At 35.4% G+C, this 142,250-nt stretch overlaps 13 protein-coding genes and 1 non-coding gene across 21 annotated transcripts; 4 read left to right on the forward strand and 10 right to left on the reverse strand.

Annotated features, from left to right (window-relative positions):
* Positions 1–18,238: 18,238 nt before the first annotated feature.
* TRNAT-UGU (transfer RNA threonine (anticodon UGU)) lies at positions 18,239–18,310 on the reverse strand. The gene has a single exon. It is a non-coding gene; the product is annotated as a tRNA-Thr (tRNA).
* A 75-nt stretch (positions 18,311–18,385) lies between these two features.
* Positions 18,386–22,056, forward strand: LOC130993247 (prefoldin subunit 5). Its single transcript, XM_057918073.1, has 4 exons — positions 18,386–18,606; positions 18,691–18,794; positions 20,694–20,771; positions 21,757–22,056. Exons 1-4 carry the CDS (start codon positions 18,426–18,428, stop codon positions 21,838–21,840), a joined length of 447 nt encoding a protein of 148 aa, XP_057774056.1. The 5' UTR covers positions 18,386–18,425; the 3' UTR covers positions 21,841–22,056.
* LOC130993246 (uncharacterized) lies at positions 22,029–23,776 on the reverse strand. The gene is made up of 3 exons (XM_057918071.1): positions 23,553–23,776; positions 23,318–23,483; positions 22,029–22,363 (listed from the first exon to the last, which is right to left on the reverse strand). Exons 1-3 carry the CDS (start codon positions 23,605–23,607, stop codon positions 22,120–22,122), a joined length of 465 nt encoding a protein of 154 aa, XP_057774054.1. The 5' UTR covers positions 23,608–23,776; the 3' UTR covers positions 22,029–22,119.
* A 961-nt stretch (positions 23,777–24,737) lies between these two features.
* LOC130993226 (pentatricopeptide repeat-containing protein At1g71460, chloroplastic) lies at positions 24,738–26,942 on the reverse strand. The gene has a single exon (XM_057918037.1). The coding sequence runs from the start codon at positions 26,940–26,942 to the stop codon at positions 24,882–24,884; it is 2,061 nt and encodes a 686-aa protein (XP_057774020.1). The 3' UTR covers positions 24,738–24,881.
* Positions 26,943–27,498: 556 nt separating this feature from the next.
* LOC130993248 (uncharacterized) lies at positions 27,499–27,973 on the forward strand. The gene has a single exon (XM_057918074.1). It carries the CDS (start codon positions 27,552–27,554, stop codon positions 27,882–27,884), a length of 333 nt encoding a protein of 110 aa, XP_057774057.1. The 5' UTR covers positions 27,499–27,551; the 3' UTR covers positions 27,885–27,973.
* Positions 27,974–28,531: 558 nt separating this feature from the next.
* LOC130993225 (uncharacterized) lies at positions 28,532–35,582 on the reverse strand. Its single transcript, XM_057918036.1, has 10 exons — positions 35,194–35,582; positions 34,108–34,342; positions 33,826–33,912; positions 33,507–33,676; positions 32,800–32,942; positions 32,024–32,198; positions 31,349–31,943; positions 30,492–30,604; positions 29,975–30,218; positions 28,532–28,891 (listed from the first exon to the last, which is right to left on the reverse strand). The coding sequence occupies exons 1-10, from the start codon at positions 35,376–35,378 to the stop codon at positions 28,667–28,669; spliced, it is 2,172 nt and encodes a 723-aa protein (XP_057774019.1). The 5' UTR covers positions 35,379–35,582; the 3' UTR covers positions 28,532–28,666.
* A 1,104-nt stretch (positions 35,583–36,686) lies between these two features.
* LOC130993239 (uncharacterized) lies at positions 36,687–40,236 on the reverse strand. Its single transcript, XM_057918060.1, has 6 exons — positions 39,560–40,236; positions 38,557–38,655; positions 37,967–38,144; positions 37,474–37,571; positions 37,190–37,251; positions 36,687–37,094 (listed from the first exon to the last, which is right to left on the reverse strand). Exons 1-6 carry the CDS (start codon positions 40,040–40,042, stop codon positions 36,971–36,973), a joined length of 1,044 nt encoding a protein of 347 aa, XP_057774043.1. The 5' UTR covers positions 40,043–40,236; the 3' UTR covers positions 36,687–36,970.
* A 10,100-nt stretch (positions 40,237–50,336) lies between these two features.
* LOC130993222 (protein SHORT ROOT IN SALT MEDIUM 1) lies at positions 50,337–60,740 on the forward strand. Its single transcript, XM_057918032.1, has 21 exons — positions 50,337–50,673; positions 50,777–50,950; positions 51,723–51,998; positions 52,144–52,244; positions 52,516–53,229; positions 53,324–53,369; positions 53,975–54,067; positions 54,132–54,187; positions 54,406–54,523; positions 55,242–55,453; positions 55,530–55,593; positions 56,912–57,085; positions 57,561–57,591; positions 57,685–58,802; positions 58,907–58,981; positions 59,173–59,247; positions 59,345–59,668; positions 59,851–60,048; positions 60,131–60,172; positions 60,262–60,324; positions 60,406–60,740. The coding sequence occupies exons 1-21, from the start codon at positions 50,599–50,601 to the stop codon at positions 60,493–60,495; spliced, it is 4,119 nt and encodes a 1,372-aa protein (XP_057774015.1). The 5' UTR covers positions 50,337–50,598; the 3' UTR covers positions 60,496–60,740.
* Positions 60,741–64,591: 3,851 nt separating this feature from the next.
* LOC130993231 (plant UBX domain-containing protein 7) lies at positions 64,592–70,621 on the reverse strand. Of its 4 annotated transcripts, none has more exons than XM_057918048.1 (9): positions 70,324–70,621; positions 69,333–69,559; positions 68,705–68,903; positions 68,064–68,141; positions 67,920–67,988; positions 67,252–67,395; positions 66,987–67,098; positions 65,714–65,970; positions 64,592–65,067 (listed from the first exon to the last, which is right to left on the reverse strand). In XM_057918048.1, the coding sequence occupies exons 1-9, from the start codon at positions 70,423–70,425 to the stop codon at positions 64,903–64,905; spliced, it is 1,353 nt and encodes a 450-aa protein (XP_057774031.1). In that variant the 5' UTR covers positions 70,426–70,621; the 3' UTR covers positions 64,592–64,902. The 4 variants fall into 4 exon arrangements, with proteins under 4 accessions (XP_057774031.1, XP_057774029.1, XP_057774033.1 ...); XM_057918046.1 differs by having other exon boundaries at positions 68,705–68,906; positions 70,324–70,614; XM_057918050.1 differs by having other exon boundaries at positions 65,714–65,964; positions 70,324–70,581.
* A 2,286-nt stretch (positions 70,622–72,907) lies between these two features.
* LOC130993235 (alpha-galactosidase 1-like) lies at positions 72,908–75,332 on the reverse strand. The gene is made up of 12 exons (XM_057918054.1): positions 75,041–75,332; positions 74,900–74,958; positions 74,775–74,831; positions 74,663–74,697; positions 74,489–74,592; positions 74,343–74,418; positions 74,214–74,272; positions 73,921–74,135; positions 73,668–73,841; positions 73,535–73,584; positions 73,310–73,450; positions 72,908–73,090 (listed from the first exon to the last, which is right to left on the reverse strand). Exons 1-12 carry the CDS (start codon positions 75,172–75,174, stop codon positions 72,998–73,000), a joined length of 1,197 nt encoding a protein of 398 aa, XP_057774037.1. The 5' UTR covers positions 75,175–75,332; the 3' UTR covers positions 72,908–72,997.
* Positions 75,333–93,568: 18,236 nt separating this feature from the next.
* Positions 93,569–97,378, reverse strand: LOC130993229 (pyruvate kinase, cytosolic isozyme). Of its 5 annotated transcripts, none has more exons than XM_057918044.1 (4): positions 97,305–97,378; positions 96,125–96,407; positions 94,691–95,152; positions 93,569–94,592 (listed from the first exon to the last, which is right to left on the reverse strand). In XM_057918044.1, exons 2-4 carry the CDS (start codon positions 96,383–96,385, stop codon positions 93,780–93,782), a joined length of 1,536 nt encoding a protein of 511 aa, XP_057774027.1. In that variant the 5' UTR covers positions 96,386–96,407; positions 97,305–97,378; the 3' UTR covers positions 93,569–93,779. The 5 variants fall into 5 exon arrangements, with proteins under 5 accessions (XP_057774027.1, XP_057774028.1, XP_057774025.1 ...); XM_057918045.1 differs by having other exon boundaries at positions 96,945–97,318; XM_057918042.1 differs by lacking the exon at positions 97,305–97,378 and adding an exon at positions 96,878–96,936.
* Positions 97,379–98,281: 903 nt separating this feature from the next.
* On the reverse strand, positions 98,282–112,010 carry LOC130993224 (ADP-ribosylation factor GTPase-activating protein AGD4-like). Its single transcript, XM_057918035.1, has 20 exons — positions 111,746–112,010; positions 111,562–111,638; positions 110,963–111,063; positions 110,526–110,596; positions 110,381–110,443; positions 109,378–109,422; positions 107,855–107,920; positions 106,545–106,592; positions 106,354–106,449; positions 106,228–106,269; positions 105,375–105,590; positions 103,970–104,101; positions 103,039–103,257; positions 102,644–102,727; positions 102,272–102,529; positions 101,621–101,742; positions 100,920–101,004; positions 99,877–100,331; positions 99,339–99,472; positions 98,282–98,651 (listed from the first exon to the last, which is right to left on the reverse strand). The coding sequence occupies exons 1-19, from the start codon at positions 111,899–111,901 to the stop codon at positions 99,358–99,360; spliced, it is 2,451 nt and encodes an 816-aa protein (XP_057774018.1). The 5' UTR covers positions 111,902–112,010; the 3' UTR covers positions 98,282–98,651; positions 99,339–99,357.
* A 9,121-nt stretch (positions 112,011–121,131) lies between these two features.
* LOC130993939 (TSA1-like protein) lies at positions 121,132–122,739 on the forward strand. The gene is made up of 3 exons (XM_057918976.1): positions 121,132–121,278; positions 121,372–122,368; positions 122,420–122,739. Exons 1-3 carry the CDS (start codon positions 121,132–121,134, stop codon positions 122,737–122,739), a joined length of 1,464 nt encoding a protein of 487 aa, XP_057774959.1.
* Positions 122,740–127,186: 4,447 nt separating this feature from the next.
* Positions 127,187–130,743, reverse strand: LOC130993232 (type IV inositol polyphosphate 5-phosphatase 9). The gene is made up of 8 exons (XM_057918051.1): positions 130,430–130,743; positions 130,161–130,348; positions 129,963–130,067; positions 129,619–129,877; positions 129,353–129,537; positions 127,848–127,956; positions 127,598–127,749; positions 127,187–127,517 (listed from the first exon to the last, which is right to left on the reverse strand). Exons 1-8 carry the CDS (start codon positions 130,448–130,450, stop codon positions 127,265–127,267), a joined length of 1,272 nt encoding a protein of 423 aa, XP_057774034.1. The 5' UTR covers positions 130,451–130,743; the 3' UTR covers positions 127,187–127,264.
* Between the last annotated feature and the right edge of the window lie 11,507 nt (positions 130,744–142,250).

Consider the following 142,250-nt stretch of genomic DNA (forward strand, 5'->3'; position numbering starts at 1 on the left):
AATCAATTTGTGATATGCATTCGACCACTATCTGAATCCCACAGAAATAAGTTTGGGAAGGACACGGATGGACATGTCAAGCCTTTGGGTGATTTCAATTAGTGAAAACAAGTCCTTAAAACCAAATCAGTAAATGTCTGCTAATCGGTGAAGTGAAATATAATGTCTGTCAATTGGCAATTTGCCACTATATAATTGGCAGACATTTACCTACATATAATTGGAAGAACACCAACATAGCTATGTACTATATAAAAGGAACTGTAATTGCAATCTGTAAATGTCTGCCAATTTGCCACTATTTGACATTTACATAGCCCTTCCGATAGGGAAATTGGCAGACAAAAGGAACTGCTATGTTAGCCTACCAAAATCCTCAAAACACTTTTTCACAAGTCCTTACAAATTGGCAAGTGAAAAGAAAAAATGAAATTCAGATCCTTTACCCAACAAAAATCAATTCTTCAAAATCAAAGTACATGCAAAGCCCCCATTATCAAGTACAGGCAAAACCCTCAAAATCAAAGGTAAAAAATGAGTCTTTTCAACACAAATCAGAGCCCTTTCCCAACAAAAAATCAATTCTTCACCTCAAACCCTCATGATTAATCGCAGATACAGAGAGAAAAGGTGCTCAAATTCAAGAAATTGCTCTAAAGAATTACCTGCTTTTTCTTTTTCCGACGACCACTGTTATTCCTCCGCCCAACTCTGTTCGTGGTGGCTGATATAGTCACTTCCTCTTTCGAAGCCCTTTTCTCTATATAGTTACTTCCTCTTTCATGGTGGTTGTTATTCCTCGTCGTCGACGACAGCAGAGGGAGTAAGAGGACGGCGCTGCGGAGGGCTTGGTGGCGGAGGCGTCAGTTGTGCGATGGTGGGGTGGGACGACCGGTGGTGCGACGGTGGGGTGGGGTAGGACGGCAGGTGGAGAGACGGTGGGCTGGGGTGGGACGTCAGGTGGCGCGACGGTCGGGTGGGGCGGCAGGTGGCGGTGCGAAGCTGCTGTGTTTTCTTCTTGTTAGAGGGAATTGATACTTAGGAGTGAAAATTTGAGAGGGAATACTTAGGCGTGAAAATTTGAGCGGGACTTAGCTGTTGTGTGTTTCTTATTTTTGCTGCGTAAAGATTATAGGGTGAATCTTTGTTTACTCAATTTTTTTTCATTTGTTTCACTTTTATTATTAATTATTAATCAATTCTTGATATTTAGGTTTTTAATAATATTTTTAGATTTTATATATCTGTTACTTAATGAAAAAAAAATTATGAGTTTTAATTTTTTAAACTCTGTATTTACAAATTGATTCATATTATAGAATAATCAATTTAGTTTTTATTTTTAAATATAATATAATAAAAAAATTTAAAAAATAATGTTTATACATAACAGTTTTCAAAGCGCTTATACATAACGGTTTAATAAACCGTTATAAATAATACTCGTATATAACGTTTTTCGTAACGTCGGAATAACCGTTATAAAAAGATGATTATAGATAACGGTCGGCTTAACGGTTTTGTAATACCGTTATGTATGTAACTAATAGATAACGCTCAAACTTAACGGTTTAACTCAAACCGTTATCTATGCGTTTAGACAACAGTAAATAGATAATGGTTTTTGGTCAAAACCGTTATCTTTTCCAAAAATGCGCTCATACATAACGGTTTTTAGAAAAAACCGTTATGTATGAGGTGTTATGTATGTGCATTTTTGTAGTAGTGCATACTACCTAAAGTTTGGATATAATATAATATCACTTAATATATGTGTATATAGGGGAGGGCTACAGTAAAAACACTTCTTAAAATATAAATATAAACGTTTTTTAATGTACGAATTTTATCCAACAGGGTTACGAATTTATCCAACAGAGTTACGAATTGCGAAAAACAACTTTTTGTTACCTTTGGGATTCGAACTCAGGACCACGAATTCATCCAACAGGGTTACGAATCAACCGTAGATCTTGATGATCTAAGGGCTGAAAATCATTTATATTTTATACACTTAAGAGTGTTTTTATTCTAGCCCTCCCCTGTGTGTGTGTGTGTATATATATATATATATATATATATATATATATATATATATATAGAGAGAGAGAGAGAGAGAGGAGAGGATCAATTGAGAATTCACAAATAGTGTAAGAATTGAGAATTCGTCTGAATAGTGGCGAACAAGTCATTTCATTTTGATAAACAAATTAATAATTTTTATGAACAAGCATTTTGGTCAACGGTTCGAATTCTGGAGGTGAAAAAATTTTCAACATATTAAATAGATATGTCTGTTATTCAATTATATTGGTCTGTTCGTAGTATGAATTTTGTTCATCATTCTCAATTCTTATAAAAAATCAAATTCTCACTAGAACCTAGTAAGGGGTTGACTAAAATAAAAACACTTCTTAAAGTATAAAATAAGAATCATTTTCAGCCATTAGATCATCAAGATCTACGGTTGATTCATCACCTTGTTGGGTGAATTCATGGTCTTGAGTTCGAATCCCAAATGTAGCAATTTTTTTTTCCGTAATTCAAACATTTACACAGATAATTAATAGGTGTTCAACATAAAATTCATATATTTTAATTAGTTTATATTTTATACGTTAAGAAGTGTTTATACCGTAGTCCTCTCATATATATATATATATATATATATATATATATATATATATATATATAGGGTTGGTATCAAGTGAGAATTTAGAAATCTGTGACACCTAAGAACAATCATAGACCATTGATTATAGTTGATCCAATGGTTGTCATTAATAGAATTTTATTAAAAATTATATTACCCTATTAAATCTAAACTGCCGATTAGTATGAAAAAGGTCATACAAGTAATTATATCTGTGAATAAAAAAGGAATCATAATCAAGATTTAATGTATCCCTGATTTATTGCGTTGACTAAAAGGAAGAAATCAATGTTTGAGTTAAATTAGTGTCTTTTCACAACCCATTTACCCTTTTCATCTTCATCTCTCTTTTTCGGCCGCCATTACCGAGGAAGAAGTAAGTATTCCGACCAACAAGAAATTTCTGTCACTTGGGTGTCCGCTATTCATCTATATCGGTCGAAAGATCCGGCAATCGAACAAGGTTTGAGAGCCTATCCCCCCTTTTTTTTATACTCCATGTTTCGATGAACAAGAAATTTCTGTCACTTACAGAGGCATCTATGCATGTTTTTTTTTGTTGTACAATTTTTGTAAATCCGAAGATGTGGAGGAAGATTTGTTCATCTATAGCCTTCCTTTTTTTTCGGTGGATTGTAGGGAGATTTGTTTATATGAACATTGTTGCTATGTTTTTGGTGTAGTGATGTAATCCTCAATCCCTGTCACTCATACAATAAATTTAATGGTCTAGATTATTCACTATTTTAAATTATGAAGGGTATAATAGTAATTTACTTATGATCATATTCCTCATCATTGTTAACCTTTGTCATTCCCGTTGTTTTAACCTTTGTCTTTCCCGTTGTTTTATCTTTGAATTGAACTGTACCTCTTCTCGTCATCTCTCACATGTGATTTCTCTATGATTCTGAACTGATTCATGTCATCGTCTGTTAGATCATGGATTTCTCAGTTGATTCTCGTCGTCTTCACAATTTCTCTTCTTCTTCAGCGATGTTGCATTATTCGTCCGACATGATCTTATCATCAATTCATAAATTCATCAGTTAATGGAGATTTATCACATATGTATTATCTATTAGTACATGATGACGTGCAATTAATTTTTTGAATTCGTACTGTTTTTTATTTAGTTTGTTCGGTGATTAATTCTTCGTGTTTTCTACTTTGATTTGTTCGACGATGAATTCATTAATTGATTTGTATTGTATATTTGCTGATTTGTTTAGTTATTTGTGGAGTCGTGTTGTATATTTGCTTTCAATTATCATCAAAGTAGATTCGTAATTGATTTTCATTGTGAATTTGTTTATCTGTGCATTCGTAGTTGTTTGCATGTGGTTTTGTTCATATTTGAGTGCAGTAACAATATTCGTCTTCATGTTATTTTTTATGTAAAATAGTTGGTTTTTACGTAAACTTAGTTTCACGTTATGTAACATGCATTTTATTAAAAATCATATTTCCCTTGTCCCATAATAATGTATCACTTGAGGTATGGCACAAGTTTTAAGAAATGTTTGGTAGATAGTGTATTGAGTGGATAAAATGACTCACTACTTTTTATGTGTGGTGTTTGATGAGGAGCAAAATACGCATCAGCGTTGGAAAATCCATCCGTTGAAGCTCACACATGGAAATCCACCTGTGGAAGCTCACCCTTACTCAACTGTGACGTCTACCTATGAAAAATTAGCCTTGACAACTTAGCTTAAAGCCACTTTGACATCCAAGTGTGCTGAATCCCACCCGTGGCAGCCTCCAACCATGCCAGCGACCTCTAGTTGTGTCAACTTCCACCCATGGTCAACGCCACCCTTGGCGCTTCCAACCGTGTCAACACTACCCTTGGCAATTCCAGCAATGTCAATAATTTGGGCTTAGTTACATTGTTTATTGGGCTTTACGACTAGGCCCACTTAATAACTTATAAATAGGGCTCTTATGTATACAATTATGGGTAGATTATTATCACTATTCAACTTTGTACATGTAGTAACTCAACAAAACATAGTGAAAACTCAGGTAACCTCCGTGGATGTAGATCATTATGATCGAACCACGTAGATTCTTGTGTTATTTCAGTTTTTATTTATTTTTCTTGTTGAGATTAATCTCACGCTTAACAATTGACGCCGTCTGTGATAATTTTAAGAGATAAAAATTTAAGGATTGTGTGGGGTCATGTCCCAAAATGAAAGTGATACATTTTTATGGACATGCGTAAATAGAAAAAATGATACATTCATATGGGACGGAATGAGTATGTTATTATGCAGATGCAGTTTGTGTTGATGAGAATTCAAGTTCTGAGTCGAAATTTTTCCCTAATGTGATGTTGAACATAAACCTAGAGTTGGAAGAAATTTTCCAACATGAAAGGATGGTGAAAATTTTTACATGACTTATGTTGTGACTTGCAAATTTCATGGGCGTATTGGTCCTATTAAACGTTCAAAAAGTGGAGTTATTACCTGTACGTATGTCGTATGCACTCGTGAGGGTTCAAAGAATGTTATTGGTAGTACTAAGAAAAAATGTAGGGGGGCAATAAGAGTGAACTGCAAAACTTGTATCATTCTACATCTTGTTGGTGGTGGTGGATATTCTGTTATAGAATTTGTTAAGGTTCATAATCACTCATTTCTTTTAGAGAATTATGACATTTTATTCCATGTAATCGCAATTTTTAGATGGTGACCATAGAAAATTTGTTTTGAACTGTGTTAGAGCTAAGATTGGTCATTTTAAGTCATTCAACTATGATAAAATGGGATGTACAAGTATGGATTTTAAGAATTTTGCAAGTAATTTGCGTGCATATGTTCTTGGTTTCGATGCGTAGATACTATTGAATAACTTGCACAATAAACGTGAGATTTGTAGTAATTTTTAATTTGTTTTTTCAGTTGATGCAACTGATAAACTTATAAGGTTGTTTTGTGTTGATCCTGTATCAATTGACAAGTATAATATTTTTGGTGAAGTTGTGTCATTTGATAAAACATACTCAACAAATATGATTTGATATATTTATGCATTGTTCATTGATACCGTATGCATTTTAATATTATAATATGTGCATATTTTGTTATGTCAGATTGGATATATTTTATGTTAACTCTATTTTGTTTTGTTTTTTCTTCTTTTACAGGTATAATCTCATATTTGTACATTTCATAGGGAAAAGATAATCATGGAAAGTGTGTTACATTTGTTTCTGGTTTGATTTCACACGAGGATAAGGAATCCTATGCATGGGTTCTTCAAAAATTTGTGGATCGCAAGGGGAAAAGACCAATCACTAATCAAGATTCGACATTAAGAAAGTTTTTGAATGCGTTTTGGATGGTATGCTTCATTGCTTTTGTGTGTGGCATATTATGCTGAAAGTAGCTGATAAGGTTCCAGTTCGCCGTAGGAGTGATCTAAACTTTAAAAAGGATTTTGATGGTCTTGTTTGGTCTAATTATACTGAGCCATTCATTTTTTTAAAAAAAATATGCATGATTTAATGGATAAATATAGTTTGAATATTGATGATAAATGGTTTGATTTCATATTTGTTTGATATACTTATTGAATACCGTATTAGATATTTTGAGATAAGTGGCTTGTTCGGTGCGACCTCCTGTTTGTAAACAGTGAGGTCTAGGGATCAAAACCCACCGCTCCCCTTCCCCCATATCAAAAAAGATAAGTGGCTTGTTTAGGACGATATTTATGTCCGAGGGTCAAAAATAGTTTTTTCATCGATACTTTAATAGAGGTGCAAATCTTATTGAATTCTTTATCCACTTTGAATGTGGTATTGAGGTTTAAAGAAATGAACCAGATCGTCTTAATAGTATTGATGATCTTTTTGACTAAAGTTGATCATTGATCTATCAATTGCAAGGCATGCAACAACTATTTACACTAACAACATCTTCGACGAGGTTCAAAAGGAGTTTATTTCAACTAGTTTTACGTGTTGCATACTGGAGATTAGGAGCGGACCTATTGAAAATGTTTATGTACATGATAATGGTGAAAATGATAAATTAAGTGTCATTTATAGTTTGATTGACTACAATTGCACTATTAGAAGATATTCTGATACAAGATGCAACAGATCCTATTGCCGCTACAGTGGAAAACACATAACCTGACGTAATGAATAATGCATCCGATCCAAAAAAATTTATGGATAAAGCTATCTTGGCCTTCACCAATGTGGCTGATACGATTAATGATTATGTCATATCTCTAACGTCTATTAAAGAAAGGGTTTACCTAAGTTCATACATCATTTGCAAAGAAGATAGACAAGTTGACCTCGATGAAAAAGTATTCTCAGTTGAATAATTCAACACAATCAAGTGTTCAAGATTTCCAAGTCATAAAATTAAATTGAAAGAGGGATGCATAATTATGCTTCTAAAAAATATTGATCCATCTAATGAGCTTTGCAATGATACTAGATGTTGGGAACTTATTGAAATATCCTAATCCTTGTTTTGATGATACCAAAATCCATAGGCTTTAATTGTAATAGACTAGAACTGTTCGAACTCAAGTGTTAGAGTTATTTTCTAGTTTAGTTTGCTGTTCTGAAGACTGAAGACTGAAGGACGAAGGACTGAAGACTGAAGGACGAAGGACTGAAGACTGAAGTTACCAACTGAAGTATCAGTTGAAGAATCAGTCCGGAACTGATTACTTAAATGCGTGCCACGTTGATTCAGCGGACTGATACTAAAGTCAAGTATTAGTTAAACATTCTTCCTCGGACTGAACCTCCAACGTTCAAAGGAAGCCACGTACTCCAAAAGTACAGCCGCATTAAATGCAGAAATCTCAGGATCATCCCTCTCTGCAGAGGTCATTCCTATTTGGTGGCTACTTTATCAGAGACGTCACATCTCCTGCTCTTCAACATAGCCGTTCTCACCAAACAAGGAACCTCGAAGATTGAAGTCTCAGCCCAAATTTCAAAAAGCTCTCCAACGGAAGAAATCTTGAAGACGTTCTCCGCCAACGGATCTATTCAAGACCTCTCCTATAAATAGCGCTCGATGATCACTTCAATCTTCACCGATTCAATGACATAAGCTGAAACTCTGCCAAAGCTTAACCTCTCCAAAGCTTGAATCGAAGAAGAAAAATACCAAAACAAAAAATCAGTCACTGCTGATTACACAAATTCTGTTAGACCTAGGGCAAACCTCTGTTTACCCAAACCCTAGGTCAAACTAACTCCAAAGAACTTGTTCTTTGAAGTTTAGTTGGCAAGATTTCAAACCTCCCTTCGAAAGATAGAATCGAGTGTTTGAGTTGAAAAGGAGTTCAGGAAGGTACCCTGACTCCGTGAGATCCTAGTGCAGGTTCGTGCTAGGAGTGAGAAATCCAGCGCGAGTGAAGTGTTGGTACTGAAGATTGGATCTTCAGTTGATTCGGTTATGTGCACCCGGCTAAGCACACGGATAGGTTTGCAGTGCACCGGTAAAGCACTTGCGGAGTAAAGTTGTTGGTCTGATCAACCGACCGTGGATGTAGGAAGTGTTTTCCGAACCACGTAAAAATCTCTGTATTATTTACAGCTTTCAGTTTTACATTCTTACTTGTGATCTTTCAATTGATAAACTGAATACTGATTAAATGCAAAGAGAAACCTAAGACTAACAACGTGCTCAACAAAGGCTATTACGAAACAAAATTATTTCCGCTGCGTATGTTATCAGTCTGACTGATCTATCCTCTGATAGTCAGGAAGATTTGTAACATCTCTGTTTTAGCAAACTCGACTCAAGCCTTAACTTGCATCAGTTAAGTTCCAGTGACTTAACTGATAACTCTTTACTAGAAAAGTATTTCAGTATCAGTCGTCAACCATGTTTGGTCAAAACTCCTTTCAGTTAACAGGTGTCTAAGTTTGCGTGTAAAGTTTCGTTTTGATCTCTATCTTGAGATCCCTCTGGTTTTCAGAAAAATAGCCTATAGGTGTATTCCCTCCCCCCTATACACCTATTCGAGACCCTCCGGACCTAACACTAGGCATCATGATAGTAATTCAACTTGGGAAACACGTACTTGAAGGCAAACTCGTTTCAGAAAAAATACGGGCAATAAGTTTTCTATTGCTAGAATGATTATGAGTCCATCGATTTTCACTAAACTTATTATTCAGTTCAAGGGAAGGCAATTCCCTGTGAATGTTTGTTTTGCTATGACAATGAAAAAAAGTCAGGGTCAGTCTATTTTGAATGTAGGATTATACCTACTGAAAACATGTGTTTAATCATGGACAATTGTACGTGACAATATCAAGAGTCATTAGAAAAAAATGTCTAGAGATTTTAGTATGTGATGAGAATGATCATACACATGATACAACAACTAACGTGGTGTATGATGAAATTTTCGATAGATTATGAGATAATTACAAATTTAATAATTTAATCTGACTTTGTAAGTGGAAGTCATTATTGATATTATTTAATTTATTATCTTTTTTATTTTTATTTTTCAGTGACTGGTTGCAACTACAGACAATGTAAGTAAATTTCAAATAAATGTTGTAGCTTCTCTTTTAAAATTTTAGGGATCAGTACGTATTTTGCTTATATATACATTTTATAAGATACTCCCTCCGTCCCAATAATGAAGACACACTTCATTTGGGCACGGAGATTAAGGAGAGGTAGTTTATGTGTGTAGAGGCTAAAATCTACAATTGAAGTTGACGTCTGCACGTCCGAATAGATTGGGCACTAGCAACCTGTCAACACAAGAACACGTAAGAGCCCTAGGTTGAGCACCGGGTGGGGGTGTCGACCGTAGAGCCTCCGACGCTCAAGTCAGTAACGGAATAGCAAAGCAGAATTACAAATGAAATTAAATGAGAGAGAAAGACAGGTTGGAATGCGCGGTTATTCCAGACTGGAGGCGGCGTCGGAGGGTAGAAACGGTGACGGTGTGTTGTGATAATGGAATGTGAGAGACGGAGATAGGCCAAGTTGGACTTATCCGACTTGGAAGAGTATTCAGCCTGGCGGCGGAGTAGAGAGCCAGTAGAATTTCGTCCTTTTGATGACCTAGTCGGACTGTTTATATAGTGGACATCCCGCCGCTAGGGTTTCTACAGTCTGGCCTCGTCAAGGCCCTTATCTCCCAGGTTGTTGCGATTTGGACGGGATCACAAAGATTTACCTGTCTGATCGCGTCAGCTTGGTGGGAGACGTGTTTTAGGGTTTGACGGCTGGGCCTTGTAACTTTGTCCTTCTAGGTTGACAATAACCATTGGGCCGTATGCGATATATTCAGCTTGGTTGTGGACTCAAGTCGGTCTATAGCTTTCCATGCTAGATGGACCAATCTGTTGGACCAATTGGACTTTTTAGGGTCATGCCAGGTTGGCGAACTAACTTGATGGGTTTGGGCCAAGTGCGAATTATCCAATCGGACTGTAGAGATAAGTTGGACTTGAAGTGGGGTAGTCATCCTGGGGGGTCCAGGTTGATCTCGAGATAAGTATAACTTGACTTATCAGGCTGGGCGAACAAGTTTTCTCAAGTAATTGGGTCAGCCCCGTTATTAATCCAAGTTGGTTCGAAGTTTGTCGGGCTGGATTGACAGGGCTGTTTAGCTCATTGGTCCAACTTGGAAGGTTAATTGGGCTTGAGCCAAGTTGACGAATTTTGCCCACTACAATGTGATAATGTGTTGTGGCCCACATCATTAGTGTAGTTGATTAACTTTTGTTTATTGAAATTTATTTTTATTTTACATTGCAAATTGATTTTTTAATTTTAAAAATTCAGAATTTCAAAATTTTTAATTAATTTAATTATTCTCATTATTTTTTTTCGATTTTTCTTTTTGTAGTTTTTCTTAAGTTACTGTTTCTTTCCAAAAAGATGGCAGCAGTGTTCCAATACAAACCACCGCCGACCACCACCACCACCGCCGCCGACCACAATTATCACCATAACCGTGAACTCACACAAGCAAATTGCACAATCAAACCAAAAATTCCAAGTGCATTCCAATTCAGATTTGAAAATTCCAATTCATAGTGTATTACAGGAAAATTTAAAAAGGCCAGCACAACGAAATTGAATAAAAATAAACAATGAACCCAAAATCGATGCTCCCTTTCTTGGCAGAATCATCGCCGGCCACCGCCGCTAATATGGAGACGGTGGTGGAGATTTGGAGATAGGACGATTTCTGAAAATTGGGGCTAGGGTTTTAGGCGGCGCCTCTGGAGATGGCGGTTGCGGCGGTGGAGATCTGGGGTTGGAAAGGAGGGCGGCGGTTGCGGCAGTGGAGATCTGGGGTTGGAAATCGGGGCCAAGGTTTTTCAGTCGGACGGAGATCTAGGGTTGGAGAGGAGGGCAACGGCGATTCCAGAGGAAGAACGCGACAGAGGGACGAGGTGAAGGGCGCCGACGATTCCAGATGGAGGTCGGCGGCGATTCCAGAGGAAGAACGCGTCACCCTCTTCCCTTTACCTCTCTTCACAGACGCCCTGCAAAACCTAGCCCCCATAAATGGTAGTTGACGGAGGGGCGAGGGGTGTTCGGTGGTGGTTGTGCCTTGCCGGCGGCGACTTTGCCGAGGAGGAGGAGGAGATGGGCGGCGGATTTGGGTGTGGTCCAGAAATGGGGCGGCTGGTTTGGGAGAGAATAGGTTAGAATAGTTTAGGGTTTCAACTTTTATAGTGTAATTAGGGTAGGATTAATTAAATGTAATACTCCCCTAATTTTTTTCCAAAAATAGAAGTGTGTCTTTATTATTGGGACAACCCAATAAGGAAAGTGTGCCTTCAAAAATGGGACGGAGGGAGTATCTAATTTAGGTCAATTTAAAATAAATATTACAACTTTTAAAAAAAAAAAAAACTATTTCATTCATTATGCTATTTTAATGAAATGAAATGAAATGAAATATTAATGAATCAAAAATTACATTAAATTAATAATTTCACAAATTTATATAATTGTAAATTCCCGTATAATTTGGGAGGACTACTTACTACTATAATACTTAAATCTGTTGGATAAATTTTGGATTCTATTGTGTTATAATTTTGATTTATCTGCGTCGGTACTGCAATTTTTTAACTCAAAAGGTCGATTTCCTCTTTAGAAGAAGGAAAAATAAAAATAAAAAAAACGTTGTCATAATTTAGTAATAAAATCACATTTGTCTCATGCATGCGTGGATCTTTTATTACATTATTTATTTATTTGTTACTCGTCACTAAATGTTATATACGACAATAATATCTCAATATATAAATAATACTATAATAAAACAATAGAATACAATAATACTTTTGTCAATCCAACATTACCTACTGCAAGTAGATTCAGCGTCGTTTAAGATTTAATTTGGAAATATTTTTGCCGTTCGTATTGAGAGGCTAGTCCAATTGCCGGTGACATCACAACTTGCTAAAAACGATGTTTCATGTTTTTATTCGACAACATTTTATTAGAATTAATATTTGACAAAAACATAATTAATTTAAAGTAAAAGAAATCTCATACTTTATGTAAATATTCCACATTATTATTATTATTATTATTATTATTATTATTATTATTATTATTATTATTATTATTATTTATTGTGGTTGTTTTGCTTTATTGGTCCCGTACGCTATTTATAATGTTGATGTGTAGCTCTCCTAAATTAATTTTAATTTATTGAATGCGTTGTCTCTTTTTGTTACCAAATTTGGCTAGCAATTATTTCATTAATTTTGGTGGTGTTTTGATCTATACATATGGTCATCACACAAAACTTTTTAATTAATTATATATATATACTATTATGTTATAATCTATATATACACATATCAATTCTATTTATAGTCAAATTTAAAAAGAATATTCAACTATTGTTATTTATGAAAGCAAATTTAGTGTTTAAAAATACTCGTTAATATAAAATCGAAAGCACATGAGTTCCTTTATTTTGTGGTGGGTTCTAATTAATTAAAGTTTAAAAGTAAATTATTCCCAATCGTACGTACTAAGCTTTTCTGATGACATTTAACAGTCATGTTAACTTATCCAAGTCAGCTTCATATTGCAAATTGCCATGGATGATCGCCTATTTCTGAAACAAACTATAGTTTTTGAACAAAATAATATACACCTGAATGATATTTATTAAATCACAAAAACTTGTTGTTTAATTTGTAGTGATTATATAGATTGGGATCAATGTTAATTAACGTCCTTTTTAACTGGTTTGCTTAGCACGCTTGCGCGTGTGTGAAGGTTTGGACAAAGAAATGAAATAAACATTCACATTAGCATAATTAATATGTTTCCCGCTTAGGGTTTAGCATACAAGTGATAAAATGGTGGGTCATTCACTTTTGAAGCTTCAATTGAACTTTTAATTTTTGCGTTTGTCAATTGTCAAACACAATTATTAGGTATTGTAGTGATGAATGATGATTCATTACTTATTAAAATGGTAAGTCAATTATAGAATATTTGGGATCCATTTTAAATTGACTTCTACGTTGTAATTCACTTGTGACAACGCTATTGGGTTAGTGATTAATTTAAACTAGTATGACCATTCGTGCGATGCACGGCGAATATCGAAATCAATCACATGTTTTTAAATAAAAATATATAACTATTAGATAAATTATAATTAAATACAAAATATATTTTAAAAATAAATTAAAGATAAACCTCATCAATTACAAATTTTAACTTTGTATAATGTGCAATGATAATCATAGTTATTAAATAATTTTAAATTTTTTGATAATGAAAATTTAAAAATTTGTTACAACCAAAGAAAGAAAAAAACTCACTCACGCTCTAGCTCCTAGGGTGACTCGAACCCCCGACTTATTGGTTGGAGGGGAAGCGTCTTACCAACAGACTGCGCTTCATCGTCTTTTGATAATGAAAATTAACATTACACATTATTATTATAGAGTATTACACGACATATTAAATGAATAAATATTCTCATGGACTAACATAAATAAATAAAAATATATAAAATTTTAGCGAAGAGAGAGAAAATAAAATATCTTAAAATTTTCATAACTTATTCGTTTTAAATTCATTTTTGATGATTTTTTTTTTACCATATTAAAAAACTTGTCACAAAATCAAATTTAAGATGCATATTGAATATTTTTTTCATAAATAAAATTTTGTGATGTTTAGAAAATAATTAAAATTATAAAAAAGAAGAGAAAATATTGAAAAATTTGGTGGAAGAAGAGAGAGAAAAAATAGAGGGAAAGAATGGAGGAAAAAACTCCTCTTTTATACTTATATAGATATAGATTTGATTTGGGGATCAAATTAGCTTCTTCCAGATGTTTGTGGCCTTTTCCTAATCGCATAAATATTCAGCGTTATGGATTTTGAGATATTGAAATAGATATGACTTTAGCATTAAATACACAAAATAACACGTATTGGGCGATTTTTAATATGCACACGTGTTATCATAAATCTTTCATTTTTTTCCTTTAAATCGGCAATGACACCCTCAAACTGAATAAAATATTTGGATGCATGCATAATCACACCACCCTAACATGGTTTTTAGTATAAAGGAAAATTAAATGATTAAAAGAAGGAACAGAAAAATACTATAAAAAAAAGGATGCAGAATTATTTCACCCTAACATGGCTTGTTTGGATTAGGAAAATTAAATAATACTTCCTCCGCCGCTATTCACAGCACTATTCTATTTTAGATTGTCCCAACATAAATGACATGTATGTATTTTGAGAAATAATAAGGGGTCATTTAAGACTTAATCACTAAGGGCGTGTTTGATATTGGCTAATACACTGTATTAGCTAATTTAGTACAGATCAGTCTAGTGTTTGGTATTATTTAATAATAATGCGGATGACCCGATTTAATCCCACGACCCAATATTATTAATCCAGATTTCTTAGGATTAATAATACCACCTCCCCCTAGGATTAACTTAAACCAGGATATTCTGCATTTAGCCATGATAGCAAACACCAACTCAGTATTAATAATCTGTCATTATCCACACTAAATATCCTGATTACAAATTATCCTACATAATCCTTTACTGAAAATCAAACGAGCCCTAATTGTCTACCTAAATAAACCTTCCTAATTATTTTGCAACACACACTCTCTCTCTCTCTAAACTCAGGCCCCTTCCATTTCTCTCTACCCTTTTCTTCATCCCTCCACCACCATCTCCTAAATCCTAGCGCCACCTCCACTGCCTAGTGCCGCCGCCACCACCCTCCACCGCCTCTCCACTCCCTCGCCGCATCCACCTAGCGCCACCTCAACTCTTCGAGCCCAAAGTCAAGGTCATTTCCACCGCCCGCAGCTTCCCTCACCTTCCGCCTGCTCCACGTCGCTGCCTGTTCCACACTGCTGCATCTTCTGCGCCTGCTCCATTCGCCTCTGAGTGAAACCCTAGTACCGGTGCGACGCCAGATCTAAGTTTCTCCACCATCGCGCCTCCACCTTCTCTGAGTGAAACCATAGCAGCGACCCGACGACAAACTGAGTGTGACGACGCCATTGTTGATTTTTATTGTTCTTGTTCTGGATCTCATTATTGATTTCGTTGATTTCATGATTTTTATGGAATCTTATTCTTGATTTCATACAATTTCTGGAATCTTATTCTTGATTTTTGTTGATTTCGTGAATTTCATGAATTGCTGATTTTAGTTGATTTCTGAAATCTTTATTGTTGCTTGGTGAATTTTGTTCTTGATCTGGAATTTTATTCATAATATTCATCTCCATTCTCTCTTTATTTTTTTAATTCATTCAATTTTGTTAATTGGCTCTATTTTGTGAATTTATCTACATTTCATTTACAAGAAATAGCAATGATAAATATCCTTAAACTCATTATTAAACATATTGAACACACAAATCTTTATCCTAATTTTCTTCTCCTTAATCTCCGTGCCAAAAAGTAATGTGCCATAAATAGCGGGACGAAGGGAGTAATAATATAAAACGAACAGAGACGCCTGCCACATATGCAGAGAAAATAAGAGAATAACATTTGAAAATGGATTTGTCTAGAAAGTAAAACCCGACTCGATACTAAATATGAAGTCTTTTTTTGTTTTTTTGAAACGGTATCCGAGTTTTCATTCAAGAATAATCATCATATACAATAGCATCTAACCAATTTGGAAAATCACAAGTCCAAACCTCAGGTTGGCTAAGATTACGCGAAAATTGAGCAAGATTATGAGCGACCCTATTAGCCGCTCTATAAGTGTGAAAAACTCTTACTAAAAGGCAATCCCTCAAGCACTGCAGCATCTCCACCAAGTCTTCTGGCAACAACCCCTTTTCCTCTTCTGGGTCCGCCATGACCAAGCAGCCAAGAGTGAGTCGGTATGAACTTCAATAGGCATAATGTTATGTTTAGTGTTCACTAAATAGGACGAAGTATTGTAAATATATATGTATTCAGCTTTCTTAATATAAAATGATAATCAAAACCTAAATATTAGCTTTGCATTTCAATTTAAATAGAGGCATTTAGTCCCCATAATAAAATGGTTTTATATTGTTCTCTACAACATTCTCTCCCTCTTCTTTCTAATTTATAACATGTTATCAACACGAATGTTATGTGATTATTCTATCCTCATTTTTGATGGTATATACCCTATGAAAGATTTTTGTCTTTCCTACAAGAAGGGGCGTAGCCGGGGGGGGGGGGGTACAACCCCTCCCCCAAAATAAATAAATAAATAAATAAATAAATTATACTCCCTCCGTCCCATAAGAGTGTATCACATAAGGGATGGTGCGAGTTTTAAGAAAAAAAGTGGTAGATCAAGTGTTGAGTGGAAATGAGTGGTTGTGGTTGAATTAGTTGTGGGGTTAGGTTATGTAGAAATGAGTGATTGTTGTTAAAAGGAGAAAGTGGGGCAATGTCTCAAAATGAAAGTGATACACTCTTATGGGACAGACGAAAATGAAAAATGTGATATATTCTTATGGAACGGAGGGAGTATAATATATATATATATATATATATATATATATATATATTAAAAAAAACCGTAATTAGAACTCTTCTAATTGAATCAGTGCCGCTGAATAAAAAAAAATGAAATTAGAAACTCTTGGCTGCTTCTATTGAGAGAGCATTTTCTGCAATGAAGATTGTCAAAAGTGATTTGCGAAATCGTATGCAGGACGAATGAATGAATGACAATTTGATCGTGTACATTGAAAATGATATTTTCTTAACAATTGATAACGAGAAAATATTCCAACGTTTTCAATCGATGAGTACACATCGCAATCAGTTGTCATCGCTTTCTCAAACAAAAACAACTGTCTCACCAAGTATTTATTCTTAGGTTATTTGTAATGTATTGAAACTTTTTTAGCTATATTATTTGTAATGTATTTAAACTATATTATCTATGAAAATGTCGTTATTATTACTATTATATTTGTATTTTAGTAAAAAAATGTCTAAAATATATTGAATGCCCCCCCCAAATCCGTAGAAGTTCAGCCCCCCCTCCCTCCCAAAAAAATAATTTTTGGCTCCGCCATTGCTTACAAGGTACTATTAATACAGATTTAATAAATTTTGATTTTGATATTTGCAATCGAAGCTACTAAATCTGTTGATTCAATTGTTTTTCTTTTGCAACTAATCAATTGAATTAATGTTCGAACAAATCAACTCAAAGAGATAAATTTCTTATATTCGATTGAACGTTAATGAATTAAGCTTACCCTTCCACGCGATCGCCCTGGACGGCCTGGTGAACATGAACTCCCACTTCACCATCGCCGTCTGTGTCGGCCTCTCCCTGGCACACCGGGGCAGCACAGCCTCGAGAACCCCTCCGCCTACGATGCCGGTGTCGACAGAGAACGAATTGACGCGGAGGATTAGGGTTCGAAGATTGGGGAGGGAGGCGATGGAAAGGGGAATGGACGGGATATCGGCAGTCTCGGAGGGGACGGCGGATGAGACGGAGGAGGAGATGGAGGTGAGGAGCAGCAGCAGGAGGAGGAAGGCGGTGCCAGATCTGAAAAAGGAAATAGCGGTGGCGACGGTGGCTATTGGACTGCTGTCGAAGGGAGGCAGATGAAGAGGAAAGTAATTTCCAGTAGGAGAGACCGAGAGATGAGAGGCGCCGACGGCTTCGCCGGAGAAGAACAGCAACAGCGGCAACTTAGGGAAGAGAGAAAGCGTGAGTTGGGAGAAGAAAATAGGAGAAGAAGAATAAGTGAGGGATATGAGCGTTGACCTGATTGAAGAGAGAGAAATGAGACAGATCAAAATGACAAATCTAACCTTTATTAAATAAAATAAAATCATAATTAAAGGTTAAATTATCACCGTTAGATTAAGCAAGATCGGCACACAAGATTTGATCTTTATTCTTTATCTAAGAGAGTGGTCTCCATTGAACTCTTCTCGAACAACTATGTTATTTAAAAAATTTAAATTAAAAAAACATTAAAATTAAATACAACAGTACAATAATAAAATTTAATTGAAGGCCAGAAAATATAGAAGAAAAGATATAGTAGAAGAAAAGATGCCCCCATGCAGGATCGAACTACAGACCTTCAGTTTACAAGACTGACGCTCTACCACTGAGCTATAGGGGCAACTTGTTTTCAAAATTTGTAATAAATATATTTAAAATATTGTTAAGAAAGTTTAACTATTTAAGACTTGAGAGTAGTGGAATTGGAGGAGTGGAATTCGCAGCGGTGAGAAAAAATGGCGGCGACACCGCGTATGGAGTTGGAGAAGATGAGCGTGGAGCACCTGAGGGGCTTGAAAGAGCAGGTCGATATGGAGGTCAATCTACTCCAAGACAGTCTCAACAACATCCGCTCCGCCAATGCCCGCCTCGAGATCGCCTCCGCCGCCCTCCACGACCTCTCCGTCCGCCCCGAAGGTTCCGCACCGGATCATCTATTCTACTTTATATGGACTTTGATAGTCTCTCCGTCTGATTTTTGATTTTACTGTTTCGTGCCAGGGAAGAAGATGCTGGTGCCATTGACGGCGTCGCTGTACGTGCCGGGAAAGCTGGATGATGCGGAGAAGGTCTTGGTGGACGTCGGCACCGGTTATTTCATTGAGGTTAGCGCCGCGACCTTTCGCTATCTACTCACTATTCAGCTCAATGTATCCTTGTTTATTGTTTGTATTTTTTGGAAAATTGACTGAATGTGTCTCGAGCCCTAACTTTTAGTTTCGAGTTGCTTAATTAGTGTGCCTTGCACATCACAGTGTTCTGTTTTTACAGCTCGCTTTTTGTACTGCAGGATTCTCTTGAATCTGATGTTGATTTGCTGAATTTATGAGCCTTTTTATTTTATTTTTAGTTATACTGTCAGTTATGCTACATTATGCAGTAGTCTCTGGTGGGTATGCTACATTATGCAGTCTCTGGTATACGTATATGTGAAAGTTTTGTATGAAGAAGGTTTATGATTCAAGAGCCTTTGTGTGTTTATAGCTGGAAAGTCGAACTTACTTATCCAGTTCTATATGTTCTATATGTATGATAAATGTGTGAAATGTAAGTTGTTAGTCATAGGAAATGGGTGATGAACATTATGGGGATTTGGCTGCATAAAGGTAATTAGGCTTTTTGGGTTGGAAAAGCTAACGTTTCTGAACCATTTTAGTAGGATATTGCATAAGGGGCAACTCTGGCTCGATTTTGAGTATATACATCTTATAGTGAGTTTAGAGAGATGGGTGACAAATAACAACTTTCTTGAGATTATTGTGTAAGCTCTTGATGATGCATGATTCCTTTACCTAAAAAGCCTAAGATGCTGCTTCTTTTATTTGATATTCTTAGCCTATTTTAATCCCTGTTTTTCTCATCCACCATGTTTAGCCATGTCAATATGTTTAAATGGTGTTATAGCTGCATGCAGCATCTTAGAAGGTAGAGAAACAATGACTACTGAAAGCATGAATTTACTGCACCAGCCTTATTAATGTGTTGTGTTGTCAGTCATTTAATATTTTATTGTCAGTCATCTAATACATTGTGATGAAATTAGTACATAGACAATAAGAAGTCAGTACCATGACATAAAGAAAGGTGTTCCATGATATAGTTTCCTAAAATAAGTAAAATATAAAATCCTGATAAAATAAGGCCATAGTTGATATAAAACAGAATATAACAAAATATTCAGCTAATTGTGATGTGGATGATGTTCTATATTTATCGAAAGATTGAAAATAGAATAATAGATATGTCAGGGAAAGCACCAGACAAGGGGAAAAGAAATAAGACATTGAGTAGGGTGTTTTTGATAAAATCTCATTCACTTATTACCTCGGTTAACTGAATTTCAATATTATATTTTTGTTTCAAGGTTATCTTTCAAGTCATGCTTCTTTTGTATGTTGAGCAATACATATTGGTACATGATAAAACATCGTATACTTCTCATACCTAGTGTTGCCTTATTTTAGTCCTTTGCATTTCTTGTAAGTGAATCAGCAAAATAGTATTTAAAGACTTGTCCCTACAATCTGAAATTCGTCTTGTGGCTCGATGGAGTGGTAAATAAACAAGAGAATTTGATTTTTTCTTCCTTCCTTTAGTTTTGTTTCAAATGCGGGAAAAAAATATGCCGATTAATGTTTTGTTATTTTGAAAACTTTACTGCAAGATTGTTGGGAAATTGCCTAAGCAACAGACTTTTAATTTCAGTCACATAGGTTCAACACATTGACTAATCCAAAAAATTATAAGATGATCTTTATAGCTAAGAGTTTGTCAAGTGGGTCTAATTCTTTATGTTTGATTCAAGAAGTAGTAGTCTCTAGTCCCGCCCAGCTCCTAACCTGTTACAGTGCGGATAAGGTACAATTTGTACTCTGATATCATCTGGCCTTGCATACTTCTGGAGATAAAGCCCCAAATTGTAATAATTTTAGTGGCTGGTGCTGATTGATTTTAATATTTTGTTGATTCAAGTCCTATGTCTGCTAATGTTTCAATCTAAGCAGAAAACTATGGTAGAAGGCAAAGATTATTGCGAGCGTAAAATTGCTTTGCTCAAGTTGAATTATGACCAACTTCTCGAGGTATGTGTTCTGGAACAACTCACATACTTTTTTCAGATGTTAATATCTGTTATTTAAGTTTTTGATTTATTTATATCCTGAGCCTTGTAATTGAAAACTTACTCAAGATCTGTGGTTGGAACACACTACTAATGTTTTATCCTCCTTTTTTCTTTACTTGACCTTGTTTTTCTAAATAAGATGCCAGTTTTTCCTAATATTTTGAATTAGCAACTTCTCTTGCTTGTGCATTTTGAGTGATCGACATCCAATTATTGTATTTCATCCATAAGAAATTTAGGAGAAAAATCTAGTGCAGTGTACATTTTACACACGGAATCTCACCTTAAGGACATTCTCTCGACTTGAAACCTAAAGATTAGTTGGTAAGCTAGAAGCAGGCCTATAACATTTTTTCATAAAAATCAGACCATTGGGTTAACTTTGAATCTCGGAAAGCTAATAAGACAAAATATCTAAGCACCTGTTAAGTGACACTGAAATTCATTAAAGTCCTTATGTGCAGGAGATGGCCAAAAATATCATGAATTTCGTTATGTGAATCATTATGTAGTGTGAAATATTTTTGACTGAAAAGAATTTGCCACATTTGAAATTTTGAAGAACAGTGTCTCATATGCTCATGATAATTCTCCTCTTGTTAGCACCTCTGACGATTTGCATAATTACTCCCAGTGTGCCGATTTCATTCATTGAGGTTGTACATTATGTTGAGCACCCAGACTTCAAAACAAAATAAAAAACAAAGCTAATAGGTTGGACTGTAAACATGTTGGATAACATACTTTCAAAATAAAAAACAAAGCTAAAGTCGCAAAACATAGTGTTGGACTATAAACATATTTGTTATGATATTTCAGACTACAGATGAGCAATAGGAAGCCTGTTACTATACTGTATACATGTCAAGAAAGAAGAATATTGTTATTTCTGAACAATTTCCCGATGCAATCGGTCTCTTGGTCATAACTGAAATGAAATGCAGGTGGCCGCAAAAAAGAGAAGCATAGCAGACGAAGCAGGGGCAGTTTTACAAGCAAAGTTGAAGCATATGGTCCCCGCACAGTAGTTGTGTTTTGGATGTAACATCTTGGTACTTGCTAAATTTGCATATGTTTTGCTTCAGTAACAGGAAGATGATTGTAGAGGAGCAGAGAGAGTTTTTTAATTTTTTTCTCTTGATCCACTACACTGTGTTGATGAATATTGCTGCATGGGGATATTAGTTTGAGATTGTGTTAAGCTATCGAATATGTATAATTCTCAAAATTCCAATTTTACTTTATAGCCTCTGTTTCATCTAAATAGTACTACAAGAGAAACTCAGGAGAAATTCAAAGGGCAAAAATCAAGCTTCGCTAGGAATAACATTCAAGAAATGATAGACCTCATCCTCATCAACAACACCCACATCTGTCGAGCAAACTGAACAGCAAACGCGTTTGAATGTCTCAGCTGCACCCGTTGGATCTGTACCAGCCTGAGAATTTCTTCCCTCCCTCTTTCGTCTACTTCCTGGTTTTGGCACTTCCTCCTTTATCCTGCAGTTGACAACAAAAACTGCTCGGTATTGGGTAACGTACTTTTCGTGCCTGCATTAACAGATTGCAAAGATTCTATGTTAAATCAAAGAAATAAAGGGAGCTCAAGCTAAAGGGCTAAACATATTTGTGCATTCAAAAGTGGATCCATATAGCCTGATTATGCAAACATTGTCATAGCAAAACCACACCCAGGTACCAGCATCTCTTTTGACAATATAATGTACAAAAAAGATCAAATAATAATTATGTGACCTTCCCTAAAAGAAAAAACTATCTGACCTCCAGTGTTGATGCACAAATTCATAAATCTGATGGTTAGTGGATACACATCTCGCAAATGGGATTCTGTCGGCGTCGAAATGATTATTGAAATTGGTTACTTTTATCATTTTATGATGCAGAAAAAGAAGGTATATATGGTGTAACATGTGCAAGCATATGATCTGAGCTGGAAAAGTAAAGTGTAAACCAACCTCAATATCAATCCCTCCATCCTTTTATACTTAAACGAGGGTGTCACTCTGCCTACCTTGCTCAATTTACCATAACTCTATGCAACCACATTTAAGCATGCTTTTTTAAGTCGTGCATAAATTTCTTTTTCCCTATGTGTATGGCTCAACTCTTTTTATCACATTTGCAGAACATACATATATGTATTACTCTTCCAATCAGTGGAAGCCCAATAACTTCCTCTATCGGTCTCACCATATGTGAGAGTGCTTCATAAAAGCAATAAGGCAATGTATTCAGAAACAGAGACTCACTAATCGTATCTAGCTACCATAGCATATCTTCACTTAATAACACACAAGAAGTGGTTAATTAGATAGCTGCTTATTTAATGCAATCACAAGGGAGCTTCTGTTGTGTAGATTCCAACATTAGGTAGGAATGCAAAAGTCATATATTGGGGGAGTTGAAGAAAACAGTAGTATAAGGCAATTGGATTTACAGGTATTGAAAAAGGGGATGGGGATTGTGAGAGTAAGGAAAGAATACCTCTGGCAATCCAAGGAGAGAGTAGTGAAACAAGCAGGGCAGCTTAGCACAGCGTCGGAGCATCGGCCTCGTCTTTGTTTTTGAGCCCATGATTCGTTGATTTCATCGACTTTAGGGTCGTAAAATTCAGGCTTTGTGCTGTAGTCAATCTCATCATCGTCCGATACTATCAAACAACACCACCAATTAAACCCAAAACCAATCTCACAAATTCACAACGCAAAAGAAAACACACCTATTTGCTGAGACTCGCCATTTGGGGAATCTTCTGCTTCACTTTTTTCATTCATTTTTGGTGTAGCAGAGCAGTTGCGGAGCCTCTGGAATTTCAAATACGCCTACGCCCTTCCAGTCCACACAAGACGAAAAAGCTACTGGAGAGTTTATCAATCTTCGATTATTAATTTATGGAGTCGTATAATTATTAATATGAGTTTTTCTTTCCAATTTTTCCCCCAATTTTTTTCTCGTCTCTTCTTTTTTATTTCGATTTTTTTCTAAACATCATTAAATTAATTCATGAAAAAATATACTCACATATTTTAAATTTAAATTGGTGACAAAATCTTAAATATGATATAAAAATCATCAAAAATAAATAAATTATAAATTTTTTAAAATTTAACATATTTTATTTTCTCTATCTTCATTCAAATTCTAAAAATATTATTTTCTCTTTGATTTCTTTTTTATATTAATTTTATTTCTTATATTTTTATTAGATATCAGTTTTTAATTTATTTTATTTATATTTATTTTTATTATAATAATATTAATACAACTAAGACGAGTGAGATGAATTATATTCCTTCATTTTAAGACTCTTTAATTATAAAAAAAAAAGATAGAATTTATATCAATTGGATTTATTTTTAAAATATATTTTGTATTTACTTATATTTAATATTTATATTTATTTATTTACTACTATAATTAAGATTTAATAGGACCGATGTACCACGCGCATCAGAATAGACTGGAGTGTGCGTCCATTCTTTTACGTATACATGCGTTATTTTTAAGGAAAGACAGAATGTCTATTCTTCTTCTTCTGTTTTGCTCAAAACCATTTCTTTTTTTAGTTTCTGCTCAAAACCAATTTCAATAACGAATATACTACAAAAGTCCAAATTGCTCGAACGTCCTTGATAAAAATTCCCAAATCTCAATCACGAAATCCACACAAAAATCTGCATTACCCGTTAATATTGGGCAATAATGCGTCGCTTTGATGCAAAAATATGAAGTCATTATTTGCAACTCACAACTATAAAATGTTGTGTTGATTAACGGTAAATAATGATACCATCATTGAAGGTCAGCATATGTAGCCATCCAGTTTAGATTCTTTTTCAAAACCATTTTATCCTTACACTATTTTGCATCTGAAAACCTATGCGTTGCAGCAAAATATTACAGATTTTTCACGAATGAGAACTGAAAATTTGATTTGGGTTACCAAGTTCTGCTCAAGTGACTCAGTTTTCACTCCATTCACACTACAATTGTTTCTAATTTACAACCTCTGCCTTCAACAAGTTGGTTTCAGTAAGGCTGATGACTCTCATTTGCTCAAAGCCAAGACTGATCTTAGTTTTATATACTTCTCAGCCTCCTCACTTCGACCCGAACGAGTGAGAAGGCCGATGATGCTACTGTAGTGTTCTTCCGCTGCTGTAATTTTGTATCTTCGAGTCATTAGAGTAAAGAAGCTCGTTGCATCATCAGCAAATCCACCCTGCTCACAAGCACGTAGGACCGCTTTAAAAGTGAACTCATTGGGAGAAAAACCATTTGACATCATCTTCTTGAAAACATGTACAGCTTCTTCATATTGACCACTGCACCCATACGCCTCAATGATGGCAGTCCAAGTCATCGACCCTTTAACAGGAACCCCCTCAAAAGCCAACTTTGCCTTCTCAATCGCTCCCCACTTCCCATACATGCGAACAATTTCAGCAGCAACACGAGGCACAGACGCTAAGTCTTTCTTCAGAGCTTGCCCGTGGACTTCCATCCCGTGTTTTTGAACCTTGAGCTGGCTACAGACGCTCATTATTCTTGCTATTGTGACAGAGTCTGGCCTGTGCGCAGATAATTGCATTAATCGGAAAATATCAATTGCTTTGTACAGGCATTGACATTCTATATAGCTCTCCATCATGGCAGTCCAAGCAATCACATTCTTCCTCTCCATGTTAGAGAACACTCTCAAGCAATAGTCCAAAATTCCACACTTGGAGTACATCATCATCAGAGATGTAGCGATGGATACTCCTTGCCCAAATCCATTCTTAATTGAATAAGAGTGAATTTCTTTCCCTTGCTTCAATGCCCTCAATTTTCCACAAACTGGAAGAACTGTAGCGATTGTGACAAGATCGGGTTTGAAGCCTTCTTGTTGCATCCAAATAATAGATCTCAATGCCTGCTCAAGCCTCCCGTTTGCAACATAACCAGATAGAAGAGCAGTCCAAGAAATGGTGCTTCTCTCATTCGATCCATAAAATACCTTTCTTCCTGAAACCATATCTCCACATTTGCAATACATATCGATCAGTCCAGACTGAATAAACGAGTGCTTTGAGTAATCCATGGTCTTAATCACGTAGGCGTGAACCTCCTGTCCTATCTTTCTAGCAAACACTTCTCCTATTACTGGAAGAATGCTAGTCAAAATAACAGAGTTGGCTCTAGTGCCATCCTCCGCCATCCACCTTGTGTAATGCAATGCCTCTCTCTGCAACCTATTATGAGCAAAACCCGCTATCATTGTTCCCCACAGAACGGCATCCCTCTCCTCGATTTCCTCAAACAGACTACATGCCAGCTTGATCTTGCCGCACTTGAAATACATATCAATCAAACTAGTCCTAAGTATAAGGCTTCCGAATAGACCATTCTTGATCAATAATCCATGAGTCTTTAACCCTTGACGTAGTGCTCGATTCCCTCCCAAACTCTTGATCAAACAAGAGAAGCTATAAACGTTCAATTCCACACCAGCAGCCCGCATTTCAGAGAACGAAGCCAACACTTCACGATGATTGCGCCGCCCCAACACTACGTTACCCCTGAGCAGTGCATTCCAAGGATACACACTAGAAACGGTCATAGCTCCAAACACCTTCTTCGCATCCTCAACGGAGCCACAACCAGCATACATGTGCACTAGCCTCGTTTGCAAGAATTCATTCCCCTCGAGGCCATTTATTCTAATGTGTACATGCACTCGTCTTGCTGCCTCAATGGATTTCACCCTCAGGCAAGCAGCAATGAGTGCGGAAAACGTCGTGACATTGGTGGGGATGCCACGACGGTCCATATAGTCTAACATACCAAGAGCTTCTTCGAGCTTGTCCTCTTTGGCAAGTTTCTGGATGTCTCTGTAAACGATATGCGGATTTTTGCTGTGAAGAGGTATAAAGCTTTGGCGGGCACTCTTTTTATGGAATTTTTTCCGTCTCTTTCTCCCGTCTGGAAGTTGAAAAATCGGTGCTGCTGCTGCTGTGATTTTGAAAGAAGCATTGTTATTATGATTGCTGAAGTAGAGTTTCTTCAAAGGAGTTCGAAGAAAAGGATGAGGTTTAGGGGTGAGGTTGTAACTGCTCAGCCCCTCCATCGCTCTTCAACAATTCATCTGCAAAAACAATAAATCAAGAGTTGATAAAATTACAAGAAAGATAATGAAATTCATATATCATTATTTATCATTGTACATTTCAGTAATTTTTGGTTCGCTATTATTAGAAACAGAATTTGAAGAGAAAGATGATGCAGAAAATATCGTTTCAGCAGCAGTAATGATTGAGGCATTTTACCAAACAAGTTATACGCAACGACAGTGTCTCAAAAACTGATGGAATTACCAGAATTTGAAGGCGCGATGGTTTGAGGGCGGCTGACAGTGAATGGGGATTGGGTTGGAGTGCTACTGTATGGTTGTTGGAGGAAGAAAGCTCCGAGACGAGATAATTCAATTTTCAATATTTGATAAATAATGCCAATTTGGCAGTCTCAGCTTTAAATAAACCAAACTTTGTTTTTTCCTCAAAATTGGATAAATAAAAGAATTAATTTCGTGTATTTTTATTTATAAAGATTTTCTTCCTTTTTATAGCTTTCCCTCCATAAACCCTAATCAAAGCCCTAAAATCTTCAATAAACCCAACCGCCGCCTCCGCCTCCGCCTCCACCTTGTATTGCGAAGAGTTTATTGATATTCTTAGAGATGAAGATATCGGGGCGCGTGGTGTCCACAAAGCCTATCTCGCTGTCTCGAGCGGCAAAGCTCATCTCCCGCTTCGCCGCCGTGGAGAACGGCTCCTCCCCTGCTGTTTCCCTCTACTTGCAGCGAACCTCCAATGCGTTCAACCTCCTTGTCCAGTCCCAGGACAAGCGCTCCAAGACGAAGAGTGCCATGAGTTTGGACTCCAAGGAGAATATCAACGACGTGAAATCTGATGGAGACGCCCCGCCCAAGAAGAAGAAGAAGAGGAAGAGCGGTGAGGCGGAGAAGAAGAGCGGCAGTAAAAAGAGCAGAGACGAAGCGCTTGATTCTTGAGCTGATTGTAAAAGACTAGCTATGTAACAAAGATTTATTGGGCTGTTGAACGTGCTCATTCTTCGTCTCAAAAAGAGGTTTTCTTGCTCGTTCACATTCATCATTCTTGTTGCTCATAATTATTAGCATACCATTTGTATAAAATATTTGAACATTCTTCTGATCAAAATTCTTACTTTGCATATTGAGTATTTTCAATGGAATAAAAATCAATGAAAATTATATATAAATAATCAAGAGCTTTGGAAATTCCAAAGTTTAAACCAAAAATTTCAATCCATCTAAAGTAAAGGCAATATGAATAAACTCTAAGAATGGAGGACTTCTTTTTTCTTTTCACTATGTAGCATATATCTAATCTAAAGCTTCTTCCTTTGCATAGATGTTTCTTATAGATGTAATATTTCAGGTTATTACTTATTTATATAAGTTGAGTAAACATTGGTAACATTATTGTCTAATCTCTTTCCTAATAAGTACTGATACATCGATCATACTTGAATCAACAGATATGCCTTTTATGTCCCAATTTTAGTGTTTCTACTATGTTTCTAAAAGTTACTAATAAATTACAAATTGATACACCATTTTCCCAACATTTTTACCACATGAGAAATTCATTGTATTTAAATATATGCATTTCTACGTCAGATGGAAATCGAATCTGGATAAAATTGTCAAAGTATATGTGCCCCACAGTTTTTTCAGGACAAAACAAGTTTCTACAGCAAGAACTAGTATAGAGGGAAATATTTACATGAACAGATTGCAAAATGTTGTGATCATTTCCTCTTTTTGTCATCTGGCTTGACAATCTGAACAGGAGCTGCAGGTATCCTGATCCACCATTCCTTCAACCGTCTCATCCCTCGTTCACTATCTTCCCTTCTCAATGGCATATATCTCGTGAAATACTCCAGAAAACCCATCAACATCACATATTTCACTGGCACAAATATAAGTCCCAAAGCCATTGCAAACAACAGCAGAGTCAGCTTATCCGTTGCCTGCCAATCATTGACAAACTTATTTACAATGCTGCAATCCCGGTTCTTCAGGAAACATAACAACAAACTTGGACCAAGCCGTAAGTAATTTAAAATATTTTTACATGTTAAAGGGGACTTCTGTTTTGGATTTTTGAGCTGATTTTTAACACGAGGGATGTGATCAATACTTGGAATATTGCCTCTTCTTCCGCACACAGATGAAGAAATAAAACTACAAACTATTTAGAACAAAAGTCGTCTAACACCACAGTAGGAACTCTTAGGAAACATGTTATCAAGGTTTAACAAGTATCTCATTTGGTCATTTAACATCTGCAGCAAAAATATCTCACATTAAAAGAAAAGATATATAAGCATTTGTTCTGCATTTTTCTTCTTAAATGATTTCTACATAGACAGTCAAAGTTTTCTTTCTACATCCAAACTAAGGATTTGGTAAGCTCCATTATTTTCTTAGTGTCACTGAAATCAAATTCTGAGGAGGAAACTGCCATTTAAATTTGAGGGATCTTTACTTGGTAATGGCAGAAACACATATTTAAATTGGGACCACTGCATTAAATAGTAATGATTTGGATCCAACTTAAAGAGGATAGATGGCTGTGAGTGGAAACAGCAGAAATGGTATTCCAGAGAAACTAAAGGGTTAATCAAACACATATTTCCTGGTTTAAATGGTGAGACAGAAATGACAATATTTAACAAAATAAAGCCTTGGTATGATCTTTACCAATCAACCCGAATATTTCTATAATCAAGGATGATAATAAACTTAACAGACAATACCAACATTATGAACCAAAAGCACCCGTAACACTAGGTCATATCATACGAGATGAAGACTCAAGACACTGAACTGAAATGGCTGTGATTATTGTATTACTAGTTAAGCAAATAGAATAATAACATTATGTAACCACACATTTACACTGTATGTTATTTTATTACGGCAAGAGCTGAGAACAATACTTTTCTACAGAAAAAAAAATGGTACAAGAACAGGTATTTGTTAAATCATCAATTGGTATAGGGAAGATAGAATAAAATTAGAACAGAATGTAATACGTATAAGGGTAATACCTGTGGTGCAACAGAAAAAAGCAGTGCTCGTATTTTTAGAAGAGCAACATTGCCACTTTGGATGAACGACTCAAGTTGAGTTATTGCTTCTTGTAATAGTATCAGCTGCTCCACTGCATTCTTACTAGGTGGAGCTACAATTTTGAATGCCTCCAGTTGTCTTCTTCTCCAAACATACTTGCGCCATAGCATCACAAGTGCCAAAAATACAAAAACCGATGGTACTATATACTTGATCCAACCCCTGAAAGTTGTAGTGTGCCTTTTTAGATAATACATACAGTTATAACGTACAATGTGACTCTTTTATATGCTACATAAATGGGGTTCAAATAAGACCATGAAGCAGACATGCTGATAATTGATCAGTTGGCAAAAGCTAAACCAGGTTAATAGGTTTTATTTTGCAATTTAAACATTTTTGACAGCCTGTAGCTCAAAGTGCCATGATCTTGTGGAGTTCATAAAGTAAGAGTAGCGCAGCAGTGTAAGAGAAAGATATGATATTGTTTCTTACCTAACTATCATATAGCTAAATAATACCACAAACGCCACTGACTTGTAGGGATCGGTCCAGGATGCCAAACGTTCAATCCGGCTATATATCTCAATAACTGGGAAAAGCAACTCCTACAGACAAAAGGGTATCATTTATCAGGAGAAAAGCAAGGAAAAAGATATATATAATAACCCAAGCACATTATTCACTTTAATGACCGAACAAAGTCATATAATCTAATAAAATGACCTCTATTGGTGACATTCTCTAAGTAAGAGGAAATATGATCTCATATTTTCATCATATACATAATAATCACTGTTAAACTTCTTTTGTGAACTGTGTCATCAGTTATACACACAAGCAGTAAGAAACGGGTGGAATTTAGGCAGCATTTACTGTCTGGGGGGCATTTGCCAGAATCTTCTCTTCAATTTTCCCTTGTACTTACTTTCCATACTTCACATGTTCATGCACCAAAATTTGATATAACTTCTCACAAAAATCTTTTTAGGAACACTATGAATAGTGTCTCATTTAAAATAGAAATACAGCTTTCGAAATAACCATTCCTAGGAAGTAGACACTGATGATAAGACTTCTTAATCAATACCTTCCCAATAAAGCAGAAACATAAAGTACCAAATTTTAATCATCTAGAAGACCAAGTTAACTTACGGAGGCGATTAATTAGCCAATCAAAGGAGCATAATTGATTTAAAATACACAATTAATAGCTCACAGAATCATACACATTATATAACCCCTAAATCTACCAGCTTAAGGATAGAACGGTTCACTTATATGCTTAAACTTGCATGAAGAAAAAAGTAAGGAACCAAGAATGCAACTGGCAAAGCATGTAATAAGGGAACCTTCATCACTGCTACATTGGTATCAATCCCTTCAACTTTCACTTGATCAACAGTTGCTTGAGCAGCTTCAGCCTTTCCAGTGTCCTGTTCCAACTGCTTCACGACAGCTTCTAGAGGATTTGCTTCACCAACACGAAGATTCCCAGCGAGATAAGTTGCTTCTACATTTACTTCTCCCTCTTTCAGTGAAACAACTTTTAGTCGAATAAGTGTCAGAAGTGCAACAGGGAATATGTGCCGTCTATTTGCATTTGGAGAAATAGAAACCTCTTGTTGGCCAGCACTAGGAGTTATGAGGGCCATTTGACTCGCTAGAGTTTCCATTATCATATCTCCACCAGGAAGACTTTCGGCCAAGTTAAAACACAACAGAGTTTTGTAATTGGACGATGAGACGCGGAAGGCCTCTCTAACTGCATGAAACCGAAAAATTCCAAGAATCGCCCGAGCAAGCACTTCTGATTGCTGATTTCCTTTTAAATTATATTTCCTATTGAACCTGTGGGCACGCAGAATCTCCAGACTGATATCTAACCAATAGTCTCTCCTCGAGCAACCTTTAAATTCAGGAAATTCCAGATAGACGGGCTCTGCTCTATACCAAAACTAGAGTCAATACTCGCAAGATAATTATATTGTTTGAGATTGCATGTATAAATGAGCTAGAGACCATACGTGGTTGTTGACTTGTACATAACAGCTTTATCAAAGAGACGAGCACCCAAGGGTCCAGTTAATTCAGGCTTTACAACTTGTTTCATGTCAGTAGCTAGATCATATTTCACAGCTTTGTCATATAAACCAACGCCGGGCTCAAAGTAAAGAGCATAGCTTGTCAATGTCAACCGCCCTGAAATGGTCAAACAAGATGCATAACCAGTACAAGATAATGGGAAAATGGTGAAACTTGAAAGATCAAAACTAGACCAGACCAAATAATTATACACAACAGCAAATCACAGAGCAAATCTTTAAAATTGTGAAACCATTTAATAATTACTTAATTTTCAAAGTTGATACATTCAGCTATTCATTAATTAGTGAGCATAATCATGTTAAGACGTATCAGAGGAAATAGAATAAAACACACCATACAATGCACAGTCATTAAGGAAATACTCCCTCCATCCCACTAAGCATGGCTCCTTACTTTTGGCACGGTTATTAAGAAGAAGAGTGATTAAAGGAGAAAAGTGATAGAATTTTTTGTGAGATTAAAATATTTCCTTTTTTGGAAAGGGCCATTTTTAACGGGACAACCCAAAATGGCAAGGGGGCCATATTAAATGAGACAGAGGGAGTAATTGAGAATATGATTGTTGTGTCTGAGGTGATACTTTTATTTCCCGACGTGATCCATTCAGATATTACAGAGAATCTTAGGCAGCCGCAAAGGGCCTTAATGGTTTTGACCAACTAAGTCAGCTCCAAAATGAGAAATTACAGCTTACCTGGCCATGCAGACATCCCAATGTGCTGCAAAACTGGTTGCGTAGGAACTGTGCCATCAACATCTATAATAATTTCATCATCAGCAAGTGAAAGAGAGGCAATGACCTGCGGTCCCAATGCATTTTGTGCAGACTTTGCAACCCTACACCACAAGTAAGGTGTCACTAAGATTTCCAGCGTACATAATCGGCAATCTGTCTCATTTTCAATTTTCATGCTTCCATCAAAATTCTAGCTATTAATCCAGTAAAGCCTAGAGGAAGAGATACATGCACCATACTGTAAAAATTGTTTACATAAAATAAAATTAAAAAGAAAAAAGAAAAAAATGCAACTTGGTGAAGATATCATATTCTGCTTAAACTGAACGAAACAGTAAGTCTATCAGAGTGCACACAATGCAAACAGTTTTAAGCATATTACTCAATGAACTCTATTATGAAGGCAAGTTGAGGGATTCTCTGCATGTATACACCACTAAAGATAGTTTCATGATCTTTCAGTCATTAATTTTGATAGAAAAATTTGAGAACAAGATTTGAGGTCAGAAAGAAGCAATATCTCGTTAGAGGGATTATATGCATCTTCAGACTTAACAAATTAACCCAACTACTTGAGATCTGCTATGAATCAAGTTCTTTACAAAGATCAGGCAAAGCAAATGCAGAGTTCATGAAGGAAGCTAGCTAAAGCAAGTGATGCATACTTTTCAAGACTCCGAAGGTATTTGTCGTATATCAGAAAATGAAGTCGGGGACCTGAAGCACTGATCAGAACATCAAAAAGATTGTGAACAGTGGTTACATCTGCAATAACTGGACAGGCAGGAGCTATCCGAGCAAAAGCCTCTGGCCCAACAGTTTTCTTGTCATCAACCTTAGGTTTTCAATAACATAATTGACATAAATAACGCTGGTAATATGAAATAACAAATTCATAAAATAAAAAATCTCTATGACTTATATAGCAGGAGTTTCTTAATAGTGTCAAAACTAACACTGAACTCTTTTGAGTGATAAAACCACCTGAACAGCCATTTTGGTTGAATTGGAATAAAACAATGACCAACCATCTTCACTCTCCACATCCTGATTGCTGCACGAAGCAGTTTCCTGCAATCACATATTATTCATGAGAACAAAACCTTAAAAAATGAAAGAGAAGTGTCAATAAAGCAGGATTTCGCTTCACACAATCCACCCTCTTGTGAAAAGTCTAAATAGTACTGCATTAGTACAAAAAGTATGCAAACTATAATATTTGATAGACATGAAATTTTAGCAAAGAAAAGATCAGTTCCATCATACATCATCTATGAGGTTACTATCAACACCAGGATCTTCCCAAGCGATCATCATGTCAAATGTCAGACGGCAAAATTCCTTGTCAGTTAAATAATTGGGTTTTGTGATAGCCAAATGTAGTGCTTTATACGAGCAGAATTCGAGGAAGTTCCTAGCATAGGATGGAGGCTGTCTGAGATTATCAGGTAGTTCTACATCGAACAGGGCCTGTAACTCTTTGGTTGATATGCCAAGAATCCTACAAGAAATTCATAAAGAGTTAGAAATTATTCTTCATATATACATAATTCGTGCACAGCACATGGAATCACCTGAAGTGTCACGTAATGAACAGTAGTAATCGTTTTATGTTTTATTTGTAACAAATGGCAATAATTCTGCACCATGGATTTATCTTCCAATTGAAGAAGAGAATGTGCAAGTGAAGTAAAACTTAAAGGCAAACATAAAACAAATAATTTCCAACCCCTTAAAAGATAGCATAATATAATGTTATTCTTGTCAAAGATGAATGTGCTGATGCAAAGAAGCGCAATGCCAACACAAAACATGTGTAGCAATACAAGTATTCCCATGTTTTTTAGCCTATCAACTATAGAACATATTAAAGTCACTATAAAAGAGGGTGGTCACATGTTCATTGTTATTCCATTCTTGAGAACACAAAATAGAAGAATCATACAAAATAGTTGGATATTTCAAAAACAAATGGAAGTCGTAATCACTTGAATATGTGTGTATGATGTCTATCTCATTTCCTTCTTTCATTAGATTGCTTCATCTTAGGGTAACACTGTTTTATACTATTCTAAGGGCAAGAAATCACAGTCTTGAGAATCAAATTAGCTAGACCACCTATTGCCGATTCCAAGTTACCGCGGCAATTGTATGATCCTGTTAAAGTAATTGCAAGCATACCCTCTCTCTGCAAGCTAGCTTTGCCCGAGAGAAATGACGCCACCGTCGCCTAAAATAAACTATATTCCAAATCTTATAACACAAGAAAATCAGAAAAAATAAACATGTATTCAGAATTAGTGCCACATAGAATGCCAAAGAACGGTGAGAAACAAAGTCGGAACGAATTACTTGGAGCAACGAGCGACAACGGAGTTGGCGTGAGGTGAGAGAAAAGGAAGCGGCGGATTATTGTTGGGCGGGTTCTTGGCAGCGGCGTCGGCGCCGCCGTCGGCGCTGCTCTTCTTCGAGAAAATTGATTTCAAAAGCCAGAGGCTGTCGTTCCTTGCCGCCGGTTCTGCATTGTCCGTCTCCATTGATCCCGAAATCGCCCGCGGAAATCGAAAACCCCAAGTTTTTAAGGATTTGGTTCAGCTTAATTTGCCGACTCAAAATTTGAGAGAGATTCTTTTCTTCGTCGCTCGACGTAAGCATCTGCACGTATAAAAAAATGGTGTGTGTATCGGTGGCATCATAAATTGGAGAAGAATTTGGAGATACTATAAATAGTCAAAACGCTTCTTTCAAAATTACATCTAAATTTCATTTATATTTAAATCCAACTATTATTAATATTATACGCTTGTTTTTTTACGTATATGCGTAATTAATTTATTAACTTTTTTTTCTGTTTTTATTTTTTGTGATAATACACATGTAGCGTGCGTGTCTGCCAACTATAAATGTAATGTTTATTAATCATTCTGAATTTGCATGCAATTATGTGCATTCCCTCGTCGGTCTATAATGTTTGAAAGTCGTAGTTTCGATCAAAGGAGTAACAAATGATTGAAAATGAGTAGAATTGTCTATGAAGGAAGATATATAGTGCCGGGAAAAGTGCACATTTGATTTACCTTGTTATGTAAGATAAAATAAAACAAGTTTTTCATTTATTAAAGTACCCAAATATAATACTTACCAATATGCTATGTTTATAGATATATGGGTTATTATTAGAAAATAACCCCAACTTTGATTTCATGATCACTTATTAACCAAATCTACAAATATAATTTGTATTTATCCCATTTTTTTAATTTATAATCTTGCTGGAAACTAAGGTGGCATTATTAAAAATACAATTACACATATATCAAAATAATAACTGGAAATTAAAAAAATACAACGAAGACATATCAATGTCAATTAGCCATTATTTTAACTCAAATTATAAATTAAACAACATAGATAAATAAAATTATCATGAACTCAAAATTCTGGCTAAAATTATCATGAACTCAAAATTCTGGCTATTTTTTAACAAGGATCCTAACTATATTTACAATAGTTAATATATTGGTCATGTGTGTAGTTCATAGAAAAGCACGCCACAAAAAAAAAGATATAAATAAAATATATTCCCTCCGTCCCACGAATCTTGATACGTTTGGTTTTAGTACGGAAATTAAAGAGTTGTAGATTACTGTTTTAAGTGTATATGTAATAAAGTATAAAAGTGATAAAGTATGAGAGGAAATGTGATAAAGTAAGAGAGAAAAGGTAATAGTTGTTGAGTACTATATTTAGAAACGTGTCAAGATTCGTGAGAGGACCAAAAAAGGAATACGTGTCAAAATTCGTGGGACGAAGGGAGTAATAAAATTAGAAGCAATGCCCACCGATTACCCAATACAAATATTAATATACATGTATACTGATTATTGATCGTAATAATGAACCTCCAAAACTAACACGAATATTATCATCTCCTATTTTATGGTTGAAGCATGTAAAATATAAATTACAATGACATTGCATCCAAAGAAAGCTCACTGTAACAGTCAGCCGAAATTTTGAAAGAACAAAAATGTAGGAAAATTGTACTGAAAGAAGTTGTGATATAGTAATTCTCTTATCATCTTGGCTAACTTCTGCCTATAGCAAAAATGGTGCAACAGATGCAGAATCAAGATGCCTTGGCTGAATCATCACTTGATTCCTCCTCTTCAGATTCACCGACCATCTTCTCGAGTGATCCCAAATCCCCAAATTCTGAGACGGTGTGCAGCCTAAGCTTCTCAGCATCCTCACTGAAAAAAGAGTAGAGAAAGAGGCGCAGCACTTCAATGGCACTGATGGTAAATCACAATTTATGTCTCTGTAAATTTTTGGAAATGCTACTTACTCTGTGACACCAAATGCTGTTTTCACGTTTAAGGAACTATCTCTGGAACAGAACTCGGGAAGCTAATCAATGACACAAGAACAGATTATCAGCCAATGTGATGACTATTGTACCCAAATGTATAGTGTTGGGTAGATGTTAAAGTGGTTTCAAGACCATGATGAAGGATGAAAATGTGTTTATATGTCAAATACTATCAAATAAATCATAGGCAACAATATTTTCTAACGTATTCTCATAACATCACATAATGAAATGCTGCCGCTAGCAAAGTAGAATTTTACCTCAGCCAGATAATAGATCTTTCCAAACAGAGCTTGCACTGCAAGTTTTCTTTTGAATCCTTTTTCAGAATATCCGGATATATCCATGACTACTGGACCTGAAAATGCACGCACATTCTAGATCAGTAAATGAACTTGGTGAGGATCTATAGGCCGTTATAAATCCAAACGTCGATCAATCAAGTATCTTCAAGTGCTCAAAGCAGTAGAATATACTAATTACTAAAAAAAGATGAGAAAAACAGTTCTACCCTAAAATGATCACTCTGCTCTACGACCTCCAGCAAATGCTGAAATTGACCAGCAATTTAGCAACTGCTCACACGCAAAATTGCTAGAGGATGTTTGTGAAATCTTAAAGTATTGACAGCTATAAGCAAGTTTAGATGCTTTTTAGGTTGAGTGCAAAATAAAAGGCATATATAATTGCATTGGTCTAGAAACAAAAGATGCTTTGGACATTTAATCAGAAGACAAGTAGCAAAAAGTTCACCTTTATCGTTTACAATCCTTCCTGAAATCTCGTTTAGAATGCCAGCCACTTCAGAATCCTCCAACTGCGTTTCTTTCCTGAGGTGGATCAGATTCGCTATAAGATCTGGATTAAATGGCTTCTCATTCAACACATAACGGATGTATTTACGCAAAATCTCTTTCATGTCAAAACCTGTCTGCAAACACAACACCGCAAATAGATCAAGCAGTTTGCATGGCACACATGGTTCTCTATCAACACTCTTGATGGGAAACAAATGATTAAGCTATGTAATATATTTTAATTGGCACTCCCAGGGAATATTGTAGACTTTGTAGTACTGATAGATACCACCTACTGATGGAATCTTTTATTTATTTACTTCTTTGGGGACAGGGAAGTGTCCTGTGATTTTCAATACGGTGTTTCTCAGATTATAGAAACTTCGATGAGCATATGAGGAAGGGTAGATATTATTCCAAATAAAAAGCCATAAGCTACTCTAAAAAACTGAATCAAGTTTGAGTCACATTCTTTCTACAAAATATTTAGATAGTGTTATGGAAAAATAAGTTATTTATGGATAAGGCCTGCGTTATGCAACTCACCTTTTGCATCAGTTCCTTCAAAGCTGACTGGTTTACTTCACTCATTCCTTTCTCAAACAGCTCATCTAGAGATATGCATAGCATAGCATTTTTGTTGACCTGAAAAATACTACTCTGGTCAAGCAAATAAAACTTACACCATAAATTTTCACAGTCACACTACTTCTAATCGAAGTCATTATACTGACATGAATGGCTCAATAAAAGTAATAAACCATACTATCTGTTAAAGTAGTTACATAACTATATGCAAATACAAATAAAAACAAAAGTCAGCACATCACATGCTGAAGGTGATTTGCATCTTGGCTGGACCAGCAGCTCTCTATTGCACAGAACTGAAATTCCATATCTATAAGCTGTGTATCTTCACAGATGTAGCAATTCTGCATGTTTATATTTCACACTATATATTGTAGTTTCTCTACTCTTTTTCCTTCCACTTACAGAGACTAAGGAAGCTGGTTCAATTTTCCCCTTCTGGTCAGAAGATATAATCAGCAATTACTACTCTACATACTACTGACTCCTGTTTGCCGTGTTGGATGTTGGGACAAGTTTAGCAACTACTAAGCATACCCCGGCAAAAACAAGTTGCGTAAGCCTATGACAGTTGGATTGTCCAGTACTTGGATTTTAATCAGTTGCTCAAAACTTAACAAAGCTGCATTTTGGACCCAAACCAAGCTGGAGGTATAATCCCAGTCGAACCGAGCTCAGAAAGTGAAAGAATGACAGAGGCTTCTTCCAGTTACCGATATCAGCAGAGATATTAAATCAATTTACTTACAGCCGAAGAACTTAAAGCAAACATGGTTTATAATCCACCAACTCAAGCATACTGTGCTCATCAAATTTCGGCTATTCTATCAAATACCAACAGAGAACATGCTAGAATCAAACAATCTCCACCTGACCATCATTGGTGGGAATAAACACAATGTACACATTAAAATCATCATCAAACTGAGACCGGAACAATGAGAGGGGATTGCAAACGAACCAATTTGCGACGTTTCTCTCGAGGAGAATTGAACTTCCGGACGGTCTTCACGACGGCAACGACGAAAGTGATGCCGAGATAAGCCAGCGGGACGGCCAGAATCCATGGGAGCGAGCTCTGCCCGACGCGCGGCCCTGGAATCGTCTGCGTGACAGAGCCCGTGAACTCGACCAAATCCAGAGCCTTCTCCTGTATCCACGGAAGCTCCTCCTCCACTTCCTCCTCCTCCTCCTCAGCCACCTCTACTTCCTTCTTGGTATCGAGATTGCTGCTTTTGCCACTACTAGCAGCCGCTTTTACTAATATCGGGCGAGAAGGTGCAGAAGATACCGTCAGCAGTGGAAGTGTGGGGCCGAATTGAGGAGCGAAGGGTTTGCGTTTGGGAATTAAAGATAAGGATTTCGGGAAGAGGGGAATGGCGGCGTCGATGGAAGTGTGGGAAGAGCTAGAGCTAGTGTAGAAGCTGCCATTGCAAGTTGTCATGTTGAGCGGAGATAAAAGGGGTATTGGATTATGTCGGAGTTCAACGGTGAGTAGCGGCGGAAGGAGGAGGAGAATGCCGGCGAAGGCCGGACTTGAATCGGCGCAGTGTGCCGTCTAAGGAGGTGAGGGTTATAACTTCTAGAATTAGCAAAACTATCCGTGCGTGTATTTACAATCAAAACAAACTATATACTGTTGCAAAGGACATGAGCCATTATGAAAATTAGGTTTGAAGAAAATATTTGAAATCGAATTATTTAATTGGTCCAAATCAAAATATTTTTATAAGGATTTGATTTTTTTTAATTTGATTCGATTTTATTTTATTTTTTAAATATGATTTTTTAATTTGGCTCGATTTTATTTTTTTAAAATTGAACAAAGTCGAAAACCAATTTATATATTTTAGCGAATAAAATAAAATGATATTGTAAGTTGTAACCCCTTTTTTCTCGCTAAGATTTGACATAAAAGTATACTTCATTCGTTCCATTGATAATGACTCACTTTCTTTTTTCGTGACATATTGATAATGATTTGTTCCAAAAAAGAAAACAATCTTCTCTAAAATAAAATTGTAGACTCCACCATTTTTTATCACTTTTATTTTTTTATTACTCTTTTTTTTAATAATTGTGCCGAATAATGAGTCATTATCAATGGAACGGAGATAATATACATTTTATAAATTATATTTAACATTTATATTTATTTATCAAAAATATCACTTAATTTTGTGATTGTCGCGTATCGCACGGAAGATCGCACTAGTTACAATTACATCAAAGGGGCAACAAAGGTTGTGTATGTTTTTGAGTGATTACATTCTTAGCCTACAATACAACATCAATTACATTTTGCCCAAAAACTAGCAATTTGCGACATACGAATTGTTTTACCGATCGAAGCCTTGACTTGTAGGGTAATAAAAAGGCAAATCTTTTTATAGCCATGTTTCATAAATATATCAGTTATATAGCCCTACTTTTCAATATACAAGTTACATAACTCTTTTTTGCTGAAAGTACTATTATACCCTTATTTATTTTCTTCCACAAAATAGAAATTCAAACAAACTCTTCCTCTCTTTCTCTCAAAATTGAAATCGCACAGCCATTAAAAAAAAACATAACAAAAAAATGTGTTTTTCTTTTTTTCTTGTCTCTTTTTTTCTCGTCTCTTTTTTTCTTTGCTAAATCTGTGTTTTGTAATGTGTAGGTTATTGCAATTTGCAATGTTGGATTTCATTAGTTAACTATATGCATTGACTTGTGAGTGCATGGAAAGTTAAGTTATATAACTCATTATAAGTATCGAAAGGTGTTGGGAACTTAATGAAATATCCAAGCCCTAGTTTTGATGATACCAAAATCTTTAAATTTTATTTGTAATAGACTAGAACCTTTCGAACTCAAGTATTGGAGTTCATCTTCTAGTTGTTTAGTGTTATAAAGACTGAAGAACGGAGGAATGAAGAATGAAGACCGGAGGACTGAAAACTGAAGAACCCGACTGAAGTTGCGATTAAAGGCATAGTGCCATAGTCAAATACTGATATTTGACTAGAACGAGTTTCTCAACTAAAGAATCAGTTATGACTGATTCATCTAAGGTTGGCTACGTGGAATCAGCGGACTGATACTAAAGTCAAGTATCAATTGACATTCTTCCTCAGACTGAAACTCCAACGTTAAAAGGAAACCACGCAATCAAAGTACAGCCACATTAAATGCAGAGATACATAAGATCGTCCTTTCTCTGCAGAGCATTCCTTTTTGGTGATTACCTTTTCAGAGGCGCCTTACCTCCTGTACCTGAGTAGTCGTTTCTCACCAAACAAGGGACCTCTCAAAGATTGAAGCCTCAACAAAATTCGAATTACTCTCCAACGGATGAATTCTTGAAGACCATCTTCGGCAACTGATCTATTCAAGACATCTCCTATAAATAGAGCTCAAGGATCACTTCAATCTTCACCGATTTAAAAGCTCAAGCTGAAACGCTGCCAAATTTGCAACTCAGCCATTCCAAGCAATTCAACAATTTGAATCGAAGAAAAGAATCAAGAAAGCCAAAGTCATAATACTGATTACTCACATTCTCTTAGAACCTTAGGCATATATCTTGTTTCATTCTAAGCCTAAGTTCCGATTACTGAAGAGCTTATCTTCGTAATCTAGTTGGTACTTCGAACCTCCTTTTCAACTGACCGAAAAGAGTGTTTGAGTTGTGTGGAGATCATACCAGTGTTCTTACTCCAAGAGATCTTAGTGCCCAGTGCGCGGTAAGTGTATTTGAGAAATCCAACCCAGTGTGTTGGTGCTGAAACGCGTGTTTTCAGTTCAAGATTTGTTGTGCACCCGCAAGCACAAGCCCAGAGTGTTTGTCAGTGTGATCTACTGACCGTGGATGTAGAAATTGAATTCCGAATCACGTAAAAATTTCGTTGTCGTTTATCGCTTTCAGTTTTTACTTTCTTATCTGTGCGTAAACATTTTTAACTGAAACTGACTAATCGTAAAGTGAAACATTAACCTGACATCGCGTTTCTAAAAAGCTTTTTCAAAAGACAAAGTTTTCCACTGCGTGTGTTATTAGTCTAACTGATAATTCTTCGGATAGTCAGTAAGATTCATAACACTTCTTTATCAGTTAAAGTCTTGACTTTAACTGATATCTTTACTGAAGTGTTTTTCAGTATCAGTCTTCAACCTTTCATTAACTGGTTCATCTGTCATACTTTTCAGTATTAGTTAACTGTTAACGGTTGTATTGTATTTGTTTCTGAAAAATTGCCTTTAGGTGTATTCCCTCCCCCCCATACACCTATTCTAGACCTTCCGAGACTCATTCCCAACCATGCCATGTGTGTGGTATTGGCGGTCAGAGGGGGTTTGGTATTGGTGTATGTGTGGGCCGCAGCCATGGCGCTCCTGGCGGTGGAGGAAGATGAAGGCGGCGGCGTTGTTGGAAAGGAGGGGTTTGAGGGAAGCGGACAGAGAGGCTACTTGGCGGAGGAAGACGAAGTAGGTAAGGCGGCGGGAGGTGGCGGCGTCGATGAGGAGTGGGTGGTGGACGTGGTGGTTGAGTGGAGGTGGAAGAGGGGAGGCAGCGGTTGAACGGCGTTACTGTCACGACACAGCTGCTCCTCGCCGAAGAGGCATCCCTCGCCGAAGAAGCAGGGAGGCGGATAGGGAGGTAATTTTAATTTTTTTTGAGTAAATTCTTCAAAATATCAAAACGACGTCGTTTTGCCCATGTGGCTTGCCAGTGTGTAAAAAAATCCACGCAATATGCCATGTAATGTCCACGTAATCACCGGTCAAACCTATTTTTCGCCGAAAATTTCATCGTGTACAATTTGCCACAAAATTAAAAGGTGATGTATTTTGAAGCTATTTTTGAAGCTCATGTGCAATTTGCAAATTTCGTGGAAATTACATTACAAATTCCCTCAAAAAAATAATTACATTACAAATGCTCTTGATAAGAAAACAAATTCCAATAATTTTTACAAAGTTATGCGGGTAATCTCACAAAGTTCTTTCAGTAAGAATACGGATGCATGTTTAATTACTCCCTTCATCCATGAAAAAGAATAACATATTATTTTAAATATTAATTTTAATAAAATTATTAAAGTTATTATAAATAAAATAAAGGTATAATGTATAGGGATAATATTAATACAAAAAATTTAAAAAAAGATATATTATTAATTAAAAATAAAATAAAAGTATAATTTATAGTTAAATACATAAAAGAAAAAATAGGATGTGATAGTTCAAAAAGTAAAATGAGACATTTTTTCATAAACAAAATAAAATAAAATGAAACTCTTTTTTATTGGCTGAGAAAGTATTAATTAATGTGATATGTAAAATCTGATTATCTTTAAATTGTCTTTTGATTGAGTGGAAAATTTGAAATTCAATCCAATCAAATTATCCCAAAAAAGAATAAATTGTTGAGTTGAAATTTTTAATCTTAATCCAAGCCCAGTGGATTAATTGGGCAGCTTTTTAGGTTATTTCTAATAGTGTTCGATTCAATCATCCAACCACAACAATTATATAATTAATGTAGAGTAAATAATTAATATCATATATTAAACCTCAAACTATACTTGTTTTTATCATATTAGATTATTTCTTGGCGATCTCATGGGACCCAATCATGCAAATGAGTGTTCTGCTAAGATGCAGTGTGCGCGACTGCTGCTTGTTGATCCTAAGAAGTGAACTTTTGTAGACGATCATTTGCATCACCCAACCAATGAAATGCAATATATCTTTCAGATGTTTGCAACATGTCGTCCAGCATGTTGTATTGTGAAGGATATCTATATCTTGTAGAATACTCCCTCCGTCGCAGCCTAATAGTCCTATTTCTTTTCAGCACGAAGATTAAGAAAATTGATTTTTGGTAGAAAAGTGGTGTGATCCACTTTATTTTAGCCATTCAACTACACTCCTAATTTTTGCTTAATTCTCTTCATTTACTTAATGGATTTTACAATAAAAAGTAAATATGAATTTTATTCAAAAGACAAATTTCGAAGAGGAGATAATTCCTGTTGAATCCAAATTTTACTAATTTATGCTGACTCTGAAGAAAAATTTATTAAAAAAAATGACATAATACAAATTAGAATTGGCTCAATCTAGAACTAGGGTTTAGGCTGTTGTAGCCGCCGCTGCATCTCTTTCTGCCGAGCACAGGTACGGCGCAGCCGCAACACCATCGCCGGTCGTACGCCGCTACGGACGAAGGTCGGGACGTCACCAGACATTACGCGTCCTCACCAGCTGTTGCAGCGATGCTGCTGTTCATCAGCCCGTTGTCGTCACCGCTCGAAGCCGCGAAGTCTCCAAGATTGCGTTATCGCCACGTCAAACGTGGCGCCGCGCATATCCCTCAACCATGTCCTCTGCCATTGGCGCTTCGGCGTACAAGCCCGCATCGAATGGTGCATTTTCAAAGGAATAACAACTTCCATCTCATGGCGGCGAGTAATCGGAAACTATCAAAACTGAAGGTGGGTCTGTGGTATTCATCACGGCGATGAGTAATCGGAGGATGGTTGCAGTAGACGGAGAAGACGGATAAGATGGAGGGTGCCACTAGAGAGATAAATAAATGAGGGAATCAGGAATGAAAATGTAAATAAGTAACGATTAGGGTTTGGTTTAATTAGGGGTATATCCTCCCTTAAATGGCAGATTAATAATCTCTAATTATTTCTAAAATAAGAATGAGGCTATTCTAGTGGGATGTCCCATAAAAGAAAACAAGACTATTAGAGTGAGATGAAATGAGTATTAAATAAAATGACATAAGCTTCTCAATCTAATTGTTCTAGGTTTCTACCCTCGTTTTCTGATGTAGAGGGACTCATCGACATTGTCATGGTCAAAACATAAATGGCATGATGTTTTTGAGCCATAAATAACTGAACAAATTCTTCATCACAACTTATTCGATATTTTACGGACGATCATTGGCATTACCTAATCAATCAAACACAACATATCTTTTAATTGCTCCCAACTCGTCGTCCAACAGACTGGATTGTGCATGCATGATATCTCTATCATGAAGATTGTGAAATATTAAACAAAGGGACGTACACTCTTCCATATGATTATTCTACATTTGTACTCTCGTTTTTTGTTATAAAGAAACTCCTCGACATTGTCATGATCAACATACACGACATAATGTGCTTGAGCCATAAATAACCAAACCAAATCTTCATCACAACTTATCTGATATTTTATTACATGGGAATTATCACATATGACCATTTTTCATAAGAAGATAAGTTTTATAGCCCCACTTTATATTACATAAGTTAGACAACCATTTTTAACTTAAAAGACTATAATACCCTTTGACTTTTTAATACTTTTATTTCATATTTTTTACTTTATTTTTGTTTAAACTTTGTATGTAAATAAATAAAATGAAAATCTAACATTTTTTTTTTCAAATAAGAAATACAGCAGCCGCAAACTTCACGTCTCTGCCAAGTAATTGAAATTGAAATGTCGCCGCCCAGTCGTCGGCGTCCAATCATCACTAACATCCAGTCATCGCTGATGTCCACTCCAGTCGCCGTCAGCAGTAGCAATCGCGTCTGCGTCGCCGTCCAGTCGCCCAGCAGCTACAAAAAATTCGCATTTCTTCTTCATGTTTGAAGTCGTATTTCTTCACCTTTCTTCTTCAAGTCGTCGTTCACCACGTCGCTGGCGTCGTGAATGCAGCCGTTGTTGATTGCAGCAGTAGCAGTAGCCAGCGTTGATTGCAGCAGCAGCAGCCACCGTCCATCCGCGTCGTTGCAGCAGTTGTCGTCCGTCCGCGTCGCCGCCGCGCGTCTAGTCGTCGTCCGTTCGTCCAGCAACGTCGCCACCCGCCGTCTCCAGCCACCCGTCATCAATGAAGCTGCTGTCTAGGGTTGTTCTTCACTACTCGGTCATGTACTTGATCGAGTACATGACCGAGTAGTGACGAATACATGATTTGTTAATAAAAGAAAGCTTATAGTATTTCATACATGAAAATACCTTCCCAAAAATATGATTATAAAGTACTTAAATAAGGTTTATCGTGATAATATTGAAAAAAATAAGGTTTTTCTTCACTACTCGGTCGTGTGCTCGATCGAGTTCTTAATCACTCGATAGGAGCCACGTGACGAATACATGATTTGTTAATGAAAAAAATGTTATAGTATTTCATACATGAAAATACATTCCCAAAAGCATAATTATAAAGTACTTAAACAAGGTTTATCGTGATAATATTGAAAAAATTAGGGTTGTTCTTCACTACTCGATCGAGTTCTTCATTACTCGATAGGAACCACATGACGAATACATGATTTGTTAATGAAAAAAAAGTTCTAGTATTTCATACATGAAAATACATTCCCAAAAGCATGATTATAAAGTACTTAAACAAGGCATATTGTGATAATATTGAAAAAATTAGGGTTGTTCTTCACTACTCGGTCGTGTACTCGATCGAATTCTACATTACTCGATAGGAGCCACGTGACGAATACATGATTTGTTAATGAAAAAAATGTTCTAGTATTTCATACATGAAAATAGCTTCCCAAAAGAATGATTATAAAGTACTTAAACAAGTTTTATCGTGATAATATTGAAAAAAAAATTAGGGTTGTTCTTCACTATTCGATCGTGTACTTCATTACTCGATAGGAGCCACGTGACGAATACATGATTTATATTCCATTACTTGAGAAAAATTCATCATTGTTCTTCACTAGAATCACTACTCGATGGTGAACGCCACGAGTAGTGAATAACAATCTTCAATTTTGCTCTTTTTCTCGAGATTTGTAATGATATGAAGTGTTTCGTCGATCTTAAGTAACGTGTTTATATTAAATTTAATGAAAAATAAACATTTTAAGTGTATTTAGATATTGCACCTGAGTAAATGATCAAAATGTAGTATATCTACTACATAAAAGATAGTGTGGACTTTTTATGTTGAAAATCACAATATGTGATACATGTTCAAATGAAACATGTAATACTGACAATGATTATCATATGTCGTATTTTAGAATAGCCAAATATAATATCGTTGACATTACAAACAAGAAACGTTGATTGAAATCAAAATATTTGAGAAAAAAATCATCATAGTTCTTCATTACTCGATGGTGAACGCCACCGAGTACTCCATCGAGTAGTGAAGAACAATCTTCAATTTTGCTCTTTTTCTCGAGATTTGAAGCGTTCCGTCGATCTTAAGTAATGTGTTTATGTTAAATTTAATAAAAAATAAACATATTAAATGTATTTAGCTATTGCACTTGAGAAAATGATTGAAATGTAGTATATCTACTACATAAGAGATGCGGTGGACTTTTATTTTAAAAATCACAATATGTGACACATGTATAAATGAAACATTTAATATCGACAATGATTATCATCTATCATGTTTTAGAATAGCTTAATATACTCTTGTTGATGTTACAAACAAGAAACGTGGATCGACATCACAATAATTGAGAAAAAATGATCATTGTTCTTCACTACTCGATGGTGAATGCCATCGAGTAGCGAAGATAAATCTTCAATTTTGCTCATTTTCTCGAGATTTATAATGATATGAAGCGTTCCGTTGATCTTAAGTAACATGTTTATGTTAAATTCAATGAAAAATAAACATATTAAGTGTATTTAGCTATTGCACTGGACTAAACGATTGAAATGTAGTATATCTAATACATAAGAGATACTGTGGACTTTTTATTTTGAAAATCACAATATGTGACACATATTCAAATGAAACATGTAATACTGACAATGATTATCATCTATTGTGTTTTAGAATAGCCGAATATGATCTCGTCGACGTTACAAACAAGAAACGTGGATCAACATCACAATAATTGAGAAAAAATCATCATTGTTCTTCACTACTCGATGGAGTACTCGATGGTGAATGCCATCGAGTACTCCAACAATCTTCAATTTTGCTATTTTCTCGAGATTTGTAATGATATGAAGCATTCTGTCGATTGAAATCACAATAATTGAGAAAAAATTATTATTGTTCTTCGCTACTCGATCAAGTACTCGATGATGAACGCCATCGAGTAGTGAAGAACAATTTTCAATTTTGCTATTTTTCTTGTTATTTTTAATAATATGAAGCGTTCCGTCAATCTTAAATAACATGTTTATGCTAAATTAATTGAAAAAAAATAAACATATTAAGTGTATTTAGCTATTGCACTAGAGTAAATGATTGAAGTGTAGTATATCTACCGCATAAGAGATAGTGTGAACTTTTATTTTGAAAATTATAATATGTGTCACATGTTCAATTGAAACATGTAATACCGACAATGATTATCACACCATATAATAGCCAAATATACTTTCACACCGACTATTCGATGGTGTACTTGATGGTGTCATCGAGTACACCATCAAGTACGCAGACCAGTCAATGAAGTACTCTGTATACTCGATGGACTACCGAGTACCGTATCAAATAATGGTTTTTTTTTTCATTGTTTAGATTACAAACAATGTACAAAAAATATTATTATTCTTCATTACTCGATGACACCATTGAGTACACGTCCGAGTACTCGGTGTACATCTTGCACAATTTTCAATTTTGCTTATTTTCTCGAGATTTATAATCATAATTATGTTACATCTAATTATTAACGAATTATACGTTTGTGCGAATTATAATCAAACCATCAAATATGATAATAAACTAAATTATCATCCAATCATCAAATATTATAGCCAACCACATATCAATTAAAAATAAAATCAAAATAATTTAGTTTTCAAACAAAACTTCTAAAAGAGTAGTCTAATCACATGTCAACCAAAATATTTTGAACCATTTTGTTGGTCCAAATCGTGAGTCTCTCCACCGCCAATACCAAACCTCCTCTGACCTTCTTTGACCCACACACACCACGCAACAACAAACACCAAACCCCAACTCCTCTTCCTCTTCGCCGCCGCCGGCACCAGATTTGAGGATTTCCCCCTTTTTATCCCCGGCGACGCGACGACCTTGCGAAGTAGCAGCCCTAATTTGGGGATCTAGAGTTTTGGGAAAAAATTGGCGGCGACCCATTTGCCGTCCTCGCCAGAGATCGAGGCGGCACGATTCTGGGCGGCGAAATCGAAGCACGAAAAGGGCGGCGACATTTGCTGTCCGGCGATGGTGTGCAGGGTGCGGCGGGGTGGGGTGGCTGGGAGTGATAAGGGAAGCGTTGGAGATTTTGGCTGATTTTTCCCTCCCTCCCCCTTTTTTTAATCTATACTCACTAAAAACGACGTCATTTTAAATGTCGGTGAGGCCACATCTAAAAATTCCGGGAGCCACGTCAACACCGATCAAGGTAGTGGTCAACGCGTGTGCAATTTGCAACACAATTAAAATGTGATGTATTCTGAGGTTATTTTTGAAGCTCATGTGTAATTTGTAAATTTCATGTATTTTCTGACTATTAACCCTTATTAAAAAAGTACTCTCTTCGTCCAACTCTAATAGACTCACTTCTTTTGGGCACAGAGATTAAGAAAATTTATTTTTTAGTAGAAAGTGGTAGTAAAGTGGTGAGGTCCACACCAATTAAGTATAACTTTTTTACCCAAAAAGAAAAATAAGCCTAATAGAATAAGACATCCCAAAAACGAAAATGAGTCTATTGAAATGGAACGGAGGGAGTAGTAATTGTGAAAAAAAAGGGGAAAAAGGAGAGAGTGAAAGAGGAGTAACAGTTTTGACAAAGCCCTCTTTGAAAAATCCCCCAAATATAAATATGTATCCACATGCGCAGGCCGCTCACTAGGGCTCTGCCACTTTTACTCATTCTTTACCCTTTTCATTTGTTCGGCACTCCTCCGACATTAGTTAGGCCGCCGGCCACCGCCGTCTCCGGCTTCAGATTCGCCGATTGTTTTAATTCAGTCAAGACTGATTTTCGCCTCGCATGTTCGCCGCTGTCTGAATTATTTTTCCCGTAATTGGTTGCGATGTATTCTCGAGGGAACAATCCCTACGGCCAACAGCAACCCTACTCATCACAATCTTCGTACGCCGCTCAAAACGTAGATATCCGCCTTTTCTTTTATCTAATCAGGTTACAGCAATTGGAGGGCCGGGCATATAGTGCACCACTGATTTATCGTTTTTACATGTTTTTGTTTTTAGTTGGGTGCTTCAGCAATTCTAGGAGGGCGTCCGCAAGAATCGGAATTTGGTGGGCTCAGGGCTCATGGTCATGTACAGGGGCATCCCTCGGCCACTGCGGCTGTTGCAGGGTCGCCGCAGCAGCCACATTATGGTGGGCAGTACAATTCGGTCTATGGTTCTGCGGCGCAGCAGGTTTTTAGTGACACCCGTTGACTCTGATTGCTTGATTCAGTTCTCAGTTAAATATAGATGTGCTGGATATGTTAATTATATAATGCACAATTTTGTCATAACTGTTGTGATGTGAACCAATTGAATATTGTTTTTACTTCTCCAAAAATATGATATGGGGTAATAATGGTTTGGTAGAAGGAAATTACACGCATACAAGGCTTGGCAGAACAATGAATTATGTCAACAAATATGATTCTAGTAAATCAAAGTCTGAAAATTTTGAAAGAGAAGGTTAATACCGGACCTCAAGGTCAATCAGTGAAAATTTGATATATACAAAACACTGATTGGACATTTATAGCTAAATGATAATCACAGCATTCTTCTTGTACTAGGGTCTAGGAACACTTTCAGACAGGTAATTCAGTCGTGGAAGGCATCATCAGAATTACCTTGAGAAAAATTCCTAGATGCTCTCTTATTCACTAACAACAGTCCATGATATATGATGGGTTTCTCAGAATTACATGTAATCCTGCAATTCATTTTCCATCCAATTCCTTATCCTAATTAGAGCCGCAGACATTCACATTTCAATATAGTTTCGTCTTTGTGAGTTGGGCCTCTTTATTATTTCATCTTGAATTTTTTGTATAGCTTGTCTTTCTTAGCCCGAGAGGCATTCATTCACTAATTAATTTATCCTTGTTTTCACTAAATTTATGCTTTAAAGAGCTTCAAATTTTAAGTGCTTTGGGTGCTATCTGATATTTGGTTCTACCCTTTTCAGATTTCTCCAATGGGCAAAGGATCTGTTGGCCCGGCCTTAGAGAGCCGAGGTAATTATGGATCATCCATCCCAGACTCACCTAAATTTGGCACTGATTATGTCCCATCATCAAGCCGTGGCTATGGCCAGAAAGTTGATCAGTTCCTATCCGAATATCCATCAATTGAAAGGCGCCAGTATGCAGCTGAACGGCATAGTGCATATCTGGGGACAGATTTGCCTAGTGAAACCCTCAGTAGATATGTTGATCCTGTTTCTTTTGGCAATGAACATCAGGTTTTAAGTTGTCCAATTTGCTTCTTTCTTTGGCATGTTTTCTTACTTGGCCATACGTGCTCGTCTGTTTCCCAAATCTATTCAATACCATTTTTCATTTTGCACAGATATTGAGTCTTTATTTAACCATTTTATGTTTTCTCAGTCTAAGATGTACGATCACGTGGAACAAGCAACAATGCTTAGGCAAGAACAGGTGCTAAAGGCTCGTGGACTACAATCTGCTTCCGTTGAAGGAGGAACTAGGTATGTTGAACATAGTTGCAATTTTTCACTTATCGCAGTCATATTAGTTTCAGTAGCCAAATGTTGCTGCAAAATATTCTGCATATTTCAATTTGTGCATGTGATGATCATACTCTTAGAAACTGAAATTGGCCTACTATGGTACTCTTTCGGTTATGGATATGATTTGAGAGAATCAATCACATAGTAGACTTGCACACAGCACTCTGTGTGCAGTTTTATTAAGTGGTATCATATCTAGTAGACTGAGTGGCAACAAAATTTCTGCCAGACAAGCGGATTATCTTGCAGCGAGGGCCACTGTTCGTCATCCTGGCCAAGATCCCATTTCCTACGGTGGGAGGATTGACCCCGAATCACGTGATTTTTCGATGGCAAGCTCGTATGGTGGACAGCAGACTGCTTCAATTTTGGGTGCAGCTCCTCGGGTAATTGCAGATGATATCATTTATGGTCAAAGCTCCTCAAATCCTGGCTATGGAGTGAGCTTGCCTCCCGGTAGGGACTATGGAGCCGGGAAGGGACTTCATCGCTCACCGCTTGAACCAGATTATCCTAGTAGTGCATTGGGACGTGCAAATTATCACAGACTTGATGATCGAAATGATGATAGGGGCATATATGGCCGGGAGCTGGAATTAAGGGAGAAGGACAGGGATTTTATGCGCGAGCGAGAAAAGGATAGAGAACGAGAGAAGGAACGACTACGAGATCGTGAACGAGAACGCGAAAGAGAGCGCGACAGGGAACGCGATAGAGAGCGTCAGAGGGAGCGCGATAGAGAACGTGAAAGGGAGCGCGAAAGAGAACGTGAAAGAGATAGGGAGCGAAGGGACAAGGAGAAAGACCGGCTGCACAAACGTGGATTTGAATTGAGGCGCGAACCTACTCCTTCTAGGGTCTCCAGGGACCGTCGAGGTCCTTCTCTTACAAAGGATGCCAGATCTCAGCGGCGGGAATCCCCACGTCGTGAAGTGCTGAATAGGTCGATCCTGTTAATTGCATCATATAACCATTCTTTTGTTTAGCAACTTGTCTATCTTGCAGCCCTCCTAACTTGGTATTTTATAATGCTGAAGGCCTCATTCTCCTGTTAAAGAAAAGAGGAGAGAATATTCCTGCAAGGTAAAGCAATACAACAGCCTAAAGAACCTTAATTGTTAAATCTACTTCAAGGACCTCAGCACATGGGTCATGATTGGCATCTCTTAGTAGATTGTTGTCTGGTTGCTGTTTCTTGGAAACTTTGCCCAAAGATCTACACAGCTTTGATTGCCAACTCTGATGCATTTTCCCTATGTTTTCCCTCAAACTACAGATCTTCTCGATACCTTTCTTCACCATTCTTCTTGAGTAGCTGACTCAGTCTTTAACATCCTGTTTTCACTTTAGGTGGTCTGACCTGCTGGTTTTTCATTCATAAATTTTGACTTCCTTAGCCATCGGTCACATTGCAGGCTTCAATCTTGAGACTATTACCCAGACTTCCTGTAAATCATACATGCATCTGTGTTTTTTAACAAGCAACTGCTTTCTTTGTTGCCTGCCACTGCAGCTGTCACATGATGAAAGATTGTCTACATCTACCCTGTTAAGATTTATATCGTGGGATTAATTGTCTTTTGGTATACATTGAAAAGAGGCTCATATGTTAGAAATTGGGCAAAAGGTGTTGTGCTTAGTGCTATCATATACATCTGTTTCCTCAGTGTGTTACATGCTTTTTGCAGGTTTTCTCATTTAGCTTTATTGAACCTGAGAGGGATTATTTATCATTGGACAAACGATACCCACGACTATATATATCTCCAGAATGCTCCAAGGTGCGTCTAATTTCACCTGGATTTATTTCTTCCAATTTAAATCATACTGATTGTCTGGTTATAGGTACTTGTACATTGGCCTAAGCAAAATCTGCAGCTCCCTTTTTCTACTCCTGTGAGGTAAATCCTTTTCCACCATCTTCCTTTTGGCTCTTATTGAAGTTGATATTTTCCCTATAGCATCCTCATCCTTTGCTTTGACAAAGGTTATAATAACTATTTAATATGTGAGTGCTATTCTCACAGTAGTATTTCGATCTTCGTGCTGGCATGATGGCATCATTTGTACTTTTAATTAATTTTAAGTGAATAAACCCCTGGCATGCCCAATATCACAGCTTTGAGCATGACTTTGTTGAAGATGAGAGTCGTGTGGTGAAGAAAGAACCACTTTCCCCACAGCTGATTACTGACATGGCAAATGAAGGAGGCCGAACTACTACCTGGAATGCCAAGGTTGGCTTTCATGTTGTTGTTTATAGTATGCACTGCAATGTTTTGATATTCAATGATAGCTTCTAGGAGAAAGAATTGATCCCGAACTGTGACTGTACTTTGGGTAGAAATAGGTCCTCAGTCCAGACCTTTATGTGCGTGGGTTGGCTTTTAGATTGAAGAATTTACTTGTTTATTGTTTTGTGAAGATAGTCTCTGTCTACATTTAATGGACATACAAATGGATTTCCTCAGATGCACAGTTCCTTTTCAGTTTGTCTAAATAAAAACTCCAGATCCTTTTTCATGGTGGAACTGAGAGGGTTTGGTGTTGGCCTTTACTGGTGCTGTCAACTAATTTTGAATACCTTAATACTGCTGAATTGCGTGAAGTCAGTTATGTATGCACACCTCCATAATCTATAGTTTAATTGCAAGTCTTTTGGGAATAAAGTTGCCCTTTCTGTTTTCAAACTGTTAAATGCACTGTCATATAACAATTTAACCCTAAAATATTGCTCAGAAGTTTTACCAACATTCAACAGACCAATTCATGTCTGACAAGTATCTGTATTTATATGAAGAGAACACTGTCAGAATGCAGATATGAATAGTTGTCTTACAAATTGGTTTACTATATACAATTTATGAAGTTGTCATTGTTGGAGAATACTTGGTGCATATTGCATGGGTTAAAGCTCATTTATACCCTTCTTTTCAATCTTATCTGTGTTGCCAGATTATTTTGATGAGTGGTCTTAGCCAAAATGCTCAGGCAGAGCTGTCATCTGAAAAGACCCAAGGCGACCGCATTCCCCATTTGTGCAATATGCTTAGATTTGCTGTTCTGAAAAAGAACAGTTCTTTGATGGCAATTGGGGGGGCATGGGATACAGTTGATGGAGGGGATCCATCAGTTGATGACACCTCTTTAATACGAACAGCGCTGAGGTTTGTTCATCAAGTAAAATCCTTGAATGTTAGTGTGGTATTTCTTGACAGTCAGCTGAAATTTATCCCTTTCTAGGTATGCAAAGGATGTGGCAAATCTTGATCTGAGTAACTGTCAGCGCTGGAACCGTTTCCTGGAGGTCGATAATTATTTCATGTTCTTCTTTTCCCGTTACTGTCTGTCAAATTTCAGTAAATTTCTTACTCCAGAAGTTTTAGTTCTCAGACTGAATACATTTTTGACATATGTTACTCTGTTAACAGAATGCAAGGATTAAGACTTGTCTTGTCTTAATGAGATAGTTGAAAACAACATACTCAATCATAAATTCATATAAAGTCTTGTCTTGAAAACTAGTTGCAGTGATATGTTGTTGATGTAACATATGGGTGTAGTCTGTTCTGGTTATTCTTAATTATTATATTATATTCTGCAGCCTTACTAATTACTCCCTCCGTCCACAAATTTTTTTCCACAATTTCCTTTTCGGTCCGTCCATGAAAAATTTGCCACTTTCATTTATTGTAGTAGGGTCCACACAACTCCACTCACATAAAGTGGGACCCTTCACTTCATAACCCCACTCACATTTTATTAAAACCTGTGCCCTTCACAATGTGACAAATTTTTTGTGGACAGAGGGAGTATATATAGTTGTAGAGATCTAAAAAAATCTTGGTGTATATTCATATGATTGAGAAGAATTATCATTGTTATTTTGTTAGGATATTATGATATGTGTAGTTTAATTATTTTTGTTACAAGTGATAGTGGCATTTTTATGTGATATACTCATAGGTAGTTGTATGTGTTTCTTTACATCCTTGTGAGTTATTATCTATAAAATCTTTTACATTATACATGTTTCAGACAAGAAACATGTTCCTTTTTTCTGATTATGATTTATGAAAACCAGGCTTCCTCGTCCACAGAAACATGATCAACCCTGGATTCTATAAACTTGTAACCTTTTCTCCCGAAATTCTGGAGATCTTAAAATTTCGAAACTCTTCCTCCAGTTAATCATTGATATAAAACTCTGGAGGATCTTAAGCACCACCAGGAACCATTGGGTCAATATTGACACCTAAAAATGTCCAAAAGTTTATAACCGGTGTTGTACAAATCTTGAGAGAATAAAGAGTAGAACTTCTGTAAAATGTAGAAGAAAATTTTAGATGTACAGATTATCGGGTGTTTCAATTGCATTTGGCTTTAAGGTGATAAGAGCCGATAAAAAAGTCCGTGTATAAGGTTAATAGAACAGCAGGCGATAGCTGGTAGAGTATGATATGGTAAGCTTAATAGATTCTTTGTGTTTCAACAGCAAAATGCCATTTCTTTTCTATGAAGTTATTATGATGTCATAACTGGACTGCAGCTTTGAATTGCTTGCTTGTCTCCCTGCTCACCTTCCATGATGATGAGTTGATGACTTTAGGTGTTCTTTTATGCAGATTCATTACGAGAGAGTTGGAAAGGATGGGCTCTCCGGCCACAGAGAAGTGACTGTATTGTATGTTCCAGATATTTCTGACTGTCTTCCTTCCCTAGAGTTGTGGCGTGATCAGTGGATTAATCACAAAAAGGCTGTTGCTGAAAGAGATCGACAGCTAAATTTGAAGAAAGAGGTCTGAGTTCTTTCTTGTAGTGACATATGTTTATAATGATTAGACTTTTGGTAGTATTACACACTACTAAAGTTTTAAAGCAATCCTTGGTCCTAGCTAATTTGATTGAGAATAGCGAATACACTTGGAACAAATGGGTGTATATTGGTGCAACATTTAGCCAGCAATAAAACATTGTGATAGCGTACTCCACAACCTTATATGCAGTCAAATCGCAAACTTACTCCTAAGATCCTGTAGTGTTTACTCTATTAATACCGAGTCTAACTAAATTGCCTAAGTTGTTTACTGGTTTAGACATCCTATTTTTGTATGTTATTAAATATGTGATGCTTTGTCCTAAGTTAGTGGTTCTAATATTTGTCAACTTGGTGCTGATGTTTGTGTTCACTTTTATATCTATGTTTGTGCTTCCAACTTCAGACTGTTCCATTTTTAATATCTGGGATAATTACTGATTTATCTTTGTTGTTAGAAATCTGGACAAAAGGATGATGTAGCAAAAGGTAATCCATCTTATCTTTGACTGACACATTCAAAATTGTATTATGAACCTTATCCAAAAGAACTGATTTTCAACAAAACTGTTTATCATGAAGATAAAAAGAAAGCTGAGCTTGTGAAAACTGGCACAAAAAAAGTTGGGGTGCAGAAAAAGGAAGAGCCCTCGTCTACAGGACATGCTGGCAATGATAACCCGAAGGCTAAAGATACTGAAAAACCAAAAGGTGAAGAAAAGTTGGTTCCCCAAGAGGGGAAGGACAAAGAGAAACCAGTTGAAAATACAGATGTAGTTGGAAGCACTGAGGATGTGAAAACTGACACCGGGGCAGGTACAAGTGACCAGAAGGCAGCAGGTGCTAAGACTGGAAAGAAGAAAATTATAAAAAGGATTGTCAAGAAAAAAGTTGCTACCAAGAAGCAGAGTACAGAAGATCCTTCTAAGCAGAATGATGTACCAGACAAAGAGGATGCAGGAGGTAAGAGCATTATATCAGACGTTGATGGGCAAAAGGATGGGCTATCATCTGATCCTCCCGCTATCAAAACATTTATAAGGAAAAAAATTGTAAAAAAGCCTACAGATACTGTCCTGGAAAAGGGTGAAGGCACAACTCCAGAGGTGAAGGCTGCCAATGAATCTGAGGTTGCTGAGGACAATGCAAAGGTTAAATTAGAAGCAGGAACTAGTCAAGTGATGGAAGGGAGTGTCAAGAAAAAAACTGTAAAGCGGAAAGTAATAAAAAGGGTTCCGAAGAAAAAGGCTGTCCCATCATCTGATGCTAACAATAAGGTGGCCGAGGATGATGCTAAAAAGGTTATGCAACCTGAAGAAATTAAGGGGGAGCAGGGTGAAAAAGCAGATGAAAACCAAAAGAACGATGTCATAACCAAAGATAATAACAGTCCCAGTATAAAACCAACTGTTTCTTCTGAGAAGCAACACCAGCAGGTAGAGAAGAAGGGAGACAGTAAAGACTTATCTGGGTCTACAGTGGAGGCCACTAGCGTCCATCAGAAAGTGTCTCAAAGTGACGATGCTACAAAATCAAATGGAAAGCAAGAGCAGAAGGATGACAAAGACAGAAAAGATAATATTGAGAAAAAGGAATCTAATAACAAAGCTAATAAAGTGGTAAAAGAAAAAATGAAGATTGATGAATTACCTCGGCATCCAGGGGTGCTTCTTCAGACAAAAGGGAGCAAGGATTCAAAAGTATGTGGGATAGTTTATACTTGTATTGCTTTTGGTTTTGGGATAGTTTCATCTGGTCTTCCACATTGCTAAGAGAATCTTACAACATTTCTTTTGTCTCACAGCTCCGGTCGGTGTCACTTTCTCTTGATTCGCTCCTGGATTACAGTAATAAGGATCTTGAAGAATCAAATTTTGAGGTCTGATCAATTTAAGACTTCATGTGTTCCTGTCTTGTATTTTGAACTCACTGTTCTCTTCGCAGCTGTTGTGTGTGTGAGATGTTATATTAGTGTGGGAGATATGTTCAGTTTCTTCTTACCTTCTAATTTAAAGTGTCCTTTCGGAGTCTTTAGTATATAATGTATGATTTTGAACTTAATGGTTGTAGTTATCAGTGTTTGCGGAATCCTTTTATGAGATGCTTCAATATGAAATGGGCTGCCGGCTTTGGACTTTCCTACAGGTTAGTTAGCTCCCTAACCTTGCCAGTTCTGGATTTACCCACTTTTGCATTTCTCCTACTCTGCTTACAAATTGCACTCCATCATTCTCTATTGCAGAAGTTGCGGATTAAATTTGTCATGAAGAGAAAGCAAGGCAAGAGAGAGAGACAAGAAACTTCTAAGAAGGAAAATGAGGAGAGCTCAGCAAGTAAGCGTGCTAAAACAATTAAGGATATTGAAGACATCAAACCAATCAAAATTGAGAGTAAAGATGATACTTGCCAAGAGGACAGCAATATTGTTAAGGAAGAGGCTACTGCTATCCAAAAGGTTGATGATCCTAAGGTTGAAGCTGAAAGTGAGGAGGAAGATCCCGAGGAAGACCCTGAGGAGGATGTAGTAATGCAGGATGCAAACCAGCATCATGATCCTCCGGAGGAGGCAAGACCATTATTTGTTATTCTTTTGGTTGTCTACTAGTTGTGAAATATGCAGGGACATTGAACATTAACCTCGTCTCTTAACACAATCTTACATATGGCCATTAAATATCTTAAGATGCTAATGAGTTTTTATTGATATGCTTTATGAGGTAGTTCTGACCTGTTTTTCTGTCCTTACAGAAACTTCCTAAAGCAGAGATGATGGACAATGATGCTGTAGGTGTAAATGCTCAGAATGAACAGAATAAAACACAAGAAACTACAGAGCAAACTCCTGAGACACCTATTAATCACGACATAAGCAATAAAAACAAGGTTGTAAAGGTGGAATCAGAGACAAAAGGAACGAAGGTTGCTATTGACAAAGAGCTGCTGCAGGCATGTTATTATTGCTTAACAAATCATATATTTGTTATTCCTCATGTAATATTCTCAATTTGGTTCTTTTGTCTTGGTGCAGGCTTTCAGGTTTTTTGATCGAAATCGTGTAGGACACATTAGGGTAAAGCTGACTTGGGTTTTTCCCTTCGCTGATTATATCTAATAGAGCAAACACTAATGTAGCTCACTTGATTGGCTTTCTCTTTTCAGGTTGAAGATTTGAGGGTAATTATCCATAACTTAGGGAAGTTCCTTTCGAACCGGGATGTCAAGGTTTGTTTTCTTATGGCTATTCTCTTTGCATTAGATCTGTGATACATGAAGGCATTCTCTTATTAACATTTTGCATGATAGGAACTAGTGCAAAGTGCGCTGTTGGAGAGCAATACAGGTCGGGACGACAGGATTCTGTATGAGAAGTTGGTGAAGATATCTGGTCTTTGAATTATTCTTGGTTTCATATGTTGGGCAGCTTGTTAGATGTTCTTAGTTTCAGAATTTCTTGTTACCTTGGAAACGTTTTTATTTGCGGTTAATACCATCAGTAACTACATTGCATATATACTGCCTAAAAAGCTCCCGCAAAATAAACTTTAGACATTTATTGGAGTGAAATAACCTTAAAAATAGAATTCATGTGACTATAATTGGAGTTCAAGATATTCAAGTTATTCCACTATTCCATTTTCTATTTTTTTACCTTCATCGTTTTTTTTTCAAAGTTTGCATTAGAACCAATTATATGAGAACCATGTAGGGTATAAGTTGCATGTAAATTAGATAACTATATACTGTTTGCACGTATTTTCTTTGGATGCTTCTGTCCTCAAACTGCCTGCCACATCACATGAAGGTTAGAAAAATGTATGCACAATTGCAGAGTATTCGAGCAGTAAATTTGTACATAATTTTTAATTATTTGTGAATGTTTAATATCTTAATAGTTGGTTTTGCCTCGAGAACGACCCATTCAGTTTTCAAACAAGAGTTTCTTAACAAAAAAATGATGAGGGTCTTATGTTTGTGTTATCGATTTTTATCACGAATTTTGGTTGTTGCTTCCGCAAATGGTAATTTTTTATTTTACTTCATACTTTCTCAGCCCCCATAAAAACATGTATAGTTTTTCTTTTTTGTTTGTCCAATGAAAACATGTATAGTTCATTTATAGTAATAATTCTTTCATTAAATATCACAATCAATGTGGAACCATTTTTTTCACTTACACTACACTTTACAGGAATTCTTAAAATCTGTGTCGTCCCATATTATGCATGTTTTTATGGGACGAAAAGAGTATTTGAATTACAAGATGAAAATTAAAGATGGAATATAAATCTAAAAGTCTCTTGAGTTTTTTATGACGTTATGGCCAAAATATTTGGTAAAAAGGTGCGGAAATAAATGTTGCACAAATTCATACAAGTAACGAATAGGGAGAAAAAACATGTTCTATATATAGGGAATGGTTCCAATGAAAATGATTATATGGTCATATTTGTGATAATAAGAATTGATATTAATATGCCAGTATATAGTATATCGAGTTGAATAAGTTGCGATTAATGTATGAAGGGTTAAGTACCACTTTCCCCCTAAACGTTGACATCTCTATCGCTTTTAACACCCTAACGTCAGAGTTGACGTTGTTTACTACCTTAACGTGTCAAAATTGAAACAAATCGCCCCCCCTCCCCCGGTTTTAACGGTGCTTAATCCCATTAGAGATCGTTAAAACGCGGGGGGCGATTTGCTTCAATTTTGACACGTTGAGGTAGTAAATAGCGCAAACCCTGACTTAAGGTGTTAAAGACGATATGGGTGTTAACGTTGGGGGGAGGGGGAATTGGTACTTAACCCATGTATGCATGATAATTAAAATTTAGGTTCAAATTTTAACTGAATTGCAACTATTCGTGTATTACAAACAATTTATTTTCAATATTATATACTGGCTTATTCGTTATTCTCATTTTTAATGAAAATAGTCATTCTCACTATAACTTACGTGATTAATAAGTTACATGATTGAATATAGGGTTAGGTTCAATGAAAAAGACCTAAATGTAAGAAAGAAGAAAGAAGTAATCTCATCCGTTGATCTTATCTAATCTAACTGACATGATTTATTCACGTCATGTTCAACGGATTTTTTCGTTGAACATTCGTGAACATATACAATATTTTTGGGGGTTCTGGGTTTCGACCCCCATATGTTCAACGGATTTTTACATGGCGTGAATAAATCATGTCCGTTAGATTAGATAAGATCAACGGATGAGATTACTTCTCTCTTATTTCTTACATTTAGGCCTTCTTCATTGAACCTTAACATATATATATATATATATATATATATATATATATATATATATATATATATATATATATGGTGTGGTTCTAGAGAGAACTACATTATTTGTGAGAACGTGAGAACCATCAAATCTAATGCATTCACTGTAAAAATTAATGCATTCGATGTTAAAATTAATGCACTCAAAAAAATAAAAAAAATTGCTCCATTCAGGATTCGAACCAAGGATCTGCCTTCATCCAACAAGATGATACATCCACCGTAGATCTTCATAATCGAATGGCTGAAAATAGTTCTCCGTTCTTTTTTTATTTATGGTATTTTCTTGAACCTCTCCCTATATATACATATATATAGGAATGAGATCATATAGATCCCAATGCTTATAATAGATTCCTAGATCCAAATCTTGACCACACATTTATGACATGTGGCGCATCAAGATGGTGACACGTGGCAAGGATCTTCCAAGCATTCCAAGGCAAAATCTGGAGGGGTAAAATTGGAATGTAATTTTCGGATTTAATAATTAAAAAAATATATATTTTTTTAGATTTTCTCAAAATAGATATATTTTAGATGCATATAGTTTCACACAAAGATGCATAAAGTTTTCACATGAAATGCATAACTTTGAACAGAAAAATGCATTTAATTTTTCCAGTTTTGGTATTTTCACCACCCCACCCCATACCACCCCCCAATCTAGCCCACACCACCCGCCAACCCTCCCCATTACCACCCCCAAAAATAGGCATATTTCACATGCATATAAAATCAAACAAAAATGCATAAAGTTTTCACATAAAAATGCATTAAATTATACAAAAAATGCATTTCATTTTAATAAATCTGGTAGTTTCGCCACCCCACCCCTGCCCCACCCCCACCCCACCCCCCCACCCCCAAAATTTTTATTTTTTTTTCAAAAACTGATTTGCTGATTGCTGGCCCACCCCCACCCCCACCCCCCCCATTTTTTTTTTAAAAAAAAAAACTGATTTAAAAAAAAATTGGGGGGTGGGGTGGGGGGGTCAGTGGTCAGAAAATCAGTTTTTGAGAAAATAAAAAAATAATAAAAAAAAAATTTGGTGGGGGGGGGTGGGTGGGTGGGGGGTAGGGGTGGGTCAGTGGTCAGAAAATCAGTTTTTTTTTTTTTTTTAAAAAAAATTTGGGGGAGGGGGTGGTTGGGGGGGTGGGGGGGGGTAAGGGGTGGGTGGGGTTCTGGGGTGGGGTGGGGTTCAGGGGTGTGGGGGTGGGGTTGGGGTGGGGTGAAATCTTATGCATTTTTATATGAAATTTTATGCATTTTTATATGAAAGTTCATGCATTCTCGTATAAACTTTATGCATCTAAAATATACTCCCTCCGTCCCGCTATTCAAGTCTCATTTTCCTTTTTGGGTTGTCCCACCGATAATGTCCCGTTTCCTAAAAAAGAAATAATAAGGGGATGCTTAACATTAAATGAGATCACTAATTATATATATATATATATATATATATATATATATATATATATATATAAGCATAGGGATCCACCGGAACCCAACCCTATATATATATATATATATATATATGTATAAACACCTCTTAATATGAAATAGGAATCATTTCTAGCCCTTAGATCATCAAGATCTACGGTTGATTTATCTCCTTGTTGGATGACTTCATGGTCTCGAGTTCGAATCTCATAGGAGCAATTTTTTTTTTCACATTTATATAGTTACACAACGAATTCATAGGTGCGCTGCATATAATTCATACATTTAATTAGTTCGTATTTTATATGTTAACAAGTGTTTAAACAATTCATCGAAGCCATTAAATTACACTCCCTTAATCCACCAAAAATAGTGGACATAGGTTTAAGAAAATAGTTGATAGATATGTAATTGTGGTTGAATTGAGTGTGGACTTATATGAAAATGAATGGTTATAGTTAAAAGGTGAAAATGGAGTCATATTCCAAAAGGAAAAGTGTTACACTCTTTGTAGACGCTCAATCTAGTAATTATGTTACATTCTTGGTGGACAAAAGGTGTAGATAAATTTACATTCTTATCTTAAGGGTGATTTTTGTTTTAACCAATCCTATATATATAAGACAAACAAATTAATTCAGCATAATGAAGCCGGTGCATGACAAAAAAAAATTCCAATACTTGTTGGCCAATTTGCATAACTAATTAGCTAATCTTTCAAATGAACTAGGGCGAGGGGGGAATGAAAAGTAAAAAAAGCGAAATCAGATAAAATGGAAAGAAAAGGCTACCGCCGAAAAGTCGAGAGATTTACAGATTCAAAGTGAGTTCCTTCTCCAAACTAAAAGGCAAGAAACAGTTTAGAGCTAAAACTGTAGGCTTCATGCAATATATACAAGAGAGCTGCATGAGTAGCTTTTGGCTGATTTACTTCCACCCATCTCCCCTTCTTCAAAAAAACAACAAAATGAAAGGGACATAAATAGTCAAGCTTTCGAAATAAAAACTCTTCAACGCAGGATTCGGGCAGTATGTATCTTGTCGGGCTGGTCTTTCATTCCCATGTAACCGAAATCATTGAGTTGGCAAGGCCTGATTCCTCAAATGTTGAATTCACATCGAAGTCCAATGTCCTTGATGCACCGGGAATAGCTTGGCTCAAGCGAAATGGCCGATTACCATCTTCCTTCAGCTCAAAGGAGCAGAATGACCATAGCAGCTGTACCAAATGAACGATTACAGTATCAGCACTGGATAACAAACTCCCAGCAAAACCAGATAGACTCAAGAGTTAGTGCACCAACAAATTTTCTCAACACGACACATGCACCATCCTCCTACATATGAATTTTGAGATATTCCAAAAGAATAACAAATTATTCTATGATCAATAATTAACCAGAAATGCTATGATATCTAATCTATGTTCACATGCACAATTTCAAATTCAATCCAGAACTCAAAGCAGAATTACTAGGGACAAGGTTGGAGGTTATATAGGGTAGGAAACTTGGTACTGCAGCACTTGGTATGAGACAACCAATCACCAATCACCCAAAAGAAAAGAGTAACCCCACAAAATTTTGGGGGGTTGTCAAGGGAAAATAACGAGAAAAAAACAGGAGAAGAGTAATGAGTGTGTGGCCGGAGGAAAGCCCGTATTCCATAATAATTTAAATGTGATTCTCTTCAAATCAAGTCATTCGCTGACAAGAGTCTTAGTGGGATGACTACAATATTTGATATAATATATAAGGACTAAGTGTCTTAATCACTAAGCACAGCAGGAGTCATTAGAGGGAGTGACAGAAAGACTCTAAAGAGAAAAATAATCAGTTCAATAGCTGCAGTAGTAGAACATCTACCTGAACTGGATCGGTACGAAGGAAGTTCCTCTGGATTCTGCGCCCATCAGGTAGACGCACTCCAACCTTGCAAAGCAGATTCCTGTCACCTTTGGGTTCTTCAGGCAAAGGTAAATAAGTTGGCGTCTTCACTTGCACCTCAACAGTGGCATCATCCACTTTGTTGAGGTCACCTGTATCAATCTCCTTCTGATTATCCATAGAGATAGCCAGCGCTCTCTGCAGGTCTTCATCATTCTCATTATTGTTATCTGCAGCTATTGAAGCATTTATAACAATCATCAGTAACTATATCAAATGAGCACATCATAACTAGATGGACGTTTAAATTCTTCCTTCAGTACTAAACTGGCAGAGGGCCAGAGGCAATGAGGCATGCCAAGAGTTTTTCGAGTGAGTGACACAAGATCCTGCATTCCTTCTCCTATTTAGGCAACACACTATGTGTGGGAAGCTATTGACCAAAACTCTAAGTCAGGAAATGGGCATCCACGGTGCGCTAATAAAGATGAGTGGTCATTTCATTCTCTGACATGAAATTAATTCGCTAGTTTATTAATATTACTGGCTAATCATCAAGCTAAGGGAACTTAAATAGAAACTCTAGCAGAAAGTCTTACACTTTTCTTTGTATTCTCTGGCCTGAAAATATGACAAAATATTGTTCAAAAGTGATGAGAGAGCTATCAATCAGAATCTATCCTTTTGCTAGAATATGGTAATTTCAAAAATGGATTCAACTCGTCATATTATTTGCTACCAAATAAAATTCATTTTGGTTTAGGTTTTTAAGTTTAGAACTTTCCTGCCACAGACACTCACTTATGCTACAGGTTATGTCTCTATATCCTTCCAATGTACTTCTCGCATTACAGAAACAAGTAAACAGAAGCAAAACTCACCCAACAAACAAATCAACACTTAAATTACAATCAGGGTACAGTGATCTTCAGGATGAAAGTCAAAGAGTTTGGATGACATTAAAGTTCATGTTTGTTTACTTAGATTCAATTATACTTTGTAGGAAGAGATCTCCACTCATTAGTTTCTTAAATCAATATTACCAAATCTTATTCCACAAAACCACCAAAATTGCACAACAATCAGCAAGAAATGAACATTAACAAAGTGACAAATGTTATTTGGAACATCCAAAGACAAAAAACTAGATATTATCCAACATATAGTGATGTATTTATATATACATTTTCCTTTAAATAATAATTAGTGATTTGCTTGTGGCAAGCAGAGATTTGAAGTAGAATTAAAAAACCTGTAGTAGGTTGGGGATTTGGAATAGGAGACTTTGAGCTTTCTCTGGGTCGTTTATGAGAGTGACTGACATGAAGATCTGAGGGGCTGCCATCCATAAATTGTAACAGATCCTAGAACATGAATAGAAAAGGCTCAGATCACAATAGTAACAGAAGAATCATCTCACTCTCCTCAGTTTAAAGTATGTAGTCCTCCACGGGCATAGATATGGTATCATTTTGGAAAAACAAACAGTTTAAAGAAAAATATGAAAACTCAAATACCTCCAACAAGTTTTGTGGTTGAACCATTCCACGCCAAGAGCGCATTTTCTGACCCGTTATGGGATCAATGACCATGATGACTGGAATAGAGTCTAATTTGTAGTAAGTACAAACTTTGCTCCCCTCTTCTGTATCGTCGTATACCTAAAGCACATAAAACAGCTGGAACTTAACAATTAACAAAATCTAAACTTTTAGTGTGCTATTAGCTCATAGAAAATAAGAAATAGATCACTACATACACTTGCAGCGTTTATCACTAAATTTATGAGAAAGTACAAGAGTGCTCATGAGCATGTATGAGTTACAATGTTACATTTTAGTAATCACTAGCCATAATTCCAGATGTCATAAAACCCAAAGGCCACCATACATCAGCTGTGCAGTGTGCAACAGAAATAACTTAAACGAAATTTTTTTCCCCTCACACATTCCAACAGTCAGAATATGACTGCATCTTTAATTTCTTGTCCTGCTCATCAAAATCTAACATAGCATATGTAAAATGACATGTGCAAGAAACGTGATTGGAACTACCAAAGTATGAATATAAGAACCTCTTGATACAGAAAAATCTCAAGCCTTAACATGGGTTCTTATAAGGTATAGATTAAAACAAGTGTAAGGCCCAGTGTTCTAAATTGACATTTAACACATGATACACAAACCTGCCAGAAGACGAAGTTTGTTTTGATAGTCTGAGCAACAGCTTCATTTGCCCAAGTGTCACGGTTAAGCTGCGAAGCAGGAAAACATAATGTTTTAGAGAGTAAGAGAGAAACACAGCCGCGGAGGGGTATAAAAGCAAGTACCATATGCGAGCTAAATTCCTTGGTGGACTGCATGTTGATAAGGAGCCATTTGTTCTGAACTCTTGCATTATCTTTAGCCTGAAACAAACTAACATTAGATAACAAATCAAACAATGAAGTATGAACATATCAGCTATACAAGAAGTTATGTGCACCAGGTCCTCAGCAAATAGGCTTCTCCAATACTGTTTTCTAATCTATGACTTGCTGAAGTTAAAGATCCCATCAGATCAAACAGATGACTCCTCTGAACATAGACTAATTTTCTCCACCCACATTAGTGATCTCCCATATGAATTGGCATTTAATTTTTCTCTTTTGCTTATAACCCTTCCCTAAAGATTGTTTCTTCTTATTTTCATCACAATAACACATAGGTATATGTTACCAAATAACTAGGCATTACATCTTAAAATCAATTAGACACTTCCTTCTGAGTTTGATACTAATACCAGTGAGTGCTAAAAGCCGATGTCATGTTTAACATGTTTAAATACAGATTACAGACAGGGTTGTTTACTGATGCTCAAAAAACGAAAGTGGGTTAAAACATCATTTAAATTTCCACCCTTAACCCCCTGAGATCCCCACCCAAAGCAAATACAAACCTAACATTATATTTAAATCAGAGAACATTTTACCTTTTCAAAGGGGCCATGGTACATTATAGCAAATGGAGGACGATATAAAGAGGCAAGATTATCCTGAATTTTATCTGGAACAGAAGAAGATGAACCTTGTTCTGCTTCCCAGACTCCAGGTCGCTTCATTTCCTCCTGAAAATTGCGGAATGGAACTACAGAATGAGTTCCTTGTGATGAACCTCCCGTTCTTAGTGTTCTGCTGGATAAAGCAAAACGTGATTAAACAATACTAAACTAAAGAAGTTTTAGCTAACTTTTCTAATACATTAATTTTACCCAGTAAATTAAAAGCACCAAGTAAACAAGAAGTTGACATTAACAACTCCTTCTTAGGATAGATGTATCAGATGTCTATACTACAAACTACCTTTCTAAATAACATAAAAAATGCATGTATATTACTATTATATTTTACCAAAAGGTACCAATTTAACAACCTGAGCATGAAATGATGCTTAATGATCAGCTTGACAAGGAAAAATAAATTTAGAGAAGTGGAAAAGGAGAGTTCTCAAGAGCTGGCGTACATAAACATAATCAGGAATAAATTATCCATAAAATAAAGTTACATAAATCATAAGAACTGAAAAAATACTCAAGTGGGCAATGAGAAAGGTTGGGATACCCATAAAGCATCGGACTATCATAAAGAACATCTCTTTTAACTGGTAAAGGTGCCCGCACACCATCTGTGTCATCTTGTCTATCATCTGGACCACCCAAATCCTTTTCTAAATCATGTAGGGGCAAATCATTTCCCAGTGGTGGAAAATACTGAGGAGGTTGGCCTGCCCTGCCTTCATTGCCAATGAAATAAAGTTGAATAGCTTCCTCAAGCTTCCAGCTAGTAGCCTGGGTCATGTGAACTTTTACATTAAATTTCTGAAAAAACTATCCATCTCTGAACAAGATATATTAAACAATCAGTGTTCCAAAGTATAAAACATGGCATAGAGATCTGGACAACACAGTGCAGTCTTAAAATACTAAAACAAAATAAGCAAACTCCTCAAACTGTTCCTTTCACAATATAAAGGTTCCTCTCCAAGTTCCAATTTTTACACATAAACATTTCAGTAATGCATAACAAGGGAGGACTTAACCATAAAAATTTAGATACACTATATAGACAATACAGCCCTAGCATCTAGTTAAATCTTGACACATAATAGGCCTGAGAAACTAATTATGATTTTGACACCAACCAAGCTACTTTAAACTTAAAGTTATATAATACCTCCTCTAAATAATCTGATTAACCCTTAAAAATCATTCATACCCATCACAAGTTACTTGCAGTTTGTTAGATTGTTTTTTATCAAGGAAAACGCCTAAACTAGTAATTTACTCAATCCCGCGGATTAGACAGAAAATTCAGCTTCCTTGTGCCTCACATCAGAATTATTACTACCACCAAATAATAAAGAAAGGCAATCATCTTGAATAACCATAAAAGCACATTCCTCAGCTGAAAAATAAAAGATTAGCAAACGCAACTTTAGCTGGAAAAGAGGAACAAATTTAAGGAGAGACATTGGCAATGTACGTTAGAGAAATCAGTAGATCGATTTAGGAGGTAAGAAATCTGAAACATCAAAAAGAAAAATCCAAAGCACCTGGAGGAACTGGCGGGCAGTGTCAGCGGTTTGGCCGACGGCGATCTCCAAAAAGGAGGAAACCAAGCTCTGCTGATCCACAGCAGATACGACGCTCTCCATTGACGCTGCTACTGATTTTGCAAATTAGGTTTTTGGAGAGTGGAATATTAAGAGTTTTGAGAGAGATAACTCTTTAAACATCCGTATCCGTATACTATGAAATAACTTTTATCCGTATTTTTCGCTCTCCTTTTCGATAAAGATTTGCTTATTTACTTACCATCATATTTCTATTTCTATTCGTATACGTATATGGTACTTTTCCATTTTTGACGAGTTTTTGTTGATTTACGATGCGATCATGTAAAAATTAGATTTTACGAGTTTGTTGGATTGGATAGATAAGATTGATAAGAGTGATAAGATTGAAGGGGTGATTAAATAATTCATTCAACTTTGGAGTGATAAACAATCACTCATTTGGGTGATTAGATATGGGTCGAGTTATTAATTACGGGTTCAATCATGCAAACCAAACACTTGATTAAAGTGGATTATTTTATCAATCAAATCTTATCACTCAAACCAAGCGCATCTAAAATTATTAACGTTAGATATCACTTTTTGGTCCATTATTTGGGTATTTTTTAAAAAATATTTCACCCTAAAAATAATTACAGAACAATGTTCACCGTTTCATTTTTTTCTTATTTATGACTTGCAAAATTAATCTGACAACCGGTAATTGACGTGCTCCGATCAATTGTCATGTTGTCAATAAATGTGGAAAAAAAAATACAAATCAACATAAATGCATCTTTCAAACTTTATGCATCTCTCAAACTTCACGTCACCAACCTCCCCCTCCCCTCCCTTCCGTCGTCGGCGCCACTACCCACCATCACCACTACCAGTGGTGGCATTTATAGCTTTACCTCAACATCCTCCACCTTCTCATCACAATCATGCACCATCGCCACTCTAGCTTCTTCGTCCATGTTCTTCGCCTCTCTTCAATCCGTCGTTCTGCTCTTCGTCGTCCCTGCTTTTCGCCTTTCTCATCCTCGCCCTCGTCCTCGCCCTCATTAAGAAGGTATTTCAAAATTCAATCTTTTTTGTATGAGTTGTGTATTCCTCTCAAGACTGTGATGCTTTCTTTGTTTTGATGTTTTGTTGGGGAGTTTTCCCCTTCTCTTAAAAAGAGAGTACATAGAGGCAGATGAGCCGCCACCGACGGTGACTTTTCAGGAGAGGTGTGCGATGGAGCCAAAGTCGATGGCGTCGACCGCAACTTTTGGAAGGTGGAGGCGTGGTGTTTTTCAATGGAAGAAGCGCGACGGTGGTTCATCCTCAGAAGGCACGGTGACGAGAAGGAGGTGGACGGAGATGACAGTTGCTTGTCAAAATTTTAGAGGCGGTGGTGGCGATTCTTAAGGGATAAATTAGGGTTCGATTTGGCGTGTTAGGTGACGGAGAAATTAAGAGGCAAAATAGGAAGACAAAAAAAAAGCATCAGTCTAAAGCGGAGTGATGCCATCCGGAGGTAGAGCAAGAGAGAAAAGCGTTGTTGTGTATGCATTCCTGTTAGAACTGAGTGAAAAGATAGAGAGAACAGACGAGGGAAGGATCACAAATTCAGCGAAAGAGAATGAGTGAGCGACTGAAGAATGTGTTTGAGGATATGGTTTCTATTAATGTGGATTTTTTTTTTTTGGGTTTTATATTCCATGTGAATTGACAACATGGCAGGCGGTCATAACACGTCAATTATCGGTTGCCAAATTATTTTTGCGGGTAAAATACAAGAGAAAAATAGAACGGTGTATTGTTTTGTAATTACCCTTAGGATGTGACACTTTTGATTAAAAAAATGCTCAAATGATGAGCCATAAAGTGATATTCACCCAATTATTAATTAATCTGTAACTTGAATGATTATTATTCTTTCACTATTCACTAAAACTATGCGGGATTTATTATTTTGATATCCTTCTGATAATATTTATTTTTCATTTTTGGACATCACTCGACACTTAAATTCCATATCCGCACAGTTAACATTTCTTAAATTTATGCCTTTTATTTTTATTAATTTCCATTGCTTGAATAGTCTTGAAAATAAATTTTATAAAATGGTAGATATAGGTTGAGGTGTCAAAACCAAACGAAAATAACGGGTTAGCGTGGAAAAGATCGAGTAAACATTGAATGGCCCGATAGACTCGAGCCCACGACCAATTCGGCCCAAAAATCGATGGCATCTAAAATTCAATAGCCCATCCATTTTCAACAGCTTTAGACACACGTAATATTTTGAATAGTACAATATTACCATTTTTTAACTTATAATTTATTTTATTTTTTATCTTAAAAATGTAACTCTACAAGAGTATTATTTTTGTATTAAATTCACCTTGATTTTTGATCCACGAATTTTAATCCTTTAAGAAAATTCGTATCTAGTTTCCTGAATTGCCAATAGTGCATTTTCTTGTTATTTCGTAGCCATTCAAGCGGCTCCACTGATTTTTTCTCTCAACTAAAAAAAAAATGAAATATTTCATTTACAAAAAATAAATGAAAAACTCGGAAAATGTCAATATATAACTCAACAAAGAAAGCAACATTATATTGATAAATCGAACAGCATCACAACAACATTAGTCGAATACAAAGAAATACATCTTAAACCTCAAGAAACAAGCTTCAATACAAACAATTTGCAGCCATGAGAATCTATAGTTGCAGTCAAATTTCCTGTAAATCTTGTATTCAGCGTCTTGTGCTGCCAAAATAGAAAACATTATGCATTAGATATATAAACAACGATTAGGTGAAGGCTCAAAAACCCCATCCAATTTCCAACCACAAGTAATAAGCAACACAAAATCTCGTGTCAGACCATCTAACATGTCAATATCCTTCACACACAACATTCGTAATGAATTTTGACACGTAAGATGGTCTGACACAAGACAACAACACACTGTTTGAGCGTAGATACCTCCCAGAGGTCTCTGGCTTGGACAGAAGTAGTCGGGGCGATTCCTATATCATCCCAATGAGCAGTAATTTCGGTACGCACAGGGCCTCGGTTAAGCAGCAACACTGCGATTCTGTATTGCGAAAGAGGCCCAGACCACACCTACACAACACACACACATAATAAATTTTTTGGAATATCTCTATACTCATATCAAAAGTTGTGTATATATGATAGTATTTGTACCTCCCAATCACCTTCCATCCTAACCTTTTTGGCCTGAACACCTAGCTTGTCTGTTCATAATCACATCAATATTCATCACAACATCAAAAGCAAGACAATAAAAGAGAGAGAGAGAGATGAAGAATATGGTAACCTTGATTGAGTGCAATCACCTCCTTATTGGCTATAATTTCCATAGTGTCTTTGCTTATATTTCTAACATCACAACCTATGAGCAGGGGTGCCTTAGAAATAGCCCATATACTGAAGTGAACTATGCATTCATTCTTGCTCATTCCTCCATTTCCAACCTCAAGCATGTCAGGATCTGTTGATTTTTCAAAAAAGAGGTTGTTGTATTCCTTAGCTCAGAAGAAAAAGAAAACAAGTTAAAAGCAGAGACAAACCATTCCAGCCACCAGGCCTAGCATAGTCAGCATAAACTTCATTCTGATCAGCTCTGGAAATCATGCTGTCCCAAGTATCAGAAATGTCGTTGGTGGTTCTCCAGCTATTCCCCACGGTGTAACCCCAGAGGGCCGGGTGCAGATCCCCCCATTCGCACAGGGAGAAGAAGATCGGCCTCCCGGCATTTATCAGAGCTCTCGTCATCACCGGATACCTGCACAGCCACAGCCAAACCATCAAACTCCCATCACAACAACAATATCATCATCATTTTCTTTTTTGTATCTATCACCTTAGAGTTGGCCTAATTCCGCCGTTGTTGCAGTTGTCATACTTGAGATAATCGATGCCCTGCACACCCACAAACGAACATATTAGCAAAACTATATCTCTCTCAACCACTACAAAATGAATTACACACCCATGAGGCGAAGGATTTAGCATCAATCTCCTCGTGGCCGAGAGAGCCGGGCATTTTCTTGCTGCAAGTGTAGAACCTGCAAATAACAAATTAATGGTGTTTTTTTATTCAAAGGAAAGAATATAGAGTGAAAATTAGTTAAATACCCTGCATCTGAGTATATTCCTAGCTTAAGCCCCTTGGTGTGGACGTAATCTGATAAGGCCTTCATCCCAGAAGGAAATGTTGATTTTTTAGGGACTAGAACGCCCTGAAATCCCGCCACCAAAAACCATCAACAACACATTCGAATTTAATCTTCAAAGCCTAAAAGGACAAACCTTGCTATCGCGATTCAGCTCAGCCCAGCAATCATCTGAGATCACACCCATAATAAATTAAAAGAAATGGCATCAAGAGCAAGAGCTTCTTTTTAAATTTATTTTGTTTTACCTATGTTGACATAGTTGTAACCCAGTTTAGCAAGACCAGTTGCGACGAGAGCATCGGCTGACACAGAAAAGCAGTGTTTTTTCAGTGATGATCAAAGAAGAAATCATGAGATTAATTAGATTTACCTGTTTGTTTGATGATCTTCTCGTCAATCATGCAGTTGAAATGATTCCAACTATTCCATCTGAAACATTTCAGATGAAAATCATCAATTTTATAGATAGATTGAAATTGAGCAAAGAAAAAGAAAATGTTGAATGAATTACCCCATAGGAGGGGTGGAAGCAAGGCCATTTCCAAGAAGATTTCGACGGTTTGATGTCTCGTCGGAATCAAAGGAAGAAGCTGCTGCTATAACAATTAGCAACGACCATGTCTTAAGCCATGCAAACGCCCCCATCTCTCTCTCTCACACACACTAGACGCACTCACAGTGAGAAAGTGATGAATATGGAAGCATGAATTGAGTGAGATATACTCACATATATATAGAGAGAGAGAGATAGAAAGAAAGGATCAAATCACAACTTAAATTTGTGAGAATTAAGAACTCATCGCATTCCCCTCAAAAAAAAAAAAAAAAAAAAAACTCATCACATTTATTTTTAAATCCGATGGTTGGATTTGGCATTTATATTAGATAATAGTATTATAATGGATCAATTTCTTATAAGTGAGATTTATAGTGATTTTAGTTATGAAATTTTTTAATTAAATACTATTTATGAAAATCATGATCAATCATAACTGAAACTCCCTCCGTCCCTCGAATCTTGACACGTTTAGTTTCGACACCAAAATTAAGAAATTGTAGATTAGTGTTTAGGTAATAAAGTATAAGAGTGATAAAATAGAAGAGAGAAGTTAATAATTATTACCTTGTTTGGAAATGTGTCAAGATTCGTGGGACGACCCAAAAATGAATACATGTTAATATTCGTGGGACGAAGGGAGCATTTATTCATAATACCAATCAGTATATATATAGGGATGAATTATATTGAGAATGCTATATTTAATGAGAAATGAAAATGAATGCATGAGCCACTAATATATAGTGTTGCATAAGGTGTAGTATAATATTACATAAAATTTTTACTTGATTTGAATCCTGGAAGGAGCGAAAATTTTATTTAATTAATTGAATTTCGTTATGCAGTCATTACAAACAGCTTATGCAAATTACAAGCATTTTATGCAACATATATATATATATATATATATATATATATATATATATATATATATATATATATATATAGGGGGCCACTCCAATGAGACCCCCTAATTTTAGTGAGATCTAAGGCACGATCTGGTGCGTTTATTTTATCAATCCTATGGCTGATATTGTATCTGGAGGGAATTTTTTTTTTCCAGGGTTCGAATCCTGGAGGGAGTTGAATATTTTAAATTTTGTTATTCATCAGTATGTACTACATTGTTCATCAGTATATACTGCCTTGTTCATCAGTATATATGTCTTATTCATTACCAATTTTTTAAATTTTATTTTTCATCAGTATATACATCTTGTTCGTTAGATATACGTCTTGTTCATTAGTATTATATGTCTTATTCATTGTCCTCAGTGTTTCACGAAAAATAGGGGGTCTCACTGGAGCGCGCCCATATATATATATATATATAGGAGTGCACTCCATTGAGATTGCTATTTTTTTTTATCATGAGTACAATGAATAAGATAGTAATAAAATTTTCGCTCTTTCCAAAATTCAAACCTTGATAAAAAAAAATTTGCCATCTAAGTAAATGTCAATCATAAAATACATGAAATCAATATTCACAAATTAATCTAAGATCTCACCACATACAGGAAATCTCATTCGAACGCTCCACCATCTATATGTATATTGCACGCGGCAAAGAGTGGCAGGTCTTGCTGGTGAAAGATGCTGTTTGGGATGAGAGAGATATTCAAAGTAGAGATATAAGTAGGTGCCTTTAATTTCATATTTTCTCATTACTTGTTTTTTCAGTTTTATTATGATTTTTCTATTTTAAATTGAGGCGTCTTGCAATAGGGATACAAATCGCAGAGGACAGAAAAGAAAAGTTTGTCGTGTACAATTGTGAGATTCGAAGAGAAACTATTTATTTAGTTTGTTTATGTATTTATCGAAGGAATTCATTTCTGGTATAAAGCTGAGTTGGCTTCACATCACATGATTCTTGTTTGAGGAATTCTGGTATAAATTAAGTTGTGCACATAACAAAACCTGCATTATTACGAGCCCCAATACGCACAGAAAAACCAGTTTCATGTTACCATTAATACACACTTTGCTTGCTAATTGCAATAAGCAATGCATTAATTACCCTCTTTTGCTTTTTCTCTTTTTATTTATGAGAAAATGCGTGTCGAAGTTCGAATGATCCGATAACAAAAATAATTCCCTTATTTAATCATTTCACAGTCTACACTGAATGAGACTTCTCACCAATTTGAGCCTCTCATAGTTCATGTAATAACGGTTAGATGAATTAAAACACAATACAATGAATTATAGTAATTAAAAAAAAAAACTAAAAAATTAACAGCGCGCGGGATATAGGTGAAATACCAAAAAGTGGGATAGAAGAAAATTTATTACCGATATTATTCATGCATTTACTTAAATTACTAGTTTTGTTTAGTAATATTCATTGGTGTGGTGGTAGCTTGGTTCATGAAATTCCAAGTTGTTAACCTAAAGATGTGTTTGCTTTGAGGTATAAGGAAGGGATATGCTTCATTTATCACCTTATATTTTATTTGCTTTAACGTAATAATTAAAAAAAAAAATGGATAGAAGCTATAAATTTCCGGACAACAGATTTTCGCTTGGAAAAAAGATAATTTTATATCCAAGAGAGAGTGATATAATTTTATACCACCTTATGACGAGTGGATAAATATATTACTCCTTCCGTCCCAGTTTTTAGTATCTATTTGAGAGTGACATGAGTTTTAATAAAGTGGTTAGGTGTGTTGTGAGTGAAATAAAAGTTCCACCTTTTATGTGAGTGTTAAAATAATAAAAGTAGAGTAAATATTTGATGATTTACCACACATAAAATTTGCCACGTGTAAATGCCATGTCATTTCCACATCATCGCTGCAGTATATCATAAATATCTTTTCTCACACATAAATTCGTGACATATATATGTGTAGGTAAATGTTTGGTGATTTACCCACACATATACATATGTGTGGATAATACTTTACAAAGTTTTACCCATACATGTTGACATTTGACTTATGTGTGGGTAAAAAGAAACAGTGACACATAATATATTTTTAGCCACACATCCATGTGTGGCTAAAATCCTTAATTTCTTGTAGTATGATCACCTACTTTTACTAAAAATGGAAATGAATACTAAAATATGGGACATTCAAAAAAGGAAAGTGCATGGGATACTAGACAAGATATAAAAGATGGGATCATTTTTTTGAGTGATAAATTTATACCTTGTTATATTATCTCGTCATTTCTAGGGATAAAAAACAAACACACTCTAATAGTATAATGATTAATATATGAGGTGAAATATCTCATATTCTAATTTCACACAATCTTTAAAATTATTAATTTTTCCTAAAGAAAAGTTAATCTCATGCATGTATTACATCAAAATTTCTACGATATGCCTTAATATTAAATAATGAGATAGACAAAATCTGATATACAGTGCACCAAAATATAACATGAAATCCGAAATTAATCTTAAATAAACAATTCGTAAAAGATGGCAGAACTTCTGGCCATGACTAGTTATCATCCTTTCATATTAAAAGACGGGAACATGAATTATATTATTTACACGTACAAATAAATTCAACCCTTATGGCCTTATTTCCTAACAAATTAATAGAAGTAATAAGAAACACAATGAAGTAGAGGGATCAAATGATGTCCCATTAAAAAAAAAAAAACCATTTATTACTACTATTATTATTTGTTAATTGTTTGTATCCAACTTTTCACAACAATGTTTAGATATTTCTTAAAAAATATATATATAAAAAATGATAGAGAGAGAGAGAGAAGAAGAAGAAGAAGAAGAAATGTTTAGATATGTTCTGGACAGTTCTCCATGCACTTTTAGAATTTAGATTTTTTGTAAAGAACTGTGGAGGTGCTTTTCTAGGTCCACCACAATAACAAATTTAATTAGAAAATTTAAAAAATAACCAAATACAACATATTTGAGTTATTTATTTATTTATTTAATAGTAATACAACATATTTGAGTTACTAAGCAGTGACCACTTCACTGAGAATACATAAATAAATTAATTCGATGTCGTATTTATCTGATCATATTAATCATCTCTTATTCATGAATTTATTGTGTTTGTGCATGTAGTCTTAGTTTTCACATAAAATATATTATTTCCATCTAATTCTAGAATCTAGACCTCTCTCTTTATACATAAGGTTAGGTCAAAATAAAAATTTATTTTAAAATATAAATTAAAAATTATTCGCAATCCTTAATTAAATGATAAAGATCTATGATAAATTCATCACTTTGTTAAATGAATTTATGGTCTTGAGTTTGAATCTCATGAAAAAAAAATATTTTTTTCTTTAAATTTATTATATTTCATAACGAATTCATTATATTACTCACAAAATTTATCATAATCTAATGACTTATAAAGGTAATACTCCCTCCGTCTCACTCCAAATGTCTCATTTTCTATTTTGGGTTGTCCCACTTCAAATGTCTCATTTCCTTTTTTGGCAATACTCTCTCTCTCTATACTTAATATTTAAATAACTTTCACCAACCCACTTTATCTACTTTATACCCACTTTATTTAGTTTATACACATTTCTTAATCTCCGTGCCAAAAAAAAGGAGACATTTGGAGCGGGACGGAGGGAATAGTATATAAAATAAGTATTTATCTCTGAAATATGTTCTTTCAAAATCTTTATTTGAAGTGATCATGATTTTGCAAAATGCATTTACATTGTCTATCTTCTATCTAAAAACATTTAAATTGCATAATGAAATATGGAACTACTTTTCTTTTTTTTTTTTTTAATATAAAAGCGGACTTGCCTATATATTGATCAATATGGAAGAATTAGGCTATAAGTTTATTTTAAAATATAAACTATATATTTATAAATTTTCAGTGGAATGTGTATATATGAATTTATTGTACAAATGTATGAATTTAAAAATTCAAATTTCCGCTATTTATGAGATTCAAATTCAGAACCATGAATTCATTCAGCATAATGATAAATCAACTATAAATCTTTCTGATCTAAGAATTAATAATAATTCATAATTTTGTTTTTGAAAATGATATTTTTATTTTAACTCATCCTTGAACCAATAATTTTATAATTAAGATAAATTAGTAGTTGGTTTTGTATAACTATTGTAAAAAATATCTCACTTTCTTTGAATATTATAGGTACATGTAAATGAATTTTTTATTTTTTATTTAAAAAAAAAACATTTACATCTATGATTACACGAAGTTGGTATATAGTATATGAAGGATGGGAAAAAATGATGGGCCAAAAGAGAAGGGAAAAAGTGGTCCGTATTTGATTGGGTAAATACACCAACTCATTCTTCCACCGAGTCCTACTTTCTCCAACATCATTTCTTCTTTTGCTACTCATCTTCTCTTACTTTTCCTACTCTTTTATTTGGTCGACCTCACAAAAAAAAAAAAAATCGAAACAACATGACATCAGACATAGGTAGCATGGCACTGGAGATACACGACGACATGAATCAAAATGACACCATTTTAGGGGAAATTCCATAATTAATACATTAAAATTTACCAGCATTTGCATCCCGTGCAATGCACGGAAAAATATTTTTAATTTTTATATTTATATAAAATTAATACTAATTCAATTATTATACTTATAAATATAATAAAAAAATTAATTTTAATTAAATCTATTTGAATTGAATATTGAAAAAATTAAAAAGAATTCACAATTATAAAATTTGATATTATGAAAAACAAAAAAAAAATAAGTTAAAAAAATTAAAAATAAAATACTAATTAAAAAGAATTTAAAATATATTTATTCAAAACTTTAATATTTAAACAAATTTAATTTTTACATTTTAAATCAAATATTTTCATAAAATATATCATATTAAAGCTCTTATCGTGATCTTTAATTTGATATGCATATTAAATATTTTATAATTAATCGAATTTCACAATTTTGGAAAGAAATGTAACAGCAAATAAGAAGTTAAAGAAAATGAAAATAAAATGAAAAATATATGGTTTAAACATAAACCTTCAATTTTATTATAACTACAAAATTGCCACTCAATTTTGAAATTAATTTAAAATTGATTTCAAATTGGAAACTCCATTTTTAATATAGTATAGATAGATGTATTTACACACCAATTTTATTGATTTGAAAAAGAAAGCAAAATTCATTAATAAATTGTAAATTTACAAGCAATTAACCATATATATATAGTTTGCATAAATGTATGACGCGTAGAGTTCACAAATATATTAAGAAACTTCATTAACATAAAAGCTAAACTAATATAAGATAAATTAGTTTAAGCTCGGTGAAAATTGAAGGTAATTATTAGTTAACATGAGTAAAATTATTAAACATAACACTTTTAATTATTACTCCCTCCGTCCCACGAACCATGACACAGTTTCCTTTTTGATCTGTCCCACGAAGCATGCACGTTTTTAAAGATGGCAAAAAATTTACCCTTTATTCACATTTTCACATTTTCACCTACCACACTTAATACACAAAATATCAATTTCTTAATTCTCGTACCGAAAAGAAGTGTGTCATGTTTCATAGGACGGAGGGAGTATTTGATTATTTACTATATACTCCCTCCGTCCCATTATTGAAGACACAATTTCCTTTTTGGGTTGTCCCAATAATGAAGACACATTTCCTTTTTGGGAAAGAATTAGTCATTTAAGTACACTAATTAAATCATGGCTAATGAGAGTATAAATACTCAAATTTCTCTCTCTCTCTCTCTCTCTCATTAATTTACGCTCTCTCTCACTCTGTGTCAAAACTTAACGCTCTCTCTCTCTGCCATTACTCCCCAAACCCTAGATCACCGAATCCATGAGCGCCGCTCCCTTCGATCGAATCGGTGGCTCACTCCACCTTCAAAATTCGATACGCCGTCTCCCTTCACCCTAGATCTCCGATACGTCGCCCTCCCTTTCTCCATCCACCCTCGATCCCAGATTCGCGAGCACCGCCCTCCTCCGAGGTGAGTCCACTCAGTTTCCGCCGCCGAATCTCTAAAAATTGAAGTGGATGAGCCCAAAATTTGGTTGGGCTTCTTATTCAAAAGGTGAATTCGTCCCCGATTCGGAGGACATCGATCCGTTTGAATCTATGCCTTCAATGCCGCCGCCACCCCCTGGTTATATTGCTGAGCTTCACGGAGAATTCCAGTCGGAATTCGACGGGTCCTTGGGGTTTTCTTTGCCTTCGTTGCCGCCGTCGCCCCCTAGTTACTTTTCTGAGATAGAAAGCGGATTTCGGACTCCCTCAAAGGAGTCCTCCGGTGGTGCTTTGGAGGAGGGGTTGACGGTGAATGATACGCCCGTGTTGCCGATCCGACGGCCCATGATTCGCCGTTACAGTCGCTGCCGACGCTCTCTCGCGATGAAGAAAGAGGAGTCCGATTTACTCCCTTTCGTATGCACTGAGAAAGGGGAGGATGTCCTCAGAGAGAGGGAGGAGGCGGCTGTCGATGATGGCACTCCAGAATGGTTCAGCGGCTGTACTCTGGTGGTCCGACGGTTCCTCGAAATCTACTTACCGCCTGTGAAAAGGGTGAGATTGTTCTTATTGTACTTGTGTCCCTCATATTAATTACCTTAGTACATTGTGGTAGATGGATTTCGTATGCTGAGATGATGATTCATGAGTAATATGGGCTGTGTGATTTGATTTTGTGTTATGGCCATGATTTTGGTTCTGTCTTCTTCAAGATTGTTAATTGACTGAATATGGTGTGTGTCCTCTGTGTTTGAGGGCTGTGACCCCCTTGTGCTCATGTATGTGTTGGTATGAGGGCTGTGACCCCCCTGTGCTCATGTATGTGTTGGTATGAGGGTTGTGTCCCCCCTGTGCTCATGTATGTATTGGTATGAGGGTTGTGTCCCCCCTGTGCTCATGTATGTGTTGGTATGAGGGCTGGTCCCCCCTGTGCTCATGTATGTGTTGGTATGAGGGCTGTGTCCCCCTGTAAAACCATAGAAAATGACTTCTTTACAGCCAACTCCACTTTGCAAAATGATTTCTTCCCAATGTCTATACTGCCAACTCCACTTTACAAATTTAGAACCATACAAAAGATTTTTTTACAAATTGGAGGTTGCACCTAGAATGAACTAAATGGACGCATCATCAATCAATTTCATTTGATTGAAGGCTGCCTCCATTGCATCAATTGCATCCTCTTCTTGTCCAATGTCATCTCTGCCTGCATCTTCTTGTCCAATGTCATATCTGCCATCCTCTTGTAATCCCAACTGCTCCCTCAACTCTTCTATGCCATCCACATCTCCCTGCTCAATCAAGTATGCCAAACACTCTTCCACTAGCTCTTTAGGGACCTCTAATGCCATTGGCAAATTCCCCTGTCTTGCAAGCATCCCCTTCTTCATGTGTGGAATTTTATAACAATTCTGCCCTTTAACCTTCATTATCTCAGTTAAGCAGCCTTGTAGGCTCAAAAACACATTGTTTAAAGTCACTGCACTAAGCTCCTCAAATGATTTCTGCACTGCCTGCACTAGTTCTGCTTCATTTGAGCTAACTGCATGCGCTTGCAAGCTTTGAATAGCCCTAAACCAACCTAAATCATTGATGTTGGTGTCTGGGCTATTTGGAGGTTGATGAATAATTCGAATATCAAATCCATTAATTTGCACTTGCAGCTACTCTAAAATCAGGACCATCATCTTTTATATGGGGCTTAGCATTATCTTGCTGTATGTATATAGTTTTGCTTGCAAATTGGGGCCACTTGGCCATGATTGCAGGTATAAGCTGTATATATAGAGAGAGAAAAACTGAAATGATTGATCTTACACATGAACTAAAATGAGCTCAACATAATAAAACCAATCATCTTTGAGTTACAATGCATACATAGCTCCTGTGAACTCCATCGAAATCCATCTACCAACTGTGCTCTTTGAGCAGTTTATGCCGGTTGCAAGCCTTCGAATTGTACCCCTTTTGTGCAATTCAAGACTTGAAATGAGTTCCAAATCTATGTGCACTCTTTTCCTTCGACTCTTACTGATTTTTTTACTTTGAATGGTTACCAATTGACCTTGTGCATGTTCCTCTTTTGCAGCCTTCCACAAACGGGCGATAGAACTCTGACAGCATCCCCATTTCTCCATGGCTGTCTTGGCCGTCCCATAGTGAAGCTTCCCATTTGATGAGTTTTGAAGAAGAAACAAAGCAATAGCTTGTCGTTCGGCCCCGCTGAGATCTTTCCTTCTTGTCATTCTCTTCTTTTTTTTTTTTGGTGGAAGCAGTTTTTTAGAAGAATTTGGGGCGAAATGCTGCCCAAATTTTGGTGTAGTAAGAATGTGCAAACACCCCCATTTTATAGGGTTGTAAACATAACTTTTGGTGGCAATTTTAATTGAAAAGTGGCGCCAGTTTTTGTCATGTTTAATGTGTTCATTTTTTTCGGTTATTTGGAGGGAATTAGGCAGCGACAGTTTTGGGAAATGAACAAAAATTTAAAGAAAAAAAAAGGAATAAATAGAAATAAAAAAAATGTGGCAGAAATTAATTTAATGAAATTTTCGAATTTTAAATTTGTTAAGTTTAAAATTTGAAGTCAAAGTTAAAATAAAGGTCAAACAATTCATTAAACAATACCTAATCAAAATACTAATGGAGGTGGGCCATATCACTTTAACACCTAAACCACTACTCCTTAATCTCCGTGCCCAAATGAATTGTGTCTTAAATATTGGGACAGAGGGAGTACAACACAGTCATATATATATATATTGTGTCTTTCTTGAACCTCTCCCTATATAGGGTGTGGTTCTAGAGAGAACTACATTATTTGTGAGAACGGGAGAACCATCAAATCTAATGCATCCACTGTAAAAATTAATGCATTCGCTGTTAAAATTAATGCACTAAATTTTTTTTAAAAAAATGCTCCCTTCAGGATTCGAATTCAGGATCTGCATTCATCCAACAAGATGATGCATCCACCGTAGATCTTGATGATTGAATGGCTGAAAATGGTTCTCCGATCTTCTTTTATTTATGGTTCTTTCTTGAACCTCTCCCTATATATATATATATATAAATTGACATGTAACTCTTCCAAGAATTTCTTTATAGGCACCTATGTAAGATTGAAAAATGAATCCATAGTCCACGTGGTCCACTTGGATATTAATTGCATCGACTAAGATTTTGGTTTGAGAAAATACAAAAAATTCATCGTTCATATGATAATTATTTAATGGGTTATTGATGTATAAATACATGAACTTTACAAGCTTTTTGGTTTTTAACATGAACTTCAAAATGTTGGTGTAAATACACCAACTTTGCATTGTATCAATTTTTAACATACCATTCATTCAAAAATTATAAAATAACCCCAGAATAATCAAAATTGCAGAATAACCCCCACATATTATTAATCAAGACAAAATATCCTAATAATGATCTTTAGAACAGTTTAATAATTAATCAGGCCCAACATGCTTCCGTAACACTTCGAAATAAATCTTAAATTAAACCAACATTATACCTTTGTCGACTGGTCTTCTTCAGGAGTCGGTCTTGTTGCGTTTTACGGCTCGTCTGCCCTCCTGGCACGCACCAACCACGCACTCGCAAGTGATGGTTGCAACCCTTCTCCTTCACTAAGTGCCGACTAAATACTTTGTTGGAAAAATAAAGAAAATATTTTTACTCAACCCGGAATAGTTGGACAAAAACAAAGCGTTTATAGAGGAATTATATAATAATTAATTTATTTCATAAAATAATCCCCAAAGGAGGAGACTAACTTGTTTAGCTACTCATAGTAGCTAATCCTTGTGTACATAAAAATAAAAAGAAACTTAAAACGAAAACTTTGAAAACAAAAATTTAAAATTACAAAGATAATTCAAGAGAGAGGAAGTGGTGTTTGTGAAAATGTTGTGAAATTTTCGATGATCTTCTTCTCTCCAGCACTTGTGTTTATATAGAGGTTTGAACCCCTCTATTATTGCTCGGTTGTTGGCCTCGAATCCCTTCTTCGTGGCCAGCTTGCTTGAATATGACATCCACCTTCTTTTGTCGGCCTTGATTGCCGACACTTGTTAGTGGCTTCACATGGTGCTGGACCCTTGCTTTATCGTCTTGTGATAATGCTTGGTAGGGGCCGGCTACTTTTCTTCTCCACTCACTTTTGTCCTGGAGCTTTTTGGTGAATGGTCCTCCTGTTCTTCCACCCACTTTTGTCGTTTCTTTTGTGGGTGCGATCCTTGCTGTGAATCACATGATTCACTCTGCTTTGTCGGCCACCTTACTTTTTTGGTGCCCTCGGAGTTCTTCCCTTTGGGGTCTGACGCTCGTCATGCTCATCAGACCGGAATCTCCTTCTGTCAGGTTTCGGAAGGAATCCTTTGCCGAATTCTGGCTCCTTCTGCGACGAACATTGATCGCAGATCCTTTCGATCCAATGGCTCACATGAGCCATATTGCAAAATTTGCGACGAGTCTCCTTGCTCCCCGCTATCCTGTTTCCCCATATCATTTGCCTTTTGTCTTCGAAAGATTTTTCGGCAAACTGGGTTGTGGTTCCTGTCATAGTATTGACTAGGAACGTTCCCAGATCTGAGCTCTGAAAGAACTTGAATCTGGACTTCATTTTGTCCATCTCTGTGAGACAGACCCAAAGACCCCATGCTCGTCTCGTGGAGATTTGATCCTCCGTAAATGTTGAGACGATCGCGGCATTAAATTCAGGAACTTTGATCCGGTTCAAGGCTCCTGTATCTGGTCTTCGAAGCTTAATGAAATGGAAAGCCTCGTAGATTCCTTTGCCCACTGGTTCTGGAGCTGCACTGAAAAAGTACAATTCTAGAACGTCTCCCCTTTTGAGGGACTCGTTGTTCTCCCATGTGTCGAACACCGTTTTCTGGATCCATTTGGGTAGACCCTTGATTTCGGTGAAGGCCGGAGAAGTGGTATAAACTGAAGCTAATGCCCCAAATTCATACCATTCTTTAACATCATTTGGATTGGCTCCTGGAGTCATCCAAACCCTTGGATATTTTCCTGCCACATCAACCCGGCAATTTCCCGGATTAATGCCCCTTCTCGTGAGAAGTTTCTCCCACCTATCTTGATACATCTGCCAAGAAGGAGAAGAAATAATAAGATTAGTATCAACCTTAACTTGGCCTGTCATGGGCCTAAGGCTGATCTCTCCCTCTTTTTCCCCAGAGGTGGAGGGTTGACATGTTGATTCAGGGAGTGACCCCTTAACAACATCTTTTCCTCGAGCGTCCGGCTGTGAAGCCATTCTCTCAGGACTTGGGCTAGGGGTACTTGAATCCCCTGCTACAGGTAATCCGCCCTGTACGGAAAGCATTGCTTTAGCCCGATTTTCACGGACTGCGCGCAAGAGCGGTTTTTCAGTTGCTTCCTGAAGATTGAACATCTTCATGAAACAGACATCAATTTGGCTAGATACTTTGGCTTCATCAGCCGCTTGCATCTTTCCTGCTTGTTTAGTGTGTAGTACACACTTTTGCCATTCTTGTTGTAGCAGCTCTAAGCTTTCAAAGAGCTGCCCCTGTATTGCCTCGATGGCCTCCGCTTCAGGGAGCTCCATCCCTTGTAAGGAAATCTGCAAGAACATTCTGATCAGATTTCAAAACGACAATATCATAATCATAATATTGGCATTCTGCTTGCCATCTAATTAATCTAGCCTTCTCAGGTTTAGATTCAAACTTTTTTGTTAAGAAAGCTTTAACGTTAGTGTTATCAACTTTCAAAACGAATTTTTTAGCCAGTAAGAAAAGCGGCCATTTTTTAAACGCCTTCCGCACTGCAAAGAATTCTTTCTCGTTGATGTGCCATCGCACAGCCTCGTCATCGGAGAAAAGACCGCTACAGTATCTGCAAGGTTCTTCTCCATATGGGGTGATCTTTGTGAGTACTGCTGCCCACCAGAAATCACTCGCGTCGGTGTAGAGGACCAGATCATCCTCGTCTTGTGGTATTGAAAGTTTCGGGAGATTCTTGCAAATCTCTTTCAACTTCTTCATACCCTCTCGATGTTCCTCCTTCCATATGAATGGAACATCTTTCTTCAGTAGTGGACTGAAGATCTTTCTGAGTTCTGCAAGGTTTTTGATAAACATCCCTGCAAAGTTGACAACCCCGAGAAAACTTTGGAGCTGCTTCTTTTCCTTGAGATCTTCCGGGAACCCTTGGACTTTTTCCACAATATGATCTTGTAGAATTATCCCAGATTCATCGATCTCAATTCCCAGAAACTCCATCTTCTGGGTGGCTATGACTGCCTTCTTTTCGGACAGTACTAGTCCTTCTTGTTGACAAACATCCGCAAAGATCTCCAGATGCCTGACATGTTCATGAATGTTTTTTGATGCAATGAGAATGTCATCAATATAAACAAACATAAACGAAGAATAATCTTTGAAGAGATTATCCATCTTCCTTTGAAATATCTGAGGCGCGTTGGCTAGCCCCATTGGCATGACATTCCAGACATAATGTCCTTGTGGAGTCGAGAAAGCTGTGAACTTCTTACTCCCTTCCTCCATGCGAATCTGGTAGAAACCTGACTTGCAATCGAACTTTGAGAATACCCTTGCACTTCTGATGCAGTTAATTAGGTGTTCTCTACTTGGGATGAAATATCCGTCAAACTCAAGAATGTCATTAATCCCTTTGTAATTAATGACCAATCTTGGCTTTCCTCGCTTGATCTCCCCATGATTTCTTACCAGAAATCCAGGACTGCTGTAGGGTGATCTTCCATCTTCAATAAGTTTTAAATCAAGGTGTTCCTTGATTATACTCATCATATCCTGTTGATCTTGAGGGTTCATCAGGATAGGCTTGTATCTTACGAACTCATGCTCCTTTCCAGTTTTGACTTTCAAAGTTGCTCTGAGCTGGTTCTTGTCCCACCATGCCAAAGGATCCTCGTGGTAACACTTCTGGATTCTCCTTTTGACGTCGGCAATGGATACCTGTTCATCTTCCTTGATATCCTTGTGTGATATCAGGGATGCTTTGAGGATTTGAATTTCCTCCTCAGAGAGATCTGGAAATCCCTCAGTTCTGCATTTGAGCAAAACCTCGCCGAATCTCCTTTGATCCTTCATTTGAGGTCTCCGGAGTCTGCCATCATCACCACGCTTGCTGCGAAATTTGATTGGCATTGAACGATGAAAAGCTCCTTGGAGCCTTTGCACAATGATTTTGTGGTCACAATTGGTTGTGAACACAAGCCTCCTGGCCTCATTGTCTTGTATAAATCTCTTGAAGCTTTGCAGAAAATTATTTCCCAATAATATATCCGCTCCGGTATCATGGAAATAAATTGGTGGAGTTTTGACCTTGTACCAAGGTGTCTGTCCTGCTCCGCCGATCAATATTTCCGTTTGCTTTACTCCCTTTGATAAGAGCAAAATCTTTTTGGAGAAATCCCTTCCTGCAATTCGAGGTAGATCTTCTTCCACTTCTGCTGGAAAGACTCCTCGTTTTGCTGTACAGATTCCTGCTCCCGAATCCACATAAGCAGCAAAATATTCTGCTTTGAATTTCTCGTATAACATCCCAACAGAGATGTATATTGAGAATGGACTTGTCATTAGATCATCAACCTTTGACGCCCGATTGTGATCTCCATTCTTCCTGATTTCCATGACCATGGTTTATATTTGTCAAGGAAATCTCGTCCTAAGATCAGGACATCTACTTCTTGTCCGGCTTGGCCTTCGGTCTGGATTTCGAAACCGCCAACCTCCAGAATTCCGATATATCGGTTGTCTCCTGGATTTGCCAAATAATACAACGAGCTACAAGGAAATTTGTTCTCCTTGTTAGTTGTATCAAATCTTGTGGAAACCTGTCTCCATCCTTCGGGACATTTAAGCTTGACTTTTATGTCCAGAACTGGGGTTTCCTGAATCGCCATTCTCTCATATGAATGAGAGAGACTCCTTGTAATAGGCCCTGAAGTTAGCCTATTTCCTTGGAATGATAGCCTCGGTGCTCCAAGTCTGAGACTTTGAGTATGGCTAAGCACCGTCTTGTCTCCAATATCGATGTCGATTTCTCCGATTTGGGGAATCTCCACTCGGTTTGGTTTAACTGCCTTGGCTACCTCCTTGAATATTTCTGGAATTTCAATGAACTCTTTTCCCAGAAATAATTCTGTGTGATGGGAATTTGATAAGGCATACGAGACTTGATAAGTCAGTGAGTATGGCCTATTCCCTTCTGTCATAAGTTCCTTCTTTTTGTAGTCCTGATAGAGGGTCAGGGCTCGGCTGAAGGATGAATCCTGTAGATTATAAGCGATCTGTGGATAGAACTCGGTTATAATCCTCTTGGCATAGAGATTGCCCGAAAAGGCTCCCAGAACTGATGCTCTAGTATCTCTGATTCTTTTGTCGCAAAGTGCGACGTCAATTGGTTGGTCTGTCCCTGGGGAGAGGGATGATTTGATTACCAACTGAATTGCTCCAATATGAATCCATTTCATCGTGCTTGCGACTTCTGGCTTCATTTTCTTAAGATCCTGCCTAATATCTTCAGCAGGAACCAGCTGGATCTCCACCTGATTACTTGTAATCTCCATCGGAAGCGCCATTTCTCGGTTTGTGACACCAAAATAGACATGATGCTTCCTCTTGGATGGTATCAAGCTATTAAAAACTCGATTCAATCTCCCATTGGAAAACCCTTGGTATGTTTGTACCTCTCCAGTTTCCCTATTGAGTTTCTTTACGAGCTTTTGCACCACTTCTTCCTGTGGAATCAGAAAATGGCTAGTAAATCCATTCTGATCCTCCTTCTGGGTGTGGTGGATCTCGTGTTCCTCTTTAGTCTGACTCGTCTCCGGTTGATCCATCAGACATCCCTGAATCTTCAGAACTAAAGACTTCTTCTTGCTCATATATACTCTCATCAGAGGATATATCTTCAAATTGATACACGGGTATCAATTTCTGGTGGTAGATCGCGTCTTCGATATCCGGTGTGGATTCGAATCTCCTCATCTGCCTTTTCTCGTTGTCTGGGCAATTGGTTGAAATATGCCCCTTTGCACCGCAGGTCCAGCAATTGCAATCCTTGAAACTTTCATTTGCTTTGGTCTGAGTGCGCCTGAAAGTTTTCCTCGTCGGGATTCTCTTTTGATTTGAGAATCTGTTTCTTGATGGTCCGCTCCGTTGGCCTGACTTGTAAGAGCGTGCCTTCTGTCTGGTCCACATAGTTCTGGGCTTCCAAGAACTCCTTCTGGACTTTCTTTCATAGGGTTGGTACCTATGTTTCTTTCTGCTCCTTCTTTGATATAGCAACTCAGCACCAATCTCTGTTGGAAGATCAATGTTGTCGCACATCAATGGAGATTTCTTGTTGAGCCTCCTCAATTTCTTGAGATTCCTCAGGTCCGCCGCCTTCTGGCACCATTCGGACAGCTTCTTGTGGACATAAGACATCCTTCTTGAGGCACTATCAAGAGGATATTCTCCCGGTGAAACATATTCGTTGATGAGCATCTCCCTCCATGGACTTGGAAACTTTGTGAAAAAGAGGTCCTTGGCGGTTTGAGCATCAACTACCCCCATATGAACATATAGGGTATAAAGGCGTAGAAATTCATCCAGAGCTTTTGGCTCTAGCACCATTAATCGTAGATTGTAGAGTGCCTGATGATATTTCTTGCGCTTTTCTTCTGCAGATCCCTCGAAAAAACCCATTCCCAAGAAATGGATCTTAATTTGTTTAGTAGCCTCCTTAATGATGTCATAAGGTTTTGTGCTAGTAAACAGTTCTTCCCTTGCTGAGATGTCGATTTTATCCCAGTATTGTTTTGCCATTCCTGCCAGACTTGCTTCGAAGATTTTGGCAAACTCCTTTTTATCGTATTCTATTGTGGTGACTACGATATTCAATGATGAAGCCCATTCGTCGATCAGATCCTCCCAATCTTTGAAACTGGCTTCGTCGATATTGAGAATCAATCCATAGGGATGGATTGGTTCAAGTGTGGCCTTTCCTACAGGAGTATCCCGCATCTGTGGCCTTCGTCTTCTGGTTCGTTGGAAGTGGCTTGCATCATCTGAAGCCCCACCCCTTTTTGACGAACTTTCTTCTTGGTGCTCGGGTTTGGGCACCTCATCTCCTTGGTTCATCTTTAGATCAACCATATTGAGGTTAGCAAAGGATTCTGCTAACTCCTGTAGATCTTCTAATCCGATTCTGTCAAGGCTATTCATGATATTTGCCTTTCATAATTCGGATTATATCCTTCGGCTGCAACTCCTTGGGTGCTGCCTCAAATATAGGGGGATTCGTCGGGTCGTTGGACCATTGCTTCCGAATTTTTCCGGAACATGGTTTTCGCCTTTCGATCTCCTTCATTCTTTTCTGGATATCACACAAGAGGGTTAATATTTCCTCTTGTTTGAGTGATATTCTGCTCAGCTCCATCGGAAGTTCATACAGCTTGACGCCATAATATTCCACCGTCTTTTGGATCTCCCGCAAATTGACGTTGTCGGAAGAGCTTGGCTCGATTTTTTGGTAGTTTGGATAAACTACTCCCGCCTTGTCTTTTGGTTCCATCAATCGTGCGACTGATGGGCCTCGTCTCTGGTTTGTTCAATCGCCGTTCTTATCCCGACGATTCCCATGAGAGTCTCATGGTATGATTGGATACCCGTGATGATATCACGAATAATTTCTGCATCTTCTCCTCGCCTAATATTCGTCACGAGGGCTCGATTATTCCAGTTGAGATCGTCTATAAGACGAGTAGTTTCTCTCTCCAAATCTTGAAGAGATTTCCTGTACACAATACATCTCGGACATTCGTCCGGATCCATTTTTTCTAATGGAGTCTCCTCCCACATGGGTTAATCAAAAATAAATTAAAAATAATATAATTCCTCTATAAAAACCCGCTCTGATACCATTTTAAACAAGGATCTTTTAAATTGTTTCTTGCTTAATAGTACGTGGCGTTGTCTCACAGTCCAGACCCAGATTACCAGGTAATCTATCGGGCACGAGGAAAGTTTCCAGCCGATATACCATTTAAGCCCATTGTTCATCATGTTTTAGGTATAAATTGTCTTTAAGTCCAAATCAAAATCTTTAGGGGTTAAAGTACAAAGAATTTTATAATGGGGTTATTTTTTGAATATTCAAAACTAATTGGATGTCAAATCTTAACTAAATTCAAAGTTCATGTATTCATACCAAACTTTTAAAGTTTATGTTAAATACCAAAATTGGTCCAAAGTTGGTGTATTTAGACACCAATTACCCTTATTTAATCAAAAAAATTAATCAATGGTAACGGCACAACTCCTTCACCGTTGCTATGAAGGAGAAAGAGGAAGACCAAATGCAGACAAGGCGACAGTTGCGATTCGAAATCGACGTATTCTGCCGCCGTCTTACGCCAAAACCCCCCACAAAATTGTCTTACATATCTTGGTTACTGTTTAGAGTCAGTTGACAAAGGTTTTGATGTGTGAATTCGATAAGACGAAGATGAAAACAAGATAATCACAAACTCTGAAATACATATCACACATCACTGCCTGCATTGCATTATTATGTAGTATGCTTGCAATATTAAAAATGGCAGCCCATCACTCACAAAACATAGAATAATAATACCTCCAACCAACTCCCATCCAATCTAGGCATGGAGATGACACACTTACTTGACCACGCAAATCTTGATTACCGATGCAGCTCCGATGCGATGCAGGGCCACGACCGCGTCGCCCGACTGGCAGAGCCCTCTGGCGGTAGCAAACTTCAACGCCCCTTGAAGAATGACCTCAGTCGATTCAGTATCAGTGGCTTTCGCAGATCCTTCAGCAAGAACCGGAATCAAGCCTCTGTACACAAGGCTCTGCCTCGCCGGGGTCTCGTCGCTCACCGACCAATCGAATGAGTCCGTCGTTAGAAGCGGGACGACCACCGACAATATTGGGACAGCCGGCCGGTACTTGGCCACCAGCTTGGCCGTGGACCCGCCGCGCGTCATCACGACGATGAGCTTCGCTCTCGCCTTGTTCGCCGTGCGCACGGCCGAAGACGCGAGCGATTCCAAGGGGCTCATCGGCAGTGGGGTCGACTTGATCATCGCCTTGAAGATCGCCGCGTAGTCGAGAGAAGACTCAGCTTCGACGCAGATTCGAGCCATGATCTTCACGGCAAGCTCTGGGTAAGCTCCGGCAGCGCTCTCCCCGCTGAGCATCACACAGTCGGTGCCGTCCAAGACAGCGTTGGCCACGTCGGTCGCCTCGGCGCGGGTTGGCCTCGGAGACTTGATCATGGACTCGAGCATCTGCGTAGCAGTCACGACAGGTTTTCCAGCAAGGTTGCACTTGTATATCATCATCTTCTGCGCAAGGAATATCTTCTCCACCGGGATTTCCATTCCAAGATCGCCACGAGCAACCATGAACGAGTCAGTCTCACGGAGGATTTCATCGAAGTTGATGACCCCCTCTTGGTTCTCAACCTTGAACACAAATTCAAGAAAATGAACATATTGCAACGATAAACAGTTTCTAACTTGTGACAAAATCGGAAAGAAACGTTCGAAGAAGTTGAACAAACCTTTGACATTAACTGTATACGCTTGGAATGAGGGCCGAGAACCTTTCTGACATTAACTAGATCAGATCCCTTACGCACGAAGGAGAGAGCAATCATATCGATATTATTAGGAACGCCCCATTCGAGGATATCTTCCTTGTCCTTATCTGTAAGCGTAGGAAGATCCACAACAACGCCGGGTAAGTTGACATTTTTCCTCTCGCCCAGCATGGCAGTGTTCTCGCACCGGCATCTCACAGTTCCAGCAGCAGGGTCACATGACAAAACATAAAATGTGATGGTACCATCTGCGCACAGAATATTGTTTCCCGGTTTCAAGTCAACGGGCAGTTTTTTATAACTCATAGAGATCATTTTTTCGTCTCCTTTTATGGTGTAATCAGTTGTTATAGTGATTTCCTGGCCTTCCTTCAGTTGAATTGGTTTTCCATCCTTGAGGAAACCAGTTCGAATCTCGGGGCCCTGATGAAGAATACATGATATATTTTTGTAACTTCAAGTAGATTGATTGATATATAGATTTTCAGGGATATAAGACCATTAAGCTGTTCATTCACGCTTTATATCCAACCATTAAAGAATGATTCAAGTAATTTGAATGCACACACATGACCTATCGATACCAACTATCATCAAAATCTACACAAACTTGTAAAAAAGCCTTTCATAAGCAGAAAGGCTGCAACTTAGCTAGTAACTAGTCTCAAAATTTCACTTTGAGATCTTTGCAAAATTGACATTGGCCGACAACACTCATCTTGCCAGTTTCCTGCCAGCTTATATATTGTTTGTGGCAGTAAAAAATGTAGCTCACAAGCAGATGAAAAGGAAGTCTTCAGAACTTAGACCATCGTCAATATCTTTTGAAAACAATCAATTAAAGAAACCAAGAAACGGAGAAATATGCATGTTGCGATAAATTTCAGTTTTAGTAGAAGCTGAAAGAAAATCTAGGAAACCCTATTCTCCTCGACTATGCTCGTTCAATCTCTTAGAATTTATACACATTACTTTCTTAGAAATTTCATGGAAGTAACCATTTTCTGTATAAAGAGGTATGCAGCTCCTGCAAGAAAGGTCCTAAGCGCCAATCCGTTTATTCATCGAATACAATACCATTAGGGGGGAGAGGGGGGGGCGGGGTTACTTTGAGTGATGGGATTGATAAAGTAATTCAAGCTAATCTACCATTTACTTTGATGGATTGATTAATTATGAACTTGTTTGACCATCTTATCCCTCAAATACTCAATCATATATTTTATCAATCTATCCTATCACTCCTTAGGAAAACAATATAAAGAACTAGCTTCTTAATTTTTAGTCCATTTTTCCAGCACAAATAAACAATCTCAAAGAAGATGATAACATGTCATTAGAGAACATAGAACAAATATATATAAATGGGTAGCAAAATGGAAGGCACAAGGCAACCTTGGTATCGAGCATGACAGCCGCGAGGATCTGAGTGTTCTGCATAGCAATCTTGAGGTTGTCGAGAGTCTCCTGGTGGTACTCATGGGTGCCATGTGAGAAGTTGAATCGAGCAACATTCATCCCTGCACGAAGCAGCTTCTCCAGCATCGGCACCGTTCTAGAAGCCGGTCCCAGGGTGCACACGATCTTAGTCTTTGGAACTCGAACATCATCACACGGCTGCTCCTTCAAGATCCCCTCCATGTCTACATTCGCCATTGCTAATCAACCTGCACTTTATCTGGAAACACGCACAACACACACTTACTCCTCAACCAAGAATGATCAAGACAGGAATTTGCAATAGACAAAAGATTCAGATTCAAATGGGATGAGCAGAAGCCCCTCAGTATCTATATACACCATTGTTAATCAACACACAACACACACTTACTCCTCTCAACCAACTACCTCAAGCAAGAAAATTGAGCTGCATTTCAGGAAAGGAATTTGAAATTGACAAAAGACTCAGATTCAAACGGGATGAGCAAAAGGAAAAAGTGAATATCAAACAGTATGAATCACAGTAAAACATGGAATCGAATCGAATATGCCCTTATGATTCTTTCTTCCCTTTTCACCTTTTTTCCCCCATTTTACACAACATTCAGATAAACAGAAGTCTTAAAACCACATAATAAACATAAAAATAACAAGTGAAGCTCAACAACTAACAAAGATCTTTTTTTTAACAAAAATTCAAGAACCCACAGAGAAATAAATAAAGCATATGGAAGCACCGACTGTAAATGGAGTAGAAGAAGAATGAGGCACAAACCTTGTTTGCGGTGAAGAAAGAAAAAAAAAGGCAAAGATTGAACAAGTTGAAAAATAGTTGAAAGAGAAAATTCCAAAGGTGGGAGATCTGGGAGGATCCTTGTCCGAGCGTAGTCGATTAGTCTCTTAAGTTAAGCGCCACGTGCTACAAACCGGAAACCGGGACTCCCACCCGCAGAAATTTTTTGACTGGTTTCATTTTCATTATAGCAGCAATTACCTTTTCCCAAAGAAATCGCACCTTAGCTATTTGCCTTTTATTTCTTACTATTTTAGGAAGATATTTTCCACTCAGTAGCAAGTAAATAATTTGTTCATAATTAATAATAATGATAATAATATTAATTGAAGCATACTCAACTGGCTACTTTCTTTCAGTTTCATGGCCAACTGCAAAAGAAGATAAATTATGTGCTCCTTGAAAGTGAGAGATTGTATCCAAGGAATGGAATGGAAAGGAATTATAATTTTCAATTAATGGACTTTTCAACATAATTTTACGCAATTAATCGTTTTTTTTCTTTTGCCAATTACTCGCCTAGGTGTGTAATAGCTACATTTTGAGAATTATTCGAACTTTCATCTAGAAATGAAACTTTCTAGAACATTGAGTTTGCATGTCAGATGCAATTCCTATCGAGAAGCAATTAAATGTTAGAAGTGACGCAGTTTTTTTTTAATAGCAAAAAAGTAACCAAAAATTAGAAGCATTCACTTACCATTTTATTTCAATAAGAAATTGTAACTAGATGTTCACTTTTAATTTGTGTTGTCTATGCTAAAACGTTTTGATCTTCTTCTATTAGTATTCAAGAAACCACTAAAGAATTTTAGAAAAAATAAATAAATGTTTACAATTTTAAAAGTGAAATGCAAAATACAACTTGAATGAGGAAATGGACGATTTACATAAAAATAGGATAATACAAAAGAAAGTAGTGCAATTTTTATTTTATTTTTTAACATGAGAAGAAAAACCCATGAAGATGACTATGTGATCAGTGTAGGTATATACGTACGAAAAGTAATATGGTGAATTATTAGCTCCTAAACGAGCTCAAACTAAAATCAAACTTAGATTAAACTAGTAAATGATGATGTGTTACGCGGAACTTGAAATACCATACTAATCAGATTATTGACACCAAAATCAAATAAAATTGGCATTACTTCATCAAAATCAGGGCTCAAGTGGACAGCTGAAATTAAAATAAGTATACAATCAACACAAGATAATGACTAAAGGAAATGAATTTGTTTGCAATCAAACCCTTAAAACTTAGCAGTCAATGCCAGTGGTTTTATGTCCCCAAATAATATACACACCAATAAATCATCTCTTTCTTTTTTTGAGAATTAATGTAAATCATCTCTTCAAATTTAAGTGATTGTTGAAATTAACAGACAACAACACTTGCACAGAAGTGGAACGGTCATAAAGGAACTGCTCTTACATGCCATTGTAACTGAAGACAAAAACACAACTCAAAAGGGCTACTTGAGCTATGTATGTCTTGGCTCCAATTTCCAATTCTACTTGTGTTCTTGCAAGAGGAATCATACAGTGTAATAAAAGTCTTCCAACTCCTGCCAAAAACTGGACCATGTCCTGAAAATGCTCACCTCAAACTATGCATTTAGATTCTCGTTGCCGTTCTCAACTTTCAGGGCCCATTTGTCACAAATTGATATAAACGCACGGAGAGAACTGTGAAGAAAATTACGATATAAGCCTACCACCCAGTAGCTTATGGAAAGTCGCGTGTTACATAATGCAAATGGAAAGCACCGATATATAGTAAAGATAGCAAGTAAATACTGAACATCGATATGCAGAAAGTAAAACGAGTTTGCTCCATTACTGCAAACCTTTCTTCTTCACACGGTGGTAATCTAAAGTACTGATAAATGATTAAGGGCACATTTACTATTTAGGATTAACAACAATATACATGATTGAGTATTTTTTATCTTCATCACAAGGATTTCTACAATCCTAGCCCTTTAAACCGAAAATGTATCAAGCACGTTATCTCATATATATTATAGAAATAATCAAGGACTTCAGGATATCCCAAAGTTTCTAATCCGTTTTAGTAAATGATAGATTAGTCTATACTGTTTCTATCTATCTAGGCTAATCCTGAATAGTAAAAGCCCCTAGTGCACAAGATGTTGAAAACTCTTTTCACACTATTTAAGACCGGCAATCAAAATCTGGACCATTAGAATAGTCTCTTAGAAACCTTCTCTATTTTTCTTGCAGAAATTGAGATGTGAACTAGGTATCACTAACAAAAGAGTTGTGACTGCACTTGATATGAAAGCCATGAGCATCGTGAAAAGAATGATGATATGGGCATGTTTACAGTGATGAAGTGCTGAATAAACTCACCTTGTCCACGCCCTCCGTGTCACTCACTTTCCGCAAGTAAGATGAAGAGCTCCTCATCAGTTATTGCTCCCATCTCCATGGCCCTTTCTAAAGCAGTGCAGCCTCCAGCATCCTTTATAGATGTTCGTGCACCTCTGGATAATGTATGTAGCAAACAAAGTGAGACTACCATCTCATAACAAATCCAATCCTTGAAAGATAATATCACAATAAATTTGACCCTTCATTCATTCAATATCTATAGCATGTGATGTTTGACATTTTTTAAATAAAAATTATTTTTATTAAAATATAAAATAAGGGAATGCCATGTTACTGTTTTGAACCTTGTTTTACAGTGTATTTGACTGTCAACATGAAAAAGGATAAGTAGAGAGCTTCAGATAGAATTATACCCAACTTAATATATACCCAGGAACTCATCTTTGAGGAAAGACTGTAAGTAAGATACTCTTCTCGCTAGTTAAACTAGGGAATAGAATATAGATGAACAAACATCTTCTAATAATGATTGAAATTTATTATTATCGAGGATTACCTTCTTAGCAAATACTTTGCCATCACATTGTTTCCTTTCAAGATGCAATGTTGCAGAGGAGTTCTGCCATGATAGTCATACTTATTCACATCAGCACCTAGCTGCAACAACAGCTCCAGCATAACCAAGCTTCCACCATGGCATGCCAAATGCAATAAAGAACAACCCTGCAGACAGTCACCGGGATCACCTGAAGACTTGATCCTCTTGCAAGTCGCTGGATCGGACTGTTTTATATCAGGATCATGGGAGCTTTCTTGTGAACCCATGTCATCGTGGTGCAAACTGCAACCAACCATGTCTTCATAGGTTGAGTTTACTATATTAACATCCGATGCTATAGTGAGGCGATACACTTCCCGCAGATTGTTGCTTCTAACTGCCTCCCAGATGGTGGAAGCAGACAGATCCCTGGGTGTGCCAGCTTCTTTATTTACAAGCAGTTTGCGGACATACTGCATTTAGTAACTAGAAACTCAGTCTTCTAAAACAAGTTGAAAGCAATGTAAGAAGGAGGAAGAAGAAGAATATCACAAGGATGTAAAACCAAATACAGTATTTCCATATCAAGCCCCTTCAGGGACACTCAAGTGGAGAGGTCTCAGGCTCAATCCTCATTGTACTCCCCTCCCCCAACACAAAGAAAAGGCAAGGAAAAAAGAAAACCCATACAAGAAATTTAATTTCAAGGTAAAAAAAATGATGATACCCAAAGTTCATTAAGTTGTTCTGCTGTCCATCAACCCAAACCATGTGTCCATCTCCAATGTCAACCAATATGATAAAGGAAGGACTTAAGCCCCCCTAATCAAGCCAATTATGAATTATTGAACCCACCTGATATGCATTCCTTTTTGAGGTGCGTACACAAAAGAAAATAGTATTCCTTCCTCAATCACCATATCAAAGTTACGCAAGTATATGTAAATTTTTTTCCATTAGAATACTAGATATGTCTGTTAATTAGATACAAAGACATACAACACTGAGCAGTGTACTATAAATTAAAAAGTAAAATAAGCAGAAATTATCAAGACATATACCTTTGCTTGAATGTACAACTCCTTTTGATGAGATGCATCATCTGGGCCTGGTTTGGTAACTGCTGGGCCTTCATACTCCAAATTTCTTCATTTGGCGATTTCGTAAAACAATTTAGAAATTGATTAATACTTTCTTCATAACAATAAAACTACAAGTATATAAAGCTATTTTTTTATTTTTTTAAAAAAATTATTAACTATATACGTGTTTAGTCCCATATGTTACCAAGTTGAATCAGTAGAACCTGGTAGATTACCTAGTTTAGCAGGTTCTCCTTGAACCAAAATAACATCAGCCAAGTCTCCTTGCTCCTTCACATATCATTGGTACTACTATTATCTAATGATAGTTGTTCACCACTATCCTCAAAGTTTTTCTCTTAATGAATTAATGTTTTATCCTGTATGTGTATATTGTATAGTTTGTCTGGAAGTGTTACAGATTAGGTTTTCATTTCCTAGGTTATAGGTAGATATTTCAGGTATGTCACTTTCTTGACTTCTTGTACAATGGGTAATCTATGTTCTTTTGCCCTAAATCAATATACTAAAATCTGTTTCTACCTAAAACTACATTTTACTATAATTTAAGATGCTCCATATTCAGTAATAAATCAGAAAATACTCAAGTTTCAGGTAGAGGTCCTTGTAACCCCCTCTACATTTGCACTTAGATTGCAGTAAAGTTTAGAGGAACTTACAAGCCTCTGTGCAGAGGAAGCAACTCCTCCCAGACAGAATTACAGTATGTATTACCCAGTATCTGGAATAATTCCAAGACAGTAGGTTCCCAAACTTTGACGTCCAAGGTGACTGACCTAATCTGTAAATGGCAGGCAAAAAATATGTAACTTTTTGGTTAATGAGGCTATGAAAACTTGCAAAACAAAGTTCAAGAACATCTGATTTTTGAACCAAATACAAATGTCATATTTTTTTTTTTCTTCCTGTTTTTGGATAACAAACAAAGTTTTTCTAAAAGTGAAAAATTGTTCAAAGGGCCTTAAATGTTGAGAACATTTCTAGATACAACATACATCTTACTTTACCATTTTTGCTAACAAAGCCTCCAAAAATAAAGAAAAAGAAGAAGGGTATGGTAACATACACAGTAAGCCCAACTCCCCCAGAACTCGGTATAAATAATTTTATCTTGATCACTTGAACCTTTAAATAACATTTGTTTCATTTTACACGTAACACGGAATAGAGCAGATTATGTATTCATGGTCAAATAGAAATCAAATAAGTAATTAAGTAATTACTATAACAAATTACATAAAGAAGCACAACAATAGACACAACAACATTAAGCTGAAAATTATATCTAAAGAGGGGGATTAAGTATATACCTTAGATATGTGAACTCCAAGATTACGATGGATCCCGGAGCACTCGATGCATATTAATACGCCAAGATTTAGAGATGCCCAATCAGGTTCTGAAGCACTGCATTCAGCACATTGATCATTCCCAGGAACTTCTCTCAGGATCCTGGAAACAGAATCAGCTCGGTTGACTCTCGTGTCATCTGAAGTGCTTCCAGCATTATCAAATGGTTGACTAAAAGGCATGCCAGAGGAATCATTACCAATACTCCCCATATCTAACTGTCAACAAAATACATAAATAAATAAATGCCTTTGTTAAAACTCAAAAGACCTGAATTTTCTATAAGACATTTCAGACAATTGATTCACAATCATAATAAGTATAAACTTCACCTGGTGCAGGTGAGAATTCAGGAGGGATGCAATGACTCCTCTGATTTTGTTCATCCAGTCAATCCTATCAGCTTCAGTTTCAGCCTATTTCGACCAACAAAACGTTGAAATAAATGACTAATAAGTGGTGCTAATCCATTATACTCCCAATCCCCCAGTTCACACGCGTGACCAATTGGACAGGCTAAATTTAATTGGAGATAATAATTCCAATTTTTTCGGAAGAAGATAACTCCTATTTTTACACGACTTCAGGAAAGATACAGCAAAGCAGAAAACAAAAGGCGGGGGAAGAAAAGAAAAAAGAAAAAAAAACACTTTAATTTTAAAGATGGCTGTAGTGGAAAAATTAAAATTTCCAACATCAATGCAGTCGAGTATTCTCAACCTATTACCTGTAATGTATAGGTTTTCATTGGTGAAATTATTCGGAAGCATAGTCGTAAATCAGTATCTTCAGCATCAATCTTTATTGTTGAAGTACGCAAATCCACTGTGCTACAGCCTAAGTTTTCTTCACCAACAGATGATTCTCGATGGTGCCTTGATCGGAATCTAGAAAATACACGATGATTATTCTCCGATGGGTGGGAAGGATGCAGTGAAGGGGAAACCTGGGAAATGGGAATAGATGAAATAAGACTCACTTCTCCAATGAAAAGGGGCTGAACCATACTACACGCCAGATCGATTCAGTAGGGAAAAAACCATATAATCAAATACTATTTTACGATTTTATCTTCACTAAGACAAAACAAGATATACAATTTTCTTGTCAAATATTATAGATAGGTATTCAGTGGACAGAACTTTTAAAAATGAACTGGCAGAGGCACAAGAAGGAACTAGGACAGACCAAATTCTGTTAGGGAAAGATTGCACCAGAAAGACAAACAGCTAAAATGGCACTATTTCTGCAGTAGATAGTGTGTAGCAGTACAGTATCTACAGCATGAGAGTTCAAAAGAGCATCTCAAAAAGGATAATAGCATTCATCCTTCAATGATTATAGAATTGGACATGGACTCAGATTCTTTCGAGATGTTTATAAGATGAAATAAGCTTTCAAGTTCACAAACTAAACTATAGTGATTTCAGAGATTTCTCAAAACTCAAGTAGGATGGCTATACACTTCATGCTGAATGAAGATATACACCAAACAGCGGTCCTCTGGTCTGATTTGAAAAAGGTACGCATCAAAGTGCACATAGAGAACATATCACAAATAGCATTCAACAGAAAAAAGGTAGAAATCAGGGACACACAAATTTGACACATAACAAATGCAAGTCACTGATTTGAAATAGAACAGTTCTATAGCATACCCCTGGTCTGACACCTTTGTTTCTGTAATAATATAAAGTCCCCTGACTGTCGAGTACAAAGAATCTCCTCTTCCAATCTGCTCTGAGGCTTGAAGATCTTTTTAAAAGATACCCCTGCTTGATTGTCTGGACCTGAACAAATGAAATGGTGTATTATGTTTCATAAAGTATGCAGCGTCATTTTCCACAACAGTGCTGGAAAATTAACATTATGTGTTTAGATTCATTTTAAGTTAAAATGAAACCGTGTGGCGGCGGGTTTTATTTGGATTTGGGCATCTCAAGATTCTCAACCGGCAAACGGAAATCAACTTGTATCCTCTCTGATGACAATTAGGAGTGTCAAATTCTTTTTTATATGTTTCCTCTTGCGGCTCAAACAGCTATTGTAGATGGTCAAGTTAATGAAGATCTTGAGACAATTATCCAGGTCATGGAACCAGAATGTCAATTCTTTTTCTCTTGCTTCAGTCCTTTTCTCAATTCAGCTGTGTATTATGACATTATTTTGATCCTTTCATACAATTTAATAAGAATCAGGAAATGCTGCCACCATTTCCTTTGATTCAATCCAAATGAGATATGCGTCAAAACTGCACCTCTTTCATAGGTGAAACTCTACAGCATTTAATCTCATCTATAAACTTCGCAAGCAGAAAGGTAACCAAATTTAAGAAACCAAAACTGGAGGAAGTTCTTGTTCAGAGCAAGTGTGGACATTCATGTTCTTGTCTTTTCTTTGTCAGTAAGACTTATCCATTCGAAGGGTTGTCTTTCTTTATTTCACAAATATTTTTTTGGGTTAATTGCCAATAAATTACTAAACTTTCATCAAATTCTGGTTTTGTATACTAACTTCAAAGTTTGGCATGGTAATCACTGAACTATTAATTTAATATGATTTTGCTACCAATCAGGACGATTGCCACGCGAAAACAATTATGTCACGTCAATTATTCGACTAGCCATGTCAGCAATAAGTTTGGTTGGAATCCTAATTGGTAGCAAAATCAAATTAAATCAATAGTTCAGTAATTAACACGCCAAACTTAATGTTGGTATGCAAACCCAAAATTTGATGAAAGTCTAGTAATTTATAGGCAATTAACTACCCATTTTTCTTAATCTTGCAAGTTTTCTTCCCCTACAGCAGGGTAAGTACTGATGAATATGCTTGGTGCTGACAACTGGCATATCTATGGTCTGTGTTGTAAAAGCTAACTAGGCATAGCCTCTCCAGGACATTGTCTAAAGGCATGCTACATCCTTTATGACAGCGAATGAAAGGGAGGGGCAGGGGGAAGTAGAATAAAACTTACAAGGCTGGACCTTGCTCACTCATGCATTAATTGATAACTAGGAACAACACTCAACTTCCGATAACACTGTAAGAATAGCAACTCACCTCACCTTTAGAAGTGGCCAGTATAATTGCATCCTTGCTCTTATAAGCATCCATGCAGTATCCATTCACCCCAATAGCATTTGAAGAGGTTGCCAAATTATTTGATGCCTGCAACTGGTTCAACTCTGATTGTGTCCTAAACTCCTGGATCCTTTTAGCAAGTTTATCTTGTTCAATTTTTGCCTGCTCCTTTGATTGTTGTGCATATGTCAACACCTGAACTTGTAGAGAGAATTGCTCTTAATCATGATGAGATCAACCTCAGTGACCTCTTCCATACTCATATACAACATGCGCAATATTTGTTTGTGTGTGTGTGTGTGGTTTGTACAGAAAATAAGTTGAGTGTTCTAGTAAGCTGCAGAAAGAAGGAATAATTTAAATGATAACACCTAACACTTCACTAAGGGGCGTGTACTTTTGAGGATTAGCCTAGATAGATAAAAACAGTATAGGCTAATCTCTTGTTTACTAAGATGGATGGAAACTTCGGGATCTCCCAAACCTTGATAATTTATATCATTTGAGCTAATTTTGCTTTATTCATATCCCATTGAAAGGGTGAGATTGGAGATATCTTAGTGATGAGGATAAAAATACCCAATTATCTTTCTCATCAATCATGAAAAGTAAACGCCCCCTACATCAATTAGATACTAAAATAATTACTGTTATATCAGAATGAGCAATTCAGGAAAGATTGCATATTATCAACTTACAGCCTTAAATAAATTATTCCTAGAGAGCACTGGACAAAATATATATATATTGCCATTATCATCTAACAACCTTAAAAACAATCTCTCATTTGCCTTCAAAAGAAGACTTGTGCAAGTTAGGATGATTACCATACCTGGTGAATGAATGGCTCCATTTGGTTCAGTAGGTTGAACCCCTAGAAACATATATTGACATTTTGGTCAGAATATACCAACACCATGCATGAGTCTTTATACAAATTAGTATACTGAGAACGTACCAATTTGTAGAACCGTAAGTGTGCATCCATAATTGCACTGAAAGATTCCAAGAACTCAAATTTCTTTTTGGCTTCAACATTCGTGAGAGCATTTACCTGAAATTCTTAAAATCAAAGGCAATGTAGCTCAAGTGCAAGATTATGAAGGAAAGCTCATACAAATGAGTAAGAGGATCATTTGATCATCATACCAAATTAAAGCGACTTCTTTCAAATGCTGACTTTGAGTTTTGTAAGTCCTGTCACATAATTAGCAGTCAGGTTTCCATCATTTAGAAAAACGAAATCCAAGAAACACATGTGCCAAACGTACTTATGCAAAATTTCAAGTGCAATAAGATTAAGATAGAATTTACTAATTCAAGCAAGTATATATATGATTGAACATTCAAGTAATATGACAAAAGTAAAGAAACCATGAAGTGCCCCAGAAAACTCAAAATTTAAAAATAGTCCATTTAATTTCTGAAACCAGGACAGGTCTTGCTCTTAGAACCTTGATGGGATCACATATCAACATGCATACCCAGTTGCATACTTCACACATCCCTAGTTAAGTAATCCTATTTCCTTCTATCAACATACACATCTAGTATTGCAGGAAGAAGTACCATGAGACAAACACACACAAGAGATGAGCCCCACTTTCCCAACATCAAAGGTGTAATTGTGTTACTTGTGTAAAGATATTCCAAAGAGTTCACTTTCCGGACAAGGAATTAAAATGTATTCTGTTAAAAACATGCATGTTTAAACAGAAACAAGTTTTTGTGAAGAAATAGGAGTATTCTCACACTTATTTGTCAGATACCTTGTAAGATGCATGGATTTTTTGTTACATTAAAGATAGTGATTTTCACAAAGGCTAGCAGACGAGATTAGTAGTATAGCACAGATATTATTTTAGTGTTTTCTAATATTTGCTAACTCATCAATGCTAAAGTCATGTAATAAAGAATGACATAGACAGGAAAAGCAATCTAGTAGGAACATATAGCAAATCATACCGTCTCATTTTATGGTCAAAGAAGTAATTCAAAACTAGTGTGTTTCAAATAGAAGTACGCCAAGAAAAAGTAAAAGCCCTAAAAACTTTATAACATATAAAATCATATTAAATGTACTTTTAACGTTTCACCAACATGGTGAGCCCTTTCATCAACTAACTTCTGAATATTGCGTTCCATGCCCTTGTTTCTTAAATAGTAGTGTCTTATATTTATGGGCAGGAAAGATCTCATCCGTAAAAGAGATAACAAAGCATTCTTCTGTATGTCTCAAGAATTCATTCAACAATAGATTACCATGGAGAATGCATTCCACCTAAGGTCCAGAGGAGATTTAAAATCAAAAGACCTTGGTTCATATGTTATAATGATGGTATGTTGACAGGAATAGTGACAAAGATGAAAAAATGGTTATGGCCATGTAAGTTCAAGCAATAAAATTTTACTTGACAATGATAAATGTGATATGAGTATGAAGCAATTAAAAAACATACTTCTTCTAATTCAGCAACAACTTCATCCCGTGTCGTCTTCTTTAAAGAAGCAAACTTTTCCCGTGCCTGACAAAACCAAAGTAAAAAAGAAAACTTAAAGAACAGCGACATAAATTGTATACCTAAAAGAAAGTATCGCAGTTCCAAATGCAAGGTTCATAAGTTGGATTCACATCGGTGTTATAGGTGCAAATCTACAAATTGTATTACCAAGGTACTCCCTCCATCCCATTACTGTTGTCTCACTTACCATTTTGGATTGTCCCATTATTATTGTCTCATTTCCATAAAAGGTAATAATTAACTTTTTAAAAGGTGTGAGTCCTACCACTTCTAACCAATTTACACCTTCTTAATTCTCATGCCCAAAAGTTTTGGGACAACAATAATGGGATGGAGGGAGTATTAAACTTTGACCCGTTATTGGTAATGTGAGATGCAAACTCGAAATTATGTCTCTAAGGTTTGGAATAGGATTCTAAATTGGTAAGATGAATATAATTTGGAGTTTTAGTGCTTTAGGCTCTCTTCAGTTCAACACATGCCTTTCGAGGAAAGGTACGCTGATAGACATGCAATTGGTATTAGAATCCAGCTGCTTCTCCAAGTTGTGATCATGCTGCACAGCTGGTGATGCCTGGTGCTTATTGTTTTGGTCTGGGGAAAGGCTAATGTAGAAAAGACTAATGTAATGTGCTGGAGTGTTGGGGCTGAGTAAGGTCGGCCATTATGAATACAGAAGCACTAGGGCACCACTGAAAAGATGTATCTTCTAGCATGTAGAAAAAAGGTTGAGCATCCCATTGCATTCAGTGGCTAAATACTTTATTTTGGCCTTGTGGGTGGGGTAATTTCATTGAAGGTTGATTAACTCGCTATGAGAAAACAAGGCATTGTTCTTTGGCTTGTTAAGAGTGTCCATCAGTATGTCTCACAGTCTTACATGGGCAAGTGCTAAAAATGCTCGAAGTCGGGATTGTATTGATATCCAATCAAGTTATCAAAAATTTGATGGACATGAACAATTGAACACAATTTCTTGTGACTTACAATGTGGTCTTTCACCTAATCCATACCATCTGTGTGAATAAGGGGACTGCTCGTTTTTTTTAGTTCCTACAGACCAGTATGCACTTATAGCTAGCTGGGTAGTGTCTTCACCAGGTACATAATGATGGAGAGCCGAAGAGGTGTAATATCTGAAGCAAAAGCTGGCAAATGCAGATATACTGAACTATTCTAGTAAAAGTTGGTCTAACATGCAAACATAAGCAGCCTGAACTGAATAAACTATTAGCCTTTAGAGAGAGAGTTAAATTACAGCAGAAGCTTCAGAAATGGTCCTGTGGGGGGAGGGTCAACTGAGAAACAAATATTTCGCAGTTTGACTATTAAACTTTTTAGAATTTTGTATCCAGACATTGAAAATAATATAGTTTAAGCAACAAGCCTTTGGGACATTCGATTTCTAGCAATGACTATATAATAGAATATAAATTCTTCTACAGAAAGGTCTTACATACCTGGTCATATGTATATATGGCCTTGTCGAACCGGCGACGGGACTCCTGCAAGAGGAAATTTGTAAATATCATACAACAAGATACTCCCTCCGTCCCATTACAAATATCCCACTTTCCATAATGGGATGTCTCATTCCTTTTTTGGCAATACATTCTCTCTCTAAACCTAATATTTAAACAATTTCCACCAACCCACTTTATCTACTTTCTACACATTTCTTAATCTCCGTGCCCAAAAGTAATAATGGGACGGAGGGAGTATAACACATTAGATATATCAATGTATCTCTCTCCAAATTTTATGTAGAAGCCAAAACCATATCATTCTATTAACTACGTGCTAAAAGCGGAAAGAAAGCAGAGGCCGGAGGCAAATCCACTTAATTACTTATCAAGGTCAGGTGACAGGCTATTTAAAGCCTCGTTTCCCAATCCAATAGGGCTGAGCCGCTGAGGTAAGGTGAAAATCCATCCATTTCAGTAAATTTCAGCATCTTAATGAAGCTCAAGTATTTTTCTTTTTAGGCTTCCTCTAGAAGGTGTCATACCAATGAGGCAATGAGGATTCATGTCCACTCTTCTATTCTCATGATTCCTTCCAATATTTAATTTGATACAGGAATTTTTTCCTAATACCCAGTTCCATCATAGAGGCTAGTGAGTTGTAAATTATTTATGAAAATCCATGTGGACAAAGGAAACTGCATGAACAATTAATATAGAGTTGTGACCATACGGCTAGTGAAAGTGATAAATAGTGAACTTAATTTGGCAAATATATATGAACTTTTGTCAAATTAAGGTACTTATCATTCTTAATATCTTAATAATAGAAAGTGAAGACCTTCAGTAAGTTAAAACCAAAAGATAGATATCGAAAATATTCCACGTGAAGCAAACAACTCGAGAGTATTTTGACAGAAACAACCAATTCTGACATTCCAAGTTCCCAGTCTCCACTTATCTGAAGCATAACTTATAATAGTCAGTGAATGGGGCCTACCTTTGCATCTTGCAAATCAACAGACAAGAATTGAGACAAGCGGTCCACAAGAACATGCTCAACCTACAGTACAGGATGAAAGAATGGGATTTACATTTTTAGTTCCATATAAATAATTCACATTTGAGAAACATAATGTGCTCACTTGAGAACGTAGAAATTCCTTGTATGTAGCAAGCTCACGCAGAGCATTGATAAATTTTGATAAAACTGGACCTGTCAGAAAGCAAGAAGGGGCAATAAGAAAATTACTCTTATCTTGGAGGCCATAATTCTACCATGATGCAAGAGAAAATCTCTAGAATGGCACTAGTCTACCACTGTACTAATTGTATCAATAAAACTCTAAAAATCTAACAAAAGAATGTTAGGGATGCTTGAGAAAGGAGACATGCTGCCAGATTCTTCTCCAGAAAGGATACAGTGGCAACAAAGTATAGATTTTACGTATAAAAGGAAATAAACTTCTCAACTAGACATAAGATCATATAAAATTTGATAGGTTTAAACTGTCTGCACTCTGCAGAAATTCAGTGTTTGTGGGGGTCGCAAATATTTCTTCTTCAAAGCCACTTTGCTTACCTCCGATGGATACTCCAAGAAGATCATCGAGCCCACCACCAAAGGCTTCTAACGATGCAGCAAAACTCATGTCACCATTGAATGCTTCACCCAGCATATCCCTACATCATAACCCCAGTTCAGAACAAATTTGTCTTTCACGAATTAATGAAGTACTATATAATATCTGGTGCCAGTCTTTCTTTCAACATCATGTATGTAAACTTTTGGCTATAATATAAGTTGCCAAAAAAATTGATAAATAAACTAGGTTGTGTTCCATGAAAAGAAATTGATACGGAAAATTTTGAGGGGATGACATACAAAGATGTCTACTATTAGAAGGATGAGTACTATTAGAAAGGAATTATCCTGACTCTAGAAGTCTGTGAACCTGCTTTCAAATGGATCGAACTATTCTTGAAGTCAAACTACCAGTAAAATACCTATGAGGTTATTGCCCCACAGCCAAGTCTATCACGAGTTCCCTAAATCAACACACAAACACTCATATATGCATTTATGTATGTTGAGCACAGTTAATAATAACGAAATTGGAAGATTCAACACCATTTCTAAGTAGTACAACTTAAATTTAAGGTAGAGAAAAATGCGCTCACGTGTACTTCTTACAGCTTTTGTACAGCTTCTGGCATCGATCTCTTAACTCATCCGATGTCTGCTCCAGAGATCGCACCTACACATCCGTCTCCGAATTAAGCAAAGGAACAAAATCTGAAGTTGTAACAACAAGCGAAGAACACAAAACAAAGGAGCATAAATATATGTATGCATAATATTTGCCTGTTTCTGGAACATGGGGGAATCGTCGAGCCTGATAAATGTGGCCATTTCTTGGGTGATGAGTTCGGATAGTCCGTAGAAGGAAAATTGAGATCCGGCGGGGAAAGAGAAAGAGGAAGAGGAAGAGAGAGAGAGAGATGTGTCGGAGTGGGACATACAAGAAACGACGTCGTTACCACTGAAAGGTGTTTCCTTCGTTGGTCAGATTGGTGGTGACGCCAGCCTGTCGGCAAATATACTGTCATTAATTTGGTGCCAAATTCAAAACACAACTCACGAACAAATTAGGTAACCCTTAATTATCACTGTTTTTTAAAGTTAACCTTAGGCGTGCCATGGGCTAACCGGAACCGGCAGTTCGGCCCGGGAGTCAACGGTTTCTACGGGCTGATTTCGGTTCGAAATCGCCAACAAACAAGGGCCGATTTCGGGCCTCCATTTTTTGAACCACGGTCTGACGGTTTGGCCCGTGAACCGACGGGCCGCGCACGCAAATTTATTGTTGGGAACTTAATGAAATATGTTATTCCTTGTTTTGATGATACCAAAATCAATAGGTTTCTTTTGTAATAGACTATAACTGCTCGAACTCAAGTGTTAGAGTTCTTTTTCTAGTTTAGCCTGCTGTTCTGAAGACTGAAGAACGAAGGACTGAAGATTGAAGTTGCCGAGTGAAGCAACAGTCGAAGAATCAGTTTTGAACTGATTACTTAATGCGTGCCAAGTGGAATCAGCGGACTGATACTAAAGTCAAGTATCAGTTAAACATTCTTGCTCGGACTGAACCTCCAACGTTCAAAGGAAGCCGCGTACTCCAGAAGTACAGCCACATTAAATGCGCAGAGATCTCAGGATCATCCTTTCTCTGCAGAGGACACTCATCTTTGGTAATTACATTTTCAGAGATGTCGCATCTCCTGCTCTTCAAGATAGTCGTTCTCACCAAACAAGAAACCTCGAATATTGAAGCTTCAGCCTAAGTTCAAATTACTCTCTAACGGAAGAAATCTTGAAGACCCTCTCCGCCAACGGATCTATTCAAGACTTCTCCTATAAATAGAGCTCGATGATCACTTCAATCTTCACCGATTCAACAACATAAGCTGAAACTCTGCCAAAATTGTTTCTCAGCTAAAGCCCAGACTCTCCAAAGTTTGAATCGAAGAAGAGAATCCCAAAGCCAAAAATCAGTCACTGCTGATTACATAAATTCTCTTAGACCTTAGGCAAACCTTGTTTACCCAAAGCCTAGGTCAAACTAACTGCAAAGAACTTGTTCTTTGAAGTTTAGTTGGCAAGTTTTCAAACCTCCCTTCAACCGAGTGAATCGAGTGTTTGAGTTGTAAAAGAGTTCAGGAAGGTACTCTGTCTCCGTGAGATCCTAGTGACCAGAGCGTGCTAGGAGTGAGAAATCCAACAAGGTGTGTTGGTATTGAAGATTGGATCTTCAGTTGTTTCGGTTGTGTGCACACGCAAGCACACGTTCAGGTTTGTTGTGCACCCGTAAGCACGAGCATCGGTTTGCAGTGCACTCGTAAGCACTTGCAGAGTGAAGTTGTTGGTTTGATCAACCGACCGTGGATGTAGGAAGTGTTTTCCGAACCACGTAAAAATCTTTGTGTTATTTACAGCTTTCAGTACTTACGCTCTTAATTGTGCTCTTCCTTTTGTAAACTGAAAACTGATTAATTGCAAAGAGAAACTTAAATCTAACAACGTGCTCAACTCACAGGCTATTGCGAAACAAAAGTTTTCCGCTGCGTGTGTTATCAGTTTGACTAATCTATCTTCTGATAGTCAGTAAGATTTATAACATCTCTGTTTATCAAACTCGATTGAAGCTTTACGTGCATCAGTTAAGTTCTTTTGACTTAACTGATAACTCCTTACTGAAGAGTATTCAGTATCAGTCGTCAACCCTGTTTTGGTCAAAACTCTTTTCAGTAAACAGGTGTCTGAGTTTGTGCTCAAAGTTTCGTTTTGATCTCTGTGTTAAGATCGAAAAATAACCTATAGGTGTATTCCCCCCATACACCTATTCGAGACCCTCTGGACCTAACATTTATTTTTTTCTAATAAGGTACTTAATTTCTTCCTTTTTTTTAAAACCATCATTAAATTCCCCGTTTCTATTCATTTTTCATTTTTTTCAATTTAATTTTATAGTTAATTATTAATTAAAATTTATTCCATCTTATTTTAATTATTTTTATCATTTAATTTTGCTTTTGTTAATTTATCATTCGTTATTAGGGTATATAATTGTTTGAATAAAAGATCAACTACAATTCATAATATTACACTTCTAAATTTTATATTTAAAAAAATATTAAATTAATAAATAAAATAGTGGATAGCTCAAAGAATTTTATACATTTTAAAATATTTAGATTTTAAATAGTTATTTTTAATATCGAAAAATTTTAACGCTGGTAAGTTATTATACTTTTAACACTTGTAAGTTATTATACTATTTAAGATTTTAAGTTGATTAATTTTAAAATAATTTAAGTTGAGTAATTTCAAAATTTTAAAAACACAACATATATTTATAAGTTATTATATTATCTAAGTTGAGTAATTTCAAAAAAATTCAACACTTGTAAAATAAAAAATTTCGAAATTTCAACACAAATCATTTAATTTCATAAAAGATAATACAAAAAAATATTTTAAAAAAAGGGAAAAGCCCTTGAACCGCCGATTTTCGGCCCGGCCCGGGACCGGTGGTTCAAGGGCCGAAAACCGGCCCTTCAACAAAACAGGCAGGCCGGTTTTAACGAAATTAAACGACATGTTTAAATAAATAAATATAAATATTAAATAGAATTAAAATATGAATAAATGCAAAATATATTTTAAAAATAAAATAAACATATCAATTCCTCTAAATTATTTGATATATAATGAAAATTAACATTACACATTTTTATTATAGAGTATTACATGTCATAATAAATAAATAAATATTATCGTACACAAAAAAAATAAACTGTTGTAAAATTTTAACGAAGAAAGAGAAAATAAAATATTTTAAGGTTTTCATATTAATTCGTTTTAAATTTATTTTTGATGATTTTTATACCATATTAAGTATTTTTTCACGAACTTATATATAATATGCATATTAAATATTTATGCATAAATTAAATTTGAGGATGTTTGAAAAAGAATTAAATTATATAAAAATATAGAGATAAAAATTGGTGGGAGGATAAAGATAAAAAAAAGAGAAAAACTATAAAGAAAAAATCTCATCTCTTATCTATACTTATATAGATACGTAGATTTAGCAAATTTGCCTTACACGCGCACAAACACATATATAGCCATATAGGCACGTATATGGGCAATAATGTTGTAAATATATCTATAAGATATATCTTATGTGTGTTGACCAAGAAATCTCCCTAAAACCCTAGCTTCCTACTTGTATAAATAGAGGCCTTTAGCCTCCATATTGAATACACTTCATTCGTATTCTCTTCTCTATTCTCTCTCTTCTCTCTAGTTTATAACACGTTATCAGCACGAATCTCTAAACTTGAGTCTCAATCAATTCATTTAGATTGAAGGTATGCCCTAGGAAAGAATCGTGTCTTTCCTGCAAGGTACTAGTAGATTTATTAAATTTGATTTTGATATTTGCAATTGAATTCAAATTATTTGTATTCGATTGTTTCAATTCCTAATTACATCTACCGTTTTAAATCTGTGAAATAATTTGTGATGAATTATTTTAAGCACGGAGGCTGCATATATATTAAATTGTTATATACTCAATTTTTGATTGTTTAATTAAGTGGCCGGCGATGATCAAGATTTTCAATCACATAATTTATGTTCAATTGCTTTCCTATTCCAGTTAAATCAAACTGCGATTTCTTGAATCTTGATATGAAATACGTCTATGCCGTTTCTCTAATAATTCATTGCTAAAGGGTATAAATATTCTGTGTTAAAAGGTATATGTAATTATTAATTAATAATAGTCAAATAAAACTTAATTTAGAAGTTAATTATATCATAATTATACTTTACTCTAAATGTTATGACCGTCTGTCATCATTATATTTCATGTCAATTTTTTTTAATATGAATCGGCATGAATTTATTAATTTATATGAATATTATTGCTTTTATGGCATAATGAACATTAATCTATTAATTCCGAATGGCAAACCCGTATGATGCAGTTTGAGTCAAAAGACATGAAATAAGATTGCTCTGTTACTTGTTCCATATGTTTATGCCTTTAGATCAAAAAAAAAAAAAAAAAAAAAGGAAAACCCTCATGTGATTGTATTTAATTGCAGGGCAGATTCATTTTACTTAATGATTCATCAATTTTGAATTATGATGTATTTTGACCCCTTATAACTCTTGAACCAATTTTTCATACGAATTGCTCAATTTCTTGTGCATTATTAAGCTCAATTGCGTAACATATTTTTAATTGTTTATCATAACTATATTGCATTTATATGTATTTATTGATGTTATCAATTTAATACTCACAATTTAATATGGCGAATTGATATTCATTAAAATAAATCAAATCAATTTGTTTACTGTGAAATTTATTGTTATCACTTTCCATGCCAAATTCTATGATTTTTGTGCTCTTATTTCGAGGTTTAACATGTTATATTCTGAAATATATTATATATATACATTCTATTTTTTTTCTTTTCAAAATGATCTTGAAAATTAATTGATGTTATTTAAATAACACAAGTACTATTCCTGAAGAATATTACATTCAAGATCTTAAATTGATGCTATTAAAGTAGCATACGTAATATTCCTAAAGGATATTACATGCTTTTGAAGAGCAATTCATACAATAGACTGAACGTAGAATGTGCTTAACACCATTCCAATGTCTCAAAGTGGGTGCAGTGCTAAATCTTGCTAGAAGATTGACAGAAAAAGCTATATTTGGTATAGTATTATTAGCCAGACAAGTCAACGCTCCAATTGTACTTAGATATGGTACTTCTGGACCAAGTATTATTTCACCCTCTTCAATTGGTCGAAATGGATATTTCTTAGTATCAATAGATCTAACGACCATTGGTGATGCTAATGAATGTGCATTATCCATGTAAAAGCGTTTTAACACTTTTTCTGTATATGTGGATTGATGGATAAACGTTCTTCCACGGATACGTTCCATTTGCAAACCAAGACAAAACTTTGTCTTTCCCAAATCTTTCATCTCAATTCTTTCTTCAAATATTCAGCAGTTTTATTGAGCTCCTCAGGAGTCCCAATTAAATTTAAATCATCAACATAAACTGCTATGATTGCAAATCCACTTTCGGTTTTCTTAATGAAAACACAAGGGCATATATCTTTATTCTTGTATCCTCTTTCAAAAGATACTCGCTCAAGCTCTTCTACACACACGACCTTCAAAAGGGATGGCGATATCGACATTCAACAAATTCGCTCAAGTGATAATCTGGCGGACTTATTCACCAAGGCATTACCAACATCGATATTCAGAAAGTTGGTACACGAGATCGGCATGCATCGACTCAAAGATATTCAATTATTTCAAGTTCAGGGGAAGCAGTTGTACTCTTTTTCCTTCGACTAGGTTTTGTCCCATTGGGTTTTCCTAGCAAGGTTTTAATGAGGCAACATTTTTTGTTTTAGGGATTGGTCAATCAAGGGGAAGTGTTGTAAATATATCTATAAGATATATCTTATGCGTGTTGACCAAGAAATCTCCCTAAAACCCTAGCTTCCTACTTGTATAAATAGAGGCCTTTAGCCTCCATATTGAATACACTTCATTCGTATTCTCTTCTCTATTCTCTCTCTTCTCTCTAGTTTATAACAAATAATAGTATATTACTTAATTTTGAGACTATAAAGTCCACTACAATAAATAGAAATAAAAATTGTGCATATAATTTTCCAATATCTAAGGTAATAATGAGACATTCTTGTGTGCTCCATGACACTAACACTTGCATTAAATGACACTAACACTAATACTATTTTGAAATGACATTAACATTATTTTGTTTTACAAATGACACTATTGCATTAAATGACATTAACACTAACACTATGTTGAAATGACACTAATACTATTTTGTTTTACAAATGACACTAACACTAACATTATCTTGAAATGACACTAACATTATTCTGTTTTACAAATGACACTATCATGTTATATAAATAACATTGTCGCGAAATGACACTAACACTATAATATGATAGTGTCATTTGTAAAACAAAATAGTGTTAGTGTCATTTCAAGATAGTGTGAGTGTTAGTGTTATTTAATGCAAGTGTTAGTGTCATGGAGCACACAAGAATTTGCGGGTAATAATTGGCATTCATGGGCTATATTTAGAGGTGACAAAATGGGCGGGTTGGATCAGCTCGACCTAATTCATTGGAATTTTGGGATATATCAGGGCAGGTATCGCCGGCTCGAAAATCGATCGAGCTGTAATTTTTTAAGTTTATTTTGGTTCTATTTGGCCATCGGCCTGTTCAGTAATTTTTTTTCTTTAAAAAATCATAATCATTTTTATAAAATAATGAAAAATAAAATAAATTTAATTGAGTAACATTAGTTCGCAAGGATAATTATAAATAAATATATAAAATAATACTCCCTCCGCCACCAAGAGTGTAGCACTTTTGGTAGACATGAGTTTTAAGAAAATAGCTGGGAGATGTATATAAAGTAGAAATGAGTGGTTGTGGTTAAATTAAGTATAAGACCATAAATAAATGAATTGTTGTAATTAAAAGGAGAAAATTAGGTCATGTCTAAAAAAGGAAAGTATTACACTTTTTATGGACGCTCTATCGGGTAATTGTGTTACACTCTTGGTGAACAGAAGGAGTACTACGCTATCAATTATTTCAACTTAAAGACGTCAATTATTTGAGTTGAATCCATTGCTATAAAATTAAGCAAACTCAAAATTAATAGAATTGTATTCAACTCAAGAAAACACCCATTTTGAACTACAAAATTAACAAAATAGATATTCACATGCCATATACATTAGTTAAAGTCTATTCTAATGAGGGACAAACTCACAGTCGCGACAAAGTCAAAGATAAATGGTAATACTTGTATTTAATACAAGATATAATATGTTTTATATTTAATTTAAAAGTTAAAATTTCTCAATTAATAAGCTAGCATAAAAGTGAAATATCAACATATATTTTTTTTTAATTTCAAATTTAAAATATATAATTATATAAATAAATATTATAAATTAATAATGAAAAGAACCAAAAGCTCAAAAACTAAGGATTTTTTAGCCCCAAAGTCCGATTAACCCAACGAATCATGTAAACGGATAGGTTTGAATTTATTTTTTTTCGGATCTCTATTCTATCGAACCCAATTAACTTTCAATCTGAACGGATTGCGCCGGATTAAGTTTGCGAGCTCTAGCTATATTAGCCTTAACCATCTACAACCAATTAATACAAAGTTATCCACAATTTTCGTGGGCTATTAATTAAAGATTGATGTATTATTGCTTCGACCATCTTACATTCGTTGTTATTCAACCTATAAAGGCTGTAACTATGAAAAGCAAGATCCAAAACTTATTCACAATTAAATTTATCGAAGGTTAATTAATTCATTAATTAGAATGACGATATAATTTAAATTCTGAAATTATTAAAAAGCCTTATCCTTATTCGGACCCAATTTTACATCCACCAACTCCACAAATTGAAGTCATCAGGACAACATTTGCCCATTACAGAAATGGACCACAAACCCAAAAAACAATAATACAAATATAAGCATATATCTATGACGTTCCATTTTCCTCAGCACTTTATATTTATTAATTAGTTGAAAATTTTATTATTTTTTATTCAATTAGTTGAGAAAATTATTAAGATAAGTTATTTTATCTGAAATTTTTTATTAAAATACTTTACAAGGATGTCGCTAAATACATCCTAAATTTTATTTAGGCCCACTAGTTTTTTAGAGTTCTAAAATTATTGCGAGTTTAGAATAAAGGATTGTTTGATTTCTTTTTTTCTTTTGTGGAAATGTTTCCTTTTCTTTTTTTCGAGGGTGTGTTGTTACTTTTTTTTAAAAAAATTATGTATAACAGCTAATCTAATAATGCAAATGTATAGTTCTTTGTTTGGAGAATATATATTACCTCAATTTTCTATTCTCTTCTTTTGTTGTCTGTCTTGTTTTTGTAAGTATAATTCAAAATTGATTACCCAAATATAGATTTAGCGCAGTATGATTAAAATCAATATTTTTTAAATTAATCCTTAAGACGTTTGAGTAAAAAAGAAAGCCAAAACTATAAAACCTTTATGATTATTGAGCTATTTAGTTAGTCGAGCCACAAACTATCATCACTATTTTAAATAATTATCAAGTACTAGAGATTTTCTTCATAAACCTTAAACCCTAATGAAATAAGATTTTATGGAAGGAAATAGAAAAAATAAAAAAAAACTCTTAAACCCTCAAAAGCACAAGCCTAGATTAAAGGCTCAGTTTCATCAAAACAGTGAATAAAACCTCTAAACAAGAAAAAGAGTACCCATTTATAAAATACATTTATAATAAGAGAAATAAATTAACGATCAAAAGACCTATTAAAAACCAACTCAAGAAGAGCTGACAAAAGTTAACACCAACGGGGGCCTGACCTATGAGGATCCATATATAAACCTTAAACCCTATGCATAATTCACTAGAAGATTCTCCTCATATTTAAATTCTCATATATAATATAGAGTAATAGGCTCATATCTACAGAATCAATAATGACATTCACATATGAGACTTTCAACTTCATTAATACCCAATTTACTATTAGACTCTCCAAAGAATTAAATACCTACAAAACTTAGAGTTAATTCGTAGACTAAGGAAAGCAAACTACTTGCTCCGTTTCATAATAAGTGTTCTACTTTATTTCGACACAAAAATTTAAGTGAGTATGATTAAAGAGTTGTTGGGAAATAAGAAGAAATATTCTAACCCTAATTTTGATGATCCCAAAATCCTTAGATTTTAATTTTGCAAGACTAGAATTTCTCTTGAACTCAATTATTGGAGTTCATTTTTCTAGTATAGACTGAAGTATCAAAGACTGAAGACCGAAGAACTAAAGACAAAAGCACTGAACATTGAAGACTGAAGAATGAAGGACTGAAGACACCATACTAAAGGTTGAAGTCCACCTGAATTTATTGTTGAATTCAATGAAGAATCTGCACTGAAGTATAAGTGTTAGGAAAAACACTTAAGTACATCGAATCAATCAAAAGCATTCAATGCAATTGAAGTTATGCTGCGCTGAAAACTCGGACTGATAATGCAGATACGGACTAAAACTGGAGTAATGAATAACACACTCAGTGTTAACGAAGTACAATTTGAATGCTTCCAGTACACGCCGCATTTAATGCAAAGGACAGTGCATTTAATGCAAGGATATGGTGAATCGTCCTTCACCCTGCAGAGTTTTCATTTTCGTGTACCTTACACTGTAACACCATTTCCTATTTCAGAAAGACCATACCTCTTTCGGCGAAAAAAGGAGATAGAGGACGAAGACCTAAGCCATATGTGAATTGACAAGGACAACAAGAAAGCTGGAACCTCGGATGATGATGCCCCCTCAGCCTCCAAAGGAGCAGCACTGAAGGCTACATCCAAAGATTCCAAGAAGCAGTCGGAAGAGTCGACTGATACCAAAAATGAAGACTTTTTCAATCAATATTCTCTAATGACGGAAAGGTTCAACAAAATGGAATCAAGGTTCAGAAAGTACAAAAAGTTCCACAAGAATAACTTCAAGGGCATGGAGAATGAGTACAAGCCGAGATACTCCAACAACAAATTCGAAGAGAAGAAGCCGTCTACTCCAGACTTGAAAGACGCGGAGTGCTTTAGCTGCGGCAAGAAGGGACATTACAAAACTGATTGTCCTGAGATCTCATACTCAGAACACAAAGCCCTTCGAGCCAAAAGAGACAGAAGAAATGAGAAGAATAAGACAATGGTAGCCGAAGATGCAGAGGACTCCAACTACTCAACTGAATCATCTTCAAGCAACTCAACAAGTTCAGATGATGAGAGTCAGACCCTAATGGCTAAAGATACTGAAAGTGTAGTTGATAACAACTTCAACAGCTATGACAGTGGACTCGATAGGCCTGAGGTAAACTCTCACTCTAAGACTTTTAATATTGATATCTCCTTAATGATGACAGGAAAAAATTCAGTCTCGGGAGCCACATCACTGAATGCTGAAGAATATGAACAAGTGATGTGTGATTACCAAAGTTTAAGGACACTCTTTGAGAATCTTTTGGAAGAAAATCAAAGACTGAAGAAAGAGATCAGTCAAGCTCAGACTGAAAATGAGAAGATCAATGTTTATCTTCTTGATGAACTGATTGCAGAGAACAATAGACTAAAGAAAGAGATCGAAACTCTACAGTCAGAAAAGAGCAAACTTCAGTCTCAATTGGAAGAGACTGAAACTGATCTAGAGCGAACTGCAAAAGAACTTGATGAAGCCTCATTTGAAGCAGCTCGACTGAATGACAAGATGGAACAGTGGGTCAAGAATTGTATGGAGAACTCCCCACTAATGAAACACTTTCCATGATCATCAACACTAGTTGAAAGTGTTGGAGGAAAATTGACTGCATCTGAAAAAGGCAATGGAATTGTAACTGTGGAGATAACTGAAAAGTCAAATGACGAAGCATCATCCAAAAGTTATGCAGAAGAAGAAGAGAAGAAAAGGAAGATGATGTCATATAGGAACATTCCTCCTCCTGAAGACTACAGACAACCCAATGGAAGATACTGGAAAGAACAGAAGGTGGTGACCAACAATCAAAATCATCAGCAAAAACTGAAGAATCCACTTCAACACAGAAAAGATGAAGGCCCCTCTAGACTGCACTATGATCAGTCTAGACAACTGAAGAACTAGAACCATCGTCACCAACAAAGGGAGAATCAAAACAACAAGAAACTGAATTATGTTCAGTTTACTCGTGACCAACAACCATGGAGACAAAATCAGAAGTTCGAGCAAGGACAACATTATCCGAAGCAACATCAGTCTCCACAACGGTCTCAACATAGACTACATCAGTAGCAGCCGAGACACCATCAGTCCACTTCAACTTCAGTATTTCAGAGGAGACACAATACTGAAAGAAGGAGATTCATAGTAAAAATCTTATAATTATAACTTAATAATGTTAATTTGATTAGTGATTCACTCATCAATCATCACTAATCTAATATTATTACTAAGCATTCAAGATTGTTAGTAAGAATCTTATAATTATAACCTAATAATGTTAATTTGATTAGTGATTCACTCATCAATCATCACTAATCTAAGATTCTTACTAAAAATTCAAGATTCTTAGTAAAAATCTTATAATTATAACTTAAGAATGTTAATTTGATTAGTGATTCAATTATCAATCATCACTAATCTAATATTATTACTAAACATTCAAGATTGTTAGTAAAAATCTTATAATTATAACTTAATAATGTTAATTTGATTAGTGATTCACTCATCAATCATCACTAATCTAATATTATTACTAAGAATTCAAGATTCTTAGTAAGAATCTTATAATTATAACTTAAAAATGTTAATTTGATTAGTGATTCACTCATCAATCATCACTAATCTAATATTATTACTAAGAATTGAATATTCTTATTAATAATCTTATAATTATAACTTAAGAATGTTAATTTAATTAGTGATTCACTCATCAATAATCACTAGTCTAATATTATTACTAAGAATTCAAGATTCTTAGTAAGAATCTTATAATTATAATTAACTTAAGAATGTTAATTTGATTAGTGATTCACTCATCAATAATCAGTAATATAATATTATTACTAAGCATTCAAGATTGTTAGTAAGAATCTTATAATTATAACTTAATAATGTTAATTTGATTAGTGATTCACTCATCAATCATCACTAATCTAAGATTATTACTAAAAATTCAAGATTCTTAGTAAAAATCTTATAATTATAACTTAAGAATGTTAATTTGATTAGTGATTCACTTATCAATCATCACTAATCTAATATTATTACTAAGCATTCAAGATTGTTAGTAAGAATCTTATAATTATAACTTAATAATGTTAATTTGATTAGTGATTCACTCATCAATCATCACTAATCTAATATTATTACTAAGAATTCAAGATTCTTAGTAAAAATCTTATAATTATAACTTTATAATTATAACTTAAGAATGTTAATTTGATTAGTGGTTCACTTATCAATCATCACTAATCTAATATTATTACTAAGCATTCAAGATTGTTAGTAAGAATCTTATAATTATAACTTAATAATGTTAATTTGATTAGTGATTCACTCATCAATCATCACTAATCTAAGATTATTACTAAAAATTCAAGATTCTTAGTAAAAATCTTATAATTATAACTTAAGAATGTTAATTTGATTAGTGATTCACTCATCACTCATCACTAATCTAAGATTATTACTAAAAATTCAAGATTCTTAGTAAAAATCTTATAATTATAACTTAAGAATGTTAATTTGATTAGTGATTCACTCATCACTCATCACTAATCTAAGATAATATTCCTAGTAAGAATTCAAGATTCTTACTAGATTGATAAAATACTTATGGTGTATAAACTAGATTGATAAAAAAAATGAAAATTAATAATAAATTAATAAATAAATATTTTTCCGACATAAAAATAAGAACGGAAACGAGCCCAATCCGTAATTAACAACATTTTTTGTATATCATCTCAACATATTCTAAGGTTATGAATATATATGATATTGTATATTGAAGTAGACTTTAAATGAATTAATAGATACTATATATATCAATAATACGAGTGTTCTGTACTGGTGATCATTCGAAAAGAACTTCAAGGTTAAGCGTGCTTGACTTAGAGCACAACTAAGATGGGTGACCGACTGGGAAGTTCGTCTAAATTATGCAATATTGTATAAATACGGAAATAAATTGTGGATATACAATAAAATAAAATAAATAAATAAATTAAAAAATATTACCGAGGGCAAAATGCCGTCGGTAATTAGCGACGGTATATTGCCCTCGGTAATACCTTGACCAACTCCGGCGTGTGCGCCACCGCCGTCCGGTGGGAATTACCGACGGCGGTGGTGCCGCCGCTAATTAGCGACGGCATTTGCCGTCGGTAATTTTCCGGCGGCAACTCTCCGCCGTTCAACGGCGGAGGCCGATCGCCGTCGGTAATGGCATTACTGACGAGCCTATTAGCGACGGCAAGTTGCCGGCGGCGCCGCCGGCGGTAGCGTTTTTCACTGTCGGCCGTGCCTTATTACCGATGGCATTCTGCTGTCGGTAATCGTGCGGTTTTTTGTAGTGATATAGGGTTTAGGTTATAGCACTCCTAGGTGAACATCGAATTATTAATTTATTAGCAATTCATGAGGTTCGTTTCAACTTTCTTTAACTAATATTAGACATCGTAGTGTGTATTTAATTTATGAGTTATAAATTAACGGCTACATATCTATTTGAATATGCTATTCCTTCCGTCTTATTATTATTGTCTTATTTATTATTTTAGATTCTTCTTTTATTATTGTCTTATTTTCATAAAAAATAACAATTAATTATTCAAAAAAGTGTAAATTAATTTCACCACTTTTAATCAGTTTATATTTTTTTAATAATTTTTGTGTTCAAATTTTTTGAGATAATAATAATGAAATGAAGGGAGTATAATTTGCTCTTATTCGACTCACAAGTCACATGCAATATATATGTGTGCATATAGACACGTATAGGAAGTCGAGAATTATATATATGTGTGCATATACAGGGGCGGAGCCAAGGGGGCTGAAGCCCCCTCCCAAATTTTGAGATTTAAATTAAAAATATATATATATAGATATATGTCTATATTATAAAATAAATTTATTTTACAAAAGTTTATTTGCTTGTTATATTCTTCCATATATAATTAATTTAAGGATAATTGTGCTATTTAAAACTATATAATCTATAAAAATATTATACATTATTATTACTATTATGCTTGTCTTTTAATAGAAAATGCTTAAAATGTATGAAATGACAAACCAAAAAAAGTTCGTAATGTATTGAAATGAATTTGTAATATATTGAAACTATATAATCTATGAAAATGTTAATCTTTATTATTAATATTATGTTCGTCTTTTAATAAAAAAATGTCTTAAAAATACAGAATGCCCAAAAAAAATTTATAATGTATTGAAACTAATTTGTTATATATTGAAATTATATAATCTATGAAAATATTGTTATTTATTATATTACCATTATGCCGTCTTTTAATAAAAAAATGTCTTAAATATACGGAATGTCCAACAAAAATTTCATAGCCCTCGAACCCCGTACAAGTTCAGCCTCCTCTCAAATTAATCCCTAGCTCCGTCAGTGTGCATATATAGACGTATAGGAAGTCGAGAATCCTATAAATTGATCTCATCATTGTCATAATCAAAATCGTTATCATAAAAATTATAAAAGCGATAAGATTATAATTGTCATATAATCAAATTCTTTATCGTAATATTATAAAATTAATACACAATCACAAAAACATTATTCAACATGGAAATCAATCATTTCATTTATTCAAAATTTATTGATGATCAAATCACTACATTAGAGATTATTTCTACCCAAATTTATCTATTTATATATAATAGTTTGGTCTCTCTCTCTCTCTCTCTCTCTCTATATATATATATATATATATATATATATATATATATATAATATAATAGATTGGTGCGACTATGAAAAAGAATTGGATGGTAGTTGTTGGAAGTGATGAATAAAATACCCAACCCCCATGAATAAGAGATAATTAATTTGTGGCTGAAAGTAACCTGATTATAAGAGACACACTGTGACACTCATCAGCATGGTTTCACGAGAGTATAGTATAATATTGCATTGATACTCGACCATTTACGTGATACTTTTTGATTTAGTGCATATCTCTTTTCATATATATTTAATTTCATGACGATGACTTACATTATTATCTATTAAACATGAAAGGCAATATCCAAGTTTAATTAATTTAAGTACCATGCATTTGCTTGTGACACTTTGTTTAATTACTTCCACAATTACCATTTACCAGTAATCTTGCATCTTTATAAGATCTTAATTATGTATATGATTATTATAACTTAAGAACCCTAGCTAAGTACCCCAATTAAACACATATATTGAAATAATCATTATCGTAATCGATAAATATATATGTGATCATCAATACATATATACATGATAAATTTTATGTGCAAGACATTAATTTTCTTAACTAAATTAATATTTTCACCTTTTTCTAGCTAATTGAATACTGGAGCTCGTATGTATATATATTTAACACGAGATGAAAACACAGTAGTATATAAAAAGTGGAAATTAAAATCAAAAATCAGTGAGGTGAAGGCTAAATCTGGAATTACAGGTGGGAAAATGATCTTGAAAATGAGTGGAGGAATTTGTGATGCGTTCAAATCTCTCAGACAAAAAGAAGTTTCCAAGGGCTCTCAGCTTTAGCTTCACTCTTACTTGTGTGCTGAAAATTGCTCTAACTGGTCTGTGATCTGACAATTTTGATTCTACTCTTTCATACAAATCTTGCTTCAATCCTTCACCTTGCCATATTATTCTGTCACACCTATATATATATGTACATAAAATTATCTTCATAATTTAATTAATTTAAAATAAATTAAATAAAGATGGATGTTACGTTACCATGCAGGAGCACGTTTCTTTTCGCCTTTTTTGCCCTCAAAACTGCCATAATATTTATCTGAACCAGGATAGTATTTATATGTTGGCCTAAATTTTATGTTTCCTTCATGCCAACCTTCCAATACTTGGCCTTCCATCAGCTCCATCCTCAGCTGAATTCATTCATTTCCAAATTTATTTTTTATATATTTAACTTAAATTCAATATCACTTCATAAATAAATAAATGTACAAAAGAAATTAAATCATACTTGATCATGTTCTAATAATGCATTCCAATCTTGTTCGTAAACCAGCAGCCTTGTCGTTGATTCAGGCAACGAGATTCTGTAATTTAAATCTCCAAGAAATATCACCCGACTGCACCAAAACAAAAAAATCGATTATATAATTTGATGTAATTGTATTTAAATATAAGCAATTGGGACAATGTTTATTCTTATTCGAATTAAATAAAGACAATTTAATCGTATCGTAACATGCCTGAAGAAATCAAACTAACGTATTAAAATTAAAAACAAACCATATTGTTTTCCGAGGTGGTTAAGCTACCAATTAAACTAATTTGTGTCCAAAACATCCAAACAAAAGCATTAATTCTTAATTTAAACTCCATGTGATTAGCAAAGCTAGAGTTTAATTTGACAGACGGCCGCGAACGATATTGACAAGATTAAACTTATAATTAACAGCGAATAATTGTTGGGTTATAGATTATTCTTGATTTTTTTTTTTGGATTATCTCCTTGTCCTAATAGATTAACAAATACTAATCAGGATTATTCATAATCAATTGTTTGTTTCCATAACGAAAAGATTTTTTGGATGCACTGTCTCGTCCAAAATCCAGATATTTTTTTAATTAGAAATTAAAAAAATAAAAGGTTAATTGGTGGATACACTTGTTTCTAGCCATAAATTGACTGTGATCAGAACTAGTTTTTGTTGCCATATATTACTCCTACTACTTAACTATATAAGAGTCGAGGAACAATCTCTGCCTATTTCAGAGTGTTTCAGGTATGATAAAAAGACAAGGAGAAAGGCAAAAACATTAAAACACACATATATTTTTTTTATTATTATTATTATTATTATTATTATTATTATTATTATTATTATTATTATTATTATTATTATTATTATATGTCATTATAACAAGATTAAACTTATAAACAGTCAATAATTGTTGAATTTATTGACTATTCTTGATATTAATTTGTTTTGGATTATTCCCCTTGTCCTAAACAGGTTAACAAATTAAATAGTACTAATCATCAAGATTATCACACATGATTATTCATAATCAACTGTATGCTTCTATAACGAAAAGATCATTAATTTGGATGCATTGTTTCGGCCAAAATTTAGTGATTTTTGTTTCTCGAAATAAAAAGATAATTAATTAGGGGATACACTTTTTTCTAGCCATTAATTGACTGGGATTTTAAAAAATCAAGAAAAAAGAAGCTTCTAACTAACGAATTGTAATTATTACTCCCTTCGTATATGAAAGAACTTCCAAGGAGGAAGTGACACGAGGTTTAAGAAAAATATTGTTAGGTGTATTGTAATTATAGCCTAAAAATAAGTAGAATTTTTTTTGGACGTCTCAAAAAGAAAAAATAGAAAGTTCTTTCATGCGTGTTTTATGAATATATGATAAAGACTAGGAGCAAGGCAAAAAACATTAAATTTGTTGGTATTAAAATGTATATATATATATATATATATATATAAAAGAAGAGAAACTTACTCATGATGAAGAATATTAGTGGGAAGATGAAGTGAAGAACCCCTTGGAAAAATAGTTCTTGATAATATTTCTTGGACATTTGAATTTCTATATTTATGATGGCCTTCTCTCCCACCTGACGCCAGATGACTGCACACAAAGCAGAAGCTGGTTTCATGCAATCGAAATCTTACCGACACTGAACCCTGCACCAATTAATTCAAACAAACAATTAATTAATTACTAATAGTGATGATTAATTAATTATATATATGTAAATGAATTACCTTGTTTCCTAAACAACCCATGATTCCGCAGCCAACGCAGGAAACGCTGGGGTTTCGGACGTAGGGCCGGAGCTCGGCCCGAACCCAAACGGAGATCAATATTCCCACCATTTGCTTACTGATGATGCATCTGAAACATGACTCTTCTTCCTTTGTTTTCATTAGGGCACCTCTGATCAACGAATTCCACTTCATCCAGATCTTGCTCTTCTCCGGTCCCAGCACATTTCCAGCTCTCAGCGGCACCACTTCTTGAAAACTGACATATCATCATATGCATAATGCATGCATCTTAATTCATATATACATCTTCTTGTAACAAACTAAAAAGAATTACGACGTACCCGAAGACGTAGATATCGCAGGGGTTGGTGTGGTCTATCAACTCATCCATGACGGAATTCTCAGTTGGTTCAACTCCTCCGACGTTCCAAGTGCTAACAAACACCCTTTTATTTCAATCGTAACAAAATGAGTCATGCATATGTATGAATTTTTACTAATTAATATTAGGAAATTAATTAAAGTGAGTATATATATACTTGTAATTTCGTGTCTCCTCGTCGCGATCTTTGATGAAGGTGGCGCTGGGAGTGAGAGACTTGTGGTTGAAGCAAGGCGGGATTTCCATGAAAGGCTCGCCGGTGGCGGTTGGATAATCGGCGACGAAGTTGTGGCTGCCCAATCTCTTTTTGAAGATCTTGCTCGCCACTAACCTCGGCCACATCACCTTCAAATATTATCAACAATTATTACTCATAATTAATGTGTGTGTGTGTGTGTGTTGTTTGACATAGAGACATGCGCTTACTTCTCCTTTGATTCGAGACATGACGATCAATGTTTGACGATGATGATAATCAAGATTATTAGTTAGAGTAGAGAGAGAATATAAGGCTCACCAATGCTCAAATCATGCATATTAAAGAGAGAGAGAGAGAGAGAGAGAGAGAGAGAGAGAGAGAGAGAGAGAGAGAGAGAGAGGTGCAAGTTGGAATAGAAGAAAGAAGGTAATTGAATGGAGTGACGTCCGTGGTGATCATGGACTGATCAAATGAGCGCCGAAATTAATTGTGATATATGAATTTGGAGTTGGTTCAATAACGTTTATGTCTATTTCGCTAGCTCCTACGATCATAACCATTGTATTAATAAAATCTTAATATATATATACATATATGTTTATGCAATTTGTCTAATAATTCAATACAATATTATGTATAGATCATGCCCTTGATTCTCAAACGGCATGTCACGTCTGTATGTGATATTTTTGGCGAGGTGCGTGTATTTTTTGAGATATATATATATATACCGTTAGTGGACAAATATGAAAATTTTAAATTTCACGTTATTATTGGGATCAAATAAGAAGAGGTGAAATACGATTTTGAATATATAAAAAGTGGTCACTCTCAACACCCACAATCAAGAGTTGCCAGTTTGTTGAGCTGATTGGAGGAATATTGACATTGTTGGCCAATAGAAAAAAAGGATGGGTCATTTAACTTATTTTAACAGACTTATATAAAATTCTTTTTGTAAGTTTGCGTGGTGGAATTTGAAAGAGATGTGATGGTGCATTTGTCTGGTTTATGTGTGTATTTGTAATGGGGAAAAGAGCAAGTAGCATTATAAAAATTCCCATGCAGAAACATATCTGAGCTGTACTGCCCCTACATGAGGAAACCTACTTGTAGCCATTTAGGTGGAGATATATGTACTGAGTACATAATTCCATACTAATTTAACCTCAAAATCAATCAAAATACATATAAAACCCAATGTTAATTATGCCATCTTAAAATGCAAGCATTTACAACAAAAATTATAGCTAGTAGTAGCATCAAAAAGACATGTTGCATCTTTAGGCGTAAGAATTCAAATCACCTTGTGTCGGCGGTGAGTGTGTGTGAGTTGTGAGTCGTAACTAACGTATGTATTTATTCGTAAATTTATATTGACTTAATCGTTATTTTCATTTCTCATAAAATATAGAATTCTCATTGTATCTCAACCTTATATATATATAGATAGATATTTTTCAATCTCAATGTTTAGTGTTATTTATTCTCTCTCTCTCTCTGAATGGTATAAGACGATGAGTGAAAGAAGATAAAATTCTAGCAACTGCACATACATATGCAAGTTGATGGAGACTATGTGGTTTTGAGGGGTGTAGCTAAAACTAATTCATCAAAGATGTTGTCTGTGACAATTGAGAATGAGACTGAGCCTTTCCAACACCATTTGACTTCCACTTTTTTGTCCCATTCTATTTGGTACCGTTTTGCGTGTCAATATTGAGTACTCCATATTATACGTAGTCCCTAGCTAGCTAGCTACTTCTAGACTAATTATTTGAATAAATTACCAATTAATAGAGACCTCGATATGTATATACTGTATATTTCAATTTCTTGGAGATAATCTCGTCTTTCAGTATCATAAAAACATCACTAATATATATGTCCGCGTGTGTACTATTGTGCTTCGAGTGCCCAAACCCTAATAAATTATTTCGGACACCCGCCTCGACTCAACTTTCAGTCACCTATTATTATTATTATTATTATTATTATTATTATTATTATTATTATTATTATTATTATTATTATTATTATTATAAAGGTGTTTGGCTAAGTTTATTTTATATTGCTTATAAGCTCTAATAGTTTCTCTAATCGAGACACCCCATGACGTAGATATATTTATAACGAATTGGGTAATTAATCTTGTATGTCAATTTATTGTTTTATATTTGCTCATATCGTGGTAATTTTCGTGATACTTGTTTCACTATATGTGTAAAGACCGTTAAGAACTATTTATATTGATATAGTAGGATACTGATCTTTTTCAAAATCATGCACATTTTATGATACCGATTATTTATATATATATATATATATAATATTGTTTCTTTATATGAAAATCGTAATTAAACATATAAGGATCATATACAAATTAATTAACTAAGGAGACAAAGGTTTTAATTAGCTAAGCATACGCATAGGATATATTGAATCAATAATAAATGAACCCACTAAGCATAATTAAGCTATAAATAATCCACTTACAAGATATATAATGAAAGACCTAATCCCCAATCCGTAATTCTATTAAATCATCAACAAATGCAATAACAACTGCATATCTAGATTTTGAATAAGTTCTGTCTATATACCTAACCAATATCTTATATAAAGATTTAAAACCTAAATATTTTTCTCTAAAACTAATAATAAATCTTTTTATTTCATTCCGAAGTGAGTACAAGATATAAAATAATCAATAACAAGAAATTTCGAAAATGCAAAAAACACTATTTGATGTGAAAGCTTAATTAATGAACATCTCAAAAAATGATTTTTTTTTTTGAGTTGGAGGTTTTTTTAGGACAATAACTTAGATTGACCTCTATTAGGACAAAAAAATTAGCTTGTAAAAGTAGGACACTAATTAATAAGTAATGCACATGTACGTAGGACAATTCTCGGCTGATTTTAATTAAGGGTTAATTGCCATAAAATTTAAAAGCTTTTTAGAATTTCGCGATATTCCCACCAATTTAAAAATCGGCGTAGGAATACATGAATCAAGAATTTGTTCTTAATGTTCCCAAAATAAAAAATCCGGCGAGATGACATGGCAAACACCTATGACATGTCAATTATATGCCAATTAGCTATGACATGTCATTTTTAATTTTTTTAATAATCTTATTTTAATAAAATATAAGGATTTATTAATAAATTAATTTATAAAAAAATAGAAAAAAATCTACCCCAATCCCCAACCTACCACTTTCCCCAACCCCCCCCCCCCGCCCCGACCACCACATCAGAGGTGGCTATTGCTGCCGCTTGACTTTAAAGCTAGAGAGAGAGATCGGCGACGGTGGCTTGAGGTGGGATCGGCGGCGGTGGCTTGAGCTACTGAACGAAGGGAAGAGAGGGACGACTGTTTCCAGCTGAAGAGAGAGAAAGTAGAGAGAAGGAAGAAGGGAGAGAGAGAAGAGTGACCAAGGAGGGAGGCAGCGACCGGCGTGTCATCGAAGTTTCAGAGGATGACCGGGAAGTGGCGAATTTCACCTGAAAAAAAGAGGGGTGTCGTCTGGCTTGGTTTGGTTGGACGAGGTCCGGGCGTTAGGCGTCAAAGGCGGATGAGGTCTGGAGCGGTGCCGGTGGACGGTGAATGGTCGAGGCGTGGCGGCGCATTTCAGCAGCTGTCCAGACGACGGGAGTCGACGGCACGCGGGCGGTGGTGGGTTGTGGCGCCGCGAAACCCTAAACTGTGCACAATTTTTTTTAATTGTAGATGGAAATCAAAATGATGTCGTTTTGATTAAAACTAAACGACATCGCCCCGCTGGACATTCTGCTGTCCATGTCAGCTTCAAATTGAGGGAATTTTTTAATTTTGGGAACATTAAGAACGAATTCTTGATTCATGTATTCCTACGCCGATTTTTAAAGTGGTGAGAATATCGCGAAATTTCGAAAAGATTTTGAATTTTACGGCAATAAACCCTTTAATTAATAATGTAATGCTTTTGCAAGCCCAGAAGTTCAATTTTTCGACCCATTTTATTTATTAATTAATATCCGCTAAAAAATTTCTATCCTAAGACTTCTTGTTAATGAGCTAGAAATATTGATAATTAATATTTAGAAAATGTTAGGACCTAAATGTGGAGAGTTGATACATATGCCACTTGTAATGCAATTATGTAATATCTAGCTAACCAAGAAGGGTGACAAAAGCGGATCTTGCAAGTGGGTTTGGATCTTTTGGATGAGAAATTATAGCCATACATATCAGTCATAGTGGAAATATATAAATGGAAGATGACTTAGGGAAAAATATTAACTACTCGGGGTTTTTTCGTTCTTAACTGAATCCAATATTTATATATAGTGTATTTTAGCACGTACACATCACAAATATATTTCGTTAAAAAAATCATAGGTTGTAAGATATTTGAGAAGTCGAAATAGGTTAAATATGAATATATATGCAGATATTAACAGCCCATCGTACTCGGTTATGAAGGCTTTTAAGTATAATTAGTGGTGCAATGTAAAGCGTCAATGTAGAATATCCACCTTTTTTAATGAAAGACAAAATTATCCATTAATTTTAAATTATATAATTCTACCAACTTTTAGGATGAATGGACAAAATTGCGCTAATAAGAAAAAGTAAAAAAGTAAAATAAAAAAATTATTAGAGGTCGATTAAGTAGGCATGCAGCTGTTCATAGCAATTCAAAATTTCAAATTGAGTACATCGATCCCTGTACGAATATTACATAAATAAATCGTCGCATTCTGATCATGCAATTCATGTATATGTAGATGGACCACAATCACACATATAAATGGACCAAATTTTTGTGGTTTGCTAGTGGAAATATGAAATGTAATTTTGCTTCAATTACTTATATATTTGTAAACTTATGAGTATTTTTTTTTGTCACTTGTGTTTCACTTTGGGAAAGTGGTCATCCGGTGTCTTTTTTTGTATAGTATTGATATATTTCAAATGAGAGTTTATTTTAAAAAAGGTTAAGGTGCATATCCAGTACTGACGTAGTGATCCTTAGAGCGTTTATCCCCCCATTTTCCCCATAGTCCAAGAAAAATGTGCAATTAAACTCAGGCCTCTAACGTCGTTAAGCGTCTGTTAACATCTGTGTTTAATTGCACCATCTACTTTAGGGGTGGGTTTGCACCTTAATCTTTTTTTTTTAATTTCGGCAACCCACCTCCGGCATCAGCTTAGCCGCCCCCGTACTCATCGGCTCCGACTTGCACCTTGTCAGCTCGCACCCAATCTCTTGGTCGTTGACTGCCCACCGCCGACATGCAGCAACGCCACCAACTTCTTCACAGCCCCGCACAACAACATCTCCTCCAGCACCTTAACCTTTTAGGCTTATCTTATGATATTAATGTGTATACATTTATCTATATATATATATATATTTAAATTTTATTTATTTATTTATTATTATTATATCTTTTATTTGTATTGATAATATTTTTTTTCAATATTGTAAAATAGAAGATACATTATTCTACTGTTACTTAATATTGTGATGAAGTTAGAGATGAAATTGATTTTAATGATATAATAATTAATTTTCATCTATTTTGTACATATACAATTAAAATATGTGTGTATGTCATTATTCTATATATTATTAATATGTTATTTAGTGCTTGATTATTATATGCTTACTTATTTTAAAATTTTATAGTAATTGTTTACTATTAATATGGTTTAATTATTTATTTTTGAATAATTATTAAAATTCTAGACAATAATTATGATTTTATTTTTGGTTAATTTAATATTTATAAATTTATTTTAAAAGAGAAAAAATAATGGATCTGGGTCCGGACTCGAGACCCTGTGAATCTAATGGATCTGGACATGAATCTCGTTTTTGGATCTAATGGATTTGGACCGGATCCAGACCTAAATAAAAAAATACGGATTTGGATCTGGACCAAGCAGGATTCGATTCAGGTCCACATCTGGAGCTGGTGATGCTGCTGCATGTCGGCGATGGGCAGTCAACGATCAAGAGATTGAGCTCGTGCGAGCTGACAAGGTGTAAGTCGGAGCCGATGAGTATGGGGGCGGCTAAGCTGATGTCGGATATGGGTTGTCGAAATTGAAAAAAAAAAAAAAAGAAGGTTAAGATGCAGATTGACCCCTGAAGTGGAGGGTACAATTAAACTCAGACGTTAACGAATGCTTAACGGCGTTAGAGGTCTAAGTTTAATTGCACCCTTATCTTGGACTATGAGAGGATGTTTGCGCCAAAATCGAGAATAAAGGGGTAAACGCTCTAAAAGCCGCTACTTTAAGGGTGGATCTACACCTTATAATCCTTTTAAAAATTATGTAGACGCTGCCACAAAAGTTCTTTGTAACATAAACAATACTTATATCTAATATTTTTTCACTTATTTAATTCTCACTCAAAGTTATAGGTCGGTATATCATCCGAAGAAAATATACGTCGGTATAAGATACCTAATTATGAATATGGTAGCACGTAAGGCTACGCCATCAATACCACTGACTAACCATAACAAAATATACATTAACAAGGTGACTGTCGCTAAAACGCACCATGTCGTTGGTTTCTAAAAATGATTGTCTTATTTGATATAGTAGTATTTCTTTAAATACGAATTTTGGTTGATAAATTTCAATTTTACTAACTAAAGGCATTGCACTAGGGATTAATATATTTTTCCTCCAAACGCCAAAAATTACTATATCAAACAACGTTAAACTATTATACCACACAGACAACAAAACACATCTCAATTGATAAGACATTTTTTCTCCAATCAATAAATCGGGAGTTCGAATTATCACGAAGAAAAATAAAGAACTATTATTGATCTTCTTAGAATAATAAAAAAAAAAAAAACAACTATACCACATAACATCCAAAAGAATAAGTAAAATAAAATAATAACAGATTGCGTAGCGGAAAATTTATAGGAGACCTATATGGTGTTTAGTTGAGCTTATAAGATGTTTAATAGCTTATCAGCAGCAAAAATAAGCTCCAAAAACATATAAACTATTCAAAAATAAGTTCATCAACTCCAACGTATTTTCTTATTATCTTTCAAACAACAATTATATTACAAAAATAACGTAATTATGATTTGTTAATTTTTATCATAAACACTTTCATTTCATCTATTTATAATTTCTCTCTCTAGCTCACAATTCATTTTCTAACTTTTAAGTTCAACTGTCCAAACGCTTTGACAACTTAAAATCATGAGACATTACATTTTATAAGTTCTTAAAGCTTATAAGCTCTTTAAAACATGCTTAACCACTCTTAATCATTTTATTTTCATCACAAGTTTTCATAAATTCTATATTCATCTAAATACTCTAATTTGGATAATGGCCCAGTTATAGAATAAAAACACCGAGACCATATAATATTTGGGCTTTTTAAGGCCCAACTATTTAAAAAACAATCCAAGTTATTTATTTCAATTTTTTAGGGGGAGGAAACCAATAAAATTACTTCCGAGTATGTTCTAAAAGAAATTCTATGTATATTTTTTTATGAACTATTGTGGTTTTCAGAGAAAATGTTTAGAAGAGGGGGAGAAAAGTGCATTCATAAAGGCTAATTAGATGAGATCGTGAAGTCTAAATAAAAACTTTCACGTGAGAATTACGAATCACTTGCACTTTATAAATATATGCATTTAATTATTCTCTCCGTTCCACGAATCTTGATATGTTTGGTTTCCGTACGGAAATTAAGGAGTTGTATATTAGTGTTTTAAGTGTGTAGTTGATAATATAAGTGATGAAGTAAGTGAGAGAATGTAATAATTATTACCTTATTTAAAAATGTGTCAAGATTCGTGGGACGGCCCAAAAAGGAATACATGTCAAGATTCGTGGGACGGAGGGAGTATATAATAGCAAAATAAATCGTATCCTACGTGGCGCCGTATAATCACTCTATTTTAATTTTCTTCAATTTTCATTCATTCTTATTTTTTTTCTAAATTTTTAATCAATTTCCATGTCTAAAAAAGATTTATATTTGTATTTTATTTTGTTATATAATATTAGTTTAAGTTTATCACATCATACTCACAAATTAATATGTATATATATATAATACGTTTATATATAGATGTATTTACTTAAATAATTAACTATATATATGATTGAATATGATTTCAAATTTGACGATGTTGTTTAAAGTTTGAGACGAGATTATTCTAATAACTTAATTACAGTTTCACAAATTCTAGACAAAATGATACTCACAAGTAAGTTATAATCTTCAAGCTACATACAAGATGATGCTCAAAATTCAGATGTGGCATTTCAAACTCCAAAGAATATGGTTTTCAAAATTTTGACGTTGAAATGTCATATGTGGTCTTTAGAACTTCATATGATTATCTGGTTTTATTAGGTTTATATGAGATGATACTCAGATGACATATGTTTAGTTAAATTATTTCTTATCCGTCAAATTTAAAGAATTTGAACAAACTTAATAGCCTCTCCATCCCCCAAACATCTTCCTAAGAGAGGATGACACGAGTTTTAATAAAAGTTAGTTATTTATTTGATAAGTGTTAATAAAAGTTAGTTATTTATTTGATAAGTGGAGAATGTGTCCCACAAAAAGTGAAATTATAAGAGTGATAGTTAGTGAAAGTGGAGAACGAGTCCCACAAAAGTGAAATTGTTTCCAAAAATAAGTTAGGAAGATGTTTTGGAGACGAACCAAAATAGAAAAAAAAAAAAGGAAAATGTTTGAGGGATGGAGAAAGTAAATGTTATCGATATACAATTAACAGCAGATGCAACACATCAATCGTACATCATATCATACTTAAATTTACATATTTTTTTCTTCTAAAATCTTCAATCCCACATCAACTTTTTATAAACTTCATCAAATGAATATTTATAGAAAAATGTATTTCTATTATCACAACCTACATTTAATTGGCGAAAGTGATTAAAATTAATATTATTTCAAATATTGTATTACTAATTTAATTTGATGACATCAAATTAATTAAAGAAATAATTTATATATAAACTATTTCATATGCTATAGTAATAAAAATAACATAAAATAATTATAAATGATGACATAAAATAATTCTGTCGAATTTCGAAGGGTTAGACGCTAGTACATTTATAATAAGAGAAACAAACTAACGATCAAAAGACCAATTAAAAACCAGCGCTTCACTAACGATTAAATGACCGATTAAAAACCAGCTCGAAAAGAGCTGACAAAAGTTAACACCAACGGGGGGCCTGACCTATGAGGATCCATATATAAACCTTAAACCCTATGCATAATTCACTAGAAGATTCTCCTCATATTTAAATTCTCATATATAATACTCCATCCGTCTCACAAAAACATGAACATAGAGAAATGCACGGGTTTTAAGAATGTTAGTTGAGAGTTAAAGTAAGTGGAAAATGGGTCCCACTTTAAAAGGTATTGTGAGAGTAATGAATTAATTAAGGAAAAGTACTGGTGGGCCATGATGTACTAAAATGGAAAGGTTCATGTTTTTGTGAGACACCCCAAAATGAAAAAACGTTCATGTTTTTGTGAGACGGAGGGAGTATAGAGTAATAGGCTCATATCTACAGAATCAATAATGACATTCACATGTGAGACTTTCAACTTCATTAATACCCAATTTACTGTTAGACTCTCCAAAGAATTAAATACCTACAAAACTTTTAATTAGTGATAGGGAGTTAATTCGTAGACTAAGGAAAACAAACTACTTACTCCATCTCATAATAAGTGTCCTACTTTATTTCGACATAAAACTTTAGGTGTGTATGATTAAAGAGTTGTTGGGAAATAAGAAGAAATATTCAAACCCTAATTTTGATGATCCCAAAACTGTTAGATTTTAATTTTGCTAGACTATAATTTCTCTTGAACTCAATTGTTGGAATTCATTTTTCTAGTATAGACAGAAGTATCAAAGACTGAAGAACTAAAGACCAAAGCACTGAAGTCTTGAAGACTAAAGAATGAAGGACTGAAGACACCATACTAAAGGCTAAAGTCCACCTGAATTTATTGCTGAATTCAATGAAGAATCTGCACTGAAGTATAAGTGTTAGGAAAACACTTAAGTACATCGAATCAATCAAAAGCATTCAATGCAACTGAAGTTATGCTGCGAATGAAAACTTGGATTGATAATACAGATACGGACTAAAATTGGAGTAATGAATACCACACTCAGTGTTAACGAAGTACAATTTGAATGCTTCCAGTACATTGCAAGGATATGGTGAATCGTCCTTCACCTGCTGAGTTTCCTTTTTCGTGTTACCTTACACTGTAACACCATTTCCTATTTCAGAAAGACCATACCTCTTTCGTCTTTCGGCGAAAAAGGAGATAGAGGACGAAGACCTGAGCCATATTTGAATTGACAAGTATATGTATTTTTGTGGTTTTGCATTTGAATTTCAAATATGACGACATAATTATAATATATTTACAAGACTATGAAATTACAATTACTTTTAACATTAAGTATAATTATTTTATAAACTAAGTGAAAAATTCATAATTATTACATTAAATAATTTTTACTATAACTTTATATATAAAAAAAAGAGTAAATATCATATTAAACTCTAAACTATAGCCGTTATATAAAAAATGTTCCCAACTATAGGAAATATTTTTAAAACTCCAAACTATTAGGTTTGTATCAAAAGTATCTCGCAACTTTTTTTATCGATCAAGCTTCACCCCGGACGATTACAAAGAGTCGAGGGAAATAAAATCCACCAGCACACACGTGGTCCACTACATCTCAACGCTTCGGTGCATCGGAATCCGATTGTAAGCAGCGGAGGATGAGAGCTTTTTGGTGATCAGGTTCCAGCGCGACGCACTTGAAATGTTGTATAATTTTCTATTTTATTATTTTAAATGATATGGCATAAAATAATATTTTTTGTTTTATCATTTAAAACAATAAAATAAAAATTACACATGGGCATTCGGCAAGTCACGTCACATGTTTAGGGTCCAAAAATTAATCATGAGACATTTTGGATACAAATTTAATAATTTGGATTTTAAAAAAAATATTTTTTATAGTTTAAAATAGTTTAATAAAATAACTATTATTTTGATGTTTAATATGATATTTATCCTAAAAAAAATATAGATACGAGAACTAAGATGATTAAAGAAGGATGTGGGGTATTTCCCCTAGCTTAGTCAATATCTGGTACTACATTCAAAATTCGTCCCCGACTCCCCCGGCCCCACCCCCATTTATTTGCTGCCAAAGTCGCTTCATCTCCATACAAATCATATGGAAATTTAAGTATGAAAATCATCAAGGGCATTCACTAGTAAGATTGATTTTTTGTTTATTTTGATGAATATATGGAACTTTGAGATATTTCGAGATTCTTAATTATTTTTACCATTTAAGTTAGTTTGCTTGATTCTTATCTCATTGAAATAAAGAGTGAGATTAAAAAAATTCTACTATTAGAAGCTTTTATTTTACATGATTGATAAGAAATGTCATTGATTATTTTTATCCTCAAGTATGATTTCTTCAATCTTACCCTTTCAAAAATCAAACAAAATTAGCTTAAATGAGTAGAAAAAATTAGTTTTACTATTTTCATTTGTCAAGGTTAATCTTTCAAAATAGATGCTCCTAGGGTGTTTACTTTAGTGGATAAGCCTTGATTGATAAAAATAATGAGGTTAATCCCTTGTTTACTTTGATGGATTGCAACTTTGGGATATCCCAAGGTCCTTGATTATTTTTATCCTCCAAACTAGTTTTACTTAATTCTTATCCCATCAAAAGGGTGGGATTAGAGTAATCTTACTCTTGAAGATAAAAATACCCAGTCATCCATTTTATCAATTATGCAAAGTAAACGCTCCTCTAGAGGATAACAATACTCAATCATACAATGTAAATGTCTCTAAGAGAAGTGTAATGGCGAAACCCAAGTTACAAAGCATAATCTACCATTATATAGAGTTTGAAATTGGCAAAATTCTTATGGCTAAA

The sequence above is a fragment of the Salvia miltiorrhiza genome, chromosome 7, assembly GCF_028751815.1.
Source record: "Salvia miltiorrhiza cultivar Shanhuang (shh) chromosome 7, IMPLAD_Smil_shh, whole genome shotgun sequence".
Taxonomy (NCBI): Eukaryota; Viridiplantae; Streptophyta; class Magnoliopsida; order Lamiales; family Lamiaceae; genus Salvia; species Salvia miltiorrhiza.

Excerpts from the sequence above, each read along its gene's own strand:
- LOC130993247 (XM_057918073.1), top strand. The coding sequence starts at position 18,426 with ATGGCGGCGACACCGCGTATGGAGTTGGAGAAGATGAGCGTGGAGCAC. Across the intron at positions 18,607-18,690 it reads CCTCTCCGTCCGCCCCGAAG|GGAAGAAGATGCTGGTGCCA; the intron begins GTTCCGCACCGG and ends GTTTCGTGCCAG. Across the intron at positions 20,772-21,756 it reads ATTATGACCAACTTCTCGAG|GTGGCCGCAAAAAAGAGAAG; the intron begins GTATGTGTTCTG and ends AATGAAATGCAG.
- LOC130993246 (XM_057918071.1), bottom strand. The coding sequence starts at position 23,607 with ATGAATGAAAAAAGTGAAGCAGAAGATTCCCCAAATGGCGAGTCTCAG. Across the intron at positions 23,484-23,552 it reads TGGCGAGTCTCAGCAAATAG|TATCGGACGATGATGAGATT; the intron begins GTGTGTTTTCTT and ends GTTGTTTGATAG. Across the intron at positions 22,364-23,317 it reads CTCTCCTTGGATTGCCAGAG|GCACGAAAAGTACGTTACCC; the intron begins GTATTCTTTCCT and ends CTGTTAATGCAG.
- LOC130993226 (XM_057918037.1), bottom strand. The coding sequence starts at position 26,942 with ATGGAGGGGCTGAGCAGTTACAACCTCACCCCTAAACCTCATCCTTTT.
- LOC130993248 (XM_057918074.1), top strand. The coding sequence starts at position 27,552 with ATGAAGATATCGGGGCGCGTGGTGTCCACAAAGCCTATCTCGCTGTCT.
- LOC130993225 (XM_057918036.1), bottom strand. The coding sequence starts at position 35,378 with ATGGAGACGGACAATGCAGAACCGGCGGCAAGGAACGACAGCCTCTGG. Across the intron at positions 33,677-33,825 it reads CAACCAAAATGGCTGTTCAG|GTTGATGACAAGAAAACTGT; the intron begins GTGGTTTTATCA and ends TGAAAACCTAAG. Across the intron at positions 32,199-32,799 it reads TGGGATGTCTGCATGGCCAG|GGCGGTTGACATTGACAAGC; the intron begins GTAAGCTGTAAT and ends TGACCATTTCAG.
- LOC130993239 (XM_057918060.1), bottom strand. The coding sequence starts at position 40,042 with ATGACAACTTGCAATGGCAGCTTCTACACTAGCTCTAGCTCTTCCCAC. Across the intron at positions 38,145-38,556 it reads TGAAGGAACTGATGCAAAAG|ACAGGTTTTGACATGAAAGA; the intron begins GTGAGTTGCATA and ends TTGTGTTTGCAG. Across the intron at positions 37,095-37,189 it reads ACAGCATTTGGTGTCACAGA|TGAGGATGCTGAGAAGCTTA; the intron begins GTAAGTAGCATT and ends CTCTTTTTTCAG.
- LOC130993222 (XM_057918032.1), top strand. The coding sequence starts at position 50,599 with ATGTATTCTCGAGGGAACAATCCCTACGGCCAACAGCAACCCTACTCA. Across the intron at positions 52,245-52,515 it reads TCCGTTGAAGGAGGAACTAG|ACAAGCGGATTATCTTGCAG; the intron begins GTATGTTGAACA and ends AATTTCTGCCAG. Across the intron at positions 60,325-60,405 it reads TTTCGAACCGGGATGTCAAG|GAACTAGTGCAAAGTGCGCT; the intron begins GTTTGTTTTCTT and ends TTTGCATGATAG.
- LOC130993231 (XM_057918046.1), bottom strand. The coding sequence starts at position 70,425 with ATGGAGAGCGTCGTATCTGCTGTGGATCAGCAGAGCTTGGTTTCCTCC. Across the intron at positions 67,396-67,919 it reads CAAACTTCGTCTTCTGGCAG|GTATACGACGATACAGAAGA; the intron begins GTTTGTGTATCA and ends TATGTGCTTTAG. Across the intron at positions 65,971-66,986 it reads AAATCCCCAACCTACTACAG|CTGCAGATAACAATAATGAG; the intron begins GTTTTTTAATTC and ends ATGCTTCAATAG.
- LOC130993235 (XM_057918054.1), bottom strand. The coding sequence starts at position 75,174 with ATGGGGGCGTTTGCATGGCTTAAGACATGGTCGTTGCTAATTGTTATA. Across the intron at positions 74,593-74,662 it reads AGCTGAATCGCGATAGCAAG|GGCGTTCTAGTCCCTAAAAA; the intron begins GTTTGTCCTTTT and ends GCGGGATTTCAG. Across the intron at positions 73,585-73,667 it reads GGTGATTGCACTCAATCAAG|ACAAGCTAGGTGTTCAGGCC; the intron begins GTTACCATATTC and ends GATTATGAACAG.
- LOC130993229 (XM_057918044.1), bottom strand. The coding sequence starts at position 96,385 with ATGGCGAATGTAGACATGGAGGGGATCTTGAAGGAGCAGCCGTGTGAT. Across the intron at positions 95,153-96,124 it reads CTGTCATGCTCGATACCAAG|GGCCCCGAGATTCGAACTGG; the intron begins GTTGCCTTGTGC and ends ATTCTTCATCAG. Across the intron at positions 94,593-94,690 it reads GTATACAGTTAATGTCAAAG|GTTGAGAACCAAGAGGGGGT; the intron begins GTTTGTTCAACT and ends TTTGTGTTCAAG.
- LOC130993224 (XM_057918035.1), bottom strand. The coding sequence starts at position 111,901 with ATGTCCCACTCCGACACATCTCTCTCTCTCTCTTCCTCTTCCTCTTTC. Across the intron at positions 110,444-110,525 it reads AGGAATTTCTACGTTCTCAA|GTTGAGCATGTTCTTGTGGA; the intron begins GTGAGCACATTA and ends CCTGTACTGTAG. Across the intron at positions 104,102-105,374 it reads TGGCCACTTCTAAAGGTGAG|GTCCAGACAATCAAGCAGGG; the intron begins GTGAGTTGCTAT and ends TCATTTGTTCAG.
- LOC130993939 (XM_057918976.1), top strand. The coding sequence starts at position 121,132 with ATGAATAACACACTCAGTGTTAACGAAGTACAATTTGAATGCTTCCAG. Across the intron at positions 121,279-121,371 it reads ATTTTCGTGTACCTTACACT|GACAACAAGAAAGCTGGAAC; the intron begins GTAACACCATTT and ends TGAATTGACAAG. Across the intron at positions 122,369-122,419 it reads GGAACAGTGGGTCAAGAATT|TTGAAAGTGTTGGAGGAAAA; the intron begins GTATGGAGAACT and ends CATCAACACTAG.
- LOC130993232 (XM_057918051.1), bottom strand. The coding sequence starts at position 130,450 with ATGTCTCGAATCAAAGGAGAA. Across the intron at positions 130,349-130,429 it reads TGTCTCGAATCAAAGGAGAA|GTGATGTGGCCGAGGTTAGT; the intron begins GTAAGCGCATGT and ends TAATATTTGAAG. Across the intron at positions 127,518-127,597 it reads AAGAAACGTGCTCCTGCATG|GTGTGACAGAATAATATGGC; the intron begins GTAACGTAACAT and ends ATATATATATAG.